Source organism: Scyliorhinus torazame, chromosome 15 (genome assembly GCF_047496885.1).
Source record: "Scyliorhinus torazame isolate Kashiwa2021f chromosome 15, sScyTor2.1, whole genome shotgun sequence".
Taxonomy (NCBI): Eukaryota; Metazoa; Chordata; class Chondrichthyes; order Carcharhiniformes; family Scyliorhinidae; genus Scyliorhinus; species Scyliorhinus torazame.
The window spans coordinates 207,520,820-207,663,286 of NC_092721.1; the positions used below are offsets into that span (position 1 = coordinate 207,520,820).

General features: G+C 55.4%; 2 protein-coding genes across 5 annotated transcripts in view; one reads left to right on the forward strand and one right to left on the reverse strand.

Annotated features, from left to right (window-relative positions):
- Window positions 1-9,468, reverse strand: part of slc6a7 (solute carrier family 6 member 7) — a 138,865-nt gene extending 129,397 nt beyond the window's left edge. Inside the window, exon 1 of one of the 2 annotated variants that reach the window (XM_072477526.1) lies at window positions 9,277-9,468. In XM_072477526.1, the coding sequence (XP_072333627.1) occupies window positions 9,277-9,360 (84 nt within the window). In that variant the 5' untranslated portion in view covers window positions 9,361-9,468. The remainder of the gene's footprint in view (window positions 1-9,276) is intronic. The other variant, XM_072477527.1, reaches the window with a different exon arrangement.
- Window positions 9,469-43,237: 33,769 nt separating this feature from the next.
- On the forward strand, window positions 43,238-109,703 carry rrm1 (ribonucleotide reductase M1 polypeptide). Of its 3 annotated transcripts, none has more exons than XM_072477528.1 (20): window positions 43,238-43,340; window positions 43,381-43,570; window positions 69,633-69,721; window positions 70,719-70,896; window positions 72,798-72,898; window positions 73,269-73,328; window positions 73,409-73,448; window positions 74,217-74,379; window positions 75,750-75,891; window positions 80,872-80,955; window positions 87,859-88,020; window positions 88,730-88,809; window positions 90,040-90,241; window positions 93,310-93,459; window positions 93,882-94,103; window positions 97,475-97,551; window positions 98,799-98,934; window positions 99,043-99,138; window positions 105,588-105,776; window positions 108,984-109,703. In XM_072477528.1, the coding sequence occupies exons 2-20, from the start codon at window positions 43,552-43,554 to the stop codon at window positions 109,164-109,166; spliced, it is 2,373 nt and encodes a 790-aa protein (XP_072333629.1). In that variant the 5' UTR covers window positions 43,238-43,340; window positions 43,381-43,551; the 3' UTR covers window positions 109,167-109,703. The 3 variants fall into 3 exon arrangements, with proteins under 3 accessions (XP_072333629.1, XP_072333630.1, XP_072333631.1); XM_072477529.1 differs by having other exon boundaries at window positions 43,242-43,340; window positions 43,421-43,570; XM_072477530.1 differs by lacking the exons at window positions 43,238-43,340; window positions 43,381-43,570 and adding an exon at window positions 58,941-59,111.
- Window positions 109,704-142,467: the final 32,764 nt, after the last annotated feature.

Consider the following 142,467-nt stretch of genomic DNA (forward strand, 5'->3'; position numbering starts at 1 on the left):
CTGTGAGAGGCACCTGCTCACAGTATTTTGGGCAGTCCAGTACTTTTCATACATTACCAGACTGAACCCCATCACAATTCTCACTGAACACACCCCTACCCAACTTTTACTGGACGAACGACTCAAGGACGGCACAGTAAGCCAAATAAGAGCAGCCAGATGGACCCTTCTCTTGCAGGGACGGGACATCACTGTGAAAAGGACAAAGACACACACCTACTTAGCCGACAACTTACAGTACCCCGGAAACCCCCATGAATGTGAGATTATCTCTCCACACCACAACACAGGCCCCTTTAGCGCTAAAACACCCCCCAGAAAGATAGGTAATTCAACTCAGAGCACACGGACACGTGTGGGTCCATTAAGATCTATGTGGATGGATCTTCCACAGTCTTGGATGGGAAACGCATAACAGTTTGCGGTATATATGTCGAGGACGCGCAGGGACGCGCCCTCGAGGAAATATCGTTGAAACTTAGGCGCGCAGGCAGCAGAGCTTGCGGCCATTGCATATATAGTTGAGCACCCAGATTCCTTCCCCAGCCCAGCAGACATATACTCGGACAGCCTCTATGTCTGTAACAGCCTCACGGAATTCCTACCCCTGTGGAAAGCAAGAGGATTTGTTTCCGCAGACGGCAAACCCCTCCCCTCAGCCCCATTGCTCCGTCATATTTTAGAAAAAGCCCAGAACAGGACTTTTGGGATCATCAAAGTCCGCAGCCACCATCGTTCCTCCCCCCCTGGAAATGTAAAAGCTGACGCACTGGCTAAGGCAGGTTCCAGACATGGGTATTTTTGGAAACCCCCCGAAAGTGCGCCAGTGAGTGCAGTTCAGGTCTCACAGACAAATATCGAGGATCTAGGAGTGGCCCAGAAGCAGGACACCAATCTCAGGGAGATTGTAAAAGGGAAGTATCCAGCATCCTACGAGAGGTTTAGAAATATACTGACCACACGTGACGGTGTGGTGTTAAAGGACACCCTTTATGTGGTTCCTGAACAGGACAGGAATCAATTGATTTGTTTGTTCCATGACGGTCATGGACATCAGGGAATCGATCCCACTACAGCCCACCTCAAGCAGCTTTGTTGGTGGCCAAATTTAAAGTAAGATGTAAGCCATTACATAGAAAATTGTCTTATCTGTGCACAGAATAACCCCGACAGATATGCCAAAAAGGCCCAACTCAGCCATACCCGACCCGTTAATGGCCCCTGGACTAATCTCCAGATTGATTTTATAGGTCCATTGCCCCCTTGCAGGAATGGCTATAAATATGTACTTGTGGCCATAGACACATTTACAAAATGGGTGGAAGCATTTCCAGCCCGCACAATCACTGCAAAAACCACAGCCAAGATTCTAATCCACCACATCTTTACGAGATGGGGACTCCCCCGCAGCATTGAATCCGACCAAGGCTCCCATTTTACGGGACGTGTCATGAAGAACGTCCTCACGATATTTGGCATCACCCAAAAATTCCACATAGCTTACCACCCACAGTCGAGTGGTATCGTGGAGTGCATGAATCGGACCCTAAAAACCACCCTCAGAAAAATGTTCCAGCAGAACAACACCACTTGGGACTCAGTCCTCCCTTTTGCACTGATGTTTTTGCGTAACACTATTTCCCCCTCCACAGGTTACACCCCACACACTCTCATGACCGGACGCCCCATGAAAGGCACAGAATATTTGTTAGGTTTGGACCTGACCAGCCCCGAAGTGACGGCCCTCACACACGAGAAAGCCGTGGAGCAATTAGTTGCAAATGTTAAAACGGCTCAGTTAGCAGCCGCAGTAAAATTGGGCACCAGAAAGAAACAGAGCAAGGCTTGTTTCGACAAGACAGTGCATGCGACTGAGTACGATATCGGACAGCAAGTGATGCTTTCTGTATATAACCCCAGCACATTCCTGTCACCAAAATACTCGGGTCCGTATTCCATTGCGGATAAAGTCAGCCCTTCCGTTTACAAAATAAAGTATCCCAATGGTAAGGCATTAACCAGCTGAAGGCATATGGAACACAGTCGAAGCACACCACGTCATGCTTGACGCAGCACACCACACCCCGTCCACAGTCAACGTAACCCTACCAACCCCCACCACGTCCAGCCCAGCCACGGACTCGACCTCGACTCCACCCCCGAAATATACACTCCGCCCCGGAACGCCCACAGACTGCAGCGATTGTGACTCGGACGATAGCCACAGCACGCCTCCCTACTATCCCCATACAACCGGACCCACACCCAGCGACTCCGACTACGATCCAAGTGATCCCTTCCTGATCACTTTCCTGAACAAGCCCCACCACCGACCACCGAACCACACTGACGACCCCGATTTTGTCCCCACCCAACTAGACACCAATAATTGGCACCGAGATAACTCATATCGACTCGTCCGTAACGACGAGAGCAACCCCAACTCACACCATGCAACCCTTTCAGCCCTAATCCACTCCAGAGTTTGGCACCTGGGAGAAGAGGACGACCTTGGGTCTGACTCCCAAACCGCCAACCCCTTTGCGACCCTGTTCGCAGCCGAGAACTGAGGTGTCCAGATGATGTTTTAAAGGAACCGCTTGGGAGAAGTGTTGTCCTTTCTGATGGAACCTGCAGAATATTTGATGTTGTGTGTACGTTTGTTAAATGTTGTATGTCCGACAGGAGAATTTTGTCTCACTGCCACACGCCTATTCGGCCGAAACCTCTGAGGACTTGCCTTCAGAGACTAACCATTGCCAGATGCTTGTTCAGAGGAACTAGCTTGTCGGCAGACACTTGTTCGGGTACCAGACGCCCGCTCGTAACTGCCCTTCTGGTTCGAAGGTAGAACCACTACGGCAGCCCCACCACGATTACAACATTTTTGCCCCTTCTTGTTGGTTGCTCAGGCAGTGGAGAAATGGCTTGAGACCCGCCCTGCCTGGGAACCCCCCGCTGGTCAACTACGCTCGGGGAGGAGAGATACGGCATTGGTAGTCGTTCTACCTGGGGACTCCATCCAAATCTTACCCGTCGCGGCCCATACGCACCTCATTTTGGCATTTTTCAGTTCAAAAAGTGTTGTTTGTTTAGGTAGCCCTTAGGTTGCCGGCCATCTACTATTTACATCCTGGAACATTTGGATGGTAAATCAGCACTGGTTCATTATTGGGAAGTGTGTCTTCTCCTAAAATTTGTTTTTTTGAAAAAAAATGAGGGAGTCACACATAGTGACCAATTATAAAGGGAGTAATTGGCACCAAAGGACAGACACACTAGCGTACAAGATATTCAACAAAGATAGTTACAGACACTATGCTTGTTTCTACAGAACTCCAGAAGCTCCAGGACCGGAGAAAACAAAGAAAGAAAAGGAAAGAGAAGAGCCATGAGGACTTCCTTCATAGGGATCACACTCGGGTATATGGACTTTTGGTTGCGCGTGACCGCGAACCCCATGACTTCAAGACCCCCAGCCGTTAATGTTTCACTATCCCGCAGTACCCAGAGCCCAGTCACCAGCGACACTACATCATCTTGGTGTGCCAGGCTTATAATCTGGGACTCCCTGTCCTATGTGATCGAAACACTACTAGTGTTGGCGATACTCTGCTGCATCGTGCAGACTATGCGTCTACGGAAATGGAGAAGGAGAGCCTACCGCGCTCGAACCCCGGTATATAGGATCAGATCGCCTATTTTCAGATACGACCAGACCCCCGACCCCCACGATCTACAATAAAGTACATTCACTTGCGTTTATTGTTATTGTAAATAAATAAATGTAACAAACTTTTTCATGAGAAAATTGTATGATCCTGAGCTTGACTGCCAAGCCAGGAAAGACTGTATGAAATGATATGATTTTGTTGTATGATTGAGGAAGATAGGATAATGGAATGTTTAAGTGAGTGTAGTATATTAAGAATAAGTTAGAGGTTCCCAGTTTATTGTTTTGTAATGCATGTCCCTGTCTGACATAGCGCCCTTAGAATTGTTAGTTAAAAATCTTTGTGCATAGCTATGGTCAGTACAGAGGCCATGAAGGAAGTGTCCCCCCCCAGGTCAGGGAATGGAAAGCAACATAATGATGTGATCCTTCACGCTTCGCGTTAGGATCACAAGGAGGGAATGTAGCCAGTTAAAATGGCTAACTCCCGATTTAGAATGGCTAGCCCCGATTTAAAATGGCGAACGGAAAAGGCTGATGGGAAAATCAGCCAACAGGACTAAAACAAGCAGCTGCAGGTAAACTGTGTATTCACCTCTGGGGAGGCCAGATAGGATCGATACCTGCAGCCATCAGCATAACAAAACACCAGCCATCTGAATACTAATTAGCAATCTCCAGGGACAATGTGCAACAAATTAGACACACAAAGCCAACCCAGACTTTTCGGCGCCAACAGGAGCCTACACAAAGAGAGGTGAACGACCACCCCAAAACCGCCCATCGATCAAGGAATCGCTCCAGCATTGGAGAAAATCGAACCAAGTGATTGGGACGAAGTCCAATCACTTAGAACCAGGTACAGGGTCTGCTCAGAAAGGCGGGAAGCCCCTGGGGACTATAATAATAGAGTCCAAGTTCAAATCGACCCTTCTTCACCCTGCTGCAAACCCTGCTGCCTTCTGCTGACCCTCTGCAACAACCGCTCAAATCGTAAGTCTTACTCCAACGCTCGCTACGAGACAGGCGCTCCTAGCTATCGAACTGTACCAGCTTCGAATCCCGCAGGCTCAGAACCCAAATGAAAGGCTATTCGTTTCCCTGACCTGGTGGCCCATTTCCAAAGTTAAGTATTGGCCTGTTAGTTGTAGGAAGTAGCTTAGAAGTAGAATTTATGCATAAGTATTGATTACTGTATATAATGAATGTGCGTTGATTTAACTCTTACTAAGCGGTGTGTTGGATTATTGATCATTACTCGGACTTGAACCACGTGGCGGTATCAGGAAGATACCTGGTGACTCAAGAGCAAAGGTGACAGAACAAGAGCAATTAAACTAAGGCTAAAGTTAAGAGCTACACTGTGTACCCGAACAAGCGCCGGAATGTGGCGACCGGGGGCTTTTCACAGTAACTTCATTGCAGTGTTAATGTGAGCCTACTTGTGACAATAAAGATTATTATTATTAATATTATTATTAATAAGCGAGGGCAGCACTGTGGCACAGTGGTTAGCACTGCTGCTTCACGGCGCCGAGATCCCAGGTTCGATCCTGGCTCTGGGTCCCTCTCTGTGTGGAGTTTGCACATTCTCCCCGTGTCTGCGTGGGTTTCATCCCCACAACCCAAAGATGAGCAGTGTAGGTGGATTGGCCTCGCTAAATTGCCCCTTAATTGGAAAAAATTGATTGGGTACACTAAATTTATTTTTTTTAAATGAAAAAATGATTATTGTTATGCAGAGCTTTATGTAACTGAAGCATCATTCACAGCTCTTTGTATTCCAGGCCTCGGGGTCAAGGTCAACATTCCATTAGGCTTTTAAATTATTTTTTTGTCCCTGTCCTCCAGTTTTTAAATGATATTTGGTACTTTGAACCCTCAATCTCTCTGTTCCTTCACAGTTCCCAGCTCCTCACTATTTGGAAAACATTTGGATGACTTCACACTTGGCCCATAATATCATTCTGTCTGCTGCTGTTTTGTCCAGATTACATTCTCCACTCGCAGAGCAAGGTTCCAACCAATAATTCCTTAGGTCACAGGCTAGAGTCCACCAAACTGAGCCAGCCTGACCCCGCAGGAGTGACACCCTGACAGCCGAAGAAAGCCACAGTGGCCTCAGTAGGTCTATGAGCTAAACGCTGTTGGATTTCAAAAGTATCTCACTTTTAGCAATTGATCGGATTCATTTTGATCACAAATTCTCTTCTTTCCCTGATAAAGGTGCTGATTCACAGACCCACAGGCACTGGGCGCTCCCCCGGAATTCGACCAATGCAAATGTTTGAAAGGAAGCTCAAAAAGTCCTTGGTTTAAGTCACATCTGGAGGCCATCTCGGCCCCACAGTGTTTGTAAAGTAGAGGGTCGTCTCCGGTGGCTGCTGAAAATATTCCATGGCCACTATTTTGCGGAACAAGAGGGGAGCTTTCCCAGCTATCCTGGCCGAAGGTGGTCCCTCAAGTACACCACTATCTGATCGTTATCGCACGTGTCCTTCTGGGATCCTGCTGTGCACAAATTGGCTACCATCCAACCTACATTCCGGCAGCGACTTTCACTGGCTGCGATGGGCTTTGGGCCACGCTGGGGTTGGGAAGGTGCCGTGCAAGTACAAGATGTTCTTTATATTTTCTGGCCAAGCCAACCTTTATCCATCCACCAGCCTCACTTGGAAAAACACATTACCCGACCCGCGTATTATCACATTCTTGTATTTCTGGGACCTTGCTTTGTTTAAATTGGCTGCCACATTTCCTGCTTTACAAAAAATAACACCACTTCTTGCCTTGGGACGTGCTGAGGTTGTGAAAGGTGCTATAGAAATGCACGTGTTTTTTTGTTTTTGCACAGTGAGTTTTTGCGATCTGGAAGGCGCTGTCTGTGGGTGGTGAAAGCAGATTCGATAATAACTTTCAAAAGATAATTGAATACTTATAGGGCAGCGCGGTGGCGCAGTGGTTAGCACTGCTGCCTCACGGCGCCGAGGACCCGGGTTCGATCCCGGCCCCCGGTCACTGTCCGTGTGGAGTTTGCACATTCTCCCTGTGACCGCGTGGATCTCACCCCCCACAACCCAAAAAGATGTGCGGGGGAGGTGGATTGGCCACACTAAATGTCACTTTGTCAAAGAGATCTAGGAGTACAGGTCCACAGGTCATTGAAAGGGGCAACGCAGGTGGAGAAGGTAGTCAAGAAGGCATACGGCATGCTTGCCTTCATTGGCCGGGGCATTGAGTATAAGAATTGGCAAGTCATGTTGCAGCTGTATAGAACCTTAGTTAGGCCACACTTGGAGTATAGTGTTCAATTCTGGTCGCCACACTACCAGAAGGATGTGGAGGCTTTAGAGAGGGTGCAGAAGAGATTTACCAGAATGTTGCCTGGTATGGAGGGCATAAGCTATGAGGAGCGATTGAATAAACTCGGTTTGTTCTCACTGGAACGAAGGAGGTTGAGGGGCGACCTGATAGAGGTATACAAAATTATGAGGGGCATAGACAGAGTGGATAGTCAGAGGCTTTTCCCCAGGGTAGAGGGGTCAATTACTAGGGGGCATAGGTTTAAGGTGAGAGGGGCAAGGTTTAGAGTAGATGTACGAGGCAAGTTTTTTACGCAGAGGGTAGTGGGTGCCTGGAACTCGCTACCGGAGGAGGTAGTGGAAGCAGGGACGATAGGGACATTTAAGGGGCATCTTGACAAATATATGAATAGGATGGGAATAGAAGGATACGGACCCAGGAAGTGTAGAAGATTGTAGTTTAGTCGGGCAGTATGGTCGGCACGGGCTTGGAGGGCCGAAGGGCCTGTTCCTGTGCTGTACATTTCTTTGTTCTTTGTTCTTTTTAAATTGCCCCTTAATTGGGAACCAAGAATTGGATACTCTAAAAAAAATTAAAATAATAATAATAATAATGGCTTATTGTCACAAGTAGGCTTTAAATGAAGTTACTGTGAAAAGCCCCTAGTCGCCACATTCCGGCGCCTGTTCGGGGAGGCCGGTACAGGAATTGAACCGTGCTGCTGGCATTGTTCTGCATTACAAGCCAGCTGTTTAGCCCATTATGCTAAACCAGCCCCTGATAAGGATAAATACTTGCAACGGAAACATTTCCTGGGATAGGGAGAGAGGGCAGGGGGGCTGAGATCAATTGGATAGCTCTTTCAACGAGCTGCCACAGGCTTGTGGAGGGCTGAATGGCCTCCGTCGTGCTGTCGAGTGTTTTCAGTCTTTCTCTTGTGACCAAATGACAGTCATAGACATTATCTGATGTTGCTGTGAGGTCTTTTCCTTCTCGTTCCCAAAAAGCAGGTAATTGTTTAATTCTGTCAGCCAGGTCATTCTCAGGCATGAATAGAGGCAGCAATCAGACCTGTTCAGATTCACAACGTCAGTGAGAAAGAGCGACACTTCCCGTCATGTGCTGCCAAAGACAAAAAAAGCCGCCTTCTCCAAACAGTCCCTGTCCCAATCACCCGGCAATCATTAGAAAGAAAAGAAAGAATTGCATTTATATAGCGCCTTTTCCAATCACTGGTCGTCCCAAAGGTGTTTTCTGAACATTTGTTCATGGGATGTAGTTACCACAGGCTGGGCCAGCATTTGTTGCCCATCCTTTCTTTAAAATAAATTTAGAGCAACCCAATTCATTTTTTTTGCCCAAGTAAGGGGCAATTTAGCGTGGCCAATCCACCCACCCTGCACATCTTTAGGGTTGTGGGGGCGAAACCCACGCAGACACGGGGAGAATGTGCAAACTCCACACGGACAGTGACCCGGGGCCGGGATCGAACCTGGGACCACGGCGCCGTGAGGCAGCAGTGCTAACCACCCGTGCTGCCCTTGTTGCCCATCCCTAATTGCCCTTGAACCGAGTTTCTCGCTCCACCATTTCAGAGAAGTTAAGAGTCAGCCACATCGCTGTGGGTCTGGAGTCACATGTAGGCCAGACCGGGTAAGGACGGCAGATTTCCTCCCCTGAAGGACATTAGTGACCCAGGTGGGTTTTTACAACAATCGATGATCGTTTCATGTTCACCGTTACTGAGACTAGCTTTTATACTCCAGATTTATCGAATTTAAATTCCACCGTCTGCCGAGGTGAGATTTGAACCCACGTTCCCAGAGCGTTAGCCTGGACCTTGGGATTACTGGTCCAGTGACATTACTATTGCACACCACTCCACGCCCCCAAAGCCATGAAAACAGCAAGTCCTTTGTGTATGTAGGTGAGCATAGCTCCAACATGGAGCGGTTTCTGCATACCCTTCAACAGCTAGCTAACTCTCTCTGGGTACAATGACCAACTAGAACACAAGAATAGTTAATGCAAAGTGAAAAGTTCTACCGAAGTTCCACCTCCTCCTCTCCTGTGCTCTCTGCATCGCAGGTAGCCCCAGGGCAACTGATTTCCTCTTTGTCATTGGGCTAATCTAATACATTTACCACCAAAGCTATTTCTGTTTCAATATCCTGCTGTCGAACCTCCATTTACACTCGATCTTGTGCACATATTTTCAAGCGAATCGCGAAACGATTAAAGGTAGATTTATCAAACTGCCACAGCTTCCTGCTCCCTCCGTTTCCTCAAGCCCATCTCACCTGTTGGGTTCCAGATGGTTTTATTTCCTGACTGATGCTGTCTGTGTTCTTCATGTAATTGGCCCATTTTTCCAGAAGTCTCATTTAGAAAAGAGATAAATAAATTGGATATGGAGTGAAGGTAAATGCGCAGTGAGAGGCAGAGAACAAGGTGCTGACAGGCAGGGACACTGAGAGTAACAACTACGTCTCACCTGTAAGACGATCCTTCACCTGTCTCCATGGAGACAGGAACAAAACACCTGGAGGCCATGGTGTTTACCACAGGTCTAATAATTCAGAGCGACAGAGGGTGGAGCTGTTTGCACGCCAACTCTTCTGCATTAGCCCAGTGTTTGGTGCCAGTGGAACATTTTCAATCTGTGGTGGTAGGGCAGAATTACAAAACGCAAACCAAACAGCAGGTCCCCTGACATCACCGGGGAAGAGGAGGCTACATCAATTGCACAACATTGAGGCTCGAGGGTCCAGTGCAGTATTGAGTGAGCGCTGTACCGTCAGTGGGTCAATCGAATCACAGAATCTACAGTGCAGAAGGAGGCCATTCAGTCCATCGAGTCTGCACCGGCCCTTACAAAGAGCAACCTGCTGAAGCCCACGGGCGGGATTCTCCACCTCCACGCCGAAGTGGCCGCGCCGTCGTGAACGACGTCGAGGTTCGCGACGGCGCGGAACGGCCCCGGTCCCGACCGATTCAGGCCCTGACAATGGGCCAGGATCGGGGCCGCGTCATCTACACGCGCCAGGCCTTGTCGCCCGCGTAAAAGCGGCGCCGCATAGATGACGCGGCCGGCGCCGCATAACGGGCATCATCCGCGCATGCGTGGTTGTCGTCCTCTCTAAATCTGCCCCGCAAGAAGATGGGGGACGGATCTTGCGGGGCCGCGGAAGGAAGGAGGTCCTCCTTCAGAGAGGACGGCCCGACGATCGGTGGGCACCGATCGCGGGCCACCCCACATTCCAGGTGAAGCCCGGTGCAGGATCCCCCCTCGCCCCCCCACAGGCCGCCCCCCCAGCGTTCACGCACCGCCCACGACTGCAGCGACCAGGTGTGGACGGCGCCGGGGGGAACCCGCCGTTTTGGCCTGGCCGCTCGGGCCTCAGAATAGCGGGGGTGCCGGAGAATCGCCATTTTGGGTGTCTCCGGCGATTCTCCGGCCTGCGGCCCGCGGAACTCGACCGGGCCGTTCCCGCCGCTTGGGAGAATCGCGGGAGGGCGTCGGACCGGCGTCCCGGGAAATTTTGGCGGCCCAGGCGATTCTCCCAACCGGCGCGGGAGTGGAGAATCGCGCCCCACGTATCTACTCTATCCCCGTAACCCAGTTACCCCACTTAACATTTTTTGGACACTAAGGGCAATTTAGCATGGCCACTCTACATAACCCGCACAGAGAATGTGCAGACTCCGCACAGACAGTGACCCAGACGGGAATCGAACCTGGCACCCTGGAGCTGTGAAGCAACTGTGCTACCGTGCTGCCCCTGAAAGAATATCGTAACGTAGGAGTTGTCTGTTGGATGAGGCATTAAAACGAGACTCCATCTTTCAGCTCAATGTAATAGATCCCTAAGCCGAAGCCAGTGTTTTGAGGGAGAGCAAGGAGGTATGGTACTGTGGTGTATGGAGGAGATCTTTGTGATGGGTTGGGGAAGGACGCTCAGGTTGTGAACTGTCTGCTGCAGCTGAAGGGCAGGGGGTGGAAATGAATCGATGGCAAGGAAATGGAGTGTGTGGTGGAGAGCGAGTGAGCGAAGACGATGACTGCAATCCTCCCCAGGGATAGGTGAAGGAAATTGCAGGCCACCCAGGACATGCAGTCTGACAGCACAAGAGGTAATGGACAGATTGAGAGCGATATTGCAGAGGTACAGCTGCCTGCCATCAGCATTAATGAGGAAGCTGACCTTGTATTCATAGAATCATAGAATTTACAGTGCACAAGGAGGCCATTCGGCCCATCGAGTCTGCACCGGCTCTTGGAAAAAGCACCCGCCCACACCGCCACCCTATCCCTGTAATCCCACCCAACCTTTATTTGGACACTAAGGGCAATTTAGCACGGCCAATCCACCTAACCTGCACGTCTTTGGACTGTGGGAGGAAACCGGATCACCCGGAGGAAACCCACGCAGACACGGGGAGAACGTGCAGCCTCCGCACAGACAGTGACCCAAGCCGGAATCGAACCTGGGACCCTGGAGCTGTGAAGCCACAGTGCTAACCACTGTGCTACTGTGCTGCCCACATAACCACCAGGAATAATTTCTCCTCAGTTACTCCCTCAAAATCTTACACAATTTTGAACACATCTCTTAAATGTCCCCTTAACCCATTATCCTCATCAACTGTCCGTTAAAACTGTTATATCGTCCGCTGGCGGCGATGAGGGAGTAAGTCGCACATTTGGTGGCTCTCGATCCGGTCGGACTTTTGGACCTTTTCCCCCGACTTTTTTGTACGTTTTAGCGTTGGATGTGAAGGCATAGGCACTCAGGCACGGACTCCAGACATAGGTGTCTGGAATTAAGAAGCAGAAAGAATCGCAAACAGCTGGAGAATTGGGCAAACAAGGGCCGTGTGGAAGCTGCTGCTGAGGACAATGTGGCCGATGTCCGGACCCGGTGCGGACAGCCCAGCCAACAACGGAGCATCTGCTGAAGGTCATCCAAGAGGGCTTCACCGCGCTGAAACGGGACAGCTTAGACCGATCCAGAAATCAATCGAGCGCCTGGAGCACAGGCTGGGTGCCCAGGATCGGACGATCCAGAAGCTGGCGAAGGCGCTGGAGGAGCAGGAGGATCACCAAACGGTGGTGGAGGTGGAGATGGGGAGGCTGAAAGACCAACAAAAAAGGCTTCTGGAAAAGTTGGAGGACCTGGAAAATAGGCCCCGTCGGCAGAATTTGAGAATCGTTGGTCTCCCGGAGGGGGCTGAGGGAGTGGATGCCGCCGCGTATGTGGCAGACATGTTCCAGAAGCTGTTGGGGAATGATGTCTTCCCTCGCCCTTTGGAGGTGGACAGGGCGCACAGAGCGCTGGCGAGGCAGCTGCAAGCGGGGGACCCGCCCCCCCCCGAGCGATGGTGGTCAGGTTCCTGGACAAGGAGCGGGTGCTACAGTGGGCCAAGCGCACGCGGAGCTGCCATTGGAACAATAGTGTCTTGCGCATCGACCAGGACCTGAGCGTGGAGGTGGCCAGAGGGAGGGCAGGCTACAGGCAAGTCAAAGAGATTCTGTTTAAGAAGCAGGTGAGGTTCGGGCTGCTGTACCCGGCGCGCCTTTGGGTCACACACGAGGGACGGCACCATTACTTTGAGGAGCCCGAGGATGCGATGGACTTCGCCAAGAGAGAAGGGCTGGTGCTGAACTGAGGACTTTTGTACTTAAGTTAAAAAGTTACTGAGCAATGTTTACACGTTTTTCTTGTTTCTTGTTTTTTTCTTCTGTATTCGAGTTTTCGTTGGAAAAGAGGGAAGTTAAGGTATTTGTTGCTGGGGGCTTTCTGTGTTCTGATGGGGGGGTTGGAAGTGCCTATTACTTACTTTGTATTACTTGATATGCACTATTGTCGGGGTTTTCTTTGTTCCTTTTTTTCCCCAGAGCAATTGCTCGAGGATGGCTGGTTTGGGGAAGTGCTGTTGATGGGCCGGGGGGGGGGGGTCAGAGGGAACAGTAGGTGGGAGACTTGTTGGCGTCAGGGTCGAGAGGCGCCAGGCTAGCTGGGTGAGCTGGTCTACGGAAGCCAGGTGGGGGGGGGGGTGTATATAGCTAGATTATGGCAGGGGTTAGGTTACAGGGTGTTGTTGCTAGTGGGGGGAGGGGGGAAGGGGGGTAGTTGATCTGCTGACGAGGGAGGGACTTGGGTTTGGCAACATGGAGGAGGTCAGAGGTGGGGCCTGCCAGGAGGCGGGCCAGGGGAAGCGCGACACAGGGGCTAGGGGTGGCCCCAAGAAAGGAGATGACTGATCGGCGAGGGGGGCGGGCACGGTGCCCCCCAACCAGGCTGATCACCTGGAATGTTAGAGGGTTAAACGGACCGATAAAGAGGGCACGTGTGTTCGCGCATCTGAGGGCGCTGAAGGCAGATGTAATAATGCTTCAGGAGACTCATCCGAAAGTGGCTGACCAGGTCAGATTGAGGAAGGCTGGATTAGCCAGGTCTTCCACTCGGGGCCTGGCTGGATTAGCCAGGTCTTCCACTTGGGGCTGGACACTAAAACCAGGGGGGGCCGCGATTTTGGTTAACAAACGGGTGCAATTCGAGGTGGGTAGCACAATTTCGGATGGGGGAGGCAGATTTGTCAGGGTGAGTGGCAAGCTCGAGGGGATGAGGGTAGTTTTGGGCAATGTATATGCCCCAAATTGGGATGATGTGGATTTTATTAAGAGACTGCTGGGGAAGATACCTGACCTGGACTCGCGCATGCTGATTATGGGAGGGGATTTTAACACAGTCCTTGCGGGGTGCCTGGACTGGTCGTGTTCAAAAACAGGTAAGGTGCAGGCAATGGCAAAGGAACTGAAGGGGTTCATGGAGCAAATGGGGGGGGCTGACCCATGGAGGGCTAGTCGGCCGACGGGGAAGGAGTTTTCGTTCTATTCACATGTTCATAAGGTGTATTCCCGAATCGATTTTTTCATCATGAGCAGGGATCTGCTGGCGGGGGTGACAGACGTAGAATATTCGGCGATCGCTATTTCGGACCCTGCCCCGCACTGGGTGGATCTGCAGGTCTGAAAGGAAAGCTTTCAGCGCCCACAATGGAGGCTGGAGGTTGGTCTGTTGGCGGACGAGGCGTGTGAGAGGCTGAGGAAGTGCATGCAGAACTACCTGCAGGTCAATGACACGGGGGAAGTCTCAGCTGCGGTGCTCTGGGAGGCACTGAAGGCAGTGGTGAGAGGGGAGCTGATCTCGATTCGAGCACATCGGGACAGGCCGGACAGGGCAGAAACAGACCGACAGGTAAAGGAGATCTTACAGGTAGACAGGAGATATGCGGAGACCCCGAGGGCAGAGCTTTTAAGGGAACCACGAAGGCTACAGACGGATTTTGGGGTGTTGTCCACAGGTAAGGCTGTGGAGCAGCTGAGGAAGGCGAGGGGTGCGATTTACGAGCACGGGGAGAAAGCCAGTAGAATGCTGGCACAGCAACTGAGGAAGAGGGAGGCGGCCAGGGAAATAGGGAAGGTAGTTGACGGGGGGGGGAACTTGGTAGGAGATCCGGCAGGGCTGAACAAGGTGTTCAGGGACTTCTACAGTAAGCTTTACACCTCGGAACCCCCCGCAGGGCCGGAGGGGATGAGGCGCTTTCTGGATGGACTGACCTTCCCAAAAGTGGGCAGGGGATTGGCAGGCAGGCTGGAGGCCCCGATTAGGAGGGGGGCTTGAGGGCCATGCAATCGGGTGAAGCCCCGGGGCCGGATGGGTATCCGGTGGAGTTCGATAAAACGTTCTCTGAGATAGTGGGGCCGGTGCTGGTTAGGGGTTTTAACGAGGCAAGAGACAGAGGGGTGTTACCCCCAACGATGTCACAGGCCACCATCTCCCTGATATTGAAACGGGGCAAAGACCCGGAGGCATGTGGGTCCGATAGGCCGATCTCTCTGCTCAACGTAGATGCTAAATACTGGCCCAGCTCTTGGCTGCCAGGATTGAGGACTGCGTGCCGGACGTTATTACGGAAGATCAAACCGGGTTCGTCAAGGGCAGCTGGTGGCCAACCGAAGAAGGCTGCTGAATGTGATCATGGTGCCCCCGGAGAGTAGGGAGGCAGAGGTAGTTGTGGCAATGGATGCTGAGAAGGCTTTCGACCGGGTTGAGTGGGACTATTTATGGGAGGTGTTGGGACGATTTGGGTTCGGGGAGGGCTTTATCGACTGGGTCACGCTGCTGTACCAGGCTCCGGAGGCTGTGTTAGGACGAATAGGATGATGTCTGACTATTTTAGACTGCACCGAGGGACAAGGCAGGGTGTCCCCGCACCCACTGCTGTTTGCGTTAGCAATAGAGCCGCTGGCAATTGCCCTGTGAGCTTCGAGGAGTTGGAAGGGGCTGGTACCTCTGTTCCCGCCGGCACGGTACTCCACCAGCCCTACAGTGGCGGTGACTTTGCGGATCTAGGGCCAATGGAGAAGGCACGTGGGGGTAGTGAGGGCATCGGTTTGGTCCCCAATTTGCGACAATCACCGGTTTGCCCCGGGGAATATGGACGGTGTGTTCTGAACATGGCGGAGGGCTGGGATTGAGAGGATGGGGGATCTGTTCTTGGAAGGGAGCTTCCTGAGCATGAGGGCGCTACAGGAGAAATTTGGGCTGGCGAGAGGGAATGATTTCTGGTATTTGAAGGTGCGGGACTTTCTACCCAGACAGATTCCATCCTTCCCACGCCTGCCACTTAGGGGGATCCAGGACAGGGTAATGTCCAGTGGATGGGTGGGGGAGGGGAGGGTCTCGGATATATATAAGGAACTTATGGGGGCAGAGGAAACGCAGACCGAGGAGCTGAAGCTTAAGTGGGAAGAGGAGCTCGGAGGTGAGATAGAAGAGGGCCCACGGGCGGAGGCGTTGAGTCGGGTAAATGCGGTCTCAACATGCGCCAGGCTCAGCCAGATTCAATTTAAGGTTGTCCACCGGGCTCACATGACAGTGGCCCGGATGAGTAAATTCTTTGGACTGGAGGACAGGTGCGCCAGATGTGCGGGAGGACCACCGAACCATGTCCACATGTTCTGGGCATGTCCAAAACTCAGGGGGTACTGGCAGGGATTCGCGGACGTCATGTCCCGGGTACTGAAAACAAGGGTGGCGATGAGCCCAGAGGTGGCGGTCTTTGGGGTTTCGGAGGACCCGGGAGTCCAGGAGGAGAGAGAGGCTGACGTTCTGGCCTTTGCTTCCCTGGTAGCCCGGCGTCGAATTCTGCTGGCATGGAGGGACTCAAAGCCCCCGAAGTCGGAGGCCTGGCAATCGGACATGGCGAGCTTCCTCGGTCTGGAGAAAATTAGGTTCGCCCAGAGAGGGTCACTGTCAGGGTTCGCCCGGAGGTAGCAACCATTTATCGACTTCTTTGCAGAATATTAACCGTCAGCAAGGGGGGGGGGCGGGGGCAGGAGAGCGGGGGGGGGGGGGTGGTGGTGATTAGGGCAACGTAGATTAGGGAGTTAGTTAGGCGGGTCCTTGTGGGAGGAGAGCTGTTTTTTTGCACTATGTTGTTTGTTCTTTGCACACTGTTGTGTATTGTTGTTGTTTACTTTGCCAAAATGCCTCAATAAAATTGTTTATCAAAAAAAAACTGTTAATATCAAAGATCTCAATCAAGTTAATCAAACACAATTTGTCTTAACAAATGGGTGAACATTTCGCTCATTACTGCATGCTTTTCCATGTGCCAATTAATTATTGCCTCACCAACTCCTGCAGGCACCTCTGACTGATTGCAAAACTTGTTAAGCAACATATCATAAACTCAGTAGATTCTGCTGGTTAAAACCACACCTCCGCTGGATACAAGATTTTATCTTCAACAGTTAGCTCTTTGTCTTGTTGATTTTACTTTTATTTTCCATATTTCCTTCGACCTGAGAAGCGCAAGGGTCAGATCTAATTGTAGGTTCGAACTGACAAAGGGTTTTGAAAGGTCGAATAATGAGAAACTGTTTCCACAGTGGGCAGGGCCACAGATGACACATATAGCAGATAATCAGTCAGGGAACCGAAGGGGAGAAGTGTTTTTCACACAGTGAGTTACGGTCTGGAATGCGCCTGCCTGAAAGGCCGGTGGAAGCAGATTTAATAGGGACTTTCCAAAGGGAATTGGATCAAAACGTGAGAGGGAGAAATGTTCAGGCTGTGGGAGAAAGAGTGGGGATTAGTGAGACCAATTGGATAGCTTTTTCAAAGGGCCCATGATGGGCCGAATTGCCTTGTCTGGTTCTGTAGCACAGGGAGATCTGCCGCACTACAACCGAGTAGCAGAATAATGCGTTGTTGACTCTGGTGAATTAACTATGTCCCCCTGACGCCCCCTGGCCAAGGCTGTCGCTAATGGCTCAGTGCCACACGGTCTGTGTAACTCACCCAATCCCCAGCAGAGGGTGAAGCAGCTGACCTCAGTGAGAGTTTCATCAAGGTGCTGGGACTGGTTACACCGCTGACCATCAATCTTGTTGGAAGGTGCATGTCTAAAGGTTTGGATGCAAATCAGCATCTCACCACTCACTATTCAAGCACCTAAGGATTTGAATATTGCTGAAAAGGGAGATGTTGTTGAAGCTTTTTATCTTACACTAATCAGGACAAACTCAAGAATTTTTGAAAAAAATCATTTTATTGGCATTTCTCCGATTTATAAACAGTTGTATATACACATCACATTTTTCTCGCCCGCGCTAATTTCCTTTATTATACAGAGAGGTTTAGTTTGTCCTTTGTTTAACTGACCCTATGTGCATTTTGTTGCCCTCTGGATCGGTCTATGGTTCCTCCCCCTTCCCCGTTGTCCTCCCCCCTCCACCCCCCCCCCAACCCCCAACCCCCCCCCCCCCCCCCCCGCTTCGCCTGTGCTTTTCCATTATTTTCCGGACAGAATGGAAAACAAAAAGGGGGGGTAGCCTCCCCCCATCTCTCGTGGTTTCCCCACCTTCCTCCCCCCCCCCCCCTTTCCCGGGTTGCGCAGTCTTTTGGTACCACATCTATCTTGGTGGTTTTTAAAAAAAATTCTTATTAGGTTACTCCTCGCTGTTGGCCTCAAACAAGTTTTGGAACATAGAACATAGAACATAGAACAGTGCAGCACAGAACAGGCCCTTCGGCCTTCAATGTTGTGCCGAGCCTTGTCCGAAACCAACATCAAGCTATCCCACTCCCTGTCACTCTGCTGTGCTCCATGTGCCTATCCAATAACCGCTTGAAAGTTCCTAAAGTGTCCGACTCCACTATCACAGCAGGCAGTCCATTCCCCACCCTAACCACGCTTTGAGTAAAGAACCTACCTCGGACATCGCTCCGATATCTCCCACCCTGAACCTTATAGTTATGCCCCCTTGTAACAGCTACATCCACCCGAGGGAATAGTCTCTGAACATCCACTCTATCTATCCCCCTCATTATCTTATAAACCTCTATTAAGTCGCCTCTCATCCTCCTCCACTCCAAAGAGAAAAGCCCTAGCTCCGTCAACCTTTCCTCATAAGACCTACCCTCCAATCCAGGCCGACAAACTGCCCCCCAAGTATCCAGGAAGCCTTCCTCTGACCCTCGGCTGGCGTACTTAATCTTCTCCAGGTGGAGAAATTCCGAGAGGCCAGTGAGCCAGTCTGCAGCTGTGGGTGGTGCTGCCGATCGCCAGCCGAGCAGGAGTCTCCGGCGTGCGATTAGGGAAGCGAAAGCAAGGGCGTCGGCCCCCTTCCCCATGTGTAACTCTGGCTGCTCCGATACCCCGAAGATTGCCACTATTGGACATGGCTTTACCCTCACCCCCACAACCCTGAACATTGCCTCGGAGAAGGCTGTCCAGAACCCAGCAAGCTTGGGGCAAGCCCAAATCATGTGGGTGTGGTTGGCCGGGCCCCTCTGGCACCGCTCACATTTGTCCTCCACCTCCGGGAAGAACCTGCTCATTCGGGTTCTGGTCAGGTGCGCTCTGTGCACCACTTTGAGCTGCATTAGGCTGAGCCTTGCGCAGGAGGAGGTGGAGTTCACCCTGCTCAGTGCTTCGCTCCAGAGTCCCCATCCTACCTCTGTCCCCAGTTCGTCCTCCCATTTTCTGTGTGGTCCCGTCCAGTGGTGTTCGGGCTCTGTCCAGTAACTGTCCGTATATTTTCCCACATAGCACTCGCTGCTCGCTGCTTGTGCCTATCAGGTCCTCTAGGAGTGTGCTTTCTGGGGCCCCAGGGTACCCCACTGTCTCTTTGCGGAGGATGTGTTTTATTTGGAGGTGTCTCAATTCCTGTCCTTTTGCTAGTTTCCACTTCCTCGTCAGTTCGTCCAGTGTCGCCAGTCTCGTTCTCTACGTAGAAGTCCCCGACCGTCAGTGTGCCCCTGTCCCGCCTCCATCTTTTGAAGGTGGTATCCAGCATTGCTGGGGGGAATCTGTGATTGCCGCAGATGGGGGCCATGGGGGACATTTTAGTTATCCCGAAGTGTTGTCTGAGCTGGGTCCACGTTCTCAGCGTGACCGCTACCTCTGGGCTCATTGTGTATCTTGTTGAGGAGGATGGGAGTGCTGCTGTGGCCAGGGCCCGGAGGGTTGTTCCTGTTGCTCTTATTAGCCTTAGTTTTATTAGCTCTGATTATGTCACCTTTGCTCACAAGTCGCCAGGTATCTTTCGGATACCGCCACGTGGTTCAAGCTCGAGTTATGATTAATAAGTCAGCACGCCGCTTAGTAAGATTGAAATCAACGGTCATTTATTATGTACAGCAATCAATACTTACACAATAATCCTACTTTCTATATCACTACCTACCACTACTGGCCAATACTTAACTTTTGGGGGTGGCCCACCAGGTCAGGGAAATGAATAGTTTATCGGATTGGGTCTGGCCTGCGGGATTCAAAAGGCTGATACGGGTCGATGGCTAGGAGCCTCTATCGGGTAGCGATCGCTGGAGTCAAACTTACGGTTTCTGATCGATGTTCTTGCGAAGGTTGCGAGCAGAAGAAGGGAGAGAGAGAGAGATTTGAACTTGGCCCCTATCCTTTATAGGTCCCAGGGGCCTCCCGCCTCTCAGGGCGGCCCTTGACCCTGAGTCCTAAGTGATTGGACTTGTTCCCAACCACTGGGTTCGATGTGTCCAATGATGGGGCGATTCCTCGATCGGGGGGGTGGTCGTTCACCTGTCTTTGTTTCGGCCACTGCTGGCGCCGAGAGGTCTGGCCCGGCATTCAATTGCTAATATGTTGCAATTGTTCCCGGGGATAGCCGATAAAACTGCAGATGTCTGGGTTAATGTGCTGCTAATGGTCGCAGGTATCGATCTGGGCCGACTTCCCCCGAGCCGAATACGCTATTCTGTCTGCAGCTGTCCGTTTGTGTCCTGTTGGCTGCTTTTCCCATCAGCCTTTTCGGTTAGCCATTTTAGATCGGGTTTTGGCCAAATAAATCGGGAATTAGCCATTTTAGGTGGCTACATTCCTTTACAGGATGCCTCCTCCATTTGTACCCAATCTGTGTCGGTTTCTTGTATCCATCCCCTCACTCTTTCTGCCGTTGCTGCCCAGTGGTAGTATTGTAGGTTTGGGAAGGCCAAGCCCCCTTTGATTTTCCTTCTTTGCAGTGTCTGTTTGGGAATTCTCGGGTTCTTGCCCCCCCCCCCCCACACACAAATGCCATGATTAGACTGTCTACGTTTTGGAAAAAGGCCTCGAGGATGAAGATCGGAATGGATCTAAACAGGTACTGGGACGTCTTGGGCTGGGGGGGTGGGGGGGGGGGTCATTATCACATTCAGCAGCCGCCTGATGTGTAAGATCAGCGTCACGGCAGCTTGGCGCGGTTTGCGCGGCCCGCCGGCGATTCTCCGACCCGGTGCGGGGTCGGAGAATCCCGCCCAGGTTTTTTAAAAGACCTGCCGGGAAACCCCCCGAACAAAGCAGCGATTTTGTGGACCTGCGGGAGCCTCTTTACTGCGGCCGCTCCGTCGCGAACGCCACCGGAAGTTCAGGACAAACTCAAGAATGCCAAATTTCAAACAATCACTTTTTTTTAATTGTACCCAATTCATTTTTTTCCAATTAAGGGGCAATTTAGCGTGGCCAACCCACCTACTTTGCCCATCTTTGGGTTGTGGGGGCGAAACCCACGCAAACACGGGGAAAATGTGCAAACTCCACACGGACAGTGACCCGGAGCCGGGATCGAACCTGGGACCTCGGCGCCGTGCGGCCACAGTGCTAACCACTGCGCCACCGTGCTGCTCCAAATTTCAAACAATCATAAGAATTTATACCACAGGATAACAGAATGCTGATTGAGTAGCAACTCAGCATTGATTGGCCAAGATATTGTTATTGGGAAAGAAATGGGGGATTTCATCCGGGCGCTCCGGTTTCCTCCCACAGTCCAAAGATGTGCAGGTTAGGTGCATTGGCCATGTTAAATTGCCCCATTGGGCCCGATTCTCTGGAAAGATTTCTAGGTGTGGGCAACATGCAGGATCTGTCGCGAGCTTGCCGGTGCTCGTCCCAGCAAGGTCGGCAACGCTATTTAACATTAATTGGTCCGCTTAACGATGCCCCACGGGCTTCTCGCTGCAAATGAAGGCTCGTCAGCTGATTTGCCGGGACTGCGTTCGCCAGCCCCCCGCTAACGAGGTCGAGCAGCACCTAAAACAACACTCGCACAGCCAACCCCAGCCAGCTCTCAACAATGGCGCCAAGCAGACCAGCCCCAACTTCAGGGTTGGTGACCGAGGGAGGCTCCTGGATGCGATGGAGGCCAGGAGGGACGTCCTGTTTCCCCAAGGGTCCCGAAGGGTGAGCCATAGGGCAGCCAGTGCCACCTGGGATGAGGTGGTGGCGGCCGTATGCTCCGGGAGTGTGACCAGGAGGACTGGCCTCCTGTGCCGTAAGGTCAATGACCTACACCGGGCAGCACGGGTCAGTTGACCCCCCCCACTCCCCGAGATCTTTCCATCCCCACTCGAGCATCCAACCCCCCAACTCTCCATGCGGCCCCCCAATGCTCCCTTCATCCCCCTCCCTTCAACTCACCCAACCCTTCCTTCACACAATCCCCTCCTACCACTGTGAACCATGCTTGTGGCTAACGATGCCCTCTCTGTATCTCCGCAGGAGAAGCTCTCGCACAATCGCTGGGAGAGGGCCCAGACTGCCGGAGGCGTGTCGGACTGAAGAATCCTCACCACCTTCGAGGAACGGCCCTGGAGGTGACGGGAGTGGCCGAGGACAGTGCGGTCACCCAGGCGGAGGCTGGCGGACTCCGCAGAGGTGAGGAACCACCGGGCCCTGATGTGTTAAGCAGGTTGGTTCGATGTGGACTGCACTCGGTGCAGGGAAGTTAGAAACAGACGTCTAACACAGGAGAAGATCCAACACTGTTTTATTCAACTAGATGAACTGCTGTACATATTCAGCTGTGGATCGACACTATACTGATCTGACTAGTGACCTTGTAGTAGCCTGACCAGACTTATTAGCTACCGCATGGTGTTTGTGCTTGTTAGCTCGTGGACTCTGACTGTCTCAGTGGCTGGGTCCCGAGAGAGCGAGAAACCTAGTGCCCTCTGGCTTTATAGTGGTAGTGTCCTGTCTGGTGAATGGCTGCCCTGTGTTGTGTGCTTACTGGTCATCCTATGTGTCAATCACTGCCTGTCTGCATCTCATTATATACATGAGTGGATATTATGACATCTCCCCTTTTTTTTTGAGTTAAGTAAATACTGAGGTATGTATATATATATATATATATGCCCGACTATATACAAACGGTGATTGAACAAACGTATATACATGGGAAGGTGTCGATAGTGCAGATACATGGCAAACTAAGCAATATTTACAAGAGTTAAGTCGATGGATTCAGTCACAAAATTTACAAAAGTTCAGTCTACAGATTCAGTCTTTGTGATGGGCGACAAATTCTTGTCGATTGCCGCAGAGATGGATCAGGAGCCGCCTGCACGTGGAGAGGTGGGATCGCTGCCATTGCGGTGGTCGCGTGGGCCGGCAGCATCGCTGGCAGATCGGTGGCCTCGTGGCAGGGTACGTCCGGAGGAAGCATGATAGCCGGCGGAGCACTGTGGTCAGGTGGTGGGCGTAGAACTCTTCGCAATGCCCGTCTGTTGCGCCGTAGCAGGGAGCCATCAGCCATGCGAACAATTAAAGACCTCGGGGCAACTTGTTTGACAACAACAGCTGTGACTGACCAACCGCCCTCAGGCAACTGGACGCGAACATGATCGGCTGGAGCCAGCTCAGGTAAATCCGTGGCATGAGCATCGTGTGTGGCCGTCTGTTGGGCCCGGGACTGCTGCATTTTCTGTAGGACCGTGAGGTGGTCAAGGTCGGGAACATGGATGGCTGGAACTGTGGTCCTCAGAGTGCGATTCATGAGCATCTGCACTGGAGACAACCCAGTGGACAGTGGGGTCGCCCTGTATGCCAGCATCGCCAGGTTGAAGTTGGAGCCTGAGTCTGCAGCTTTGCACAGCAACCGCTTGACAATATGGACCCCTTTTGTGGTGAATGTATTATACCAATAATCCACCATTGTATCAGTACCATGCTCTGCCTTTGTATTTGCATCTATGCTATGCTGTTGCCCTTGTGGGCTCCACCTATGGGCCATTGTTTGGCATCATCCATAGGAGAACATATTGGGACACGTATGGGCTCCGCCCATGGCTCCTCCCCTTGAGGGGGGTATAAAGAGCAGTCGACCTGTAGGCGGCGCACAGTATTGTGTCAGTCGCAGGCAGGCACTGTTCTAAGTTGATTAAAGCCACGGTTTACTTTTACTCTTGTCTTGAGTGAATTGATGGTCGCATCACCTTTCTCGGCCTTCCCGTTTGATTGCGGGTAGTGGGGACTGGTGATAACGTGGCGGAAGTTGTAGGACTGTGCAAAATCAGACCATTCGTGGCTGTAAAAGCATGGACCGTTGTCGCTCATTACCGTGAGCGGTATCCTGTGCCTGGCGAACGTTTCTTTGCAGGCTCTGATGACCGCCTTCGACGTGAGGTCGGACAGTTTCACCACTTCTGGGTAACTGGAGTAGTCGTCGACCAGGAGTACGTAGTCACGCCCCTTGGCATGAAAAAGGTTGACACCTACTTTGGACCACGGAGAGGTCATGATCTCGTGCTGTTGCAGTGTTTCCTTGGGTTGAGCCGGTTGAAACTTCTGACAGGTGGGGCAATTGAGGACCGTGTTGTCAATATCCTGGTTAATGCCCGGCCATGCTAGGGAATGTGGATTGGGAGCAGCTGTTTAAGGGTAAATCCACATTTGAAATGTGGGAGTTTTTTAAGGAAAGGTTGATTAGAGTGCAGGACAGACATGCCCCTGTGAAAATGAGGGATATAAATGGCAAGATTAGGGAACCATGGATGACGGGTGGAATCGTGAGACTAGCTAAGATGAAAAAGGATGCATACATAAGATCTAGGCGACTTAAATCTGATGAAGCTTTGGAGGAATATCGGGAAAGTAGGACAAATCTCAAACGTGCAATAAACAGGGCTAAAAGGGGTCATGAAATATCTTTGGCTAACAGGGTTCAGGAAAATCCCAAAGCCTTTTATTCATATATAAGGAGCAAGAGGGTAACTAGAGAAAGGATTGGCCCACTCAAAGACAAAAGAGGGAATTTATGCGTGGAGTCAGAGGAAATGGGTGAGATTCTGAATGAGTACTTTGCATCGGTATTCACCAAGGAGAGGGACATGACGGATGTTGAGGCTAGGGATGGATGTTTAAATACTCTAGGTCAAGTCGGCATAAGGAAGGGGGAAGTTTTGGGTACTCTAAAAGGCATTAAGGTGGACAAGTCCCCAGGTCCGGATGGGATCTATCCCAGGTTACTGAGGGAAGCGACGGAAGAAATAGCTGGGGCCTTAACAGATATCTTTGCAGCATCCTTGAGCACGGGTGAGGTCCCGGAGGACTGGAGAATTGCTGATGTTGCCCCTTTGTTTAAGAAGGGTAGCAGGGATAATCCAGGGAATTATAGACCTGTGCGCTTGACGTCAGTGGTAGGCAAACTGTTGGAGAAGATACTGAGGGATAGGATCTATTCACATTTGGAAGAAAATAGACTTATCAGTGATAGGCAGCATGGTTTTGTGCAGGGAAGGTCATGTCTTACAAACCTAATAGAATTCTTTGAGGAAGTGACAACGTTACTGGGTTATGGGGATAGGGTGGAGGTGTTGACCTTCGGTAGGGTGCTCTTTCCAAGAGCCGGTGCAGATTTGATGGGCCGAATGGCTTCCTTCTGTACTGTAAATTCTATGATCTATGAACTGTCAGCTCGTCTTTAACATTAAAGAATTGGGGACATTGTCCCTTCTGCCAGCCATAGGTAAGGTGCTGCATCACACGCTGCAGTAAAGGATCCTTGGCCGTTTCCTCACGAATTTGGACCACCCGTTCGTCAGAGGCTGGGAGGTTGGTGGCACACAATTGCACTTGCGCTTCTATGTGGCAGATGAAGTCACCTTGTTCACACGGTGTGGTGATGGACCGGGATAGGGCATCTGCAACGATCAGCTCTTTGCCTGGCGTGTCGACAAGTTCGAAGTCGTAGCGGCGGAGTCGAAGAAGAATTTGCTGTAACCGAGGTGTCATGTCATTTAAATCCTTCTGGATTATGTGGACTAGAGGCCTGTGGTCCGTTTCCACCGTGAATTTCGGCAGGCCGAAACGTAATCATGAAACTTGACTACTCCTGTCAGGAGACCCAGGCACTCCTTTTCGATCTGGGCATACCGTTGCTCAGTGGACGTCATGGTCCTGGAGGCATATGCCACTGGAGCCCAGGACGAGGAGTCATCTCGCTGGAGGAGCACCGCCCCAATGCCGACCTGGCTTGCATCAGTTGATATCTTGGTTTCCTTGGTTGGGTCGAAGAACACTAGAACTGGGGCTGTGGTGAGCTTTGCCTTCAGCTCACGCCATTCTGCTTCATGTGTGGGCAGCCACTGGAATTCCGTTGACTTCTTGACGAGATGGCGGAGGGCCGTGGTGTGGGATGCCATATTGGGAATGAATTTCCCGAGAAAGTTGACCATCCCGAGGAAGCGGAGGACCGCCTTCTTGTCCTCCGGGGTCTTCATGGCATTGATCGCCAAGACCTTGTCGGCGTCTGGCCACACACCCTGCCGCGAGATGTGGTCGCCTAGAAACTTTATATCAGATTGACCAAATGAGCACTTGGCCCTGTTGAGCTGGAGACCATTGTAGCCACCTAAAATGGCTGATTCCCGATTAATTTGGCCCAAACCCGATTTAAAATGGCTAACCGAAAAGGCTGATGGGAAAATCAGCCAACAGGACACAAACGGTCAGCTGCAGACAGAACAGCGTATTCGGATCTGGGGAAGTCGGCCCAGATTGATACCTGCGACCATTAGCAGCACATCAACCCAGACATCTGCAGTTTAATCGGCTATCCCCGGGAACAATTGCAACATATTAGCAATTGAATGCCGGACCAGACCTGTCGGCGCCTGCAGTGGCCGAAACAAAGACAGGTGAACGACCACACCGCCGATCGAGGAATCGCCCCGTTATTGGAGCATATCGAACCCAGTGATTGGGAACAAGTCCAATCTCTTGGGACTCAGGGTCAAGGGCCGCCCCGAGAGGCGGGAAGCCCCTGGGCCCTATAAAGTGAGGGGCCAAGTTCAGATCTCTCTCTCTCTCCCTTCTTCTCCTGCTCGAGACCTTCGCAAGAACATCGACCAGAAACTGTAAGTTTGACTCCAGCGATCGCTACCCGATAAAGACTCCTAGCCATCGACCTGTATCAGCCTTTTGAATCCCGCGGGCCAGTTCCGATTCGATAAGCCATTCGTTTCCCTGACCTGGTGGGCCCTTCCTAAAGTTAAGTATTGGCCAGTAGTGGTAGGTTTCGATATAGATAGTAGGATTATTGTGTAAGCATTAATTGTTGTATATAATAAATGACCGTTGATTTCAATCTTACTAAGCGGTGTGCTGACTTATTAATCATAACTCGACCTTGAACCATGTGGCGGTATCAGAAAGATACCTGGCGACTCGTGAGCAAAGGTGACATAATCAGAGCTAATAAACTAAGGCTAAAAAGAGCAACACCATGTCATGAATTTGCTGGAAGACCTGCTTGAGGCGAGCGATGTGTTCCTGGGGCGTTGTGGACCAGATATACTCGTACCCCCTTGATGCCCTCCATCATCTGCTCCATGATGCGATGAAACACTTCGGAGGCAGATATGATACCGAAAGGCATGCGGTTGTAACAGTAGCGGCCGAACGGGGTGTTGAACGTGCACAGCTTGTGACTGGACGCATCCAGCTGAATTTGCCAAAAACCCCGGGAGGCGTCCAGCTTAGTGAAGAATTTGGCATGAGCCATCTCACTGGTTAACTCTTCACGCTTGGGGATCGGGTAGTGCTCCCGCATGATGTTGCGGCTTAGTTCCTTGGGATCAATGCAAATATGGAGCTCCCCTGATGGCTTCTTTACGCATACCATGGAGCTGACCCAGTCTGTTGGCTCCGTGACCTTTGAGATGATGCCCTGGTCTTGGATGTCCTGTAGTTACTTTTTCTGACGATCCTTGAGGGGCACCAGCACCCGGCGTAGTGCATGGATTACAGGGGTGGCGTTCGCCTTGAGCAGGATTTTGTATTGGTACGGGAGCGTGCCCATTCCATCGAATATGCTGTGGTACTACGTGATAATGTCATCTATGTCGGCTTGCAAATTTCCATCGGGCGAGGCCATCGCCGGTGACGATGACATGGTGTGGACTCGTTGAACCAGGTTCAGGAGCTTGCAGGCTCGAGCACCGAGCAGGGCGACGATTTCAAACCGCAGCGTTGCCTTGATTGCCTTGTTGGATACCACTAGTTGACTCGAGCCACTGGCAGCTATGGCGTTGCCATTGTAGTCAAGAAGCTGGCAAGCCGGTGGAAGAATGCTTGGTCGGGCCCGGATGGTGTCGAGGTCGGATTGTGAGATGAGGTTCGCAGACGCGCCGGTGTCCAGTTTAAATCGGATACGAGCCTTGTTAACTGTGAGGACAGCACACCACTCGTCGTCGGGATCCACACTGAGGATCGAGAGGCATTGCGCAGGTGTGGTGGGGGCCAAGCTCATGTGTGGTTATGATGCCCACCCGGTATGGGGACTTGAGACAGTCAGCATCAGGGTCTGTTGGGCTGTTGGGACCGGAATCTGGCATGCCTTGTTGTATTGACCGGACACTTCTGCGCCGCAGCTGGGATCGCTGGCTGCTGAGCGGTGGAGCGGATCTGCAGAGGGCTGCGTAGTGGCCAAACTTGCCACACTGGAGACATCGTGTCCTCTTGCCACTTTAAGTGGGCGGATCCACAATTTGGACATGTCATGACGCTGACATCAGCGCAATCCGTGCGCCATTGCGCATGCGCAGTGCGGTCGGCTGACGTACGCACCTGCGCAGTCGGGTTTTCGGGCTCGTCGTCCACTCGGTCATGGCACGCATGCGCAGGGACCCAGGAAAAGCGCGTGAAACAGCCACTGACCTCGATGCTCAGGCCCTGCATCTGTGCAATGGCCTGCACCCGTTCCGCCTCGTGGGAGGCCAGCTTCGCAGTTTCTGCCGCCCTGATGTGGGATTAAAGATTCTTGGCGTGCTCATGGCCAACGCACGTCTCGATAGCGACAGAGAGGGTCAACTGTTTGACTTTCAGGAGCTGCTGCCGCAGGGAGTCGGAGTGGACCCCAAAAACGATCTGATCCCGGATCATGGAATCAGCCGTCGAGTCAGAGTTACATGACTGCGCTAGGATGCGGAGATGGGTCACGAAGGACTGAAAAGGTTCATCCTTACCCTGAAGCCTCTGCTGGAAGATGTACCGTTCAAAGCTCTCATTCACCTCAATGTCGCAGTGACTGTCAAACTTCAGCAGGACTGTTTTGAATTTCGTTTTGTCTTCGCCGTCGACGAACGTAAGCGAATTGTAGATATGGATGGCGTGGTCGTCCGCAGTGGAGAGAAATAGCGCGATCTTCCTGGCATCCGATGCTGCCTTGAGGTCGGAAGCCTCGATGTACAAGAGGAACCTTTGCTTGAAGATTTTCCAGTTGGCGCCGAGGTTGCCGGAGATGCGGAGGAGGCTGGATGTTTTTCATTTCGCTGGATGGCTGCTTGCTCGTCGATGCTGATTCACTCGAGGGAGGTCCGTCAAGATCAATATCACTCTGGTACCATGATGTGTTAGGCAGGTTGGTTCGATGTGGACTGCACTCGATGCAGGGAAGTTAGAAACAGACGTCTAACACAGGAGAAGATCCAACACTGTTCTATTCAACTAGATGAAGTGCTGTACATATTCAGCTGTGGGTCGACACTATACTGATCTGACTAGTGACCTTGTAGTAGCCTGACCAGACTGAGTAGCTACCGCATGGTGTTTGTGCTTGCTAGCTCGTGGACTCTGACTGTCTCAGTAGCTGGTTCCGAGAGAGCGGGTAACCTAGTGCCCTCTGGCTTTATAGTGGTAGTGTCCTGTCTGGTGATTGGCAGTGTTGTGTTCTTACTGGTCATCCTATGTGTCAATCACTGCCTGTCTGCATCTCATTATATACAAATGGATATTATGACAGACCACACCCAGAGGACCTGTCAAACATGAGTTGTTGTTGCCTTACTGACTGACCCATCCCTCCCACTGACCACATACCCATCCTTCCGCAGGTCCTCCAGCTGACAGCGCCGGCACATCCCGGCTGGCCCCCTCCACTGCCTCCCAGGAGAACAGTTGGACCATTAGTGTCCATTAGTGGACAGGCCTCTGGGGCACAATCTGGTGAGCAGCACACAGCTGGGGATGTACATCAGGTGGAGGCAGGAACCCCGCCCAGACGAGACAGCAGGCGGAGGGCTGGTGGATCCCAGGACCCAGCTGGGTCCCAGCCTGACACTGAGCCTGTGGAACAGGGTTCCCCGGAGCTGATGGAGACGATAGGGAGCAGCCGGGACATTCAGAGGGAGATGTCAGCGTCACTCCAGCAGATCCACAACCGATTGGAGGAGTCCCAGAGGCTATGGGTACAGGAGATGTCACCGGCAATGAGTGGCACCGGAGCCAACACTGCCAGGGTGGTGACCGCAGTGGAGAGCCTGGAGCACAGCGTCAGCACCGTGAGTGACTGTGTCCAAGGCTTTGCACAGTCGGTGACGGGCATGTCTGAGAGTCACAGCAGAATGTCCAACTCGCTTGGGGATGTGACCCACAATCTTGATGAGGTTCTGCGGGACATGTTCCGCTCTCAGCTGGGCATTGCTGAGGCGCTGCGGAGCTTGTCCCAGTCGCAGGTGGGCATTGTCGAGGCACTGCAGAGCATCTCCCAGTCACTGAGGAGCATCGCCGAGGGCATCGATCCCATGCTGGCGACATTGGGGAGCCGCCAGGGCTGGCAGAGCCAGATGATGCAGAGGCAGCTGAGACTTGAACCACATGCCCCTCCGTCCCGAGGTGACCCCAGGGCCCTATGGACACCGACCGGGAGGAGGGAGCGCTGAGCGCCAACCCTGACCTGTGCCATGGAGTGGTGACAGTGGCCACCAGCTCCCCCGTGTTCCACCCTCCGGAGGCCGCGTCTCGCGGTCAGCACACTGGACAGGACGGCACAGCTGTACATGTGCCGGCAACAAGTGAGTCGGGCCCTCCGACCCCAGAGGACTCCCGCTTGGGGCATCGAAGGCCATGGGACGAGGTAAGCAGCTGGCTACCTCCTGGGGACACACCTAGACGTAGCGGTAGAGCTAGGAAGGAAAAGCATATTGAGGATCACTGAGGGCACCAGGGGAGGGGGAGAGAGTGATGTGGTAGGTGGGGGGGTGGTGAGGAGAGTGGGGCGACACCATCGGGAGAGGGAAATTATTGGACACCTGTGACACATTAAAAACCCTTGAGCACAACCAGTACGACGCCTCCCCCAGCGTCCCCGGGCTCTTTGCCTGTGAGCAAAGATGTCTACTCACCTCCTCGGCTCCCCACAGAAGCCCTTCCGCCAGGTTCACGTTTTTCAAAAGGAGCACTAATCGGTGCCAGCGTGACCACTTGCTGAGGAGGCTGCTGAATGAAAATGAAATGAAATGAAAATGAAGGAGGCCGTTGGATATGGGGTGGCTCCCGCTAATTGTGCGGAAATGGGGCTTAAGTGGTGATAATTGGTTTCTTGCCTCGCTGCGGCAAAATCCTATGGGAGATGGCCAGTGGCATCGCTAACAGTTTGGCGCCTGGCACAGTTCTTGTTTTCGTCCTCTCCCGCTATTCACCAGCCTCGTTTTGCTCGAGCGAGAGAGCAAAGAGGCCTGAGAATCACGCCTTCGGTGTCTAAAGGTGTGTAGGTTAGGTGGTGTTCCAAGGATAGGGGGAGGGAGGGAGCCGAGGTAGGGTGCTTCTTCAGAGGGTCGGTGCAGACTCGATGGGCTGAATGGCCTCCTTCTGCACTGTAGGGATTCTATGATCCTAATGGGAAATCATAGGCTCCCCAAGTCCCCAAAGAATTGAAGAAAGAACTTGCATTTCCATTGCAACTTTCACAACTGCAGGACATGCCAAATGGTCTTACAGCCAATTAAGTCCTTTTGAAGTGTAGTCATTGTTATAATGTAGGAAATGCAGCAGCCAATGTTTGCACAGCAAGATCCCACAAACAACAATGGGTTCATGACCAGACCATTTATTTTAATGATGTTGGTTGAGGAATAAATATATAAATATTGGCCCCAGGATAGAAATCCCCATCTCTTCTCTGAAACCTTACACATCCACCAGAGAGGGCAGCTGGGATCTTGGTTTAACATCACATCTGAAAGATGGCGTCTTCAACTGTACAGTGCTCCCTCGGTCCTGTTCTCAAAAATGGGAGTGGGACTTGAACCCAGATCGTTCCAATCAGAGGCAAGAGTGATAGTCACTGAGCTGTGGCTGACACGTCAATGTTATGCCCAGGAATCTCTGCTCTCTGCTTCGTTTTAACAGAAGCTCCATCATATCAATCTGTCTCTCACTCTTCTCTTAGAGAATAGCACCCACTGTGAATTTCTAGGGGTCAGCATAATTCTGACTCGAGGACCCAAATCTCTCTGGAGAGATCTTGACTCGATTATGTGTTCCGACCTGTGTTCTTCAATGGGCTGGGTAGGAATGTGTAGGTGGCACTCGGCAGCCCATCAAGCCAAGTGTTCTCAAAAGACTTTTCCATATTTAAAAATAAATAAATATAGAGTACCCAATTAATTTTATCCAATTAAGGGGCAATTTAGTGTGGCCAATCCACCTAGTCTGCACATTTTTGGGTTGTGGGGGCGAAACCCACGCAAACACGGGGAGAATGTGCAAACTCCACACGGACAGTGACCCAGAGCCGGGATCGAACCTGGGACCTCCGCCGTGAGGCAGCAGGGCTAACTCACTGTGCCACCATATCTTGGTTCACCACCAATATGCACGCAGTCTTGTTAACAGCTTGGAGGATGTAACTGACAGATGTAATGGTTGCCATTTATACTTCCTCCCCTCTTGAACATTGCTAGACCTGATTCTAGTTAAAGTCGCTAAAGTAATGTTGAAGATGCTACATGATGATATTCTGCAACTATTTTTGACAGGTTGGTAATGACTCATTACTGGGGCCTTTGTCTGGTTTATGGTCCATTTACAGGATAGGTTCTAAGAAGATGTTTCCCCTGGCTTGGAGAGTCTAGACTTAGGGGTTCAGAATAAAGGGTTAGCCATTTAGGATGGAGAGGCAAAGACATTTCTTCAAAGGGTTGTGAATTTTGGGAATTTCTCCTCAGAAAGCTGTGAATTCCCAGTGGTTGAGTATATTCAAGACAGAGACCGATAGATTTTTGGATTCTGGGGGAAACTAGGTATGGGGATTGTGAGAGAAAATGGAAAAGAGGGGTGAAGATCAGCCATGATCTTAATGAGGCAGAACAGGCTGTAAGGTCCAAACGGTCTACTCCTGCTCCTATATCTTATAAAGTAGCTGAGATAGTGTCGGATTGTAGCTGTCCACTTCTTTTCCTGTGATTTACATGTGAGTTAGTCCCATTAATAAATTTTACAAAAAGGCAGACATAACAGATGTGCAGTAAAAAGAGAAAATGTTGGAAATTCTCAGCAATTCAGGAAACATCCATGGAGTGAGAGACAAGAGTTAATGTCTCAGGTCAATGACCTTTCACCAGAACTGGTAACCTTTTTGAAGAACTCTCCTGTAGCCTCTCTCTGTCCTGTAGCCCAGTGTTTTTCAAACTTTCTTTCCTGCGACCCACTTTTACCAACTGGCCGACCTTCGCAACCCACGCCGGTCGACCTTTGCGACCCACGCCGGCCGACGTTTCTGACCCACACCGGCCGAACTTCGCGACACACCATTTTTGCTTACCTTTAATGCAACAGGTGAGCTTGGTCCTCACGATTTCACTCCAATCAGGTTTACAGGAGATGACAATGCACACATCAGGTGCAGATTGCAGCCGGTTCTTTTGTGCTGTCTTCACCTTTGTGAGGATGGAAAATCCAACCTTGCACATGTAGGTATTTGTGAAGGGCAATAGCAACAAAATGCTTGTTTTACTCAGCACTGGATACTCCTCGGAGGCACTACGCCAGAATGCTGACAGCCTCATGGACTTGTGGCGTGTTTTTCAAAAATGTTTTTATTGGATTTTCACATTTTATATTTAACAATTCATAAGTTACACATTGCAAAACCCTGGCAGGGGCAGCACAGTAGCACAGTGGTTAGCACAGCTGCTTCACAGCGCCAGGGTCCAAGTTCGATTCCCGGCTTGGGTCACTGTCTGTGCGGAGTCTGCACGTTCTCCCCATGTCTGCGTGGGTTTCCTCCGGATGCTCCGGTTTCCTCCCACAAATCCTGAAAGACGTGGGGCGCGATTCTCCACTCCCGCGACTAAGTGCCCACGCCGTCGTGAACGCCGTCGAGGTTCACGACGGCGTGAAACGGTCCCGATCTCGACTGATTCAGGGCCTGAAAATGGGCTAGGATCGGGGCCGTGAGAAACTCGGGGGGCGTGTCGCTAAAGCAGCGTAATCAGTGCACGCCAGGCATTGGTGCTGCATAAAAGCGGTGCCGCGTAATCTGCCGCATAACTGGCGTCACCCGCGCATGCGTGGTTGCCGTCCTCCCCGAGGCCGCCCCGCAAGAAGATGTCGGATGGATCTTGCGGGGCACGGAGGAAAGGAGGTCCTCCTTCAGAGAGGCCGGCCCACCGATCGGTGGGCACCGATCGCGGGCCAGACCCCTTTTGAGTGCAACCCCGGTGAAAGAACTGCCCTCGCCCCCCCACAGGCCCCCCCCCCCAGCATTCCCGCGCTGTTCCCACCGGCAGCGACCAGGTGTGGATGGCGCCGGCGGGAAGACGTCGTTTTGTACAGGCCGCTCGGCCCATCCGGGCCGGAGAATAGCGAGTGTAGCGGAGAATCGCCATTTTGGGTGTCCCGGGCAATTCTCCAGCCTGCGCCGTGCAGAACTCGACGGGGTCGTTCCTGCCGTTTGGGTGAATCGCGGGAGGGCTTCGGACCGGCGTCGCGGGGAAAAATGGCGCGCCAGCCGATTCTCCAAACCGGCGCGGGAGCGGAGAATCGCGCCCGTGCTGTATTTTATTTATTTATTTTTGTTTAACTTTAGAGTACCCAATTCATTTTTTCCATCTAAAGGGCAATTTAGCGTGGCCAATCCACCTAGCCTGCACATTTTTAGGTTGTGGGGGCGAAACCCACACAAACACGGGGAGAATGTGCAAACTCCACACGGACAGTGACCCAGAGCCGGGATCGAACCTGGGACCTTGGTACAACCGTGCTGCCCGAAAGACGTGCTGTTAGGTGAATTGGACATTCCGAATTCTCCCTCTGTGTACCCGAACAGGCGCCGGAATGTGGCGACTAGGGGCTTTTCACAGTAACTTCATTGCAGTGTTAATGTAAGCCTACATGTGATAATAATAGAGAAGAAAGGGGAAAAATAGTTTCAAAAACGAAGAACAGACATTAACACATATATTTACAGGCAATTGTCCCCCCCCCCCCCCCCCACTTAGCCGGGTTACATATGTTACAGTCCCCAATATGGCAAGAGCAAGTATTCACAGCTGTCTTTTGGGTTTGGGTTTCGTCCCTTGTCCCTCTCATTCTCTTTGCATGCCTTGCCCCCCTCCCCCCCCCTTTCCTCACCTTCCCCCCCTTTCCTTTCCCCTTTTTGTCCCGAGGCTTGTTCATATCTCCCGACACCTTACTTTACTGGTTTCTGGCTATGAACAGGTCTTGGAAGAAGTTGGTGAACGGTTTCCATGTCCTGTGGACCCCCGGCCCTCTTCCCACCCCCGGACCCCCGGCCCTCTTCCCACCCCCGGACCCCCGGCCCTCTTCCCACCCCCGGACCCCCGGCCCTCTTCCCACCCCCGGACCCCCGGCCCTCTTCCCACCCCCGGACCCCCGGCCCTCTTCCCACCCCCGGACCCCCGGCCCTCTTCCCACCCCCGGACCCCCGGCCCTCTTCCCACCCCCGGACCCCCGGCCCTCTTCCCACCCCCGGACCCCCGGCCCTTTTCCCACCCCCGGACCCCCGGCCCTCTTCCCACTCCCGGACCCCCGGCCCTCTTCCCACTCCCGGACCCCCGGCCCTCTTCCCACCCCCGGACCCCCGGCCCTCTTCCCACCCCCGGACCCCCGGCCCTCTTCCCACCCCCGGACCCCCGGCCCTCTTCCCACCCCCGGACCCCCGGCCCTCTTCCCACCCCCGGACCCCCGGCCCTCTTCCCACCCCCGGACCCCCGGCCCTCTTCCCACCCCCGGACCCCCGGCCCTCTTCCCACCCCCGGACCCCCGGCCCTCTTCCCACCCCCGGACCCCCGGCCCTCTTCCCACCCCCGGACCCCCGGCCCTTTTCCCACCCCCGGACCCCCGGCCCTCTTCCCACTCCCGGACCCCCGGCCCTCTTCCCACTCCCGGACCCCCGGCCCTTTTCCCACCCCCGGACCCCCGGCCCTTTTCCCACCCCCGGACCCCCGGTCCTCTTCCCACCCCCGGACCCCCGGCCCTCTTCCCACCCCCGGACCCCCGGCCCTTTTCCCACCCCCGGACCCCCGGCCCTTTTCCCACCCCCGGACCCCCGGTCCTCTTCCCACCCCCGGACCCCCGGCCCTCTTCCCACCCCCGGATGGCAAATTCTATTTTCCGCAGCCTGAGAAATTCCGACAGGTCGGACAGCCAGTCTGCAGCTTTGGGTGGTGCTGCCGATCTCCAGCTGAGCAGGATTTTCCGGCGGGAAATCAGAGAGGCAAAGGCAAGGGTGTCGGCTCCTCTCCCCATGATCTGGCTGATCTGAAACCCCAAAGACCCCCACTTCATGTGGGGGCTAGTGTAGCTCAGTGGGCTAGGCAGCTGGTTTGTGATGCAGGACAAGGCCTGCAGCGCGGGTTCAATTCCCGTACCAGCTGAGAATTCTGAATTCTCCCTCCGTGTACCTGAACAGGCTTCGGAATGTGGCGACTAGGGGCTTTTCATTGCAGTGTTAATGTAAGCCTACTTGTGATAATAAAAAGCTTATTATTATTACTTTTGGGCATGGCTCCATCCTCTCTTCCACAACTTTGTACATTGCCTCAAAGGCTGTCCAGAACCTTAGAGGTCTTGGGAAGTTCCTTATAGCAGCACGGTGGCGCAGTGGTTATCACTGGCACCTCACAACGCCGAGAGGTCCCAGGTTCGATCCAGGCTCTGGGTCAATGTCCGTGTAGCGTTTGCACGTTCTCCCCGTGTCTGCGTGGGTTTCCTCCCACAGTGCAAAGATGTGCAGGTTAGGTGGATTGGCCATGCTAAAATGCTGTTGGGTTAGGTGGGGTTACAGGGAAAGGGTGGCGGTGTGGGCTTAAGTAGGGTGCTCTTAGGGCAGCACGGTGGCGCAGTGGTTAGTATTGCTGCCTCAGGGCGCCGAGGTCCCAGGTTCGATCTCGGCCCCGGGTCACTGTCTGTGTGGAGTTTGCACATTCTCCCCGTGTATGCGAGGGTCTCACCCCCACAACCCAAAGATGTGCAGGTTAGGGGGGTTGGCCACACTAAATTGCCCCTTAATTGGAAAAAATTAATTGGGTACTCTAAATTTATAAAACAAAAGTAAGGTACTCTTTCCAAGAGCCAGTGCCGACTCGATGGGCCGAATGGCCTCCTTCTGCATTGTAAATTCTATGATTTTCTATGTACAGGGTAGGTGGATTAGAACAAAGAACAAAGAAAATTACAGCACAGGAACAGGCCCTTCGGCCCTCCCAGCCTGCGCCGATCCAGATCCTTTATCTAAACTTGTCGCCTATTTTCCAAGGATCTACTTCCCTCTGTTCCCCGCCCGTTCATATATCTGTCTAGATGCATCTTAAATGATGCTATCGTGCCCGCCTCTACCACCTCCGCTGGCAAAGTGTTCCAGGCACCCACCACCCTCTGCGTAAAAAACTTTCCCCTCTCACCTTGAAATCGTGACCCCTTGTAATTGACACCCCCACTCTTACATAAGAACATAAGAACTAGGAGCAGGAGTAGGCTATTTGGCCCCTCGAGCCTGCTCCACCATTCAATGAGATCATGGCTGATCTTTTGTGGACTCAGCTCCACTTTCCGAACACCTTAACCCTTAATCCCTTTATTCTTCAAAAAACTATCTATCTTTATCTTAAAAACATTTAATGAAGGAGCCTCTACTGCTTCACTGGGCAAGGAATTCCATAGATTCACAACCCTTTGGGTGAAGAAGTTCCTCCTAAACTCAGTCCTAAATCTACTTCCCCTTATTTTGAGGCTATGCCCCCTAGTTCTGCTTTCGCCCGCCAGTGGAAACAACCTGCCCGCATCTATCCTATCTATTCCCTTCATAATCTTATATGTTTCTATAAGATCCCCCCTCATCCTTCTAAATTCCAACGAGTACAGTCCCAGTCTACTCAACCTCGCCTCGTAATCCAACCCCTTCAGCTCTGGGATTAACCTAGTGAATCTCCTCTGCACACCCGCCAGTGCCAGTACGTCCTTTCTCAAGTAAGGAGACCAAAACTGAACACAATACTCCAGGTGTGGCCTCACTAACACCTTATTAACTCTTAGAAAAAGCTTGTTGCTATCCACCCTGTCCATACCTCTCATAATTTTGTAGACCTCAATCAGGTCCCCCCTCAACCTCCGTCTTTCCAAGGAAAACAATCCTAACCTACTCAACCTTTCTTCATCTTATGAGGAAAGGCTGAGGGACTTGAGGCTGTTTTCGTTAGAGAGAAGAAGGTTAAGAGGTGACTTAATTGAGGCATACAAGGTGATCAGAGGATTGGATAGGGTGGACAGTGAGAGCCTTTTTCCTCGGATGGTGATGTCTAGCACGAGGGGACATAGCTTTAAATTGAGAGGAGATAGATATAAGACAGATGTCAGAGGTAGGTTCTTTACTCAGAGAGTAGTAAGGGCGTGGAATGCCCTGCCTGCAACAGTAGTGGACCCGCCAACACGAAGGGCATTCAAATGGTCATTGGATAGACATATGGACGATAACGGAATTGTGTAGATGGGCTTTAGAGTGGTTTCACAGGTCGGCGCAACATCGAGGGCCGAAGGGCCTGTACTGCGCTGTAATGTTCTATGTTCTATAGCTAGCACCCTCCATACCAGGCAACATCCTGATGAACCTCCTCTGCACCCTCTCCAAAGCATCCTTCTGGTAATGTGGCGACCAGAACTGCACGCAGTATTCCAAATGTGGCCTAACCAAAGTCCTGTACAACTGTAACATGACCTGCCGACTCTTGTACTCAATACCCCGTCCGATGAAGGCAAGCATGCTGTCTGCCTTCTTGACCACTCTATCGACCTGCGTTGCCACCTTCAACGTACAATGGACCTGAATTCCCAGATCTCTCTCTACATCAATTTTCCCCAGGACTCTTCCATTGACCGTATAGTCCACAGTTGGCCAAGCTAAATTGCCACTCAATTGGAAAAAAAAAATTGATACTCTAAATTTATTTTAAAAAAGTCTCGGGCAGGCCCAGAACACGTGGGTGTGGTCGGCCGGGCTTCCCAAGCACTGTTCACATTTGTCATAGATTATCATTGAATTTACAGTGCAGAAGTTTCAGAGTTTGCACGTTCTCCCCGTGTCTGTGTGGGTTTCCTCCGGGTGCTCCGGTTTCCTCCCAGAGTCCAAAGATGTGCGGGTTAGGTGTATTGGCCGTGCTAAATTGCCCTTTGTGTCCAAAAAGGTTAAGTGGGGGTTACTGGGTTACGAGGATAGGTTAGGTACATGGGCTTAAGTAGGGTGCTCTTTGTAAGGGCTGGTGCAGACTCGATGGGGCGAATGGCCTCCTTCTGCACTATAAATTCTATGAATCTATGATACCTCAAGAAATCATCTTTATGCTACTTTATTCCAGATGGGCAGCACGGTAGCACAGTGGTTAGCACTGTTGCTTCACAGCTCCAGGGTCCCAGGTTCGGTTCCCAGCTTGGGTCACTGACTGTGTGGAGTCTGCACGTTCTCCCTGTGTCTGCATGGGTTTCCTCCCATAAGTCCTGAGAGATGCGCTGTTCGGTGAATTGGATATTCTGAATTCTCCCTGTGTACCCGAACAGGCACCGGAATGTGGCGACTAGGGGCTTTTCACAGTAACATCATTGCACTGTAAATATGAGCCTACTTGTGACAATAAAAAATATTATTATAAAGATTTCATGGGATGGTCACAAGAAACCCTGGATGCTCTGTAAGCAGCTCACAATAGTACTGCTTTGTTCTGCCATGACTCTCCTGAGCACCTCTCTCTAGCAAATTCAGTTGTGAGGTCCTGACCTGTTTAGACCATAAGACAGGAGCAGATTTAGACCATTTGGCCCGTCGAATCTGCTCCGCCATTTATGGTTCAGATGTTTTTTTTAATTAATTTTCGGGGTGTGGGCATCACTGGTTATGCCAGCATTTATTAACCATCCCTAGTTGCCCTTCAGAAGGTGGTGGTGAGTTGCCTTCTTGAACCGCTGCAGTCCCTGAGGTGTAAGTACGCCCACTGTGCTCTTAGGGAGGGAGTTCCGGGATATTGCCCCAGCAACAGTGAAGGAACGGTGATATATTTCCAAGTTAGGTTGGTGAGTGATCTAGAACAAAACAAAGAACAAAGAAATGTACAGCACAGGAACAGGCCCTTCGGCGCTCCAAGCCCGTGCTGGCCATGCTGCCCGACTAAACTACAATCTTCTACACTTCCTGGGTCCGTATCCCTCTATTCCCATCCTATTCATGTATTTGTCAAGATGCCCCTTAAATGTCACTATCGTCCCTGCTTCCACCACCTCCTCCGGTAGCGAGTTCCAGGCACCAACTACCCTCTGTGTAAAAAACTTGCCTCGTACATCTACTCTAAACCTTGCCCCTCTCACCTTAAACCTATGCCCCCTAGTAATTGACCCCTCTACCCTGGGGAAAAGCCTCTGACTATCCACTCTGTCTATGCCCCTCATAATTTTGTAGACCTCTATCAGGTCGCCCCTCAACCTCCGTCGTTCCAGTGAGAACAAACCGAGTTTATTCAACCGCTTCTCATAGCTAATGCCCTCCATACCAGGCAACATTCTGGTAAATCTCTTCTGCACCCTCTCTAAAGCCTCCACATCCATCTGGTAGTGTGGCGACCAGAATTGAACACTATACTCCAAGTCTGGCCTAAGGTTCTATACAGCTGCAACATGACTTGCCAATTCTTATACTCAATGCCCCAGCCAATGAAGGCAAGCATGCCGTATGTCTCCTTGACTACCTTCTCCACCTGTGTTGCCCCTTTCAGTGACTTGTGGACCTGTACTCCTAGATCTTTCTGACTTTCAATACTCTTGAGGGTTCTACTGAGAAATCTTAATTCTTTACCCGTCAGTCTGGCCTCAACAAAACTCGAGATGGATTTGCAGGCATAGCATTAGTTATTTTATTTGATTCGTTTCTCACAGACACAGGACACAGAACCAGTCTCCTGGACCCCTGGAAAAAGAATGAAGAAGGAGACAAAGGGATTTCTGCAAATACATTCAAATGGCATCAAGTTTCACATACACGATTCCCATAGGTCATCCTATACACCTCCTGACCTGGCCATACATCCTGATTGGCTCACTTCTCATCCCTTCCTCTGGCCTCCTATTACCCAACATTCTTTTCTCCTCCTTAGCTGGACACCCCTCCCCCTTCCGTGCCATGCGTTCTGAAATCCTTTGTCTGTGAACTAACAGAATCAGACCGGCCTATATTTACATTACAATAACTAATATCTCTAAAGTAACTATTTTATATCACATTCGTCACTACCATTCACTGTATATTCCCTACCTGCATTAGACCTTCCAAAATGCATTACCTCACATTTGTCCGGATTAAACTCCATCTGCCATCTCTCTGCCCAAGCCTCCAAACAATCTAAATCCTGCTGTATCCTCTGACAGTCCTCATCGCTATCCGCAATTCCACTAACCTGTATGTCGTCTGCAAACTTACTAATCAGACCAGTTACATTTTCTTCCAAATCATTTATATATACTACAAACAGCAAAGGTCCCAGCACTGATCTCTGCAGAACACCACTGGTCACAGCCCTCCAATTAGAAAAGCATCCTTCCATTGCTACTCTCTGCCTTCTATGACCTAGCCAGTTCTGTATCCACCTTGCCAGCTCACCCCTGATCCCGTGTGACTTCACCTTTTGTACCAGTCAACCATGAGGGACCTTGTCAAAGGCCTTACTGAAGTCCATATAGACAACATCCACTGCCCTACCTGCACCAATCATCTTAGTGACCTCCTCGAAAAACTCTATCAAGTTAGTGAGACATGACCTCCCCTTCACAAAACCATGCTGCCTCTCACTAATACGTCCATTTGCTTCCAAATGGGAGTAAATCCTGTCTCGAAGAATTCTCTCCAGTAATTTCCCTACCACTGAAGTAAGGCTCACCGGCCTGTAGTTCCCTGGATTATCCTTGCTACCCTTCTTAAACAGAGGAACAACATTGGCTATTCTCCAGTCCTCCGGGACATCACCTGAAGACAGTGAGGATCCAAAGATTTCTGTCAAGGCCTCAGCAATTTCCTCTCTTGCCTCCTTCAGTATTCTGGGGTAGATCCCATCAGGCCCTGGGGACTTATCTACCGTAATATATATTTTTCCTAATACTAAAAATCTTTATTGTCACAAGTAGGCTTACATTAACACTGCAATGAAGTTACAGTGAAGATCCCCCAGTCGCCACACTCCGGCGCCTGTTCGGGTACACCGAGGGAGAATTCAGAATGTCCAATTTACCTAACAGCACATCTTTCGGGACTTGTGGGAAGAAACCGGAGCACCCGGAGGAAACCCATGCAGCCACGTGCAGCCTCTGCCCAGACAGTGACTCAAGCCGGGAATCGAACCTGGGACCCTGGCGCTGTGAAGCAACAGTGCTAACCACTGTGCTGCCCATACCTTCCCGCATATGCTGCTCTTGTCCTTCGAGATGGTAGTGGTCGCAAGTTTCGAAGGTGTTGCCTGAGGATGTTTCTCATCTCCATTCCCCTGCCTTCTCCCCATAACCCCTGATCCCCCTTATGAATCAAGATTATGCCTCTGGCCCTCTCTTCCTTATCACAAAATGGTCCATCTTCAGTTCTTCACAGTCCTGTCCTTCTCTTGCTTGCAGCTAGAAAATGGAGGAATCTCTCCTTCGTGATTTTGCGCCAAAACATAAAAGCCGGTCGCGGCTGTTGGGCACTTCCCCACGATCGGGACGGCCACAGCCCTCCCGATACCCGCCTGCGGCTGCAGTTTGAAGACCCTCTGCCGCAGCCCAGGGTACACTGTGCTGGTGTCTTCCTGCCCCCACAGTGGGTGTGGGATTTGTTTGACAGTTCATTCTGAGGAAAAGGGCAATGGCCCCAGCTGGCAGGCTGGAATTGCCCCTCCCCTCACCGAGGGGCAGGTCAGGACTGAGACTGGCTTCCCTCCTGTCAGTGTGCTGGTGCTCTGGGGCCGGGCAGGCTGCCAAATCCAGCCCCAGGCTCGGCAGGCCCGGCGCTGCCATGGCAACAGCGGCTGAGCGGGCTCCGCTCTGATTGGCCGGCCGGGGCCCCGCCCACCCCGGGTCCTCCCCCTCGATTGGCCCACGGCGGGGAGGGGCGGGGCCCCGGCGCTGATTGGCCGCCCGGCTCCTTAATATTCCGGCGGGAAAGGTGCGCGCCAGAAAAAAAAAAATCCGGATCATCCGAGAGACAGGCCCATCGGGACAGAGACCCTCACACAAACCCCTCAAACAGGCCCAGAGTGACAGAGACCCTCACACAAACCCTCAAACAGGCCCAGAGTGACAGAGACCCTCACACAAACCCTCAAACAGGCCCAGAGTGACAGAGACCCTCACACACAGCCAGATCCAGAGGGACACAGACCAGAACAGTGACCCACAGATACCCCCAGACACACCCCGGAGCACCGACTGAGAGACAGACACCGAGACCGGCCGCTGTCATGTTCGTCATCAAGAGAGGTACCGGGGGGGGGGGTTGGAGTGTGTTTCCCCCGGGGGGGGGCGGCTGGAGTGTGTTCCCCGGGGGTTGGAGTGTGTTCCGGGGGCGGGGGCTGGAGTGTGTTCCCCAGCTTGTGGGGGGGGGGTGGCTGGCTGGAGCTGGTGTGTGTTCCTTGAAGGGGGGGGGGTAGAGCTGGAGTGTGTTCCCTGTTGCGGGGGGAGGGGGTGGAGCTGGTGTATGTTCCCTGTGGCAAGGGGGGGGGGGGGGGCTGGAATGTGTTCCCTGTGGCAAGGGGGGGGGGCTGGAGTGTGTTCCCTGTGGGGGAGAGGTGGAGTGTGTTCCCTGTGGGGGAGGGGTGGAGCTGGTGTGTTCCCTGTGGGGAGGGGGGACTGGAGTGTGTTCCCTGTGGGGAGGGCTGGAGTGTTCCCTGTGGGGGAGGGGGCACTGGAGTGTGTTCCCTGTGGGAAGGGGGGGGGGGGGGCTGGAGTGTGTTCTCTGGGGGCGGGGGAGTGGGGCTGGAATGAATTCACAGCCCCCCCCCCCCCCCCCCAAGGCCAAAACATTGTATGTGATCAAGAAACCGATATGGCTCTTGGGGCGATGGGGGAAAACGGGATATTGGGTTGGGTGATAATTCATGATCATAATGAATGGCGGAACAGGCTCGAATGGCCGCCACCTCTTCTGTATGTTCCAATGAAAGGGGATCTCTACTTCTTTGAAAGGAAATCGCTACCCATTGTCCCTATGTTTGCTAACTTTATTTCGATGTGGACACAGTAAGAAGTCTTACAACACCAGGTTAAAGTCCAACTGGTATGTTTCGAATCACTAGCTTTCGGAGCACAGCTCTTTCATTGGGTGAATGACCTGATGAAGGAGTTGTGCTCCGAAAGCTAGTGATCCGAAACAAACCTGTTGGACTTTAACTTTATTTATAAGTGGCTTTTGACCTGTAATGTGCTTTGCTTAATTGAAGGTATAAGCTAGTAATTAAAGCATCTCCTTTTATTAAGAATTGTTTAACTGTTAATTGACAAGTTATTTTCTGTGGTAATGTGGTTATTCCTGTGTTAATAAAGTTTGTTGTGATATAAAACTATTTGCAGTGGATTCACGACCGTTGCATAGCAGTCAGGGGCTGTTTAGCACAGGGCTAAATCGCTGGCGTTGAAAGCAGACCAAGGCAGGCCAGCAGCACGGTTCAATTCCCGTACCAGCCTCCCCGAACAGGTGCCGGAATGTGGCGACTAGGGGCTTTTCACAGTAATTTCATTTGAAGCCTACTTGTGACAATAAGCGATTTTCATTTTTCAGCATCCTTGGTGCTCTTCCTCTAATGCTGTCCTGCACTCCTCATTGAACCAGGATTGATCCCCCAGCTTGGTGGTAATGACAGAGTGGGGTATATGCTGATTACCGATTGTGGCTGAATGCAATTCTACTGATGGCTCACAACGTCTCATGGATGCCCAGGTTTGAGCTACTAGATCTGTTTGAAATCTAGCCCATTTGGCATCGACACTGTGGAACAGTGTTTTTCAAACTTTTTTTCCAAGGACCCATTTTTACCAACTGGCCAACCTGTGCGACCCACCATTTTCTCTTACCTTGTTTGTTGCTGACAAAAATGGAGGAACTGGTTTTGGGTCCCTTTGGCCCCCCTCGACTTGTAAAGAAAAGGCTGCGACCCAGCGGTCAATGGAGCAGCTGATGCGAGTTATTCATGAAGGCTTTGCTAAGCAGAAACGGGACTGCTTGGACCTGATAAAAGAGTCGATTGAGCGGCTGGAGCTTAGATCGGGCGATCCAGAAGGTAGAGAAGGTGCTGGCTGAGCAGGAGGAACATCAAACTGCGGTGGAGTTGGAGGTGGGGATGCTGAGAGACCAGCAGAAGAAGCTCCTGGAGAAGATGAAGGACCTAGAGAATAGCTGCCGCCGGCAGAACTTGAGAATCGGTGGGCTCCCGGAGGGGTCCGAAGGAGCGGACGCTGGGGTATACATCGCGGACATGTTTGAGAAGCTGCTCGTGAGGAAGCTGCGAATGGGAGACTCCCCCGAGGGCAATGTGGTGAGATTCCACAGGTACTTGGATAAGGAGCGCATTCTGCAGTGGGCCAAGCAGAAACGGAGCTGTAAGTGGGACAACAGTATCCTGCGGGTCTACCAAGACCTGAGTGTGGAGGTGGCCAGGCGAAGAGCAGGCTTCAACCAGATTAGGTTGATCCTTTTTAAGAAAAAGGTGAAGTTTGGACTGTTGTATCCGGCCTGTCTCTGGGTCACGTACGAAGAACAGCACTTTTATTTCGAGTAGCCTGAGGACGCGCTGGACTTGGCGAAAAGGAAAGGACCGGTGGTGGACTGAGAACTTTTTAACTTTGCAGCAACGTTCTTGTTTGTTTTTTTTGTTTTTGTCTTTCTATTTTTTTTAAAGTTTCTTGTTTTTTCGTTTTGTGGAAGCTGTTTGTAATTCCTTTTCCATTGATTTCGGATCAGCGGTAGAGCTGAGTGAGTTAAGGTTTTCCTTTGCACTGTTGGGGGATGGAGGTTTGCTTGTTTAGATCTTGGTGTTTTTCTGTCGGGCAATTGTGTGGGGATTGTTTGATGTTGGAGTATGTTTGTATGAGGGGGGGGGGGAACAACAGGTCGGAGACTATCCGGCGCCAGGGATGGGAGCCACCAAGCTAGCTGCTGGGCGGGCTAGCTCAGGGAAGCGAGTGGGGGTGTGTGCATATGTTCGGTTTATTAAAGGGGTTGGGTTACAGAGTGTTGTTACTGGGGGGGAGGGGGTGTAAATGTTCTGCTGACGAGGGAGGGACTTGGGCTAAGGGATAAAGAGGAGGTTGGAGGCGGACCGGTGGAGGCGTGGAGCATGGGCTGGAGGCGGGTCCCAAAAAGGGGATGGCTGATCGGTGAAGTGGGGGGGCAATGAGGTTGATCACCTGGAATGTTCGAGGGTTAAATGGGCCGGTCAAGAGGGCACGTGTGTTCGCACATCTTGGGGGACTGAAGGCGGACGTGGTAATGCTGCAGGAGACGCACCTTAGAGTAGGTGAGACTCAGATTAGACTGAGGAAAGGCTGGTCAGACTGGTCTTTCACTCGGGACTAGACTCAAAGACTAGAGGGGTCGCGATCCTGATCAATAAGCGGGTTATGTTTGAGGCGGGTAGAATAGTCTCGGATGTGGGAGGTCGATACATTATGGTGGGAAACTGGAGGGGTTGCAGGTGGTATTAGTATATGTATGCGCCAAATTGGGATGATGTGGAGTTTATAACAGGATGCTGGGGAAGATACCGAACCTGGACTCGCACAGGTTGGTCATGGGAGTGGACTTCAACTCGGTTATTGACGCTTGCTGGACTGGTCAAGCTCGAAAACGGGTAGGGTGCCAGCAATGGCATAGGAACTAAAAGGGTTCATGGAGCAGATTGGGGGAGGGGGATCCATGGAGATTTGTGCAGCCGAGGGTGAAGGAGTTCTCCTTCTACTCACGTGCATAAAGTGTAATCCCGGATTGATTTCTTTATTTTGAGCAGGGCCTTACTGATGGGGGTGGTGGACACTGGGTACTCGGCGATCACAATCCCAGACCATGCTCCGCACTGGATTGACCTGCAGGTTAGTAAAGAAAGTAATCAGCACCCACAGTGGAGGTTAGATGTGGGACTTTTGGCTGACGAAGGGGTGTGCAAGCGGCTCAGGAAATGTATTCAGAGCTACCTGCAGGTCAACGACACGGGGGAAATTTCAGCAGCGGTGATCTGGGAAGCACTGAAGGCGGTGGTCAGAGGGGAGCTGATCGCAATACGGGCCCATAGGGAGAAGGTGGACAGGGCAGAGACTAACCGACTGGCAAAAGAGATAGTACAGATCGACAGGAGGTATGCGGAGACTCCAGAGGCAGGGCTTTTAAGGGAATGGCGGAGGCTACAGGCAGAGTTCGGCTTGTTAACCACAGGGAGGGCGGTGGAGCAGCTGAGAAAGGCGAAGGGGGCGATTTATGAGCATGGAGAGAAGGCCAGCAGAATGCTTGCACAGCAGCTTAGAAAGAGGGAGACGGCAGGGAGATAGGGAAAGTAAGTGACGGAGATGGGAATCTGGTTGGAGATTCAGCAGGGGTGAATAGGGAGTTTAGGGATTTCTACAGTAGGCTGTGTAGGTCGGAACTCCCTACGGGGCTGGAGGAGATGAGGCACTTGGAGGGGCTGGATTTCCCAAAGGTGGACGGGGAGCTGGTAGAAGGGCTGGGGCCCTGATCGGATTGGGAGACAGTGGAGGGACTGAAGGCCATGCAGTCGGGTAAAGCCCCGGGGCTGGACATGCACCCAGTGGAGTTTTATAAAACGTTCTCTGGGAAATTGGGGCTGGTGTTGAGGATGTTCAATGAGGCAAGGGAAAAAGGGGTGCTATCCCCGACGATATCACCGGCCACGATTTCGCTGATTCTGAAGCGGGACAAGAACCCGGAGCTGTGTGGGTCCTACAGACCGATATCTCTGTTGAATGTGGATGCCAAACTGCTGGCCAAAATGTTGTCCTCCAGGATAGAGGATTGTGTTCCGGACGTTACTGGGGAGGACCAGACGGGGTTTCTTAAGGGTAGGCAGTTGGTCAAACTGGACAACATCGGACTATTTTAGACTGCGCCGGGGACGAGACAGGGATGCCCCCTCTCCCCACTGTTGTTCACGCTAGCTATAGAGCAATTGCTCTGAGAGCCTCAAGGAGCTGGAGGGGACTGGTCCAGTGTGGGGGGGGGGGGGGGGTGGGGGGTGGGGTGGAGCACAGTCTCACTCCATGCAGACGACCTGCTTCAGGGGATGGGTAAAATCATGAGGATTCTGGGGGAATTTGGCCGGTTTTCGAGGGATAAGCCAAATATGGGAAAAGGTGAGATGTTTGCGGTCCAGGAGAGGCGATTGGGGGAGCTGCCGTTCAGATTAGTAGGGGGATGCTTTAGGTACCTAGGCATTCAAGTGACGCGGGAATGGGACCGGCTGCATAAATAAAATCTGGCCCGACTGGTAGACCAAATGAAGGACGATTTTCGGAGATGGGACACGCTCCCGTTGTCACTGGCTGGGAGGGTGCAGACGGTGAAGATGACGGTCCTCCCGAGATTCCTGTTTGTGTTTCAATTTCTCCCCATCTTTATTCTGCGGTCCTTTTTAAAACGGGTCAACCAAGTGATCGCTGACTTCATTTGGTAAGACCCCGCGGGTAAGGAAGGTAATGCTTGAGCGGAGTCGGGGAGAGGGCGGGCTGGCGCTACCAAATTTTAGTAGCTATTACTGGGCGGCGAATATAGCCATGATCAGGAAGTGGGTGGTGGGGGAGGGGTCAGCATGGGAGCGAATGGAGGCAGCTTCACGCAAGGGCACCAGACTGGGGGTGTTGGTAACTGCGCCTCTGCCGTTCCCGCCGGCACGGTACTCCACCAGCCCCATGGTGGTGGCGGCCCTGAGAGTCTGGGGGCAATGGAGGAGACATGTGGGAGCAGAGGGAGCATCGGTCTGGTCCCTAATCTGTAATAATCACCGGTTTGCCCTGGGAAGTATGGATGGGGGGTTCCGGATATGGCGGAGAGCAGGGATTGAGGGGATGGGGGATATGTTTATAGAGGGGAGTTTTTGAATATGAGGACGCTGGAGGAGAAGTTAGGGTTGACGAGGGGAAACAAATTCCGGTATCTGCAGGTGCGGGACTTCCTACGTAAACAGCTGTCAACCTTCCCACTCCTGCCGCTAAGGGGGATTCAGGACGGGGTAGTTTCCAGAGGGTGGGTAGGAGAAGGGAGTGTCTCGGACATTTAGAAGGAACTTATGGGGTCAGAGGAGACGCAGACCGAGGAGCTGAAGCGAAAGTGGGAGGAGGAGCTGGGAGGAGAGATAGAGGATGGTCTATGGGTGAACGCGCTGAGTAGAGTCAACGCGTCTGCAACATATGCCAGGCTCAGCCTGATACAATTTAAGGTTGTTCACCGGGCTCACACGACAGTGGCCCGGTTGAGCAGATCCTTTATGGTGGAAGACAGGTGTGCAAAATGTGCGGGAGGACCAGCGAATCGTGTCCACATGTTCTGGGCATGTCCGAAGCTTCGGGGATTTGGGCAGGGGTTTGCAGATGTCACGTCCACGGTGTTAAAAACAAGGGTGGCACCGAGTCCAGAGGTGGCGATTTTCGGGGTGTCGGAAGACCCGGGAATCCAGGAGGAGAAAGAGGCAGACGTTCTGGCCTTTGCTTCCCTGGTAGCCCGGAGACGGATACTATTAACTTGGAGGGACTCAAAGTTGTTTTACGGTTGGGGTGTGTAAAGATTGTGATGGGGGTGGAAATGTTAATGTACCATGTTTATGTCGCTGCTATGGTTATTATAAAAATTCCAAATACCCTAATAAAGATACTTTAAAAAAACAATAAATTACATGCATCTGACAGACAGGTTGGTGAGCACGAAGTCAAGTAAGTTTTTCCTCCCCAGCGGCCGCAGTCCCAGTTCAGCAGTTATGTTCTTTCGGATCCAGCCAGCTCGGTCAGTAGTGGTGCTACTGAGGCACTCTTGGTGATGGACATTGAAGTCCCACCCCCACCCAGAGTATATTCTGTGCCCTTGCCACCCTCCATGCTTCCTCTAAGTGGTGATCAACATGGAGGAGAACTGATTCATCAGCTGAGGAGGGACGGTCCGTGGTAATCAGCAGGAGGTTTCCTTACCAATGTTTGACCTGATGCCACGAGACTTCATGGCACCCAGAGTCGATGTTGAGGACACCCAGGGCAACTCCCTCCTGCTACCACTAACTCCCTCCTGCTACCATTTCCGCTCAGTCTGTCCTGTTGGTGGGACAGGACAACTCTGGGAAGGTATGGGGGTGTCTGGAACATTGTCTCAGGTCGGATTCTGTCGATAGGGCTGTCTCAGGCTATTGCTTTACTAGTCTGTGAGACAACTCTCTCAATTGTGACTCAAACCTCCATGTGTTAGTGAAGGAGGACTTTGCAGGGTTGGCGAGGCAGTTGTGTTGTTTCCGATGCCTAGGTCGATGGCGGGTGGTCCATTTTGGTTTAATACCTTTTTTTAAAAAAATGTTTTTATTCTCCATTTTCACATTTTCCTTCAAAATTTACACCCCTCCCACAAACAATAAACGGTAACAAATACAAAATCAAACCCCTTAACAATACCAACGATCCCATCCTCCCACCACCCCAAACAACTGCCCACCTGTCAATATATGCATCCAATAAAACAAACCCTCCCACGGTGGCGTCAAAAACCAAAGAAGAAAAAGGAGTCCGGGACCGCCCATGGTCACCATTGACCTATAGAGTCTCCCCCCCCCCCCCCCACACTCTCCATGCCATCCAACCTCTGAAAGAGTACCGTACATGATACCCAAGAGTTGTACCCCCCCCCCCCCCCCAGTCTCCAACTCCTCCCGTCCACTGCCTCTTGTAAAACTCCTCCTCCCAACCTTGGTTCCTCCCCCCCCCCCCCCCCCCCCCCCCCCCCCCCCCCAACTTTCCACCCCGGCTAGACCACTTGGACCCTGTTCTGCTAGGCTCCCCACCTCACTCCTGTTCACTGGCCAGCGTGGAGGCCCCCCGCACGGGACTCTTTCCCCCTTGCCCGGCCCTAGGAAAGCCCAGAAATCCCCTTTTAGCGCACAAACCCCGCATATCCACCTACACCCCAAAGAGCCCTCATTTTGAGTGAAAGTCCCATCCCTTCCCTTGTCCAAATATATACAACATTGGCTCCTTTAGCCCATACACCCGCACGCAGTGAAACAAAAAAGAAAAATTATAGTCCTGGGGTTACATTGGCACATGGCCATTTCTCAGTTCTGCCACAGTCCTTCTGCCTTCGCAAACTCCTCCGCTGCTTCCGCCGTTCCAAAATAAAAGTCCCTGAGCTTGTAAGTCACCCTCCGCTTCGCTGGATATACAATGCCGCACTGCACCGTGCTAATGTACAGTGCCCTCGTCACCCGGTTGAAGGCAGCCCGCCTCCTCGCCAGCTCCACCGTAAAGTCCTGGTATACACATATACCAGCTCCAGCCCACTGCACCGTCCGCTTCTGCTTGACCCAGCTCAGGACCTTCTCCTTCACACTGTACCTACGGAAGCACAGAGTCACTACCCTTGGCGGCTCACTCGCCTTTGGTACAGGCCTCCACGACCGATGAGCCCGATCCAGTTCATATCGGGAGGGATCCTCCCCCTCCCCCAATAGTTTCGCCAGCACCGCGGCAAAATACTCAGTCGGTCTCGGTCCATCAACTCCTTCGGGCAGCCCCACAATCCTCAAATTCTGTCGCCTGGATCTGTTTTCCAGGTAGAACATAGAACATTACAGCGCAGTACAGGCCCTTCGGCCCTCAATGTTGCGCCGACCTGTGAAACCACTCTAAAGCCCATCTACACTATTCCCTTATTGTCCATATGTCTATCCAATGACCATTTGAATGTCCTTAGTGTTGGCGAGTCCACTACTGTTGCAGGCAGGGCATTCCACGCCCTTACTACTCTCTGGTAAATAAGCTACCGCTGACATCTGTCTTATATCTATCTACCCTCAATTTCAAGCTATGTCCCCTCGTGCTAGACATCACCATCCGAGGAAAAAGGCTCTCACTGTCCACCCTATCCAATCCTCTGATCATCTTGTATGCCTCAATTAAGTCACCTCTTAACCTTCTCTCTAACGAAAACAGCCTCAAGTCCCTCAGCCTTTCCTCATAAGATCTTCCCTCCATACCAGGCAACATCCTGGTAAATCTCCTCTGCACCCTTTCCAATGCTTCCACATCCTTCCTATAATGCGGCGACCAGAATTGCACACAATACTCCAAATGCGGCCACACCAGAGTTTTGTACAGCTGCAACATGACCTCATGGCTCCTAAACTCAATCCCTCTACCAATAAAAGCTAACACACCGTACGCCTCTTAACAACTCTCTCAACCTGGGTGGCAACTTTCAGGGATCTATGTACATGGACACCGAGATCTCTGCTCATCCACACTGCCAAGAATCTTACCATTAGCCCAGTACTCTGTCTTCCTGTTATTCCTTCCAAAATGAATCACCTCACACTTTTCTGCATTAAACTCCATTTGCCACCTCTCAGCCCAGCGCTGCAGCTTATCTATGTCTCTCTGTAACTTGTAACATCCTTCCGCACTGTCCACAACTCCACTGACTTTAGTGTCATCTGCAAATTTACTCACCCATCCTTCTACACCCTTCAGGTCATTTATAAAAATGACAAACAGCAGTGGCCCCAAAACAGATCCTTGTGGTACACCACTAGTAACTGGACTCCAGTCTGAACATTTCCCATCAACCACCACCCTTTGTCTTCTTCCAGCTAGCCAATTTCTGATCCAAATCTCCCTGAATCCCATGCCTCCGTATTTTCTGCAATAGCCTAGTATGGGGAACCTTATCAAACACTTAACTGAAATCCATATACACCACATCAACTGCTTTACCCTCATCCACCTGTTTCGTCACCTTCTCAAAGAACTCTATAAGGTTTGTGAGTCCATTTTTCCTCGCGGATCCTTGTTAATGTCCATCGCCTTCCGCATCTCCATCGAGGCAAGTTGATCACCGTGCTGCAATACCGTCTCCTCCACTTCCTTCAGCGCCTCCCCTTGCTCTCGCACCTCCGCCACTGCACTCGCCACCGCCTTCGTCATTGGGGAAATCGCCTCCTCCATCAGCGCACTCAAAACCTCTCTCATCTCCTTCCTCATTGTCTCCATGTATTTTGTGAACTGCCTTTCGAATTCCTACGGACGTTTTTTTGCTCGCCCTCGACATTTTTCTTCACTGTGCCGCCTCTGTGCCTTCTCCCTGCTTATGCCGCCTCCGTGGACCCTGGGACCAGGCTTAAAGCCCCGAAAATGCTGTTCCCGAATGGAAGCCCTCCATTGTGCGGCCGCCTCCCGCCCGCCGTCACCGGAAGTCCTTGGTTTAATACCTTTTGTAGGCTTTGTAATGGTTCGAAACATGAGTGGCTTGTTGGGCTGTTTCAGAGAGCATTTTAGAAAGTGTCAACCACATTGCTGAGAGACTGGAGTCACATGGAGGCCAGACCAAGTAAGGAGGGCAGATGTCCGGCATTCGTGAACCAGATGTGTTTTCATAGCAATTTGCAATGGTTTCATGGTCACCATTACTGAGACGAGCTTCAAACCAGATTTAATGATGGAATTTAAATTCCACTAGCTGCCGTGGGGGCATTTGAACCCACGTGCCCAGAGCATTAGCCTGGGTCTCTGGATTTCTAGCCCAGTGACATGTTTACATGGGCTGTCTCTGTTATAAATGGGGCTGGGGTTTCAAATACTTAAGCTATTGGGTGTAGACAGATGATTTAATGTGTGTACGCATGAATGTGGATATAATCATGGAGGGATTACATGAAGTTATGTTCTTTAGGACCTTGTGGTTTGTGTGGGGCTCTGAACCCAGTGCTCTTTTTTAAATTTAGAGTACCCACTTATTTTTTTTCTCCAATTAGGGGGCAAATTAGCGTGACCAATCCACCTAACCTGCACATCCGTGGGTTGTGGGGGTGAAACCCACGCAGAAATGGGACTGAGCTGAGGAGACATCTTCACCCAGAGAGTGGTGAATCTGTGGAATTCACTGCCACAGAAAATAGTTGAGGCCAAAACATTGTGTAATTTCTTTTTTTTAAAAACATGTTTCCCCCGTAACAGAAAAGAACAGAACATAAATATATCAATCAAATATACTACAGAACTTATACAATGGGTTTCTCCCACGCATAATAACCCTCCCATATGCTTTTTTACATGTACCCCTAGGGAAAAACCCCTCCCCCACCCGCCCAAATTACCCCCCCACCCCCGGGTTGCTGCTGCTGTTGACCGACCTCATTCTAACGCTCCGCAAGATAGTCTCGGAACGGTTGCCACCGCCTGAAGAACCCCTGCGCAGACCCTCTCAAGGCAAACTTTATCCTCTCCAGCTTAATGAACCCTGCCATGTCATTTATCCAGGCTTCCACACTGGGGGGCTTCGCGTCCTTCCACATGAACAAGATCCTCCGCCGGGCTACCAGGGACGCAAAGGCCAGAATACCGGCCTCTTTTGCCTCCTGCACTCCCAGCTTGTCCGCAACCCCAAATAATGCCAGCTCCCAACTTGGCTTGACCTGGACTTTCACCACCTTGGACATAGTCTTCGCGAAACCCCTCCAGAACCCATCTAGTGCCGGGCACGACCAGAACATGTGGGCGTGATTCGCCGGGCTTCCCGAACACCTCCCGCATCTGTCCTCCACCCCAAAGAACCTACTCCGCCTCGCCCCTATCATATGCGCTCTGTGAATGACCTTAAACTGTATCAGGCTGAGCCTGGCACATGAGGAAGAGGAATTAACCCTACTCAGGGCATCAGCCCACATACCCTCTTCAATCTCCTCCCCCAACTCCTCCTCACACTTGCCCTTCAACTCCTCTACCGAAGCCTCCCCCTCTTCTTTCATCTCCTGATATATCGCTGAAACCTTGCCTTCTCCAACCCATACACCTGAAATCACCCTGTCCTGAATCCCCTGTGCCGGGAGCAACGGGAATTCCCTCACCTGCCGCCTCACAAACGCCCTCACTTGCATATACCTGAACGCATTTCCCGGGGGTAACCCAAACTTCTCCTCCAGCGCCCCTAGGCTCGCAAACGTCCCGTCTATAAACAGGTCGCCCAGCCTTCTGATCCCTGCCTGATGCCAGCTCCGAAACCCCCCGCCCATCCTTCCTGGGACGAACCGATGGTTCTCCCGGATCGGGGACCACACCGAGGCTCCCATCTCACCCCTATGTCGTCTCCACTGCCCCCAGATCTTTAGTGTTGCTGCCACCACCGGACACGTGGTGTACCTTGTCGGCGAGAGCGGCAGCGGTGCCGTCACCAGCGCCCTCAGGCTCGTTCCTTTGCAGGACGCCATCTCCATCCTCTTCCATGCCGCCCCCTCTCCCTCCATTACCCACTTACGGATCATCGCCACGTTGGCTGCCCAATAATAGTCACCCAGATTCGGCAACGCCAGCCCTCCCTGTCCCTACTATGCTCCAGAAACCCCCTCCTTACCCTCGGGGTCTTGTTTGCCCACACAAAACCCATGATGCTCCTACCTACCCGCTTAAAAAAGGCCTTGCTAATCATAATAGGAAGGGACTGGAACACAAAAAGAAACCTCGGGAGGACTATTATTTTAATTGACTGTACCCTGCCCGCTAGCGAGAGTGGCAACACATCCCATCTTTTGAAGTCCTCCTCCATCTGCTCCACCAGCCGAGTCAAATTAAGTTTGTGCAGGGCCCCCCAGCTCCTAGCTACCTGGATCCCCAAGTACCGAAAGCTCCTTTTTCCCCCTCCTCAACGGTAGGTCGTCTATCCCTCTTCCCTGGTCCCCTGGATGCACCACAAAGAGCTCACTTTTCCCTACATTGAGCTTACTAGCCCGAGAAGTCCCCAAACTCCCTTAGGATCCACATGTCCTCCACTGGATCTGCCACGTACAGCAACAGGTCGTCCGCATACAGCGACACCCGATGCTCCTCTCTCCCTCTGACCACCCCCCTCCATTTCCTGGACTCCCTTAATGCCATGGCCAAAGGCTCAATTGCTAATGCAAACGACAGCGGGCACCCCTGCCTTGTCCCTCGATACAGCCGAAAATACTCCGATCTCCGCCAATTCGTCGCCACCGGAGCTCTATATAGGAGCTTAACCCACCTGATAAACCCCTCCCCAAACCCAAACCTCCGCAACACTTCCTAGAGATACTCCCACTCCACCTGGTCAATGGCCTTCTCCGCGTCCATAGCTGCCGCTATCTCTGCCTCTCCCTCCACCGAGGGCATCATAATCACATTGAGGAGCCTCCGCACATTGGTGTTTAGCTGCCTGCCCTTTACAAATCCCGTCTGGTCCTCATGAATCACCCCCGGGACACAGTCCTCAATTCTCGTAGCCAGCACTTTTGCCAGCAATTTAGCATCCACATTGAGGAGCGAGATCGGTCTATACGACCCACATTGCAGTGGGTCCTTGTCCTGCTTCAGGATCAGAGAGATCAGCGCCCCGGACATTGTCGGGGGCAGGGTCCCGTGCCTCATTGAAAGTCCTCACTGGCAATGGGGCTAACAGGTCCGCATACTTCCTGTAAAACTCAACCGGGAACCCATCTGGCCCCGGGGCTTTCCCCGCCTGCATGCTCCCCAGTCCTTTAACCAGCTCCTCCAACCCAATTGGCGCCCCCAAACCAGCCACCTCCTGCTCCTCCACCCTCTGGAACCTCAGTTGATCTAGAAATCGTCGTATCCCCTCTTCCCCCGCTGGGGGCTGAGATCTGTACAGCTCCTCATAAAAGTCCTTAAATGCCTCATTTACTTTCACCGCACTCCGCACCGTAGTTCCCCTGCTATCCTTAACTCCACCTATCTCCCTCACTGCCATCCTCTTACGGAGCTGATGTGCCAGCATCCGGCTCGCCTTCTCCCCATACTCGTACGTCGCCCCCTGTGCTTTCCTCCACTGTGCCTCTGCCTTCCCTGTGTTCAACAGGTCGAATTCTGTCTGGAGACTTCGCCGCTCCCTAAGTAGTCCCTCCTCGGGGGGGCCTCTGCATATATCCTGTCTACCCTTAGGATCTCCCCCACTAACCTCTCCCTTTCCCGCCCTCTCTCTTCTCCCTGTGAGCCCTGATGGAGATTAACTCTCCCCTGACCACCACCTTCAGCGCCTCCCATAATACCCCCACCTGCACCTCCCCATTGTCGTTGGCCTCCAAATACCTTTCAATGCACTCCCGCACACCACCTCATCTGCCAGTAATCCCACATCCAGACGCCACAGCGGGCGTTGGTCCCTCTCCTAACTCCATCCAGTGCGGGGCGTGGTCGGAGATAGCTATGGCCGAGTACTCCATTCCCTCCACTTTCGGGATCAGCGCCCTACTCAAAACAAAAAAATCTATCCGGGAGTAGGCTCTGTACGTGAGAAAAAAAAGAAAATTCCCTGACCAGGGGCCCAGCAAATCTCCACAGATCTACTCTCCCCATCTGGTCCATAAACCCCCTAAGCACCTTGGCCGCAGCCGGCCTCTTCCCCGTCCTAGATCTGGAGCGATCTAATGCTGGGTCCAACACCGTGTTGAAATCCCCCCCCCATTATCAAGCTTCCTGCCTCCAGCTCCGGAATCCGCCCCAACATGAGCTTCATAAATCCAGCATCATCCCAGTTCGGGGCGTATACGTTTACCAACACCACCCACGCCCCTGCAACCTACTGCTCACCAATCACCCTCCATTGTCCACTACAATATTCTTGGCCTCAAACGACACCCGCTTCCCCACCAGTATTGCCACCCCTCTGTTCTTCGCATCCAGACATTGTGTAATTTCAAGAAGGAATTAGATCTAGCTATTGGGGCTAAAGGGATATGGGGGGGAAGGTGGGGTAGTAAACTTGATGATCAGCCATGATGGGAGCAGGTTCGATGGGCCGAATGGCCTCGTCTTGCTTCTGCTTTCTATGTATCAGTGATCTGATCAGTCTGCGGATGCTGTACCCCCCCCTCTGTCACCACACCCTGAACCCCACCACTGATTCATTCGGGTGCATGTGGGACATCCAGCTCCAGGGTAATGTGAGGCGTGTCATGAAAATCGTTTATTGTCACAAGTAGGCTTCAAATGAAGTTACTGTGAAAAGCCCCTAGTCGCCACATTCCGGCGCCTGTTCTGGGAGGCTGGTACGGGAATTGAACCGGGCTGCTGGCCTGCCTACAAAGCCAGCGATTTAACCCTGTGCTAAACCAGCCCCTAGTGAATAGGGAGAGGTGCTTGGGGGAGGGGGTCAATCTCAGGGTGAGGGACCCTCGCCTACTGTCTGCATCTGTTGGGATGTATTAATTGCAGGATGAGTAACAACTCCAGCAGGCTTGGGGGATTTTGTGCCCTTCCCTGGGCTGGGGGGAAGATTATCCTGACTCATTCCTGGTGGATTTCAGGGATTGTTGCTGTTTTTTATTGCTGTGTGTTACACTGGGGCTGGTTGTTGCTGCCCTCTGTGTTTATCACTCTGCTGGTTTCCCCTCCCTGTTAGTTTCTGCGTGTCTTTACGCTTCATTTCCACCCCGCCTGGGTTTTTTTTTTTTCCACCTTTAGTTTTTCTCTGGGGTGCTGGGATAAGGGTCTATTTGCGGTGTATCCACCGGCTGTATTAACCCCCTCCCCGGCTCTCTCTCTCTCTCTCTCTCTGTACATTTCCCGCGTTCTCTCTCTCTCGCTCCCGCCCTCCAGTGTGTGGTTTGAATTTGGCGCCGAAGCTGTGGGTTGTCACAGGATGGGCGGACCAATCACACCTCTGCAACTCTGGGCAACAAGCAGCTCAAAAGCTCCGGGACAGCCGCGCAGACAGAGCCCAGGGAACCTCGGATTTAACCGCGAAATATCCAGGCAGTCAGACTGGGGGAGCCCAGAGCTTTCAAATAAAGCTACATCAAAGCAGGTCAGCCCTCAGGGAAATGCTTCTGACCCGGGGGGCAAACTGTGAATAGATAGGGGGGGGGCGCAGAGAGGATGTGAAGGAAAAGCTGTAAACTTCGGTCAGAATTGAACTCTCTAAATGCTTCAGATTAGTGTCAGTCAGTGTACTTTGTACCTGCCTGGGCTGCATGTCTGAAAACACAAAGTTGCAACACTAAGTGACACACATTTTTTTTTTTTTTGAACAGCCAAAAGCAGACAGGGTGGCGGGTCAGGGAATATCTGTGATGTTTGGGCACTGTAATGTGTCCGATCTTCTGGCCAGTCATTGCCCCCAGGACCCCGGGCTTGTGGTTTCACAGTGACCTTGGGTGATGGGATCTTGAAATCTACTTGAAAAGGCGGCCGGGGTAGATTTGAAAGCTTTCCAAAGGGAATTGGCTACTTAATGTGGGGAGGGCGTGGGGGGGGGGGGGGGGGGTAGAGAGAGAGAGAGGTGGTTGCATTTTCAGGGCAATGAGGGAAGAGGAACTAGAGGGTAAGCCCCATCAAAGAAAATGGCACCGGCCCATTGACATCTTCCAGAGGGTAGTGGACAACAATTGTTTTTTGCCCTGGAGGGATGTGTGGAGCAATTGGGACAAGGTTCTGTCTGTTAATGACCTAGACGTTCGGGGCGCAGTGTCAAAATTTGTCGAGTTTGCGTAAGACTTGGAAATGTTTTTAATATAAATTCATTTACTAGATGTGGGCGTCGCTGGTTAGGTTAACATTTATTGCCCATCCCCAGTTACCCTTCAGAAGGTGGGGGTGAGCTGCCTTCTTGAACCGCTGCAGTCCCTGAGGTGTAGGTACACCCACTGTGCTGTTAGGGAGAGATTTCCAGTATTTTGCCCCAGTGACAGTGAAGGAACGGCCGATATATTTCCAAGTCCGGGTGGTGAGTGACTCTGAGGGGAACCTCCAGGTGGTGATGTTCCCAGGTATCTGCTGCTCTTGTCCTTCTAGATGGTAGTGGGCGTGGGTTGGTAGGTGCTGCCTAAGGAACCTTTGTGAGTTACTGCAGTGCATCTTGTAGATGGTTACACACGGCTGCCACTGTTCGTCGGTGGTGGAGGGAGTGAATGTTTGTGGAAGGGGAGCAATCAAGCGGGGCTGCTTTGTCCTGGGTGATGTTGAGCTTCTTGAGTGTTTTTGGAGCTGCACTCATCCAGGCAAAAGGAGAGATTGCATCACACCCCTCACTTGTGCCTTATGGACAGGGTTGGGGGGGGGGGGGGGGGGTCAGGAGGTGAGTTACGCTCCGTCGGAATCCTAGCCTTTGACCTGCCCTGGTAGCCACAGTATTCATGTAGCTGGTCCAGTTCAGTTTCTGATCAATGGTAAACCCCGCCCCCGATTGTTTATATAAAAATTTAGAGTACCCAATTCTTTTGTTTTCCCCCAATTAAGGGGCAATTTAGCGTGGCTAATCCACCTACCCTGCACATCTTTGGGTTGTGGGAGCGAAACCCACGCAGACACGGTGAGAATGTGAAAACTCCGCACGGACAGTGACCCAGGGCCGGGATCGAACCTGGGACCTCGGCGCCGTGAGGCAGCAGTGTGACCCCCAGGATGTTGACTCTGGGGATTCAGCGATGGTAATGCCAATGAATATCAAGGGGCAATGGTCAGATCCTCTCTTGCAGAAGATCTTGTGTGGCGCGAATGTAACTTGCCAGCCCAAGCCTGGATATTGTCCAGGTCTTGCTGCATTTGGACATGGACTGCTTCATTGTCTGAGGATAAATCACTGAGCAAGCTAGAGGGAGAGCACAAGAAAATTTGGCATGTCACTACGACCCACACCAATTGGTATGGAGCTTGCTCTGCCCAAGACCGCAGGAAACTACAAAAGGTCGTGAATGTAGCCCAGTCCATCATGCAAACCAGCCTCCCATCCATTGACTCGATCTACAATTCCCGCTGCCTCAGAAAGGCAGCCAGCATAATGAAGGACCCCACGCACCCCGGACATACTCTCTTCCACCTTCTCCCGTTCAGGAAAAAGATACCAAAGTTTGAGGTCGCGTACCAACCGACTCAAGAACAGCTTCTTCCCAATTGCCATCAGACGTTTGAATGGACCGACCTTGTATTAAGTTGATTTTTTTTCTCTACGCCTTGCTATAACTAACATTATTGAAGAATGAAGGGATTAAGGGTTATGGTGTTCGGGCTGGAAAGTGGAGCTGAGTCCACAAAAGATCAGCCATGATCTCATTGAATGGTGGAGCAGGCTCGAGGGGCCAGATGGCCTACTCCTGCTCCTAGTTATGTTCTTATTATATTCTGCATTATATTCCTTCCTTCCCTATGTACGGTGTGCATTGTTTGTACAGCAGGCAATAAACAATGCTTTTCACTGTATACTGATACATGTAATAAATCAATTCAAAATGGATATGGGTGGAAAAGTGCTGATGTAATGCTGAGGTGTGCAGTGCAGCTACATGATTTTTTTACCTGAAATCCTTTTTGTTTCATTTTTGCAGCTCAGGGTTGTTTTAATGGCTCTCTGTTCCCCCTCCAGTTTTGATGAATAAACCAAGGGTGATAAAATTCTGTTCGGATTTCTGACATTGGTATTTTGTAAATCTGTCATTTTAAATATGTTCCGACTATTCAGGGCGTCAGAAAGTTTGGAACTTTGTCAGATAGTGAGAGCAGGGACCGACTGCGATTGGAGGAGCCGCCAGTATGGGAGATGTGGAACTGCCCCTCCAATCACCTATTCTGTAACTCCCAAACTGGCTGCTCCAGCTCCTCCACTCACAGGTTCCCATCCTCCTCCTCTTGCTTCTCATTCAGTGACGGAATCTGGCTGGAGGAGCAGTTATGGTGGGAGAGTGGCACGGTGACTCAGTGGTTCGCACTGCAGCCTCACGGTGCCGAGGTCCCAGGTTCGATCCCGGCTCTGCGTCACTGTCCGTGTGGAGTTTGCACATTCTCCCCGTGTTTGCGTGGGTTTCGCCCCCACTGGCTTGGCCTATTCGGGACATCTATCCGAGCCCTGGTGCCAGAGTCCTATCCGTTGGGGTGGAGACTTGCTCTTTCCTGGCGGTGCAGATCCAAGTGGCAGCGGCTGAGGAGGAGCCTAGTGGGCCCGCTGATGGGGGCAGTGGCAAGAACGAGGTGGAGACAACCAGGTGGAGAATGAGGAGTGGGATCAAAGGGGGAGGGAAGGGAGGGTTGAGTGGGTGGGTTTGAGTGTGGAGGCAGGAAAGTCCCATGTGAGTGGGAGGGAGTGCATGGGTCAGGAAGAAGGGGGTTTGAGAAGAGGTTATTTCTTCAAGTGCTGCTGAACTAAAGCACAAGGGAGCAGTATTTTGAGCAAATATTTTGAATGCCCAGTCTGGGGGCGAGGGATACCCCCTCCCAGACTCTTCCCTCACCCGGTCACTTTACACTCTTACAGCACTCCCTCACCGGTCACTTTACACTCTTACATAACATAAGAACTAGGAACAGGAGTAGGCCATCTGGCCCCTCGAGCCTGCTCCGCCATTTAAATGAGATCATGGCTGATCTTTGTGGACTCAGCTCCACTCTCCGGCCCGTACACCATATCCCCTAATCCCTTTATTCTTTAGAAAGGTATCTATCTTTTTCTTAAAAACGTTTAAAGAAGGAGCCTCAACTGCTTCACTGGGCGAGGAATTCCAGAGATTCACAACCCTTTGGGTGAAGAAGTTCCTCCTAAACTCGGTCCTAAATCTACTTCCCCTTATTTTGAGGCTATGCCCCCTAGTTCTGCTTTCCCCGACCAGTGGAAACAACCTGCCCGCATCTATCCTATCTATTGGATAGGATAGATCCTAGGGCAGCACGGTAGCATTGTGGATAGCACAATTACTTCACAGCTCCAGGGTCCCAGGTTCGATTCCTGGCTTGGGTCACTGTCTGTGCGGAGTCTGCACATCCTCCCCTTGTGTGCGTGGGTTTCCTCCGGGTGCTCTGGTTTCCTCCCACAGTCCAAAGATGTGCAGGTTAGGTGGATTGACCATGATAAATTGCCCTTGGTGTCCAAAATTGCCCTTAGTGTTGGGTGGGGTTACTGGGTTATGGGGATAGGGTGGAGGTGTTCACCTTGGGTAGGGTGCTCTTTCCAAGAGCCGGTTAAGACTCGATGGGCCGAATGGCCTCCTTCTGCACTGTAAATGCTATGCTATGATAAGAATTCCCTTCATAATTTTATATGTTTCAATAAGATCCCCCCGCTCTATTTGGAGTTGCGGAAGAGCCGGGAGTGCAGGAGGCGAAAGAGGCCGACGTTGTGGCCTTTGCGTCCCTAGTAGCCCGGCGCAGGATCCTACTCATGTGGAAGGAGGTGAAACCCCCCGGACTGGAGGCCTGGGTAAATGATAATGCGGGGTTCATTAAACTGGAGCAGATAAAGTTTGCCCTGAGAGGATCGGCTCAAGGGTTCACCAGGCGGTGGCAGCCATTTCTCGACTACCTAGGGGAACGTTAGAGGGAAGACAGATGACCAGCAGCAGCAACCCAGGGGGGGGGGGGGTTAGTTTAGGTCAAAGATAAAGGGGTTTTGTTACTTGTGTATTGTTTAAAATTTCTGTATTATTGTTGCGTTTGCTTTGTAAGAGGGGGAAAATTGTTGTTTGGGAAAAAAATTTCAATAAAACATTTATAAAATAAAAAAATAAGATCCCCCCGCATCCTTCTAAACTCCAATGAGTACAGTCCCAGTCTACTCAACCTCTCGTCATAATCTAATCCCCTCAACTCTGGGATCAACCTAGTGAACCTCCTCTGCACTCCCTCCAGTGCCAATATGTCCTTTCTCAGGTAAGGAGACCAAAACTGAACACAATACTCCAGATGTGGCCTCACCAACACCTTATACAATTGCAGCATAACCTCCCTAGTCTTGAACTCCATCCCTCTAGCAATGAAAGACAAAATTCGATTAGCCTTCTTAATCACCTGTTGCACCTGCACACCAACCTTTTGCGACTCGTGCACCAGCACACCCAGGTCCCTCTGCACAGCAGCATGTTTTAACATCTTACCGTTTAAATAATAATCCATTCTGCTGTTATTCCTCCCAAAATGGATAGCCTCACACTTGGCAACATTGAATTCCATCTGCCAGACCCTAGCCCATTCACCTAACCTATCCAAATCCTTCTGCAGACTTCCAGTATCCTCTGCACTTTTTGCTTTACCACTCATCTTCGTGTCGTCTGCAAACCTTGCCACGTTGCACTTGGTCCCCAACTCCAAATCATCGATGTAAATTGTGAACAACTGCGGGCCCAACACTGATTCTTGAGGGACCCCACTAGTTACAGGTTGCCAACCAGAGAAACACCCATTTATCCCCACTCTCTGCTTTCTGTTAGTTAACCAATCCTCTACCCATGCTACCACTTTACCCTCAATGCCATGCATCTTTAGTTTATGCAGCAACCTTTTGTGTGGCACCTTATCAAAAGCTTTCTGGAAATCCAGATATACCACATTCATTGGCTCCCCGTTATCTACTGCACTGGTAACGGCCTCAAAAAATTCTACCAAATTAGTCAGACACGACCTACCCTTTGTGAACCCATGCTGCGTCTGCCCAATGGGACAATTTCCCTCCAGGTGCCCCTTAATGATAGGTTTCCTCCTTAATGATAGATTCCAGCATTTTCCCTACAACCGGTAGTTAAGCTTACCGGCCTATAATTACCTGCTTTCTGCCGACCTCCTTTTTTAAACAGTGGTGTCACGTTTGCTACTTTCCAATCCTCTGGGACCACCCCAGAGTCTTGTGAATTTTGATAAATTATCACTAGTGCGTTTACAATTTCCCTAGCCATCTCTTTTAACACTCTGGGATGCATCCCATCAGGGCCAGGAGACTTGTCTACCTTTAGCCCCATTAGCTTGCCCAATACTGCCTCCTTAGTGATTACAATCATCTCAAGGTCCTCACCTATCATATCTTTATTTCCATCAGTCACTGGCATGTTATTTGTGTCTTCCACTGTGAAGACTGACCCAAAAAACCTGTTCAGCTCCTCAGCCATTTCCCCGTCTCCTATTATTAAATCTCCCTTCTCCTCTTCCAAAGGACCAATATTTACCTTAGCCACTCTTTTTTGTCTTATATATTTGTAGAAGCTTTTACTATCTGCTTTTATGTTCTGAGCCAGTTTACTTTCATAGTCTACCTTACTCTTCTTTATACCTTTTTTAGTAGCTTTCTGTTGCCCCCTAAAGACTTCCCAGTCCTCTAGTCTCCCACTAATTTTTGCCACTTTGTATGTTTTTTCCTTCAATTTGATACTCTCCCTCACCTCCTTAGATATCCACGGTCGATTTTTCCCCTTTCTACCGTCTTTCATTTTTGTCGGTATGAACCTTTCCTGAACACTGTGAAAGATCTCTCGGAAGGTTCCTCAACTGCTTCACCATGAAGTCTTTGCTCCCAGTCTACCTTAGCTAGTTCTTCTCTCATCCCATTGTAATCGCCTTTGTTTAAGCACAAAACACTAGTGTTTGATTTTACCTTGTCACCCTCCAACTGTATTTTAAATTCCACCATATTGTGGTCGCTCCTTCCAAGAGGATCCCGAACTATGAGATCATTAATCAATCCAGCCTCAGTACACAGGACCAGATCTAGGACCGCTTGTTCCCTTGTAGGTTCCATTACATACTGTTCCAGGAAATTATCCCGGACACATTCTATAAACTCCTCCTCAAGGCTGCCTTTACCAACCTGGTTAAACCAATCGATATGCAGATTAAAATCTCCCATGATAACCGCTGTACCATTTCTACATGCATCCGTTATTTCTTTGCTTATTGCCTGCCCTACCATCCTGTTGCTATTTGATGGCCTATAGACTACTCCTATCAGTGACCTTTTCGCCTTACTATTCCTGATTTCCACCCAAATTGATTCAACCTTGTCCTCCATAGCACCAATATCATCCCTTAGTATTGCCCGGATGCCATCCTTGAACAACAAAGCTGCACCACCGCCCTTACCGTCCATTCTATCCTTTTGTATAGTCTGATACCCTTGGATATTTAACTCCCAGTCGTGACCATCTTTTAACCATGTTTCAGTAATGGCCACTAAATCAAAGTCATTCACGATGATTTGCGCCATCAACTCATTCACCTTATTCCGTATACTACGAGCATTCAGGTAAAGTACACTTATGCTGTTTTGTATGTCTTTGTTATGAATCCTATCACCTTGATCAGTAATTTTTCACAAATTATTTTTCCTCTTACCTTTCTCCTAATTTTCCTTGTCTTTGAACCTGTCACGTAACCTGCGTTAACCATTATACTGTCCATAGTTTTACCCTTCCCTTCCCCCCAACTTGCTAGTTTAAAGTCCTTGTGACCAACCTATTTATCCTATTCGCTAGAACACTGGTCCCAGAATGGTTCAGGTGAAGACCGTTCCAACGGTACAGGTCCCTCCTGCCCCAGTACTGATGCCAATGCCCCATGAAATGGAATCCCTCTTTCCCGCACCACTCCTTACAGCGCTCCCTCACCCAGTCACTTTACACTTGTAGCGCTCCCTCACCCGGTCACTTTACACTTACAGCGCTCCCTCACCCAGTCACTTTACACTCTTACAGCGCTCCCTCACCCAGTCACTTTACACTTGCAGCGCTCCCTCACCCAGTCACTTTACACTTACAGCGCTCCCTCACCCAGTCACTTTACACTTACAGCGCTCCCTCACCCAGTCACTTTACACTTACAGCGCCCCCTCACCCAGTCACTTTACACTCTTATAGGACTTCCGTTTTCCGGGTTTATTTTCTTTGACCCAAACATATCCTGGGAAGTGATTCTTTTTTTTTTTAAGGATGAACGCATAGGTGATATAAAATAGAAGTGCATAACTAGAATTCAGAAGTAGAGGAACCTGGGGTCGACACCTAGGGAAGGCTGTGAAGGCATTACAGTGGGAGCAGAAAAGATTTGAGGATGAGACGCTACAGTTATGTTGATGGATTGTAAAGATTGTGGTTCTAGTCTAGATTAGGTGGGATTGCTGGGTTTACAGGGATAAGGTGGAGGTGAGGCCTTGGGTATGGTGCTCTTTCCAAGGGCTGTGCAGACCTGATGGGCTGATGGCCTCCTGCACTGTAAATTCCATGATTTTAGTCCTTGGACATCCCACCACCCACACTCTACTCTCCTCCCAGACCCGAGGGATGAGTCCCGGCTGGAAGCCAGAGTGACGTGACTTTGTCCTGACTGAATTCATTGAAATTTAGCAGTTTTATGGTTGCTGAACCCACCCTCTTCTCCTTTCACCCCACCAAGAAATGCACTTATTTTTACATAAAATGAATTCATTCTGTGATTAAAATGCTTGTAAATCAAGTACTTTGCAGCTGCTGTGTGTTTGATTAGAGAGATTTGTCCTTTCTGTGTATAGTGATACCTCCCAAGTTAGTTATTCTCTGCACTGCCTCTATTGACCCCCCTGATTCCAGACATGAAGGGGATTTGTCTTATGAAGAGAGATTGAACAGTTTCATAGAACATACAGTGCAGAAGAGGCCATTCGGCCCATCGAGTCAGCACCGACCCACTTAAGCCCTCACTTCCACCCTATCTCCGCCACCCAGTAACCCCTCCTACCCTTTTTGGACACTAAGGGCAATTTATCATGGCCAATCCACCTAACCTGCACATCTTTGGACTGTGAAACTGGAGCACCTGGAGGAAACCCACGCAGACACGGGGAGAACGTGCAGACTCCACACAGACAGTGACCCAGTGGGGAATCGAACCTGGGACCCTGGCGCTGTGAAGCCACAGTGCTAACCACTTGTGCTACCGTGCTGCCCAATCCTCTCGAGTTTAGAAAAATGAGGGGAGATCAAATTGAGGTATACACTCCCGGCTCCAGGTCACTGTCTGTGTGGAGTTTGCACGTTCTCCCTGTGTTTGCATGGGTTTCGCCCCCACAACCCAAAGATGTGCAGGGTAGGTGGATTGGCCACGCTAAATTCCCCCTTAATTGGGAAAAATGAATTGGGTACTCTAAATTTTTTGTTTTTATAAAAAAAAAAGGAAAATTGAGGTATACAAGATGATGAAAGGTATGGGTAGGGAGAGAAAAGAGCTAACGTTTCGAGTCTGATGACTCTTTGTCAAAGAGTCATCGGACTCGAAACGTCAGCTCTTTTCTCTCCCTATAGATGCTGCCAGATTGGCTGAGATTTTCCAGCATTTTCTCTTTGGTTTCAGATTCCAGCATCTGCAGTAATTTGCTTTTATGATGAAATGTTTGGAGCAGATGCTTCCTCTTGTGGGGCATTCTAAAACGAGAGGTCACCGTCTCAGGATAAAGGGGTACCAACAGAGATGAGGAGAAACGACTTCTCCCAAAGGGTTGCGAATCTGTGGAATTTGCTACCCCAGAGTGCGGTGGAGGCTGGGACAGTGAGGAAATTTGCGGAGGCGTTGAGACAAGAGTTTTAATTAGTAACGTGTTGAAGGGGCAGGACGGTGGAGTTGAGGCCAGGGTGAGATCAGCCATGACCACGTTGATCGATGGAGAAGGCTCGAGAGGCTAAACTCGTTAGCATGTTCTAAGAAAGAACTATTCTGTCCAATTCCACCTTCCAGCTCTTGTCTGTAGTCCTGTCGGTAACAACACCAAATCAAGGGTGAAGGGGATGAGAAACATATCAGCCACGATCAAATAGCAGAATAGACACAATGGGCTGATGGTCTAATTCTGCTCCTATACTTTCTAGTCTGCCACCTAAACTGTCAGACTGCTTATCTGTTTGCAGCCCTGGTGAAGAGATTCTGTCTCTAATTAAATATTTGGAAGCTCAATAGTTGTTTTCAGTCCTAACCACAAACTCTGCTCCCTCACTACTGACTCCATCCCTCTCCTTTTTGAGGCTGACCTAAACTCTGGAATTCACTCCCTAATTCTCTCTGGTCACTCCCTTTCCTACTTTAAGACTTCCCCCTAACACCATTGAAGTGCCTTGAAAACATTTTTTGTCCCCAAAGAATCCCTACAGTACTGAAGGAGGCCATTTGGCCCATTGAGTCTGCACTGACCCTCTGAAAGAGCGCTCTACAGTGGCCCAATCCCCCACCCTATCCCCGTAAACCTATAACCCCATCTAACCGTTGGGCACTGAGGGGCAATTTAGCACTAGGTTGGCAGGCTGGCAGTGTTTAGCACTGCTGCCTCTCAGTGCTAAGAACGCGGGTTCGATTCCGACCTTGGGTGACTCTCTGTGGAGTTTGCACGTTCTCCCCATGTCTGTGAGATTCCTCCGGATGCTCCGGTTTCGTCCTGCAGTCCAACAATGCAGGTTGGGTCGATTGGCCATGCTAAATTGCCCCCTAATTGAGGGGAAAAAAATAATTGGGTGCTCTAAATTTTTTTTTTTTTTTTTAAAAGGTGCTATCTAAATTCAAGTTATTGTTGATTGCCTAATGGAAGGAGACATGTTTAATCTTTTAATGTTTTCTTGTGCAGATGGTCGTCAGGAGCGAGTCATGTTTGACAAGATAACTTCCAGGATACAGAAACTGTGCTATGGCCTGAACCCTGATTTTGTGGATCCAGTGAGTGGCTCATGAATTATTTTCTGTTGTGATTGGTCTGAAATCATCATTCGGAAGTAACTGACAGTTGTTTCTATGATTTAATGCCATAAATATGCTGCCTGCAATTTACTGAACCATAGAAAGTGTAAAGAGAAACTTGCATTTATGTAGTGCCTTTCATGAGCTTAGAATATCCAAAAGTGCAATGAAGTACTTCTGACTTGTCACTGTGTTGTAGGCATTGGGGGAACCTATCTGCTCAAAATCCAGTAGTTGCAAAAGATCTTATGACCTGAATTTGAAAAAGAGTAGAAGTTTACCCCACATGCACCCCCAACCACATACACCGACACACAGACAGTTATACAGACCTGCTCAATATTTATTCCTGAATACTTAACTGCTGTGTAATTCAAAAAGTTCGAAGCTTGGACATATTTCTTTTGTTTGCAGAGGATGCGTGTTACTTCTATCAAGCATAAATGAGCCATGTTGTGAGCTCGGCTGGTTATCTTAAATTGATTGTTAGTGTAGCTGTTGGTATGCTCAGGATTGTTCAGCAAGTGCTGCTGTACTGTAGATATTTTGTGTTTTGCACACCCTTTTTTGAATTACCGAGGCGCTTGTGAGCCTATATTTCCCCATTATGTTCGCCATCACCATGCGTCGGCCAATTAGAGTTGACTTGGCAACCAATTAGCACCCATTTCTCCTGTAGTAGAAATTGAATTGTTTGAAATTTGGCATTCTTGCATTTGTCCTGGGGAGCCAAGACGAAAAACTTTGACAACCTGTCTCTCTTTTCGGCAATATTCAAGTTCTGTACTACCAAGCGAATGTTCATTGCTGCTTTGGCAAGGAGCAGTAGGGGATTGTTATTTGGGTGATCTGTGGCCCCTGAAGAAGTTTTGTTCAAATTAAAAATTCAACATTTCTTGTGTGTTTTCTGCACCAATTGATGATTCCGAATTGTGCATTGTGTAACCCTGCTGAGATGGTTTTAATTGTCTTTTAGGCACAGATTACGATGAAGGTGATTCAGGGCCTGTACAGTGGTGTTACCACCGTTGAGCTAGACACGCTAGCAGCAGAAACCGCTGCTACCATGACCACCAAACATCCTGACTATGCCATTCTGGCTGCCAGGATTGCGGTCTCCAACCTCCACAAAGAAACCAAGAAGGTGTTCTGTGGTGAGTAATACTTTAAAAAAATGTTTTCCAATTAAGGGGCAATTTAGCGTGGCCAATCCACCCACCCTGCACATCTTTGTGTTGTGGGGGTGTGACCCACGCAGACACGGGGAGAATGTGCAAACTCCACACGGAGAGTGACCCGGGGCTGGGAACGAAATCGGCGCGGTGAGGCAGCAATACTAACCACCGTGCAGCCCTGTGGTGAGTAATACTTGATATGAACACGAGAATCCTTTACCAGTGTGGCAACAGCATGTATCTCAACAGTTGCGCTTTGTTCTATACGTCTTCGTCATTTGTGGCACTGACCAGACGCACAGGCCAAGCTTCTGACTGCCAGATGTTGTTGGAATGCACCTGGATCAAACACTCCCAAGGCACGGTGGCACAGTGCTCAGCACTGCTGCCTCACAGTACCAGGGACTCGGTTCAATTCCGGCCTCGAGTGACTGTGTGGGGCTTGCACGTTCTCCCCGTGTCTGCGTCGGCTTCTTCCTGGTGCTCCGGTTTCCTCCCACAGTCGAAAGATTTGCAAGTTAAGTGGATTGGCCATGCTAAATGTTTTCCTTGGGGTCCAAAGTTCGGCAGGTTTGGTGGGGTTACAGGATTATGGCACTGTCCCCATCAAACACTGCCAGGACAGGTACAGCACGGGGTTAGATACAGAGTAAAGCTCCCTCTACACTGTCCCCATCACACACTCCCAGGACAGGTACAGCACGGGGTTAGATACAGAGTAAAGCTCCCTCTACACTGTCCCCATCAAACACTCCCAGGACAGGTACAGCACGGGGTTAGATACAGAGTAAAGCTCCCTCTACACTGTCTCCATCAAACACTCCCAGGACAGGCACAGCACGGGGTTAGATACAGAGTAAAGCTCCCTCTACACTGTCCCCATCAAACACTGCCAGGACAGGTACAGCACGGGGTTAGATACAGAGTAAAGCTCCCTCTACACTGTCTCCATCAAACACTCCCAGGACAGGCACAGCACGGGGTTAGATACAGAGTAAAGCTCCCTCTACACTGTCCCCATCAAACACTCCCAGGACAGGTACAGCACGGGGTTAGATACAGAGTAAAGCTCCCTCTACACTGTCGCCATCAAACACTCCCAGGACAGGTACAGCACTGGGTTAGATACAGAGTAAAGCTCCCTCTACACTGTCCCCATCAAACACTCCCAGGACAGGTACAGCACTGGGTTAGATACAGAGTAAAGCTCCCTCTACACTGTCCCCATCAAACACTTCCAGGACAGGTACAGCACAGGGTTAGATACAGTGTAAAGCTCTCTCCACACTGTCCACATCAAACACTCCCAGGACAGGTACAGCACTGGGTTAGATACAGAGTAAAGCTCCCTCTACACTGTCCCCATCAAACACTTCCAGGACAGGCACAGCACGGGGTTAGATACAGAGTAAAGCTCCCTCTACACCGTCCCCATCGAACACTCCTATGACAGGTACAGCACTGGGTTAGATACAGAGTAAAGCTCCCTCTACACCGTCCCCATCGAGCACTCCCAGGACAGGTACAGCACTGGGTTAGATACAGAGTAAAGCTCCCTCTGCACTGTCCCCATCAAACACTCCCAGGACAGGTACAGCACTGGGTTAGATACAGAGTAAAGCTCCCTCTACACTGTCCCCATCAAACAGTCCCAGGACAGGTACAGCACGGGGTTAGATACAGAGTAAAGCACCCTCTGCTTGTGCCTTAGCACAAATGGCAAAGTTTGGTCTGATTTTACAAACCAGTAATTTCTTTTGTTTGAAATTGCTTTGTGTATGCGGGGACCTGGGTAACTAGTAGGTTGTCCTTATTGCTAGTACGTTTAGACCTGGTTTGGGGGAAATCACGTTTTGTCTGGTATCTGTTTTCTTTTGCAGAGGTCATGGAAGATTTGTTTAATTATGTGAACCCTCTCACCCACAATCCCTCGCCCATGATTTCCAAGGAAACCCTGGACATTGTCCTGGAAAACAAAGATGTAAGTACTTTGCTGCTCTGGGTGTGGTGGGGGGCGGGGGATTCTGGCTCCCCATTAGACACTGAATCTGTTATAATGTTATGGTGCTCAGACTGTCACGACCCAGGAGTAATCCTGCATTTGTGCTAATTACAGTTGGGGGGGGGGGTCTACTGTGGTTGCAGCAATTGGCCTCAGTACCCTATGGTTATGGAAGTCCGAATCCCTGATTTCCTATCCAGTGACTGAAGCTGGGTAACACAGTAACCATCACAAGGTGCCAGTGCCTGGTGAACTGTGCAGTGCAGAGTGTCTGTCTGCAGGTATGTGGTGCTTGTAGGACTGATGAATTCTAGAATTTCACTAAAGTGATGCTATTTTTCTCGTTTAGCGCTTGAATTCTGCCATTATCTATGACCGGGACTTCTCTTACAATTTCTTTGGATTCAAGGTGAGTTTGTTGAGGAGCTGCTCAATTTATGACATTGCCTTTGTGTGTTGTTTGCTTATTGATACAATATCTTTTTGCAGACACTGGAACGTTCCTATCTGCTAAAGATCAATGGAAAAGGTACGTCTGGTCTGCTCTTGTTTATTAGTGGTGATTGCTAGATAATAATCGAGGTTGGACATCTCCCTGGGTCTCTTTTCTGAGGATGTGTTGGCAGTGCAGAGGGTCAGAGACCCATCACTCCCCTTGGGACCAACATTTCAATCCTTATCAGGCGATGCTCCATCTCTGTTTGGATGTTGGGTTGATGCCATTTTGCTTCTGGGACCTGGTTTTCCATTGAGCAGAGAGTGGGGTGATGATTTAATTCACTTCTGTTGTGAGAGGTGTAATACCTCTATCCCCCTTGAGCCTGAACAGGCAGAGCACTGGATTAATTCCCTTCACATGATAAACCTCTAAACTAGTTTCTGTGACAAAATGGTGGCCGGCAGCTCACGTTTCCTGTGTCAATTTTGTTTCTGCGGGAGGTTTGTGCTGAGAATTCTCTGTGCAGCGAATATAGTTTGGCTGATACAGGGCATCTACATAGTGGTGTCATACGGCTCTACTTCCTGCACCTTTCCTGCATCAACTGTCTTGTGCCCTGTCCCATGATACCCAAGTTAATGTACCAGTTTAGTGTTGAGCTCTCACATCAGTGGAACAGCCCTTGAAAATGGAGGGGTTGTTTGCTGCTTGTTCGGTTAGCCTCAACATGAGTAGAACTTGTTTCCTAAAAGATATCGTGTAAATCCCATGGCCGCACCCGATTCATTGCCAGTCTCTTACTTCTGCATCAACTGATCCACTGCCAAGTAGTGTTTAACACGGGCTCTTGTTTTTCAGTGGCAGAGCGTCCTCAGCACATGCTTATGAGGGTTGCTGTTGGAATCCACAAGCGTGACATTGATGCTGCCATTGAAACGTACAACCTGTTGTCTGAGCGATGGTTCACTCATGCCTCTCCCACGCTGTTCAACGCGGGCACCAACCGGCCCCAACTCTCCAGGTAATGCGCTGCTCTCGACTTTACCTCCTCATTGTTTCCGAGGTCTGAACCTTATTCTTTTTAGGCTGTTTCCTTGTCCTTGCAGTTCTCCCCATTGAAACCAAACCTCGAGCTCCTTCTGCTTCCCCTTCCTCCTCCAATCTATGAGCTTTTCTAAACCCAGCCTTGCCTTCTGATTACTGGATGTGCTTCGTGTTTCCCATATCGCCTCAATCTCTGTTGTCCTAGACAGTGTCTTTAGTCTTTCATGCAAGGGGAGCTGAACCAGGGCACCTTGGCCATGAGTTAATATAGTGGTGAATAAGTTTATAGTTAATTGGGGTGATGTTCATTATTAGCATTTGTGCACTTTGGCGTCTTGTAAGATTATTGAACGCATCAATCCCCTAGTCGTTACATTCTGGCGCCTGTTCGGGTCCATTGAGGGAGAATTAGAATGTCCAAATCACCTAACAGCACGCCTTTCGGGACTTGTGGCAGGAAACCGGAGCATCCGGAGGAAACCCACGCAGACACTGGGAGAACGTGCAGACTCCGCACAGACAGTGACCCAAGCCGGGAATCGAATCTGGGACTCCTGGCGCTGTGAAGCAACAGTGCTAACCGCTGTGCTACCGTGCCGCCCAACAAAGCTCCCCGTCAGGGAATTGAACCCCAGCCTCCCGCATGACAGGCGGGGATACTAACCACTATACTAATGAGGATATGCAGACCACCATCTTGCCTTCCTCCAACATTCTTCACTGTTTGAAGTTAAAGCTTGGTGTTGGGTAACAGCTGCTCTCTGATTCATCTCGGAGGTGGCAGTGTGCTGGTGTTACTGTGAGGGGTAAACAGCGGCCTGGGAGAATGTGCTGCTGGCATCGAGTCCAACCCACAACGTGGCAGCTGGGAAATTTAACTTCCGTTCGTAAATATGGAGTAAAAGCTCGTCTCATTATTAATGATGATGAAACTACAGTAACAGATGGTTATAAAATTCTGTTCATATATAATAAGTCCTTTTGGGAGGGAAACTTGCTGCCCTTGCAGTGGGTGGACATGTGATTCGAGACCCATTGTAATGTGGTTCACTCTGAAATGGTCTAGCAAGCAGCTTCGTCATGCCAAACGGCTACAGAAAAATGCACCGGAGCTGTGCTTTCATTATGTGAACTGCAGTGGTTCAAGGAAATGGCCCAACACCAACTCGAGGACAATTAGAAATGGGCGACAAATTCTGGCCGTGCCAGTGATGCTGACATCCTGTGAACAGAAACCTGGATTTTATTTTCTGCTCGTGACCTGCGCAATGGACCCTTGGTCAGGAAGCGACGCACCTCCCTCCTCTCTCATTCCTATTCACCCACTGGCCTGACTTTGCATTGCAGCTGCTTTTTGCTGGCTATGAAGGATGACAGCATCGAAGGGATTTACGACACCTTGAAGCAGTGCGCTCTGATTTCCAAGTCTGCTGGCGGGATTGGCGTTGCTGTGAGCTGTATCCGAGCGACAGGCAGCTACATTGCAGGCGTGAGTATGAAGCACCAGCAGTTTGCACGTCTGAGGGGGTGGGCAGTGGCAGCCACACTATGAGAGGGCACAGAGCACTCATTGCATTGCAGCAGGAGTATTTGACTGCTCTGCTTTGGTGTTTCTGCTCCACACAAGCCTCCTCCTGCTGCTCTTCCTCTCAATATATCCTTCTGTTTCTTTCTCGTGTTTACCCAGCTTCCCCTTCAAAGTAGCTGTGATATTCACCTCAATCGTTCCATGTGGTTGAAGGTTTCACAACCTCACCAATCTCTGGGGAAAGAGGTTTCTCCTGCAATCCCTATGGATTTATTTGTAGGTGTTTTGTACGTACGGCCCCTAACTCTGATTGCCCACCATATAGTTAGATTAGAGCAGGGGTTAGGTGATAGGATGGGGCGGGGGGGGGTGTAGTCGTTCTGCTGACGGGGATGGAAACTGGGCATGGCAGCAGTGAGAAGGTCATGGGTGGAGCCGGTCAGGAGGCGGACCAGATGAAGCGCGACACATGGCTGGAGGGCTGGCCAAGGAAAGGGGATGGCTGATCGGCAAGGGGGGGGGGGGGGGGGGGGGCGAAGTGCCCCCCAATCAGGCTGATCACCTGGAACGTTAGAGGGTTAAACGGGCCAGTGAAGAGGACGCGTGTGTTTGTGTACCTGCGGGTTCTGAAGGAGGACATAGTCTTGCTGCAGGAGACGCACCTGAAAGGGGCAGACCAGGTTAGGTTAAGGAAGGGCTGGGTCAGTCAGGTCTTTCATTTGGGGCTTGATTCTAAGACTCAGGTTGCGATCCTGATTAATAAAAGGGTACAATTTGAGGCGGAGGGCACAGTCGTGGATGGGGGTGGCAGGTTCGTTATGGTGAGGGGTAAGCTCGAAGGGGTGAGAGTAGTCCTGGTTAGTGTGTATGCCCCTAATTGGGACGATGTGGATTTTATTAGGAGGATGCTAGGGAAGATCCCCGACTTGGACTTGCGTAAGCTGATCATGGGGGGGGACTTAATACAGTCCTGGACCCGAGCCTGGACGGGTCATGTTCAAGAAACGGGCAGGTTGCCAGCGATGGCAAAGGAACTGAGAGAGTTCATGGAGCAAATGGGGGGAGCAGATCCGTGGTGATTTAGCCGGCCGATGGCGAGGGAGTCCTCGTACTACTCCCACGTCCACAAGGTGTATTCCCGAATTGACTACTTTGTTGTGAGTAGGGACCTGCTGGCCGGAATGGTGGGGGCAGCATATTCGGCAATTGCCATATCGGACCATGCTCTGCACTGGGTAGACCTGCAGTTTTGTAAGGACAGCTTTCAGCGCCCACCATGGAGGCTGGAAGTTGGATTACTCGCGGACGAGGCGGTGTGCGAGAGGCTGAGGAAATGCATGCAGAATTACCTGCAGGTGAACGATACTGGGGAAGTCTCGGCAGCGGTGCTCTGGGAGGCACTGAAGGCAGTGGTGAGAGGGGAGCTGATTTCAATCCGGGCGTACAGGGACAGGACAGATAGGGCAGAGACGGACCGACTGATTAAAGGAATTCTACGGACAGACAGGAGTTACGCAGAATCCCCGAGGCCAGAGTTACTCCGGAAACGACAGAGGCTGCAGGCCGAATTTGGGGTGCTGACTACAGGCAAGGCTGTAGAACAGCTTCGAAAGGTAAAAGGCGCGATTTATGAGCATGGGGAGAAGGCCAGTAGAATGCTTGTGTAACAACTAAGGAAGAGGGAAGCGGCTAGGGAAATAGGGAGGGTAGCGGACGGGGAAGGTAATCTAGTGGGTGATCCAGCAGGGCTGAACAAGGTCTTTAGGGACTTTTATAGGAAGCTGTACACTTCGGAACCACCCAGGGGATTCGGGGGGGGGGGGGGGGGGGGGTGGATGATGAGGCGATTCCTGGACGGACTGACGTTCCCAAGAGTGGAGAGGGACGGACTGGGGGCCCTGGTCAGGATCGAAGAGGTGTTGGGGGGCCTGAAGGCCATGCAGCCGGGTAAAGCCCCAGGGCCGGACGGGTATCCGGTGGAGTTTTAAAAAAAAATTGCCGGGATAGTGAGGCCGGTGCTGGTCAGGGTCTTTAACGAGGCAAGAGACAGAGGGAGTTTACCCCCGACGATGTCGCAGGCCACCATCTCGCTCATTCTGAAACTGGACGAGGACCCGGATCGGTCATACAGGCCGATCTCGTTGATCAACGTAGACGCCAAGTTACTGGCCAAGATTTTGGCGATGACGATTGTGTGCCGCATGTAATTGCGGAGGACCAAACCAGGTTTGTAAAGGGGAGGCAGCTGGTGGCCAACCTAAGAAGGCTGCTCAATGTGATTATGATGCCCCCGGAGAGTAGGGAGGTAGAGATAGTCGTAGCCATGGAAGCTGAAAAGGCTTTTGACCGGGTCGAGTGGGAGTATCTGTGGGAGGTACTAGGACGGTTCGGGGCGGGGTTCATCGACTGGGTTAGGCTATTGTATCAGGCCCCGGAGGCGAGTGTAAGGACGAACAGGTCGACATCGGACTACTTTAGACTGCACCGTGGGACAAGACAGGGCTGCTCTCTCTCCCCACTGCTGTTTGCGCTGGCCATAGAGCCGCTGGCAATTGCACTGAGAGCTTCTAGGGGCTGGAAAGGGCTGGTGGGGGGGGGGGGGGGTTGTAGTAGTAGTGTAACATAGAATTTGGCCGGTTCTCCGGATACAAACTGAACATGGCTAAGAGCGAGTTGTTTGTAATTCAGGCGAGGGGGCAGGAGAGTAGGCTGAAGGGGTTGCCGTTCAGGCTAGTGGGGGAGAGTTTCCGATATTTGGGGATTCAGGTGGCACGGGACTGGGGCAAGTTTCATAAGCTCAACCTGTCCCGACTGGTGGAACGAGTGAGGGAGGAGGTCCGGAGGTGGGATGGGCTCCCGCTGTCATTGGCAGGGAGGGTGCAGACTGTTAAGATGACGATTCTCCCGCGGTTCTTGTTTGTTTTTCAGTGTCTCCCCATCTTTATCCCGCGGTCCTTTAAGAGGCTGAATGAAATTATTCTGGGATTTGTATGGGCAGGGAAGTCCCCGTGGGTGAAGAGGGTGATGCTTGAAAGGAACAGAGGAGAAGGGGGGCTGGCGTTGCCGAACTTCAGCAACTATTACTGGGCGGCAAACGTAGCGATGATCAGGAAATGGATGGTGGGTGCGGGGTCGGTTTAGGAGCGGATGGAGGCTGCTCCGTGCAGGGTCACTAGCTTAGCAGCCCTGGTCACGGCGCCTCTACCGCTTTCGCCGGCACGGTACTCCACCAGCCCAATAGTGATGGTGGCTCTTCGGATCTGGGGCCAGTGGAGGAGGCATGTAGGGGAGGTAAGAGCATCGGTGTAGAGCCCAATCTGCGGCAACCACCGATTTGCCCCGGGGAACATGGACGGGGGGTATCGACTGTGGAGGAGGGCGGGGATTGGGAGGATGGGGGATCTGTTCCTGGAAGGGAGCTTTCTGAGCATGAGGGCGTTGGAGGAGAAGTTTGGGCTGGCGAGAGGGAATGAGTTTAGATACTTGCAGGTGCGGGATTTTGTACACAGACTGGTGCCGTCCTTCTCACGTCTCCCGCCGAAGGGGAGGCAGGACAGGGCAGTTTCTAGGGGAGAGGTGGGAGAGGGTAGAGTTTCTGACATCTACAAAGAGCTAATGGGAGCTGAGGATACGCAGATCGAGGACCTGAAGCTTAAGTGGGAAGAGGAGCTCGGGGGGTGCACCGTGCCCCCACGATGGTGGCCCGGATGAGCAGATTCTTCGGGCTGGAGGACGTGTGCTAGATGCGCCGGAGGGTCGGCTAACCATGTACACATGTTCTGGTCGTGCCCTAAACTCACGGGGTATTGGCAGGGATTCGCAGATGTCATGTCCCGGGTGTTGAAAACTGGGGTGGTAATGAGCCCGGAGGTGGCAGTCTTTGGGGTTTCGGAGGACCCGGGAGTCCAGGAAGAGAGAGAGGCCGGCGTTCTGGCCTTTGCTTCTCTGGTAGCCCGGCGACGAATACTGTTAGCACGGAGGGACTCTGCCCCTGAGGGCTGAGGTATGGCTATCGGACATGGCGAGCTTTCTTGGCCTAGAGAAAGTCAAGTTCGCCTTGAGAGGTTCGCTACTAGGGTTCGCCCGAAGGTGGCAGCCATTTATTGACTTCTTCGCAGAGGAGTAAGCGTCAGCAGGCGGGGGGGGGGGGCTAGGGTAGAGTAGGGGGATATTGAGGCAGGTCCGTGCGTGAACAGAGCTGTGGTTTGCACTATGTTTAATTTGTGTCTTGACTTTTTTTTTGTACTGTACAATGTCACTTTTTCTCTGTCTAAAATAACTCAATAAAATTGTTTGTTAAAAAACAACTCTGATTGCCCACACATGTGGAAACCTCTTTTCTACATCTACCTCATCAGACACCACCTTAAAATTAAATCGGGTCACTTCCTTTAAAGAGCTGCCACCCCTGGACTGAAATTAAATGATTAATCATCTGATGTTTTGCACAGTTCCTTGTTTGTTTTATACATCCAGATCGCCCAAGCCTCTCCGCCTTGATTCACCACAATATTGTTTGGTTTGCAGTGGTTATGACGAGGAGCAATGGTCGGTGAAGTTCTCTGCCGCAACCTCCAGGGCTTTGGACTTAGTGCTGGAAAATGGGATTATTGTAGTCGGGTCTTTGTTGACCGGCATGGACATGATGGGCCGAATGCCGCCGGCCCGTCAAACAACCCTACTTGTGACCTTTTGTGTAAATCCAATTATAATCGTTCCACTATTGGTGGTTGTGCCTTCAGCTGGCTGAGCCCCGAGCTTTGGCATCTTCTCCCTCAACTTCTCTGCCTCCCTTTGACTGAGCGTCACCCATTCTAATCTCCTAATTGGTGTTAACTTTTTGTTTGAAAGTCCTGTGAAGTGCCTCAGCATTACTAGATTAAAGGTGCTACATAAATACAGAAAGTTGCAGAATGGTAACAGCTCCTCTTCTTGTTTCAGACTAATGGAAACAGTAACGGCCTTGTCCCAATGTTGCGGGTTTACAATAACACAGCACGTTACGTGGACCAGGGTGGAAACAAGGTACGTATGTTAATATTGGATCTGTTTACTGTCGGTACAGAGAACTCCCGTTCTGAGACTAAAACACAGCACTGGGTGCAGAAGAGATTTACCAGGATGGTGCCTGGTATGGAGGGCATTAGCTATGAGGAGCGGTTGAATAAACTCGGTTTGTTTTCACTGGAACGACGAAGGTTGAGGGGCGACCTGATAGAGGTCTACAAAATTATGAGGGGCATAGACAGAGTGGATAGTCAGAGGCTTTTCCCCAGGGTAGAGGGGTCAATTACTAGGGGGCATAGGTTTAAGGTGCGAGGGGCAAGGTTTAGAGTAGATGTACGAGGCAAGTTTTTTTTTTACACCGAGGGTAGTGGGTGCCTGGAACTCGCTACCGGAGAAGGTGGTGGAAGCAGGGACGATAGTGACATTTAAGGGGCATCTTGACAAATACATGAATAGGATGGGAATAGAGGGATACGGACCCAGGAAGTGTAGAAGATTGTAGTTTAGTCGGGCAGCATGGTCGGCACGGGCTTGGAGGGCTGAAGGGCCTGTTCCTGTGCTGTACTGTTCTTTGTTCTTTTGTACTGGGTTCTGGTCATTAGAAAGAATAATGGGAAATGCAGATTTGCAGCATCTGGCGTGGGGGAAATAATTCATGTTTCAGGTTATTAACCCCTTCACCAGAACTGGGAGAAGTTAAACATGGAAGAGTTTATATGTGAATACGGAGTGGGTAGCGGGGAGGACAAGTGTGTGTGATTATGGGAGACCGTTTCCTGTTTTTATTAGCTCTGTAATTTGCTTCCTCAAGAGGTGTAATTTTAAAGACTATTCCAGAGTGAGAACGGGAGGTGAATTTGACACCGAACTGTAAGTGGCAACTTAGAAATCTCTCCCAAAAGACCCTGCTGCAGCTCTGAAACTGTCGAAGACAAGATTGATGCTGTTTTTCTCTATAGCTATATGGAGAAATGGGAGGTCACTTGCAGGTTGTGTGCTCAATCCGGAGTAGGATTTCAAAGTTCTACGGGACTGCGTTCATGAGAATGAGGAGTAGGCCATTCGGCCCCTCGAGCGTGCTCTGCCAGTTTCTGACCTTAACAGACTAACCAGAGGAGAAACTCCTCATCCTGGCACTGAAAGGAGACCCTAAATATGTCCTCTAGTTATAGATTTCCCCCGCAGGTGCCCCCCCCCCCCCCCCGGGCAAGAATAGGAGAACAAAATTAGTTTTAATTAGCAGTCTTTGCTGAGTTACCTGGTGTTGCTCCCATCAGTAATTAAGGTCTGTAGTTAACTTCAATCTCTCTTGGGTTTGAGAGATGGTTTGGAGGGCTGCATGGAATGGCCTCTTGCGTGCAGGTATGTACTTTCCAGTTAAATAGGTTCATATGGGTGGCCATTCTTGGAGCTGTAGCTTTAATGAAACTTCTGAGTAAGTGTATCACAAGCTCTTGTTTGTTTTTAGAAACTGGTTTAGGAGATTTAAGTCATTGGCTTGACTGTTGATGAGTCCGAGGATGTGGGAGGGTTCCATGAAGGAAGTAAGAAAACAACAGGCCCATCATCGACAAAATCAGCACCCTTGTAGACAAACACAGGGATGATCATTACTGAACCTAGCTGGGAAGGTGGGTGGAGCACTATCCTGGACCCTAGACAAAGCAGAAATCGTCACTGAAGAAACCTTCAGCGACAGTCCGGACGTTCTTCTCCTCTCTCTCTCTCTCTCTCTCTCTCTCTCTCTCTCTCTCTTTTCCCCCCCCCCCCCAAGGAGGAGCTAGACAACGAGCCTTCCGTCACCGAGCTCAACAAGGAACGAGGCCATTCTTCTCGCCAGCAGTAAAGCTCCAGGAAATTACGACATTCCATAGAGTAGGAAACCGATACTTCTGCCACATTTCCATGAACGTTTGTCCCTGTTGGAAAGAAATGTTTGTGCCTCCAAGGCAATGGAAATTCAAAAATAGTCACCTTGTACAAAATACAGAGGGAAAGCAGGGTCTGCAGCAGTTACCAAGGCATCTCCTTGCTAAGTATTGTGGGGAGGGTCTTTGCTCGCGTTGCTCTGACCAAATTGCAGACCCTGGCATCATGCATTCACCCTGACTCTAGAATCATAGAATTTACAGTGCAGAAGGAGGCCATTCGGCACCGGCCCTTGGAACGAGCACCCTATGCAAGCCCACACCTTCACCCTATCCCAGTAACCCCACCCAACCTTTTTTGGTCACTAAGGGCAATTTATCATGGCCAGTCCACCTAACCTGCACATCTTTGGACTGTGGGAGGAAACCGGAGCACCCGGAGGAAACCCACGCAGACACTGGGAGAACATGCAGACTCCGCACAGACAGTGACCCAGCGGGGAATCGAACCTGGGACCCTGGAGCTGTGAAGCCACTGTGCTACCGTGCTGCCCATTGTGGTTCAGAGCTGGCGGCTCAGCAGTTAATGATTTTCTCACTTCAGCAGTCACAGGAGAAGTGCCGCAAACAGTGCACATCGCTCTGCATTGTTTTCCTAGACCTTGCCAGGGCCTTTGATCTTGTTGAGAGGCAGACCCTTCAAGCTGCTGTGGACAATAGGCTGCTGTCTGACCACCTCGGCACCGTTGCGTCTTTCTTTGAAAATACGCACGGTTTCGTCCATTGCAATTGAGATGCATCGCACCAAGATCAGCAACTGGGTAAAGCAAGGCTGGCACCTATTCTCCTTGCTGCTATTGTGTGTTTTTGGTGACTAAAATGAGGGTGTCCATCTGAATACCAGAGCTGACAGCGAGCTATTCAACTTGGCAAGACTGCATGTATTGAAACCCAAGTGCGTAACGTCCTGGCCCGTGAGCTGTTTGGTGCCATGCTGAAATCCTATCCTCACTTCACCCGCAGCAGCTTGTAGGCCGGCTCTCCCCGGCCTGCAGCGAGTGCGGGCGGACGGTTGGCATCAGGAAGTCCAAAGTTATGGGCCAGGACGGAGAGACACTACCTTCCACCAACATTGACAGCTTCACTCTGGGGGTGGCCAGCAGCTTCACACACCATGGAGTCTACAATTTTCAGCAGCACGTCCCTTAATGCCAAAATCGGCACCAGGATTGCCAAGCTGGCATGTCAAAGTTTAGAGGTAGAGTGGACCAACCGCAAACTCACTGTAAATACAAAGCTCCAAATGCCAGGCTTGCATTCGGCACCCTCCATTACAAGTGGTGAAGCTTGGATCTTGCTCAAAAAGTAGAAACCCATGGGATACAGGGCACTGGCAAACTGGATAAAAGGTTAGCTCAGTAACCAGAAACAAAAGGGTAGCGGTCAATGGATTCCCTTGCGAATGGAAAGTTGTTTCAAGTGGTGTTCCACGCAGCTCGTTGTTGGGACCGTTGCTGTTTGTGTTATACATTAACGATTTGGGCGTGAACGTGGGGGGCACGATTGAGAAATTTACAGGCTACACAAAGATTGGCCGAGAGTGGGTCGTGTAGAGCAGGGTTTTCAAAGTGTGGGGCGTGACCCGCGGGTGGGTCACTGACTGGTATCAGACATGTCATGGAGCCTGTGACTGGCAGCAATTCTGTAATACAGGGAGAAGCCGCTCTACTGTAAAAGCAAGAATTGGAACAAGCCATTGACCCAAGATGAAGCTCCGAGGGTGCAGGATCGTTCTGGCTACCGGCTCTCCAGCGCAGGCGCCCTTGATTCAATCCACCCGATGGGTAGCACAGTGGTTAACACTGCTGCCTCAACAGCGCCAGGGACCCAGGTCTGTGTGGAGTTTGCGCTTTCTCCCCGTGTCAGCGTGGGTTTCCTCCCACAGCCCCAAGATGTGCAGGTTAAGTGGATTGGATAGGCTAAATTGCCCCAACGTGGGGAAATGGGCCTAGGTTAGGGTGCTCTTTCAGAGGGTTGGTGCAGACTCGACGGGCCGAATGGCCTCCTGCACTGTAGGGATCCAATGATCTGGTTCTGAGAAAATCCCCAACCACTTCTCTCAGTGAACCCCCATGCCCCACCCAGTCAGTTAGCAGAGCTGCAATTCGTAGGTGTTGCGCTTTTGTTATAAGCACAAAGCAGCATTTGATTGAAAGCCAGGTACAAAGATATTTCATTTCCATGTCCTTGCAACTGGCTGGATTTTGGGGACTGATATCAAATACAACGGACAGTCGGGAGACCCACTGGGGTTGCCACGCACTGGTCGCGGGTTTGCCTGACGATGAGCAAATATTTCGGTCATTGACAGTTTTTCTTTCAACATACTTCACTTGCAACACATTGGAATAAAATAACTTTTCCACAACATGTTTGCTCTTTGATGCTTTGAATGAGCTTTGTTCTGTATAATTAGAAAGTTCTGAAAAGCAGTTCCGAGGGGGCAGTTTACACTGGTCATGCTGTGCGGGGACTGTGCAAACTCTGTGCCCAAGTTCCCCAGGTATTGATGATGGGAGCTGGTGGTTTGCATTAGACATCATATTTTCAACAAGGAGTTTGGAGCTGTTGTTGAACTGCTTGTGAAAATCGGAACATTTGTAAAACTTTAGGCTGGCGTGGAAAAGGGAATATCGCTGTAGCTCGCTGGTGACCTGAATCTTTGAGCCTGGGGTGGGGTGCTAACGGGGACTGGTGGGCACTGGGAGGGAGGAGAGGTACCTGGCAGGAAGCTGCAGCTGCTTCCTGCGAGTCTTTGTCTCCGTTTCACACCTGGATTACACAGGAGAAGAAGTGTTTAGAGCCCGAGACCGAGCACCCAGTGAAAATCAGCCATTCGTTGAACATGTACAAAATGCTCTCCCGCCAAGATGGCTGATTTAAGGCAGAATACTTCCAGTATCTCTCATGAGTAACTATTTTTCAGGTGTGACCCTGGACAGTGAGCTTTTGTAGGTGGGAGGACGTCACAGGCATGTCTGATCCCGCCCTCGCTCGATGCCGACAAATTCAAAGCATCAGCGGCTATTGGCCAGTGAATAAGAACAGGAAAACTCCCTCCCTCGCCTGGGTCAGGAAAGCTTCAGTGTCCCAAACACTGTCTTGACTCAGGATAGACTGGGTAAAGGGACGTGCAGTGGGTCCTGAAGATTGCTCGACGTGGGTGTCCCGAGGTCGGTCAGTTGGCAAAAGTGACTGCCAGCGGAAAAGAGTTTGAAAAACACTGGTGTAGAGGATAGCTATAATTTGAAACGATATAGATGGGTTGGTGGAGTGGGCGATAAAGTGACAGGTGGATTTTAACACCAAGAAGTGTGAGGTCATGCATTTGGGGAGGTCAAACAGCTGTAGGGAGTACACAATAAATGGGAATATACGAAGGTGAAGTGAGGTCTTGGTACACCGGTCCCTAAAGGCAGCAGTTCATGTAGACAAGGTTGTAAAGAAAGCAATGGAATGCTCTCCTTCATTGGCAGAGGTATAGAATATAAAAGTAAGGATATAATGTTGGAATTGTATAAAACACTGATGAGGCCACAACTGGAGTATTGTGTGCAGTTCTGGTCACCACATTACAGGAAGGACGTTATTGTTCCGGAGACAGTGCAGAGGAGATTTACAGGAATGTTGCCAGGGCTGGAAAAGTGTAGCTACGAGGCGAGATTGGATAGATTGGGGTTATTTTCTTTGGAAAAAATGGCTGAGGGGTGACATAATTGAAGGGAAGAGATAGTGGACAGGATAAAATTGTTTCCCTTGGTGGAGAATTCTAGAACCAGGGGACATAGATTCTTTTAAAACAAAATAAATTTGGGAGTACTCAATTATTTTTTTTCCAATTAAAGGGCAGTTTAACGTGACCAATGCACCTACCCTGCACATCTTTAGGATATGGAGGTGAGACCCATGCAGACATGGGGAGAATGCGCAAACTCCACACGGACAGTGACCCAGAGCTGGGATCGAAGCTGGGTCCTCAGCCGGGTGCTAACCACTGCGCCACCGTGCCACCCTTGGGGACATAGATTCAAGATAAGTCGCAGGAGGTGTAGAGGGGACACGAGGAAAATCATTTCTATGTAGTGGGAGTCTGGAATTCACTGCCCGGGTTGTGGAGGTAGAGACCCTAAAAATATCTGGGTGTGGCAGTGTGCGCGGGTGGGGCAGTGTGCGCGGGTGGGGCAGTGTGCGCGGGTGGGGCAGTGTGCGCGGGTGGGGCAGTGTGCGCGGGTGGGGCAGTGTGCGCGGGTGGGGCAGTGTGCGCGGGTGGGGCAGTGTGCGCGGGTGGGGCAGTGTGCGCGGGTGGGGCAGTGTGCGCGGGTGGGGCAGTGTGCGCGGGTGGGGCAGTGTGCGCGGGTGGGGCAGTGTGCGCGGGTGGGGCAGTGTGCGCGGGTGGGGCAGTGTGCGCGGGTGGGGCAGTGTGCGCGGGTGGGGCAGTGTGCGCGGAGATCCCCAGCATGTTCTCTTGATTCAGCAGCAACTCCTGGCTGGTTCACGTGAGCTGAATGGATGACAGCCATGGGCGGTCTATGCGTAGGAAGTCCTTCCTGTTGACCGAGTGCCCTGAGTCGAGCAGTCAGGAAGGGTGTGGAAAAAGCAGAGGGCGACGGAAGTGAACAGACAGCGGAATTCAGCAGAATGAAAAGGCGTCAGTCGGCCATGGGCCAACACTACTTGGCTGTGCCAGCTGTGGGCGGGGCTGTCGATCGTGACCATGACCCAGTCTATGTTCAATTCAGAATTGACGTATACCACGGGGTTGTCCATTGTCTTCTGAGATGGTTGGATGCCTACTAGTAATTTGTACAAGATTTAAGAATGGCCAGTCTTGGAGCTGTGGTTTAAATGAAGCTTGAGAATAAATGGTATCGCAAGTGCTTGTTGGATTCTAGCAGCTGGGTTCAGGAGGTTAGAGGGTCGTAACGTGTGGTGCAGCTTGGCTGTTTGCAATGTTGGAACTAACCTGAGAATTTGCTGTGCTTTTTGGCTGCAGAGACCAGGGGCCTTTGCCATTTACCTGGAACCCTGGCACATGGATGTCTTTGACTTCTTGGAGCTAAAGAAGAACACTGGGAAGGAGGAGCAGCGAGCCCGTGATCTGTTTTATGCACTTTGGATTCCGGATCTCTTCATGAAGCGGGTAGAGAGCAATCAGGTAAGCAGCTTGAGATGATGGTCAAGGGCCTGCCGAACAGGAAGTCCAAGTGCTGGGATAAGACCGCTTACTGAGTTGCTAATAAGAAAATCATCTGTTTCTAGAGTGCCTTTCCCAACCTCTGATGTGATTTACTGCCAATTAAATACTTTTGAACTGTACTCCGTGTTGCAATGTAGGAACTGTGACAAATCTGCACATAGGACGCTCCCACAAACAGCAATGCAAAGGTGACCATTTTGGCCCATTTGATTGATTTAATTTGCTTTATAGTTATTCCTCAATCAAAATAATTATTAGTGAGAACACAGAACACCGCTGCTCTGAAACTTTGACATGCCCAAGAGGGCAGGTGGCGCTCGTGTTTAAAGGCTCATCTGAAATATGGCACCTCCAGCAGTGCAGTGCTCCCTCAGTATTGCTTCGTCCATAAGGGTCTGCGCCCCCGTTGCTGACAACTCATCTTCTTCCCCCCCCCCCCCACTCGCCCAAACAGCTGACAATGCAGTGTGTCCCTCAGTTGCTGGATTATGGGATGGGCCTTGAACCGACAACTTTGAACAGAATGGAGTGGCTTCACACAACCTGAGCAGACGGAGGATGGTCAGATTGGAACAAGGAATTAGTATTTGAGATGTAGTGCAGTGAATGGGCTCCATTTGTACTGTAGCTTCTTTTCACATTGAACTCATCGCTCCGATTTTTGCAGGACTGGTCTCTGATGTGTCCCCACGATTGTCCAGGCCTGGATGAAACCTGGGGAGAAGAGTTTGAGACTCTGTATGAGAGGTAAGAAGGCAATTCAGCCAGGAAAGAGAGGATCTAGCTAGGTTTAGCATACCTGAAACAATAACTTGCAATCTATCACTGGGGATGCAGTACAGGTGGGGACGGGTATGTCACCTGTGTATCACTGGGGTACAGTACTGGTGGGGACGGGTCTGTCACTCTGTAACACTGGAGTACTGGGGTACAGTACTGGTGGGGACAGGTCTGTCACTATAACACTGGGGTACAGTACTGGTGGGGTCGGGTCTGTCACTGTGTAACACTGGAGAACAGTACTGGTGGGACGAGTCTGTCACTGTATAACACTGGGGAACAGTACTGGTGGGGACTGGTCTGTCACTGTAACACTGGGGTACAGTACTGGTGGGGACGGGTCTGTCACTATAACACTGGGGTACAGTACTGGTGGGGACAGGTCTGTCACTATAACACGGGGGTACAGTACTGGTGGGGACGGGTCTGTCACTATATAACACTGGGGTACAGTACTGGTGGGGACGGGTCTGTCACTGTATAATACTGGGGTACAGTACTGGTGGGGACAGGTCTGTCACTATAACACGGGGGTAGAGTACTGGTGGGGACGGGTCTGTCACTGTATAACACTGGGGTACAGTACTGGTGGGGACGGGTCTGTCACTGTATAACGCTGGGGTACAGTACTGGCGGGGACGGGTCTGTCACTGTATAACACTGGAGAACAGTACTGGTAGGGACGGGTCTGTCACTGTATAACACTGGGGTACAGTACTGGTGAGGACGGGTCTGTCACTGTATAACACTGGGGTACAGTACTGGTGGGGACGGGTCTGTCACTGTATAACACTGGGGTACAGTACTGGTAGGGACGGGTCTGTCACTGTATAACACTGGGGTACAGTACTGGTAGGGACGGGTCTGTCACTGTATAACACTGGTTTAGTCCAGGTTAATGTGGATTCTTGGACTGTAACAAATTTTGCTATTGGTAAATAAAGCTGGATGGCAATTTAGCCAAATCAACCTTTGTTGATCTTTGTCACAAGTAAGTTTGTTATTTAGTTCCACTCTGTTCTCGTCTCTCGATTTCCTTCCTATCCCCTTCCATCCAGCCACCTAGCTAACCCTAACCTGTTGTAGACCTGTTTCTGCCAAAAGTGTATTGGTTGAAATGGGCAGAGCTGATCTTCAGACTAACCAGTGAATGTATTGAAATATTGGCTATGAACAGACAAGCCTTCTCTCCTACAGGTACGAGCAAGAAGGACGTGCACGCAAGGTGGTGAAGGCACAACAGCTGTGGTACGCGATCATAGAGTCGCAGACAGAGACAGGAACGCCCTATATGGTTTATAAAGATGCCTGCAATAGGAAGAGTAACCAGCAGAATCTGGGCACCATCAAAAGCAGCAACCTCTGCACTGAGATTGTGGAATATACCAGCAATAATGAGGTGAGCTTAGTGCACCCATCACCCTGTTAACCTGTGAAATGCTGATCCAGCTCCAATGGAAACCAGTTAAAATCACCGCAGTGTGATCAAGTGTTTTTCATTAAACTCCCGTTAATTGAGAGCAGCATTCTGCTGCTGTTAAACATAAAGAACTTGCATTAATTGTACAACAGCCAATGCAGTACTTGGAGGGTAGTCACTAACGTAGGGAATGCAGCAGCTGATTTACACAGCAGGATCCCACAAACAGCGTCCAAGTAATCTCTTCAAGATGCTACCTAGTCACACCCTTACCACTGTACTGGTAGTGTCAGCCAGCAATTTTCACCCCATCAGCTTCTGCATTCAAAGGATTATACATCGATGCTTGGATACATAGAAGATAGCAGCAGGGGGAGGCCTTTTGGCCCTTCGAGCCTGCTCCGCCATTTATCACCATCATCCAACTCAATAGCCTAATCCTGCTTTCTCCCCAGATTATCCTCTGCCAGTTCCGCCAGCTTGAAGCCACCACCAAGCACACCTCCCCCTGTCGGCATTCCGCAGGGACAAATCCTCCGGGATACCCTGATCCATTCCTCTGCAGAGCGACACTGGTTAGCACTGCTGCCTCACAGCGCCAGGGATCCAGGTTCAATTCCAGCCTCCGGTGACTGTGCGGATTCTGCACGTTCTCCCCGTGTGTGCGTGGGTTTCCTCCGGGTGCTCTGATTTCCTCCCACAGTCGATGATGTGCAGGTTAGGTGGATTGGCCATGATAAATTGCCCCTTAAATGTACAAAAGGTTGGTGGGGCTGCGGGAGGGGGCCTTGTGGGCTGCTCTTTCAGAGGGTCAGTGTAGACTCGCTGGGCTGAATGGCCTCCTTCCGCACTGAAGGGATTCTATGAAATCACCCCCTCACCCCTACCCACAGCACCTTGCCATGCAATCGCAGAAGGTACAGCACCTGCTTCTGTCTCCTCTGCCTCTATCTCCTCCCTGCTCCCCATCCAAGAGCCTAAACACTTGAGGTGAAGCAGTGCTTCACGTGCACCTCCATCACTCGGGTCAATTGAATTTGCTGCTCCCAATGTGGTCTACTCTACATTGGAGAGTCAACGCAGACTGGGTGATTGCTCGGCAGAACGCCTTGTTGCTTGCCATTTCAACACCATCCTCCGTGTGTCCGTCCTGCTTCAATGTTCCAGTGAAGCCCAGCTTAAATTGGAGGTACCTGCACGCCCTCTTCCGATTAGGCACGTTACAGCCGTCCGGACTCAGCATTGAGTTCTGACTGAGAACTCTCCTTCACCGCCACCCCAGTTTTACTTCCGTTTATTTTCATTTATTGATTCATTTTTTTCATCCCCCTTTTCATAGGAATTAGGAGCAGTTCAGCCCTTCGAGCCTGCTCCGCCATTGGCTGATCGCTTCCTGGCCTCAAATCCAACCCCCTACCTGTTCCCCATTAACCCCTTTTCCTATCAGAAATATATCCATCTCCTGCTTGAACCATTTAATGATTCGGACTCCACCACACTATGGGGCAGCGAGTTCCACAGATTCCCCACCCTCTGCGAGAAGTAGTTCCTCCTCATCTCAGTTCTAATCCTACTGCCTCTCAACCTGTATCGCTCGTTCTAGATTGCCCTACGAGAGGGAGCATTTGGTCCATGTTTACTTATCAATTCCTTTTCGTATCTTTTTATATATAAATTTAGAGTACACAATTATTTTTTTTTCCAATTAAGGGGTGATTTAGCATGGCCAATCCACCTAGCCTGCACATCTTTGGGTTGTGGGGGCGAAACCCACGCAAACATGGGGAGAATGTGCAAACTCCACACGGACAGTGAGGTGGAGGTGTGGGTTTAGGTAGGGTGCTCTTTCCAAGGGCAGGTGCAGACTCGATGGGCCGAATGGCCTCCTGCACTGTAAATTCTAGGATTCTATTGTGATTCTATGCCCAATCTATATCCATCTGTAAAATCTTTATCTCATCTTCATAGAACATACAGTGCAGAAGGAGGCCATTCGGCCCATCGAGTCTGCACCGACCCACTTAATCCCTCACTTCCACCCTATCCCCGTAACCCAATAACCCCTCCTAACCTTTTTGGTCACTCTAAGAGCAATTTAGCATGGCCAATCCACCTAACCAGCATGTCTTTGGACTTGTGGGAGGAAACTGGAGCACCCGGAGGAAACCCACGCAGACACGGGGAGAACGTGCAGACTCCGCACAGACAGTGACCCAGCGGGTAATCGAACTTGGGACCCTGGCGCTGTGAAGCCACAGTGCTAACCACTTGTGCTACTATGCTGTCTGCTTTCCCACCTATTTTAGTATCATCTGAAAAAAGTGCTATGTTACGCTCTGTCCCTGCTTGCAGATCATTTCTATCGATTGTAAACAGCTGAGGTCCGAGGACTGACCCCTGCGGCACCCGCTAGTTACAGTTCACCGGCCAGAGAAGGATCCATTTATCCCGACCCTCTGCTTTCTGTCAGTCAGCCAATCCTCAATCCAATCTAATATTCAACCCCCAACCCCCTGCGATCTCACCTTCTGGATCAATCTGTTATGCGGTATTTAATCCCGTTTTTCATCTTGTTACCACTATAGCTCATTGGCTGTAGCACAATATGTTCAGTTAAAAGCATTACAACAGTTTTAGAAGCTGCCCATATGTTCTCTGATATTGTGACGAATGTGACATAACTCATTTGACAGGGAATCAGTTTTTGCTAATTGTTTACGTCAAAGTAATTTTCTAATTTCTGGTTGACTATTGGTGCAAACCTCGTTTTAATGGACACTGATTGTTCCTTTTCCTTGCCTCCGAGGCTCGGGTGTGACACAGCAAAGACTGTGTTCAGTGAACGTGGCTAACGTTAATTCAGTGGCACCACGTGTTGGGCTCGTGCTTTGTGTTTATCCGAACCACACAAACCCGGTGCCATTACTCGCATGGTCACTGGTGAAGCTGTTTGCGGAGTTCATCATTGCTGGGGATGTGTTAAGTGTTTAATATACATTGTTGTAGGATACACGAGGCCATTCATCTGGTTTGCTTTTTGTTGGCAGGTTGCAGTTTGTAACTTGGCTTCCGTGGCGTTGAATATGTACGTCACTGCAGATCGTACCTACGACTTCAAAAAGCTGGCTGACGTCACACGGGTGGTTGTTCGAAACCTGAATAAAATCATTGAAGTGAACTACTATCCAATTCCAGAGGTAAATTAGGAGTTAGCAGTATGGCGAATCCTGCTCTACAATTAGGGGTGAGGGCCAAAGGGTGTGTACACCTTGGGCAGGTGGTCACATAGGGGGCAACGGTTTGATGTAATGGCGTCAGGAACTCTGCAAGAATTGGGTTACAAAGCGGGAAGTGGGATTAAGGTGGATAGCTCATTTGTGGATGGTTCAGATACACTGGACTGATTGACCTCCTCCTGTGCATAAACTTTCTGCTGTTTCTGAAGTTGATTTCTGAACAGAATTGGGCGGCTTTGGGTTTGACGAGCACAGGAACCGGCTCTTCCAGCCAATGTGAGCAGCGGGGCTGTGGCTGGAGTCTGGAATATCGCTGATGGAACAGTAGAAATCAGATGGTTTGAGATGAGTGTTTAACCTTGCATTGCACGGCTTGTTTTAAGGCGGAATATTCTAACAAGAAACATCGGCCGATCGGAATTGGAGTTCAGGGACTGGCAGACACCTTCATCCTGATGCGCTACCCGTTTGAAAGCGAAGAAGCACAAAAACTCAACATCCAGATCTTTGAGACCATTTACTATGCAGCTCTGGATGCGAGCTGTGACCTGGCCAAGGAACTGGGCCCTTATGACAGTTACCAGGGCTGCCCTGTCAGCAAGGGGGTGAGTGATTTGTTATCGTAGTCGTGAGCCTTGGCTTTCTTATGTCCTTGGTTAGTATAAATATCGATTGTGGGACTCGACACTTGGTAAACTTTACCTTTGATTAAACATTCTCCTAGCTAAACACAGGCCAAGGCTGAGCCTGGGGCTTCGCATAGAATCACCCCTCCAGTAGATCTGTGATCATGTGAGCTTACATCATCGATGTGGGTGATCTAGCTACATTTCATTAACCCTTTACACTGCCAGGGGTTGTTGCGGGGCTATTGCCTTTAGCACAATATGTTCCTGGTATAACCTTGGTGCTCCTCCAGTTCCTGTTACTTATCTGGCTTCTATTTTATAACCATCCAGATTCCTGTCACTTGTGTGTTTTGTTTACGCTTGGGCATCGAAGGCGAGACTGGAATTTATTGTCCGCCGCTAGTTGCTCTGAAACGTGGTGGTGGGCTGCCTCCTTAACAATTGAGGGTCTTTTTGGATGCACTTTCCATAAGAACGAGGAGCAGGAGTGGTCAATTCAGCCCTCAAGCCTGCTCCGCCATTCAGTACGATTATGGCTGGTCTCATCTCGGCCTCAACTATCTCCTCAAATTTACTCAATGTCTGGCTTCCATTTTATTACTCAGTGACCCGGCATCCATTGCACTCTTGCGGTGGGGAATTCTACAGATTTATGGCCCTAAGGGCCAATTTAGCATGGTCAATCCACCGAACCTGCACATCTTTGTGGGGGTGAGACCCGCGCAGACTCGGGGAGAATGTGCAAACTCCACGCAGCCCGGGCCCTCGGTGCCGTGAGGCAGCAGTGCTAACCACTGCGCCACCGTGCTGCCCCAGATTCCTGACCTTTTGAGAAGTAATTTCTCCTCGTCTCTGTTTTGAATATGATACCCCTTATCCTAAAACTATGGCCACTCGGTCTAGATTGCCCCACGAGAGGAAACATCCTCACCGTCTCTTGTCATCTTGTATACCATAATTAGATCTCCCATTCTTCTGAACCAAAGTGCTTGCCACAGCCTGTGGATGGGACATGGGTGGGTAGCAGGGAGGATGCAGCGTTCCCAATCGTGGGAAAAGCGCCCAGCAGCCACCACAGGAATTTAAGTTGAGAATGGTGGCTGTTCCGGCTTTAAAATGAGAACCAAATGAGACTGTGTGGAGTCTTGCATGAGCAAGTCATGCACTCTGCATATACAAGTGATGTCAAGCGCCCTCCATGTACGTGATTTTGGCACCAAATCTTGCAGAGCTTCTTCCATTTTGCAGCTGCAAGGCAAGAGGGCTGTGAAGATGGATTGTTTGTTGCAAGGAAGAGATGGCCGGAGACAGAAAATAGGTAGTGTACCTACTGGTCAGGATCTCCCATCTGAATTTGCTGGAGAGAGCTGCTCAGGAGTCCACGCAGGACAGCAGTGCTCGTGTCAGCCCTGTACAGAGCCTCCGGGCCTCTGGTTAACAGCCTGGAAGGAAGGAGTTTGAAAAACACTTCTGAATCTATAGAGCATAGGCCTACCCTGCTCAATCTCTTCATAAGACTAACCCGTCATCTCGGGAATCAATCTAGCAAGCCTCCTCTGAGCTGCCTCCGATGCACCAATATCGGACGGCGTGGTGTCACAGCAGTTAGCATTGCTCCCTCACAGCGCTGGGGACCTGGGCTCAATTCGAGCCTTGGATGACTGCTTGTCTGTGTGGAGTTTGCGCATCCTCCCCGTGTCTGCGCGGGTTTCCTCCGGGTGCTCCAGTTTCTTCCCACAGTCCAAAGATGTACTGGTTAGGTGGATTTGCCATGTTGAATTGCCCCTACGTGTCCAAAGGTTAGGAGGTGGGTTACGGGGATAGGGCGGGGTGTGGGCCTATATAGCCGCTCTTTCAGAGGTCAGACTCGATGGGCCGAATGGCCTTCTGCACTGTATGGATTCTATGATTCTATTGTATCCCTTAAGTAACGGGATCAAAACTGTTCACAATATTCCAGGTGTGGTCTCACCAATGCTTTGTACTGTTGCAGCAACACTTCCCTACTTTTCTTTAAAAAAATAAATAAATTTAGAGTACCAATCCACCTACCCTGCACATCTTTTGGGTTGTGGGGATGAGACCCACGCAGACACGGGGAGAATGTGCAAACTCCACACGGACAGTGACCCAGAGCCGGGATCGAACCCGGATCCTCGGTGCCGGGAGGCAGCAGTGCTACCACTGTGCCACCGTGCTGACCCTCTTCCCTAACTTTTATAATCTGTCCCATTATCCATAAATTCCATTTACCTTCCATATTATCTGTTTGTTACCTGCATGCTAGTTTTCTGTGATTCATACACAAGGCACACCGATCCCTCTGCACCAAAACACCGGGACGTTTCCCTCCATTTCGATAATCAGTTACCGTTCTTATTTTTCTGACCAAAATGGATAACCTTGCATGAATCCCAGTTAAACCCCACCTGCAAAATGTTGGTCCACTCTCCTAATTGATCTGTATCTGTTTGTAGATTTCTTATTTCCTCATTGCAACTTACTATCCCACCTATTTTAGTGTCATCTGCAAATTTGGCAGGCGAACCTTCTATCCCTGTATCCAAGTCATTAATACAGATTGTAAATAGCTGGAGCCCCAGGACCGAACTCTGTGGTACCCCACTAGTTACATCTTGCCAACCAGAAAAAAAACCATTTATCCCCACTCTGCCTTCTGTCGATTAGCCAGTCCTGTGTCCAAGCTAAGAAATTACCCCTAAACCCATGTGATCTTACCTTGTGTAGTAACCTTTAGTGCGACACATTATCAAACACCTTCTGGAAGTCCAGATATACTACATCTACAGCATCCCCATTATCCGCTTGGCTTGTTACATCGCAAAGAAATCACTTCTACTGCTCCTCGTTCTTTATTTCCTGATTTTAGAATAAGATTTTGAAATTCTCTGTGTCCTCTGGATCATTAGTTCAGGCCTGTGGATTACTAATTCAGCCATATAACCACTGCACTACTGTATCCAATTGACTAATCTAAGCCAAGGTGCATGGGATTATATCATGGTATGGATAATAATCCAATGGTTCGTCCTGTGTGAGGTCTGACTGATTTGTATGCTGTGTGATTGATATGTTTGCCAATACTTGCTCACAAATTGGAAGTGCTGCAGGGCAGCTTGTTTGAAACCATGTGAGAGTGCAGCATGGGTTAGATACAGAATAAAGTGCCCTCTACACTTCTCTACCTGACACTGCAATGCCCCATGTGGTAGTAAACTGAGTGCACAGGGTGCTCCGCAATAATGAGCATGTGCCAGCGTTTTCCAGATTGATGCGTTGTTCTGTACTAACCACAAAATAACCCATTCTGACGACTCCGCTTTCAGATCCTTCAGTACGACATGTGGAACGTCACGCCCACTGACCTCTGGGACTGGAAGGAGCTGAAGGTGAAAATTGCAAAGTAGGTTTCCAAAAATAATTTTGGACGGGTGTAGGGAGCTGAGGGATATCGGGGTGAAGGTGGGTTGGGGGAATAGGTGGGGCTGGGGGATATTTTGTTGCTCTTTCTCCTCTATTTTAATATCAGTGTATACCTAATATCTTTGGCGATCTATTCATTAGTCCAATTAGACTTCGATATTCATTCTCCCTCTTTTCTCTTTCTTTCTTTCTCCCTCTGTTTTCTCTCTCTCTCTCTCTCTCTCTCTCTATTTTCTCTCTCTCTCTTCTCTTTCCCCCCCCCCCCCCCCCGGCTATGCCTGGCCCAAATTTGGAGGTTATTGCTGATATTTTGGTATTTATCCCAAACCCTAACCCTTTTTTTTTTTTCTCTTAAATTTAGTTACCCAATTACTTTTTTTTTCAATTAAGAGACAATTTAGCGTGGTCAATCCACCTAGCCTGCACATCTTTAGGTTGTGGGGGTGAAACCCACGCAAACACTGGGAGAATGTGCAAACTCCACACGGACAGTGACCCAGAGCCGGGATCGAACCTGGGACCTCGGCACCGTGAGGCTGCAGGGCTAACCACTGCGCCACTGTGCTGCCCTTTCCCAACCCCTTATAGAATCATTTAATTAGAAACATGTTTCACTTCTGCGTTCCCCGAGCCCCTTCCTCTGTCTGTGTATCTGCCCCTATCCCTTTGTGAATATTTCTAGTGAGTGTATATCCATTCACTTCTCGTAGCTCTGCAATACTTTTTTTAAAAAAAAGATGTGTCCATTAGATATGCGTTTACAAATTCCCTAGAAATTTCCGTAATCCTAGTCAACCGTGACCTGCCCTATACAAAGCCACCGCAACTTTCTATTTACCCATGATTAATGCTCCCCTAATGTGACGTCTAGCGATCAATCAGCCGTTAATACAAAGCCAGTGGGTCTGCAGCTATCTGGTTTAGAAGGCGAGAGAGTTGGTCTCAAGCTCAGGCCATTTGAACTCATTGAACTGCAAATTCTTTGCACCAGAGATGAGAGGGAAAGTATCGGGTTATGGAGAAAGAGCAGTGGAAAGGGGTTAGTGACACAGACATGATGGGCTGAATGGCGTCAGTTGTAATCCCTGATTCTGTGATCTATAATGAGACACATCTCAAATTATTTGGGTTATGCCCTTTCTTGCTTTGTATTAAATTTTACTTGTTCTTGAGTTATTGATATGAGGTTCCCTGCTCCTTTATACACACTTTTCTCTCTCCACTTAGACATGGTATTAGGAACAGCCTCCTTATGGCGCCAATGCCGACTGCCTCTACAGCTCAGATCCTGGGTAACAACGAATCAATTGAACCGTACACCAGCAACATCTACACACGCCGTGTGCTCTCTGGGGAGTTCCAGGTCAGTCACCCGCCTCGAGATGGGCCGCAAGTACTAAATACTGTGGGAAATGTAATGTGGAAAGAGACTGGGACAATGGGCTTATAATGCTGTTTGCCATTCTCACAGATCGCTAACCCGCATCTACTGAAAGACCTGACTGAACAAGGACTGTGGAGTGAGGAAATGAAGAACCAGATAATTTCTCAGAACGGATCAATCCAGGTAGGATACACACTGCACCTTGCTGCTCAACTTGTTCACTTCAGATGGAGGGCCGGCCCTGTACAGGAGCTCTCCTCCATCCGCACCCATTCCATGTCTGGTTCCTTCACCCACCCCCTCACTCTCTCTCTCCACCGTGGCTGCCCAGTGTGGTAGTACTGTACGTTTGGGATATCCAGGCCCCCATTTTTCTTCTCTGTGGGACTTTTTGGGGGGGATCCTTTGGGTCTCCACGTACCGCCACCACCACACACTTATTTGCACCTGTTTGAACTCTCACCCCTCAGGGCAATGTGCGCATATGTTCTTTCTGTTTGCAAAGAACCGATTCCTGTGTATTAAAATATGTAACTTGGATTGGATTGGATTTTGTTTATTGTCACGTGTACCGAGGTACAGTGAAAAGTATTTTCCTGCGAGCAGCTCAACAGATCATTAGGTACATGAAAATAAAAGAAAATACCTAATAGGGCAACACGAGATATACAATGTAACTACATAAGCCCTGGCATCGGATGAAGCATACAGGGTATAGTGTTAATCAGGTCAGTCTATAAGGGGGTCGTATAGGAGTCTGGTAATAGCGGGGAAGAAGCTGTTTTTGAGTCTGTTTGTGCGTGTTCTCAGACTTCTGTATCTCCTGCCCGATGGAAGAAGTTGGAGGAGTGAGTAAGCTGGGTGGGAGGGGTCTTTGATTATGCTGCTCGCTTTCCCCAGGCAGCGGGAGGTGTAGATGGAGTCAATGGATGGGAGGCAGGTTCGTGTGATGGACTGGGCTGTGTTCATGACTCTCTGAAGTTTCTTGCGGTCCTGGGCCGAGCAGTTGCCATACCAGGCTGTGATGCAGCCCGATAGGATGCTTTCTGTGGTGCATCTGTAAAAGTTGGTAAGGGTTAATGTGGACATGCCGAATTTCCTTTGTTTCCTGAGGAAGTATAGGCGCTGTTGTGCTTTCTTAGTCGTAGTGTCGACGTGGGTGGACCAAGGCAGATTTTTGGAGATGAGTACCCCTAGGAATTTGAGACTGCTAACCATCTCCACCTCGGCCCCGTTGATGCTGACAGGGGTGTGTACAGTACTTTGCTTTCTGAAGTCAATGACCAGCTGCTTAGTTTTGCTGGCATTGAGGGAGAGATTGTTGTCGCTGCACCACTCCACTAGGTTCTCTATCTCCCTCCCGTATTCTGACTATGAGGGACAGAGTGGATAGTCGGAGGCTTTTTTCCCAGGGTAGAGGGGTCAATTACTAGGCATAGGTTTAAGGTGCGAGGCGCAAGGTTTAGAGTAGATGTACGAGGCAAGTTTCTTCTACAGAGGGTAGTGGGTGCCTGGAACCCGCTGCAGGAGGAGGTGGTGGAAGCAGGGACGACCGTGACATTTAAGGGGCATCTTGACAAATACATGAATAGGATGGGAATAGAGGGATATGGACCGAGGACCTAGGTAGTTTAGACGGGCAGCATGGTCGGCACAGGCTTGGAGGGCCGAAGGGCCTGTTCCTGTGCTGTACTTTTCTTTGTTCTTTATTCGAGATCCGGCCCACTATGGTCGTATCGTCAGCAAACTTGAAGGTGGAGTTGGAACCAAATTTTGCCACACCGTCATGTGTACAGGGAGTAGAGTAGGGGGCTAAGTACGCAGCCTTGCGGGGCCCTGGTATTGAGGACTATTGCAAAATGAAATTAAAATCGCTTATTATCACAAGTGGGCTTCAAATGAAGTTACTGTGAAAAGCCCCTAGTCGCCACATTCCGGCGCCTGTTCGGGGAGGCTGGTACGGGAATTGAACCGTGCTGCTGGCCTGCCTTGGTCTGCTTTCAACGCCAGCGATTTAGCCCTGTGCTAAACCAGCCCTGAAATGGTAAACTCCAAGCCAGCCAGGAGTCGAACCTGGAATCTCCTGATTCGTTGTAAGATGTGTTATCTATTGCGCCACTGGTCCATTGTGGAGGAGGAAGTTGTTGTTTATTCTTACTGATTGTGGCCTGTGGGTCAGAAAGTCGAGGATCCAGTTGCATGCGGTAGTTAGTGGTATTGTCACTGGAATGGTGATCGAGGAAACCAGGGTAACTGACAACCTGGGTATGAATCCCACCACAACAGATGGTGGCAATTGAGTCCAATAAATATCATCAACATGTGCAATTTAAGCTCATCATGGACAAAGAAATATATAAGTTACAAAATGGTTTTGGATTGGGGGAGAGTGGACTTTAGTAAAATAACGTAGTAAAAATGTACAAAATAGGCATGACCCTCCAAAAATAAGAGTGGTACTGCCACTGTGACAGTCACACCTGGCACAAAGGAAAGTGGTTGTGGTTGTTGGAGGTCCGTCATCTCAGTCCTGGGACATCACTGCAGGAGTTCCTCAGGGTAGTGTCCTCGGCCCAACCATCTTCAGCTGCTTCATCAACGATCTTCCTTACATCATTAGGACAGACGTGGGGATGTTTGCGGGTGACTGCACAATGTTCAGCACCATTCACAACTCCTCAGATATTGAAGCAGTCCCTGTCCAAATGCAGCAAGACCTGGACAATATCCAGGCTTAGACTGACAAGTGGCAAGTTACATTCACGCCACACAAGTGCCAGGCAATGACCTCTCCAATAAAAGAGAATCAACCATTGCCCATTGCATTTGTTGCCTTTACCATCGCTGAATCCCCCACAATCCTGGGGGTTACCGTTGATCAAAAACTGAACTGGATGTGGCTACCAGGGCAGGTCAAAGGCTAGGACTCCTGTAGCGAGTAACTCACCATCTGACACCCTTCCTTCCTTCCTTCCTCCTCCTCTTCTTCCCCCCCCCCCCCCCCCCCCCCCAAAAAGACTGTCCACCACCTACAAGGCACAAATCAGGAGTGCAATGGAATACTCTCCACTTGCCTGGATGAGTGCAGCTCCAACAACACTCGAGAAGCTCAACACCACCCAGGACAATTGGTAAATTGTCACTCCTGCCACAAACGTTCTTTCTCTCTACCACTGGCGCACAGTGGCAGCCGTGTGTACCATCTACAAGATGCACTGCAGTAACTCACCAAGGTTCCTTAGACAACACCTTCCAAACCCACGCCCACTACCATCTAGAAAGACGAGCAGCAGGTACCTGGGAACCCCACCACCTGGAGACTCCCCTTCAAGTCACTCACCATCCTGACTTGGAAATATATCGCCGTTCCTTCACTGTCGCTGGGTCAAAACCCTGGATCGTCCTTAACAGCACAGTGGATGTACCTACACCCATGACTGCAGCGGTTCAAGAAGGCAGCTCACCACGTTCTCAAGGGCAACTAGCGATGGGCAATAAATGCTGGCCTAACCAGTGACACTCACATCACATAAAAATTATTTATAAAAAAAAAAAGAAACGCCACACTAGCCCAACTGATGATTCTAAATTTTACTTCTGAGCACGCTCGGGCTTGTTCAGAATGTTTAGGGCTGGTTAGGTTCAGTCAGTACCTTGCCTGTTGGCAACAAGCAAAGGGACATGCTCTTGATCGCCAGTCCTGGGACATACTGGCAGCGCACACCACTGAAATTCATAGAGCACTAGTATTACGATTCATAGAGCACTAGTATTACGATTCATAGAGCACTAGTATTACGATTCATAGAGCACTAGTATTACGATTCATAGAGCACTAGTATTACGATTCATAGAGCACTAGTATTACGATTCATAGAGCACTAGTATTACGATTCATAGAGCACTAGTATTACGATTCATAGAGCACTAGTATTACGATTCATAGAGCACTAGTATTACGATTCATAGAGCACTAGTATTACGATTCATAGAGCACTAGTATTACGATTCATAGAGCACTAGTATTACGATTCATAGAGCACTAGTATTACGATTCATAGAGCACTAGTATTACGATCCCCAACAGTGGCTCGGATACTGGACCAAAACCGTAATATTTTGTTTAAAAACTGCGGAAAGAATACTTTGCTTCAGGAGTGATTGCACAAAGAAATGGGGATTTGGTTATTATTAACACAATATTAAATTCTTAAACTTCACACCCAAAATAGCTTACAATGACCCCTGAAACAATATTACTAAATACAGTAAACACAATACCATTAATTACTATCTCTATTCCCAATTAAACAACAAGAAAGGGAAAAAACATACAGCTCTTAATCCATCCTGCATCCCAATGGCACAGAGTAATACTGGTTTTCCAGAATAGATTTGGCTCCTGTTAGAACCCCTGCAGACTCTGGCTGGATGTCTTCAAAAAGCTGCTTAAACTGTTTCAGCTTTTCCCGTGTCCTCAGACAAGTCTCCTTTAAACCAATCTTTTTGAGCGATCCCACTGTGAGAACAAAGGACTTTACTTGTGGACTCCGTGTAAGCCAGATCAGAACTCGACTCAAAAATGATTTCCCAAAATGTCTGAATGCCGTAGCTCCACCCAGCAATGACTATCCTCTCCCCAAGCTGAACACGCATCAACTCCCCATGTCAATCAACAGTGCGTTAGCGCAGATTTTCCACTCTGGTCAATTTCACCTCGGGCTCTTAAAAGCTTTCTGTTCTAGCAAAACAAGATAGATCTAAAAACATGGCTACTGCAGTCCAACGCTAATCCAGGCTTTGAACCCCCCCCCCCACCACAAATTTGTTTTAATTTTAAGTTTTAAAAAAAAATTAGCGTACCACATTCTTTGTTTCCAATTAAGGGGCAATTTAGCGTGGCTAATCGACCTAACCTGCACATCTTTGGGTTGTAGGGGTGAGACCCACACAGACACGGGGAGAATGTGCAAACTCCACACGGACAGTGACCCGGGGCTGGGATTGAACCCGGATGTTTGACACCATGAGGCAGCAGTGCTAACCACTGCGCTGCCGTGCCGTCCCCCTCTATTTATGAATACATGCTGTCATTAATACTGAACTCAACTGTGCGAGGTGCTGAGTTCATAAGCTCAATAAATACTGATTCACGCAATGGTGGGCGGGTCTAGATCGCCACGCTGCAGTGCAAATATCTATGACTTCCTTGAGCAGGACATTGGTCAATAGGCCAGCAATGGCCGCGTTGCTATTGATATGCAATTTCTGTGTGGTCTTCACAAATGTGAAGGAATCTTTCATTGTCTATGTGCGAAACCTGCTGAAAACTGGTTATAGCAACTCGCCCAACCATTTGACCAATTCATGTTGTGCAGTACCGGTCACAGGTAAGATGGTGAGACTACACTTGGTATGTCTTAAGCAACCCATACACTGCTGGCTCACGATGCTGAGGACCCGGGTTCGATTCCAGCCCCGTGCCTGCGTGGGTCTCGCCCCCACAACCCAAAAAGATGTACAGGGTAGGTGAATTGTCCACACTAAATTGCCCCTTAATTGGGGGGAGGGGAAGAATTGGATACTCTAAATTTATAAAACAAAAAGCAACCCATCCGCAAGTGGACACAGTAAGCCGCGAGGATGAATCCTATCATGTGTGTCACCCAACAGCTTGTTGCTCTTACCCATTTTTTAAAACGCTTGCTTTCAAGCAAGGCTGTCTGGCCATGCTGTGTCGCTGCCAATGGATACGAATCTGGGCCAGGCATTTAAGATTAGCGTACAGTCATGATTGTTAGGGATGACTATTCCGCTGCCCTTGGGTTTACAGATATGTACGTCAGGGTCGGTCTTATGGCCTTGCAAAGCTGCCAGACCTTGATGTTGCATGTGAAAATCGACCCAAGTTTGTTTGAAATCCCGCAATATGGGTGCACTGGGTCAGTTCGGCCTGCTTTCAAGCATTCCGCGTCCACTTGCCAACCAATCAGCACTCTGTTATGAAGTACAAGGTATTTGCATTTGGTATTCTTAAGAGTTTTCCTGATGAGTGCAAGACTGAAAGCTTCAACAACATGCCTTTTTTCAGCAGTTACTCAAAAACCGAATTATCGGTTTTGACATTTACTGTTGGTTCCCAGCCTTGGGGATTGAGTTCTAGATTTCCACTACCTTTTCTGTGAAGTGATTTCTTAACATGACTCCAAGTGACCTGACTCCAATTTTTAGAATTCTTTGGGCCAATTCCCACCTTTTCCCAAAAGTCGCTGCCACATACAACACACACACGGACATGTATACACTATGTGTTCTCTGTGTGAATGCATTCAGCAATGGCTTTATCAGAGAGAGAGTAACAAAAAGATGGACAGTGAATTTCCTAGTTATGCCAGACAGCATGCACGGTGGGAAAATAGTGTTCCTGCCACCTTGACATCACACTTGCTGTACACGGTGGCGACTGTACTTGGAAAAAGTGTAGAGTAGGGAGAGGGGGCCGAGGGATAGGAGTTAAGGTGGGGGCCACTATTTATCGAGGGCTGAATGGTGCTTTGCTTTGAGTTGTCAGCCTGCAATGTTTAGTGCGATGTCGTCACTACTGGAGCTGCAAATGTTGTTTCTTTTGGCAGAGCATTGAGGGAATCCCCGATGACATCAAGTCACTGTACAAGACGGTCTGGGAGATATCCCAGAAGACTGTGATTAAGATGGCGGCTGACCGTGGAGCTTACATCGATCAGAGCCAGTCGCTGAATATCCATGTTGCTGAGCCCAATTACGGGAAGCTGACCAGCATGCATTTCTATGGCTGGAAGCAGGTAAATATCCGATACGTTGCCCGTGCCGAGTGACGGATTCGGAGTGAAGGGATTGATGGTGTAAGAAGATGATCCAGATAGTTAGAGATTGACCTCGGAAAGCTTTTTGACTCGGGTTGTAAATTGTTATCTGCAGGAGATGGCGTTACAATGAATGAGTTCTCCGCAGAGCTGGCGGTTGAAAGATGACTCCCAACATCTCCCAAGAGGAATGGATATGTGGAAAACTGATCCCCTCTGGGGTGAATGTCCCATTCCTACTACCCTCCAATCTGACCCCTTCCCCCACAAGTTACTCAGTGTTTTAGCTCACTCTGACTCTGAGGCTGTTGGTGTTTGTAGCACCTTCCCCTGTCTGATTGGCTGTCTTTAGGAGGAGGGGGAGGGGTGAATTTGGAACGATGATGAATGAGGATACAAAGATTCATCGGGTCCTGGAGTAATATGCTGCATCCAAGTCTCTGATATCCAATTCTGCCAACTTGCACGTTGCTAATTTGTTATTTTTAGAAAGGATTTTTATTAAAGATTTTCCATTTACAACAAACTAACAACCCAAAAGACGGGTTTTACACAAACTGTAGCAAAACCCCATCCAAATGAAAAAAATCCCTCCCTACCAATAAACAACCCCCCCCCCCCAACCACCACACACACACACACAGCTGGTGGTGACTAACTCTTTAAAGAAGGAATTACTTGACCTTCTCCCGATGAAAAAATTTCATGAGGTCACCCGAACAGACCGAGGCACTGGGCGGAGTAGGAGATCTCCACCCCAGCAGAACTTGCTTTGGGGCAATTAACGAGGAAAAGGCGAGGACATCCTTTACCCCCACCCCCCCCTCTGCAGCCCCAGCATGTCCCAACACCCCAAAAATGGCCACCAGAACACATGGCTCCAGATCGACGTTGGGAATCGCTGACATGGTGTTAAAGAAGGAGGCCCAAAAGCTCACCAGGTTGGGACACAAGCACAACATGGGTGAGATTAGCCAGCCCCCCAGAATACCGCTCACAACTGTCCTCAACTCCCGAATAGAACCCACTCATCCTAGTCTTAGTTAAGTGAGCCGTATGCACCACCTTCAGCTGGATCAGGCTGAGTCATGCGATGAGTACGTGGAGTTTACCCTGTGAAGAGCTTCACTCCACACTTCCCTCATCCAAAATAGGTCCCAGTTCCTCCTCAGTGTCCCATCACCCCATCCGCTGGGTCCGACTCCACCGACTGGATCTGCCCATAGATTCCTGAAATACTCCCCCTGCCAGGTTCTGCTTAATATACAATCCCCCTCCGCAGTGATGACGGGGCGAAGGGAAATGACGGAAAGGCCTTTTGCACAAAATTACAAATCTGGAGGTATCTATTACAGACATAGACATACACATGGAACATACAATGCAGAAGGAGGCCATTCGGCTCATCGGGTCTGCACTGGCCCACTTAAACCCTCACTTCCACCCTATCCCTGTAACCCAATAACCCCATCTAACCTTTTTGGTTACTAAGGGCAATTGATCATGGCCAATCCACCTAACCTGCACGTCTTTGGACTGTGGGAGGAAACTGGAGCACCCGGAGGAAACCCACGCAGACACGGGGAGGACGTGCAGACTCCGCACAGGCAGTGACCCAGCAGGGAATCGAACCTGGGACCCTGGCGCTGTGAAGCCACAGTGCTAGCCACTTGTGCTATCCTGCTGCCCACAGATCATCAAAGCTTTGCTGACCTTCGTCCAGACTGGCAGATCATCTCTCCACGAATTGTCCCCAAATCTCTCAAGCCCACCCCTCATCCCATATGACTGAACCGTGGGCACAAGTAGGTGATTGTCACAGATAGGGGCCAGCAACGACATGGATCTAAACTTAAAATGTTGCCTAAATTGCTTCTATATCTTTAGAGTGAAGAAAAAGAAAATTGGTCAACGCTTGACATCTTTTCCCCTCCCCCACCTCTGCCGACCATCCCATCCAAGAACAAAGTACCGCCAACAAATATATACAAGATGGCCCAACTCCCTTCCCCAGCCAAAGCAAAGACCTTGCAGAGCACAATAATCCCGAGCCAAGTCAATGCTTTTCAAAATAATAATCTTTCAAGCCTTGACCTTGTTGAAGACAGCCCGCTTTTTCGCCAATTCAGCCCCAACGTCTCGGTAGATGCTGACAAGGTTACCTCCCCATTTCCAGTCCCGGTGTTTCTTGGCCCATTTGTTCACTCCCCAAATCTGTGAAACCGAATGAGGACTCCCCGTGGTGGTTCACTCGGTTGGGGCTTCTGCCGGAGAGTCTGATGGGCCCTGTGGCGGGGACCCGAGTCCACCCTCCCCGGCATCTTCCCAAACATCTGCAAAATAATACGCAGTGGGAGTCCGGCTTCCCATACCCTCTCGCAATCCCACAACTGAGGTCCTGCCTCCTCGAGCAGTTCTCAAGATCATCCACTTTAGCCCTCCACGTCTTTATTCACATTGGCTACCAGGGCAGTCTCCGCCTCCAGCGAGGCAATTGGCTCACTGTGCCTCGACACAGCCTCCTCCATGCCCCCAACACCTGGCCATGCTCCTTCACCATCTCTGAAGTCTTTTCCGATTTCAATCGAATGGGGCCCCGGGCCAACCTTTATCGACTTTGAGGCCCCCCGACATTCCACTGCCTCTCAAATTTCTGATCTAAATTCCGTCAACAACACGTTGGCAAGCTTGGCCGTCGTATTGGAGCGGCCGCAGTCACAGGAACAGTCCCTGCCATTTCCTCCCCAAGAGGCGCAATGCGAAGCCTCTGAATCTGTTGCCAAATTTCAGTCCGCAGGCTATTATTCCCAGCCTCTTGTAGCTTCAAATAGATGGGCTTTTCTGCAGGGATTACCCCAGACACCGGGCAATAAATGCCAATAAGGAGCTACATTGTGCGCAGCCTGTCCCTACATGCTGTTTCCAGGAGTCCCAGGTTCCACCATTGGCAGCAATTGCTTTCTCTGCCTCAAGCAGACATTCTAGACTCTCCACTGCGCGCTCGGTCTTTAATATCAAAACAAATTTTGATTAAATTTTTGGTCTCCTGTCTAATAAATCCTTATGTACCTTGGTATCAAATTTTGTTAAGTATTGAAGTGCCTCAAAACTTTTGACTTTGATTGAGATTGTGACTGCTGGAAATCTGAATGTGCATCATTGACGACCCTCTGCTTTGTTTACCAGGGGCTGAAGACTGGCATGTATTATCTGAGGACCAGGCCTGCAGCTAATCCTATCCAGTTCACTCTGAACAAGGAGAAACTGCAGGACAACGCAGCAGTGACTGCCGACGAGAAGGAGAAGAACAAGGCAGACATGGTGTGCTCACTGGAGAACAGGGCAGATTGCCTGATGTGCGGCTCTTAAACCCAAGGACGTTCCCCAAGCCTTGCCAGTGCTCTTTAGCCCTTTTTAATACCGGAATTAGGAGTCACTGGCAACTCAGCAACAGGACCATTCCGAGAGCCCTTTCTGTTCACCAGACCTCCACCGTTGTTGGATCCAATGTCATGTCAATCTTTGTCACAACTTGGGTTTAAATGCAGGACTAATGGGGTCATCACTAGGAGACCGTTTTATCTTCATGCTTGATGTGAGCTTTGGGGTGGAGCAGCACCAGTCATTGTTCTTGAGCAGCTTTCCAATTGCTGGGACTGGGTTTGTAAATGGTGGGTGGGTTTGAGCAGGAGGCTGCTGATGGTATGATTTTAATGACCGTGGATAATGAGCAGTATTAATGTCCTGGATGCTAGCCTCACACATTGCCGTAAGATTAGACTGGTGGTTTGTCTATGGTGCTGTCACCTGTACAACTGTAAGCTCATGATTCTTAGTGTATATTCTTTTGTACAGCTTCTATGAATGGTGAACCATCATTAAACTTTCCTACACAGCAACTAGCTATATCTTTGCCCAGTTGTCGTCATTTTGGAAGTCAAGTGCTGGAATAGGTAGGATTCGCGCGTGTAATCCGGGCTAATGCTGTCGATGTGCTGCATTCAGAGGGATTTGCTTCTCGCTCTGGAAGTGAAGTTGAATCACTTCACTCCTGCAGACAGAATGAATCTAAACGACACAGTGTGGAATAGAACTAATACCCGAAGACCCACAACAACATTTTACAAGGCAAATTGTGCCTGGCAAATGAACGTTTGGACAGATGCAGGGCATGCAGTGTGTTTTTATTCTCTCATGGGATGTGGGAGTCGCTGGCTAGGCCAACATTTGTTGTCCACCCTTTATTCCCTTGGGAATGTCATGTTGAGCCTCCTGTTAAGGTACCAGACCACACCCAATGTATGTTAGGAAACGACTAGAAACCCAACAATTTTGTAAACCGTGAGGAAAGGATACTTTGCCCCCAGGAGTGATTCCACTGACAAACGGGGATCTTTTATATGCAAACAAATGTTATTCTTAATAAAGGACAAACTCCATTAACATCACAGAAACTAGCTTATAAATAACAGTTAAACAGCTCTTGACAATTAAGAGTAAACATTTTAACATCTAACATATACCTTCTATATCTCTAATCAAGCAATGTGCCTCTCTCTATCTCCAATTAAGCAAAACCCATTACAGGTCAAAGGCTGCTTGTAAATAAAGTTAGCAAACATAGATACTTGCTATTCTCTGTGGCGAGAGAATTGCTTTCAGCAAAGGAGAGACCTCTTCCAGGCACAACCTGCAAGTCCTTCTGTCTTTTGCAGACTAAAAGCTAAACTGCCTGCTACAGACCTGGCTCTCCTCATTAATTACATCATCTCTATCCCACTAGCTGTCTTATGACAATTCTAAGACTAAACCCCCCCCCCCTCAATTGTCTAAACCCCAGGGAACTTCTTTCTATAAACAAAAGTCCATTAGCCCAGTATAGGTAAACAATTAAATGGTTGATGATTATCCCACTTTTATGACATCGTAATTGCATCTTTTGTCGACAAACCGCCTGCCTGTATGTTAAAACCAGGATTTATAAAAATATTACTGCAATAGATGTATAATATGTGTGTGTGTGTATAATAATACACATTCATCACTCCTTATTGAATTACTGCAGTCCATGTGGTATAGGTACACCCATGGTGCTGTTAGGGAGGGAGTTCCAGGAAATTGACTTTGTGACAGTGAAGCAACGGCAAAATATTTCCAAGTCAGGGTAGTGAGTGTCTTGGAGGGGACCTCCAGGTGGCGGTATTCCTAGATACCTGCTGCTCTTGTTCTAATGTCACAAGTTTAGAAGATGCTTACAAAAGAGGCTTGACGAATTGCTACACGATGCATTTGAAGATGGTGAGCCAAAGTTGGTGGTGGAAGCAGTGAATGTTTATGGTGGTTGCTGATGTGTCGATCAAGTGAGTTAATTTGTCCTGGATGGTGTTGAGGTTTGGAGCAACACTCATCCGGGCAATTGGGGATGTTCATCACACTCCTTGTGGGCAGGCTTTTGGGAGTCAGGAGACGAGTTATTTAATGCAGGATTCCTAGTTTGTGACCTCTTCCAGCCATAGTATTTATATGACTAGTCCCAGTTCAATTTCTGGTTAATGGAAAGTGCACTCAGCTTTGAGCACAAGCAGATGGAGAGGCCACAGGCAGAGTGAACTTTAAACATGGGGATTTGGTGCAGAGTGGGGATGCGGTATCACAGCTGTACTGCGGGAGGACACCTCAGAGGGCAGTGAGGCTATATGGGTAGAGATCAGGAATAAGAAGGGTGCAGTCACAATGTTGGGGGTTTACTACAGGCCTCCCAACAGCCAGCGGGAGATAGAGGAGCAGATAGGTAGACAGATTTTGGAAAAGAGTAAAAACAACAGGGTTGTTGTGATGGGAGACTTCAACTTCCCCAATATTGACTGGGACTCACTTAGTGCCAGGGGCTTAGACGGGGCAGAGTTTGTAAGGAGCATCCAGGAGGGCTTCTTAAAACAATATGTAGACAGTCCAACTAGGAAAGGGGCGGTACTGGACCTGGTATTGGGGAATGAGCCCGGCCAGGTGGTAGAAGTTTCAGTAGGGGAGCATTTCGGGAACAGTGACCACAATTCAGTAACTTTAAGTGCTGGTGGACAAGGATAAGAGTGGTCCTGTGGTGAATGTGCTAAATTGGGGGAAGGCTAATTATAACAATATTAGGCGGGAACTGAAGAACCTAGATTGGGGGCGGATGTTTGAGGGTAAATCAACATCTGACATGTGGGAGGTTTTCAAGTGTCAGCTGAAAGGAATTCAGGACCGGCATGATCCTGTGAGGAAGAAGGATAAATACGGCAGTTTTCGGGAACCTTGGATACCGAGAGATATTGTAGGCCTCGTCAAAAAGAAAAGGAGGCATTTGTCAGGGCTAAAAGGCTGGGAACAGACAAAGCCTGTGTGGAATATAAGGAAAGTAGGAAGGAACTTAAGCAAGGAGTCAGGAGGGCTAGAAGAAGTCACAAAAAGTAATTGGCAAATAGGATTAAGGAAAATCCCAAGGCTTTTTACACATACATAAAAAGCAAGAGGGTAGCCAGGGAAAGGATTGGCCCACTGAAGGATAGGCAAGGGAATCTATGTGTGGAGCCAGAGGAAATGGGCGAGGTACTAAATGAATACTTTGCATCAGTATTCACCAAAGAGCAGGAATTGGTGGATGTTGAGTCTGGAGAAAGGTGTGTAGATAGCCTGGGTCACATTGAGATCCAAAAAGACGAGGTGTTGGGCGTCTTGAAAAATATTACGGTAGATAAGTCCTCCGGGCCTGATGGGATCTACCCCAGAATACTGAAGGAGACTAGAGAGGAAATTGTTAGAAATCTTTGGATCCTCACCGTCTTCAGGTGATGTCCCGGAGGACTGGAGAATAGCCAATCTTGTTCCTCTGTTTAAGAAGGGTAGCAAGGATAATCCAGGGAACTACAGGCCGGTGAGCCTTACGTCAGTGATAGGGAAATTACTGGAGAGAATTCTTCGAGACAGGATTTACTCCCATTTGGAAGCAAATGGACGTATTAGTGAGAGGCAGCATGGCTTTGTGAAGGGGAGGTTGTGTCTCACTAACTTGATAGAGTTTTTCGAAGAGGTCACAAAGATGATTGATGCAGGTAGGGCAGTGGATGTTGTCTATGTGGACTTCAGTAAGGCCTTTGACACGGTCCCTCATGGTAGACTGGTACAAAAGGTGAAGTCACACGGGATCAGGGGTGAGCTGGCAAGGTGGATACAGAACTGGCTAGGTCATAGAAGGCAGAGAGTAGCAATGGAAGGATGCTTTTCTAATTGGAGGGCTGTGACCAGTGGTGTTCTGCAGGGATCAGGGCTGGGACCTTTGCTGTTCGTAGTATATATAAATGATTTGGAGGAAAATGTAACTGGTCTGATTAGTAAGTTTGCAGACGACACAAAGGTTGGTGGAATTGCGGATAGCGATGAGGACTGTCAGAGGATACAGCAGGATTTAGATCGTTTGGAGACTTGGGCGGAGAGATGGCAGATGGAGTTTAATCCGGACAAATGTGAGGTAATGCATTTTGGAAGGTCTAATGCAGGTAGGGAATATACAGTGAATGGTAGAACCCTCAAGAGTATTGAAAGTCACAGAGATCTAGGTGTATGGGTCCACAGGTCACTGAAAGGGGCAACACAGGTGGAGAAGGTAGTCAAGAAGGCATACGGCATGCCTGCCTTCATTGGCCGGGGCATTGAGTATAAGAATTGGCAAGTCATGTTGCAGTTGTATAGAACCTTAGTTAGGCCAGACTTGGAGTATAGTGTTCAATTCTGGTTGCCACACTATCAGAAGGATGTGGAGGCTTTAGACAGGGTGCAGAAGAGATTTACCAGAATGTTGCCTGGTATGGAGGGCATTAGCTATGAGGAGCGATTGAATAAACTCGGCTTGTTCTCACTGGAAAGATGGAGGTTGAGGGGTGACCTGATAGAGGTCTACAAAATTATGAGGGGCATAGACAGAGTGGATAGTCAGGCTTTTCCCCAGGGTAGAGGGGTCAATTACTAGGGGGCATAGGTTTAAGGTGCGAGGGGCAAGGTTTAGAGTAGATGTACGAGGCAAGATTTTCTTACACAGAGGGTAGCGGGTGCCTGGAACTCGCTACCGGAGGAGGTGGTGGAAGCAGGGACGATAGTGACATTTAAGGGACATCTTGACAAATACATGAATAGGATGGGAATAGAAGGATACGGACCCAGGAAGTGTAGAAGATTTTAGTTTAGACGGACAGCATGGTTGGCACGGGCTTGGAGGGCTGAAGGGCCTGTTCCTGTGCTGTACATTTCTTTGTTCTTTGTTTATACAGTTTTGGATACTGTTGAGAGGAATGAACTCTCGGAAAACAGCAGCAGCAAATTCTTGGCACCGTGGTTGGTTCTGCTGCAGAGGGGAGGAATAAAAAGTGTGAGAATGGAATAGTTAGAGGAGATTCAATTGTAAGGAGAATGGATTGGTGTTTCTGTGGCCGCAAACGAGACTCCAGGATGGTATGTTGCCTCCCTGGTCAAGGATGTCTCGGAGCGGATACAGGACATTCTGGAGGGGCAGGGTGAACAGCCAGTGGCCGTGGTACACATTGGAACCAACAACATTGAGTCTTTAAAAAATGGATGCGATCCTGAAAGCAGAATAAAGTGAGTGAGAAAGTTGAGAAGTCGGACCTCGAAGGTAGTGATCTCGGGATTCTGGGGGGGGTGGGACCTGTACAAACTGGATGTGTTTGCACCTGGGCTAGACTGGAACTGATGTTCTGGGGTACGGGGGGTACATGCTAGAGCGGTTGGGGAGGGTTTAAACTAATATGGCAGGGGGGTAGGAAGCGATAGGCAGAGAAATAAAGGGCCTGTATCAGATAATGACACTAAAAAATAGGTACAGCATGCGGTAAGGAAGGGAAATGGTATGTTGGCCTTCATAGCGAGAGGATTTGAATACAGGAATAGAGATCTCACCGTCGTCCCCCCGATCTCGCCGTCCCCCCCCGATCTCGCCCCCCCCGATCTCGCCGTCGTCCCCCCGATCTCGCCCCCCCCGATCTCACCGTCGTCCCCCCGATCTCGCCGTCCCCCCCCGATCTCGCCGTCGTCCCCCCGATCTCGCCGTCCCCCCCCGATATCGCCGTCGTCCCCCCGATCTCGCCGTTCCCCCCCGATCTCGCCGTCGCCACCCCCGATCTCGCCGTCCCCCCCCGATCTCGCCCCCCCGATCTCGCCGTCGCCCCCCCGATCTCGCCGCCCCCCCCCGATCTCGCCGTCGTGCCCCCGATCTCGCCGTCATCCCCCCGATCTCACCGTCGTCCCCCCGATCTCGCCGTCCCCCCCCGATCTCGCCGTCGTCCCCCCGATCTCGCCGTCATCCCCCCGATCTCACCGTCGTCCCCCCGATCTCGCCGTCGTCCCCCCGATCTCGCCGTCATCCCCTCGATCTCACCGTCGTCCCCCCGATCTCGCCGTCCCCCCCCGATCTCACCGTCGTCCCCCCGATCTCGCCGTACCCCCCCGATCTCACCGTCGTCCCCCCGATCTCGCCGTCGCCACCCCCGATCTCGCCGTCACCCCCGATCTCGCCGTCGTGCCCCCGATCTCGCCGTCATCCCCCCGATCTCACCGTCCCCCCCCGATCTCGCCGTCGCCCCCCGATCTCGCCGTCACCCCCCCGATCTCCCCGTCGTGCCCCCGATCTCGCCGTCGCCCCCCGATCTCACCGTCGTCCCCCCGATCTCGCCGTCCCCCCCCGATCTCGCCCCCCCCGATCTCGCCGTCGTCCCCCCGATCTCGCCCCCCCCGATCTCACCGTCGTCCCCCCGATCTCGCCGTCCCCCCCCGATCTCGCCGTCGTCCCCCCGATCTCGCCGTCCCCCCCCGATATCGCCGTCGTCCCCCCGATCTCGCCGTTCCCCCCCGATCTCGCCGTCGCCACCCCCCGATCTCGCCGTCCCCCCCCCCGATCTCGCCCCCCCGATCTCGCCGTCGCCCCCCCGATCTCGCCGCCCCCCCCCGATCTCGCCGTCGTGCCCCCGATCTCGCCGTCATCCCCCCGATCTCACCGTCGTCCCCCCGATCTCGCCGTCCCCCCCCGATCTCGCCGTCGTCCCCCCGATCTCGCCGTCATCCCCCCGATCTCACCGTCGTCCCCCCGATCTCGCCGTCGTCCCCCCGATCTCGCCGTCATCCCCTCGATCTCACCGTCGTCCCCCCGATCTCGCCGTCCCCCCCCGATCTCACCGTCGTCCCCCCGATCTCGCCGTACCCCCCCGATCTCACCGTCGTCCCCCCGATCTCGCCGTCGCCACCCCCGATCTCGCCGTCACCCCCGATCTCGCCGTCGTGCCCCCGATCTCGCCGTCATCCCCCCGATCTCACCGTCCCCCCCCGATCTCGCCGTCGCCCCCCGATCTCGCCGTCGCCCCCCCGATCTCGCCGTCACCCCCCCGATCTCCCCGTCGTGCCCCCGATCTCGCCGTCGCCCCCCGATCTCGCCGTCGCCCCCCGATCTCGCCGTCGCCCCCCCCAGATCTCGCCGTCGTGCCCCCGATCTCGCCGTCATCCCCCCGATCTCGCCGTCGGCCCCCCGATCTCGCCGTCGTCCCCCCGATCTCGCCGTCGCCCCCCGATCTCGCCGTCATCCCCCCGATCTCGCCGTCGTGCCCCCGATCTCGCCGTCGTCCCCCGATCTCGCCGTCGTGCCCCCGATCTCGCCGTCGTGCCCCCGATCTCGCCGTCCCCCCCCGATCTCGCCATCCCCCCCCCGATCTCGCCGTCGCCGCCCCCCGATCTCGCCGCCGCCCCCCCGATCTCGCCGTCGCCCCCCCGATCTCACCGTCGCCCCCCCGATCTCGCCGTCGTCCCCCCGATCTCGCCGTCGTCCCCCCGATCGCGCCGTCGTGCCCCCGATCTCGCCGTCGCCTCCCCGATCTCGCCGTCGCCCCCCGATCTCGCCGTCCCCCCACGATCTCGCCGTCGCCCCCCGATCTCGCCGTCGCCCCCCCCGATCTCGCCGTCGCCCCCCCGATCTCGCCGTCGCCCCCCCGATCTCGCCGTCCCCCCCCGATCTCGCCGCCCCCCCCGATCTCGCCGCCGTGCCCCCGATTTCGCCGTCGTCCCCCCGATCTCGTCGTCCCCCCCCCGATCTCGCCGTCGCCCCCCCGATCTCGCCGTCCCCCCCCGATCTCGCCGTCCCCCTCCCGATTTCGCCGTCCCCCCCCCGATCTCGCCGTCGTGCCCCCGATCTCGCCGTCCCCCCCGATCTCGCCGTCCCCCCCGATCTCGCCGTCCCCCCCCGATCTCGCCGTCCCCCCCCGATCTCGCCATCCCCCCCCCCGATCTCGCCGTCCCCCCCCCGATCTCGCCGTCCCCCCCGATCTCGCCGTCCCCCCCGATCTCGCCGTCCCCCCGATCTCGCCGTCCCCCCCCCGATCTCGCCGTCGTGCCCCCGATCTCGCCGTCGTGCCCCCCGATCTCGCCGTCCCCCCCCGATCTCGCTGTCCCCCCGATCTCGTCGTCCCCCCCGATCTCGCCGACCCCCCCGATCTCGCCGTCGTGCCCCCGATCTCGCCGTCCCCCCCCGATCTCGCCGTCGTGCCCCCGATCTCGCCGTTGTCCCCCCGATCTCGCCGCCGTGCCCCCGATCTCGCCGTCGTCCCCCCGATCTCGCCGTCGTCCCCCGATCTCGCCGTCGTACCCCGATCTCGCCGTCCCCCCCGATCTCGCCGTCGCCCCCCGATCTCGCCGTCGCACCCCCGATCTCGCCGTCCCCCCCTGATCTCGCCGTCCCCCCCCCGATTTCGCCCCCCCCCGATCTCGCCGTCGTGCCCCCGATCTCGCCCCCCCCCGATCTCGCCGTCCCCCCCCGATCTCGCCGTCCCCCCCCGATCTCGCCGTCGTGCCCCCGATCTCGCCGTCGTGCCCCCCGATCTCGCCGTCCCCCCCCCGATCTCGCCGTCCCCCCGATCTCGCCGTCCCCCCCCGATCTCGCCGTCCCCCCCGATCTCGCCATCCCCCACCGATCTCGCCGTCGTGCCCCCGATCTCGCCGTCCCCCCCGATCTCGCCGTCGTGCCCCCGATCTCGCCGTCGTCCCCCCGATCTCGCCGTCGTCCCCCCGATCTCGCCGTCCCCCCCCCGATCTCGCCGTCGTCCCCCCGATCTCGCCGTCGTGCCCCCGATCTCGCCGTCGTGCCCCCGATCTCGCCGTCCCCCCCGATCTCGCCTTCGTGCCCCCGATCTCGCCGTCGCCACCCCCGATCTCGCCGTCCCCCCCCGATCTCGCCCCCCCCGATCTCGCCGTCGCCCCCCCGATCTCGCCGCCCCCCCCCGATCTCGCCGTCGTGCCCCCGATCTCGCCGTCATCCCCCCGATCTCACCGTCGTCCCCCCGATCTCGCCGTCGCCACCCCCGATCTCGCCGTCACCCTCGATCTCGCCGTCGTGCCCCCGATCTCGCCGTCATCCCCCCGATCTCACCGTCCCCCCCCCAATCTCGCCGTCGCCCCCCGATCTCGCCGTCGCCCCCCCGATCTCGCCGTCACCCCCCCGATCTCCCCGTCGTGCCCCCGATCTCGCCGTCGCCCCCCGATCTCGCCGTCGTGCCCCCGATCTCGCCGTCCCCCCCCGATCTCGCCATCCCCCCCCCCGATCTCGCCGTCGCCGCCCCCCGATCTCGCCGCCGCCCCCCCGATCTCGCCGTCGCCCCCCCGATCTCACCGTCGCCCCCCCGATCTCGCCGTCGTCCCCCCGATCTCGCCGTCGTCCCCCCGATCTCGCCGTCGTGCCCCCGATCTCGCCGTCGCCCCCCGATCTCGCCATCGTGCCCCCGATCTCGCCGTCGTGCCCCCGATCGCGCCGTCGTGCCCCCGATCTCGCCGTCGCCTCCCCGATCTCGCCGTCACCCCCCGATCTCGCCGTCCCCCCACGATCTCGCCGTCGCCCCCCGATCTCGCCGTCGCCCCCCCCGATCTCGCCGTCGCCCCCCCGATCTCGCCGTCGCCCCCCCGATCTCGCCGTCCCCCCCCGATCTCGCCGCCCCCCCCGATCTCGCCGCCGTGCCCCCGATTTCGCCGTCGTCCCCCCGATCTCGTCGTCCCCCCCCCGATCTCGCCGTCGCCCCCCCGATCTCGCCCCCCCCCCCCCGATCTCGCCGTCCCCCTCCCGATTTCGTCGTCCCCCCCCCGATCTCGCCGTCGTGCCCCCGATCTCGCCGTCCCCGCCGATCTCGCCGTCCCCCCCGATCTCGCCGTCCCCCCCCGATCTCGCCGTCCCCCTCCGATCTCGCCATCCCCCCCCCCGATCTCGCCGTCCCCCCCCCGATCTCGCCGTCCCCCCCGATCTCGCCGTCCCCCCCGATCTCGCCGTCCCCCCGATCTCGCCGTCCCCCCCCGATCTCGCCGTCGTGCCCCCGATCTCGCCGTCGTGCCCCCCGATCTCGCCGTCCCCCCCCCGATCTCGCTGTCCCCCGATCTCGCCGTCCCCCCCCGATCTCGCCGACCCCCCCCGATCTCGCCGTCGTGCCCCCGATCTCGCCGCCCCCCCCCGATCTCGCCGTCGTGCCCCCGATCTCGCCGTCGTCCCCCCGATCTCGCCGCCGTGCCCCCGATCTCGCCGTCGTCCCCCCGATCTCGCCGTCGTCCCCCGATCTCGCCGTCGTACCCCGATCTCGCCGTCCCCCCCGATCTCGCCGTCGCCCCCCGATCTCGCCGTCGCACCCCCGATCTCGCCGTCCCCCCTGATCTCGCCGTCCCCCCCCCGAATTCGCCCCCCCCCGATCTCGCCGTCGTGCCCCCGATCTCGCCCCCCCCCGATCTCGCCGTCCCCCCCGATCTCGCCGTCCCCCCCCGATCTCGCCGTCGTGCCCCCGATCTCGCCGTCGTGCCCCCCCGATCTCGCCCCCCCCCCCCGATCTCGCCGTCGCCACCCCCGATCTCGCCGTCCCCCCCCCCCGATCTCGCCGTCGCCGCCCCCCGATCTCGCCATCCCCCCCCCGATCTCGCCGTCGCCGCCCCCCGATCTCGCCGTCCCCCCCCGATCTCGCCGTCCCCCCAGATCTCGCCATCCCCCACCGATCTCGCCGTCGTGCCCCCGATCTCGCCGTCGCCCCCCCGATCTCGCCGTCGTGCCCCCGATCTCGCCGTCGTGCCCCCGATCTCGCCGTCGTCCCCCCGATCTCGCCGTCGTCCCCCCGATCTCGCCGTCCCCCCCCGATCTCGCCGTCGTGCCCCCGATCTCGCCGTCGTGCCCCCGATCTCGCCGTCCCCCCCGATCTTGCCTTCGTGCCCCCGATCTCGCCGTCGCCACCCCCGATCTCGCCGTCCCCCCCGATCTCGCCCCCCCCGATCTCGCCGTCGCCCCCCCGATCTCGCCGCCCCCCCCGATCTCGCCGTCGTGCCCCCGATCTCGCCGTCATCCCCCCGATCTCACCGTCGTCCCCCCGATCTCGCCGTCGCCACCCCCGATCTCGCCGTCACCCCCCGATCTCGCCGTCGTGCCCCCGATCTCGCCGTCATCCCCCCGATCTCACCGTCCCCCCCCGATCTCGCCGTCGCCCCCCGATCTCGCCGTCGCCCCCCGATCTCGCCGTCGCCCCCCCCAGATCTCGCCGTCGTGCCCCCGATCTCGCCGTCATCCCCCCGATCTCGCCGTCGGCCCCCCGATCTCGCCGTCCCCCCCCCGATCTCGCCGTCGCCCCCCGATCTCGCCGTCATCCCCCCGATCTCGCCGTCGTGCCCCCGATCTCGCCGTCGTCCCCCGATCTCGCCGTCGTGCCCCCGATCTCGCCGTCGTGCCCCCGATCTCGCCGTCCCCCCCCGATCCCGCCGTCGCCCCCCCGATCTCGCCGTCGTCCTCCCGATCTCGCCGTCCCCCCCCGATCTCGCCGTCGCCCCCCCGGTCTCGCCGTCACCCCCCGATCTCGCCGTCGTGCCCCCGATCTCGCCGTCCCCCCCGATCTCGCCATCCCCCCCCCGATCTCGCCGTCGCCGCCCCCCGATCTCGCCGTCGCCCCCCCGATCTCGCCGTCGCCCCCCCGATCTCGCCGTCGCCCCCCCGATCTCGCCGTCGCCCCCCGATCTCGCCGTCGTCCCCCCGATCTCGCCGTCGTCCCCCCGATCTCGCCGTCATGCCCCCGATCTCGCCGTCGCCCCCCGATCTCGCCATCGTGCCCCCGATCTCGCCGTCGTGCCCCCGATCTCGCCGTCGTCCCCCCGATCTCGCCGTCGCCCCCCCGATCTCGCCGTCGCCCCCGATCTCGCCGTCGCCCCCCCCGATCTCGCCGTCGCCCCCCCCGATCTCGCCGTCGTGCCCCCGATCTCGCCGTCGCCCCCCCCGATCTCGCCGTCGCCCCCCCGATCTCGCCGTCGCCCCCCCGATCTCGCCGTCGCCTCCCCGGTCTCGCCGTCCTCCCCGATCTCGCCGCCCCCCCCTGATCTCGCCGCCGTGCCCCCGATATCGCCGTCCCCCCCCGATCCCGCCGTCGCCCCCCCGATCTCGCCGTCGTCCTCCCGATCTCGCCGTCCCCCCCCAATCTCGCCGTCGCCCCCCCGGTCTCGCCGTCACCCCCCGATCTCGCCGTCGTGCCCCCGATCTCGCCGTCCCCCCCGATCTCGCCATCCCCCCCCCGATCTCGCCGTCGCCGCCCCCCGATCTCGCCGTCGCCCCCCCCGATCTCGCCGTCGCCCCCCCGATCTCGCCGTCGCCCCCCGATCTCGACGTCGTCCCCCCGATCTCGCCGTCGCCCCCCCGATCTCGCCGTCCCCCCCGATCTCGCCGTCCCCCCCCCCGATCTCGCTGTCGCCCCCCCCGATCTCGCCGTCGTCCCCCCGATCTCGCCGTCGTCCCCCCGATCTCGCCGTCGCCCCCCTGATCTCGCCGTCGTGCCCCCGATCTCGCCGTCGTCCCCCCGATATCGCCGCCCCCCCCGATCTCGCCGTCCCCCCCCCCGATCTCGCCGTCCCCCCCCGATCTCGCCGTCCCCCCCCGATCTCGCCGTCCCCCCCGATCTCGCCGTCGTGCCCCCGATCTCGCCGTCGTGCCCCCGATCTCGCCGCCCCCCCCCGATCTCGCCGTCGTCCTCCCGATCTCGCCGTCCCCCCCCGATCTCGCCGTCGACCCCCCGGTCTCGCCGTCGCCCCCCCGATCTCGCCGTCGTGCCCCCCATCTCGCCGTCCCCCCCCGATCTCGCCGTCGCCCCCCCGATCTCGCCGTCGACCCCCCGATCTCGCTGTCGTGCCCCCGATCTCGCCGTCGTGCCCCCCATCTCGCCGTCCCCCCCCGATCTCGCCGTCGCCCCCCCGATCTCGCCGTCCCCCCCCGATCTCGCCGTCGTGCCCCCGATCTCGCCGTCGCCCCCCCGATCTCGCCGTCCCCCCCGATCTCGCCATCCCCCCCCGATCTCTCCGTCACCGCCCCCCCGATCTCGCCGTCGCCCCCCCGATCTCGCCGTCGCCCCCCCGATCTCGCCGTCCCCCCCCGATCTCGCCGTCGTCCCCCCGATCTCGCCGTCGCCCCCCGATCTCGCCATCGTGCCCCCGATCTCGCCGTCGTGCCCCCGATCTCGCCGTCGTCCCCCCGATCTCGCCGTCCCCCCGATCTCGCCGTCGTGCCCCAGATCTCGCCGTCGTGCCCCCGATCTCGCCGTCGTCCCCCCCGATCTCACCGTCGTCCCCCCGATCTCGCCGTCGTGCCCCCGATCTCGCCGCCCCCCCCGATCTCGCCGTCGCCCCCCCGATCTCGCCGTCGTCCTCCCGATCTCGCCGTCCCCCCCCGATCTCGCCGTCGCCCCCCCGGTCTCGCCGTCGCCCCCCCGATCTCGCCGTCGTGCCCCCGATCTCGCCGTCCCCCCCCCCGATCTCGCCATCCCCCCCGATCTCGCCGTCGCCGCCCCCCGATCTCGCCGTCGCCCCCCCCGATCTCGCCATCGCCCCCCGATCTCGCCGTCGCCCCCCGATCTCGCCGTCGTCCCCCCGATCTCGCCGTCGTCCCCCCGATCTCGCCGTCGTGCCCCCGATCTCGCCGTCGCTCCCCGATCTCGCCATCGTGCCCCCGATCTCGCCGTCGTGCCCCCGATCTCGCCGTCGTCCCCCCGATCTCGCCGTCGCCCCCCCGATCTCGCCGTCCCCCCAATCTCGCCGTCGTGCCCCCGATCTCGCCGTCGTCCCCCCGGTCTCGCCGTCGCCCCCCCGATCTCGCCGTCGTGCCCCCCATCTCGCCGTCCCCCCCCGATCTCGCCGTCGCCCCCCCGATCTCGCCGTCGACCCCCCGATCTCGCTGTCGTGCCCCCGATCTCGCCGTCGTGCCCCCCATCTCGCCGTCCCCCCCCCGATCTCGCCGTCGCCCCCCCGATCTCGCCGTCCCCCCCCGATCTCGCCGTCGTGCCCCCGATCTCGCCGTCGCCCCCCCGATCTCGCCGTCCCCCCCGATCTCGCCATCCCCCCCCGATCTCTCCGTCACCGCCCCCCCCGATCTCGCCGTCGCCCCCCCGATCTCGCCGTCGCCCCCCCGATCTCGCCGTCCCCCCCCGATCTCGCCGTCGTCCCCCCGATCTCGCCGTCGCCCCCCGATCTCGCCATCGTGCCCCCGATCTCGCCGTCGTGCCCCCGATCTCGCCGTCGTGCCCCCGATCTCGCCGTCCCCCCGATCTCGCCGTCGTGCCCCAGATCTCGCCGTCGTGCCCCCGATCTCGCCGTCGTCCCCCCGATCTCACCGTCGTCCCCCCGATCTCGCCGTCGTGCCCCCGATCTCGCCGCCCCCCCCGATCTCGCCGTCGCCCCCCCGATCTCGCCGTCGTCCTCCCGATCTCGCCGTCCCCCCCCCGATCTCGCCGTCGCCCCCCCGGTCTCGCCGTCGCCCCCCCGATCTCGCCGTCGTGCCCCCGATCTCGCCGTCCCCCCCCCCGATCTCGCCATCCCCCCCGATCTCGCCGTCGCCGCCCCCCGATCTCGCCGTCGCCCCCCCGATCTCGCCATCGCCCCCCGATCTCGCCGTCGCCCCCCGATCTCGCCGTCGTCCCCCCGATCTCGCCGTCGTCCCCCCGATCTCGCCGTCGTGCCCCCGATCTCGCCGTCGCTCCCCGATCTCGCCATCGTGCCCCCGATCTCGCCGTCGTGCCCCCGATCTCGCCGTCGTCCCCCCGATCTCGCCGTCGCCCCCCCGATCTCGCCGTCCCCCCAATCTCGCCGTCGTGCCCCCGATCTCGCCGTCGTCCCCCCGATCTCGCCGTCGCCCCCCCGATCTCGCCGTCGCCCCCCCGATCTCGCCGTCGTGCCCCCGATCTCGCCGTCGCCCCCCGATCTCGCCATCGTGCCCCCGATCTCGCCGTCGTGCCCCCGATCTCGCCGTCGTCCCCCCGATCTCGCCGTCGCCCCCCCGATCTCGCCGTCCCCCCGATATCTCGCCGTCCCCCCGATCTCGCCGTCGTGCCCCAGATCTCGCCGTCGTGCCCCCGATCTCGCCGTCGTCCCCCCGATCTCACCGTCGTCCCCCCGATCTCGCCGTCGTGCCCCCGATCTCGCCGCCCCCCCCGATCTCGCCGTCGCCCCCCCGATCTCGCCGTCGTCCTCCCGATCTCGCCGTCCCCCCCCGATCTCGCCGTCGCCCCCCCGGTCTCGCCGTCGCCCCCCCCGATCTCGCCGTCGTGCCCCCGATCTCGCCGTCCCCCCCCCCGATCTCGCCATCCCCCCCGATCTCGCCGTCGCCGCCCCCCGATCTCGCCGTCGCCCCCCCGATCTCGCCATCGCCCCCCGATCTCGCCGTCGCCCCCCCGATCTCGCCGTCGTCCCCCCGATCTCGCCGTCGTCCCCCCGATCTCGCCGTCGTGCCCCCGATCTCGCCGTCGCTCCCCGATCTCGCCATCGTGCCCCCGATCTCGCCGTCGTGCCCCCGATCTCGCCGTCGTCCCCCCGATCTCGCCGTCGCCCCCCCGATCTCGCCGTCCCCCCAATCTCGCCGTCGTGCCCCCGATCTCGCCGTCGCCCCCCCGATCTCGCCGTCGCCCCCCCGATCTCGCCGTCGCCCCCCCCGATCTCGCCGTCGTGCCCCCGATCTCGCCGTCGTCCCCCCGGTCTCGCCGTCGTCCCCCCGATCTCGCCGTCGTCCCCCCGATCTTGCCCCCCCCGATCTCGCCGTCCCCCCCGATCTCGCCGTCGCCCCCCCGATCTCGCTGTCCCCCCCCCGATCTCGCCGTCCCCCCCGATCTCGCCGCCCACCCCGATCTCGCCCCCCCCCCCGATCTCGCCGTCCCCCCCCGATCTCGCCGCCCCCCCCGATCTCGCCGTCCCCCCCGATCTCGCCGTCCCCCCCCCGATCTCGCCGTCCCCCCCCGATCTCGCCCCCCCCCCGATCTCGCCGCCGTGCCCCCGATCTCGCCGTCGTCCCCCCGATCTCGTCGTCCCCCCCCCGATCTCGCCGTGGCCCCCCCAATCTCGCCGTCCCCCCCCCGATCTCGTCGTCCCCCCCCCGATCTCGTCGTCCCCCCCCGATCTCGCCGTCGCCCCCCCGATCTCGCCGTCGTCCCCCCGATCTCGCCGTCGCCCCCCCGATCTCGCCGCCCCCCCCCGATCTCGCCGTCCCCCCCGATCTCGCCGTCGCCCCCCCCGATCTCGCCGTCGTCCCCCCGATCTCGCCGTCGCCCCCCTGATCTCGCCGTCGTGCCCCCGATCTCGCCGTCGTGCCCCCGATCTCGCCGTCGCCCCCCCGATCTCGCCGTCCCCCCCCGATCCCACCCCGATCTCGCCCCCCCCCGATCTCGCCGTCCCCCCCCCGATCTCGCCGTCCCCCCCGATCTCGCCGTCCCCCCGATCTCGCCGTCGCCCCCCTGATCTCGCCGTCGTGCCCCCGATCTCGCCGTCGCCCCCCCGATCTCGCCGTCCCCCCCCGATCCCACCCCGATCTCGCCCCCCCCCCGATCTCGCCGTCCCCCCCCCGATCTCGCCGTCCCCCCCGATCTCGCCGTCCCCCCGATCTCGCCGTCGCCCCCCTGATCTCGCCGTCGTGCCCCCGATCTCGCCGTCGTCCCCCCCGATCTCGCCGTCCCCCCCGATCTCGCCGTCCCCCCCCCGATCTCGCCGTCGTCCCCCCGATCTCGCCGTCCCCCCCCGATCTCGCCGTCCCCCCCGATCTCGCCGTCGTCCCCCCGATCTCGCCGTCCCCCCCGATCTCGCCGTCGTACCCCGATCTCGCCGTCGTGCCCCCGATCTCGCCGTCGTGCCCCCGGTCTCGCCGTCCCCCCCCGATCTCGCCGTCGTCCTCCCGATCTCGCCGTCCCCCCCGATCTCGCTGTCGCCCCACCGGTCTCGCCGTCGCCCCCCCGATCTCGCCGTCGTGCCCCCGATCTCGCCGTCCCCCCCCGATCTCGCCATCCCCCCCCGATCACTCCGTCGCCGCCCCCCGATCTCGCTGTCGCCCCCCCGATCTCGCCGTCGCCCCCCCGATCTCGCCGTCGCCCCCCCGATCTCGCCGTCCCCCCCCCGATCTCGCCGTCGCCCCCCCGATCTCGCCGTCGTCCCCCCGATCTCGCCGTCGTCCCCCCGATCTCGCCGTCGTCCCCCCGATCTCGCCGTCGCCCCCCTGATCTCGCCGTCGTGCCCCCGATCTCGCCGTCGTGCCCCCGATCTCGCCGTCGCCCCCCCGATCTCGCCGTCGTCCCCCCGATCTCGCCGTCGTCCCCCCGATCTCGCCGTCGCCCCCCTGATCTCGCCGTCGTGCCCCCGATCTCGCCGTCGTCCCCCCGATCTCGCCATCGTGCCCCCGATCTCGCCGTCCCCCCCGATCTCGCCGTCGTCCCCCCGATCTCGCCGTCCCCCCCCGATCTCGCCGTCCCCCCCGATCTCGCCGCCCCCCCCCGATCTCGCCGCCCCCCCCCCGATCTCGCCGTCGTGCCCCCGATCTCGCCCCCCCCCCCCGATCTCGCCGTCGTCCTCCCGATCTCGCCGTCCCCCCCCCGATCTCGCCGTCGCCCCCCCGGTCTCGCCGTCGCCCCCCCGATCTCGCCGTCGTGCCCCCGATCTCGCCGTCCCCCCCCCCGATCTCGCCGTCCCCCCTCGATCTCGCCGTCGTGCCCCCGATCTCGCCCCCCCCGGATCTCGCCGTCCCCCCCCCCCCGGTCTCGCCGTCGCCCCCCCCGATCTCGCCGTCGTGCCCCCGATCTCGCCGTCGCCCCCCCGATCTCGCCGTCCCCCCCCGATCTCGCCGTCGTCCCCCCGATCTCGCCGTCCCCACCCGATCTCGCCGTCCCCCCCTATCTCGCCGCCCCCCCCCGATCTCGCCGTCGTGCCCCCGATCTCGCCGTCGTGCCCCCCGATCTCGCCGTCCCCCCCCCGATCTCGCCGTCGTCCTCCCGATCTCGCCGTCCCCCCCCGATCTCGCCGTCGCCCCCCCGATCTCGCCGTCGTCCCCCCGATCTCGCCGTCGTCCCCCCGATCTCGCCGTCGTGCCCCCGATCTCGCCGTCGCCCCCCGATCTCGCCATCGTGCCCCCGATCTCGCCGTCGTGCCCCCGATCTCGCCGTCGTCCCCCCGATCTCGCCGTCGCCCCCCCGATCTCGCCGTCCCCCGATCTCGCCGTCGTGCCCCCGATCTCGCCGTCGTCCCCCCGATCTCGCCGTCGCCCCCCCGATCTCGTCGTCGCCCCCCCCGATCTCGCCGTCCGCCCGATCTCGCCGTCGTGCCCCCGATCTCGCCGTCGTGCCCCCGATCTCGCCGTCGTCCCCCCGATCTCGCCGTCGTCCCCCCGATCTCACCGTCGTCCCCCCGATATCGCCGCCCCCCCCCCGATCTCGCCGTCATCCCCCCGATCTCGCCGTCGCCCCCCCGATCTCGCCGTCGCCCCCCGATCTCGCCGCCCCCCCGATCTCGCCGTCGCCCCCCCGATCTCGCCGTCGCCCCCCGATCTCGCCGCCCCCCCGATCTCGCCGTCGCCCCCCCCAATCTCGCCGTCGCCCCCCCCGATCTCACCGTCGTCCCCCCGATATCGCCGCCCCCCCCCGATCTCGCCGTCATCCCCCCGATCTCGCCGTCGCCCCCCCGATCTCGCCGTCGCCCCCCGATCTCGCCGCCCCCCCGATCTCGCCGTCGCCCCCCCGATCTCGCCGTCGCCCCCCGATCTCGCCGCCCCCCCGATCTCGCCGTCGTGCCCCCGATCTCGCCGTCGCTCCCCGATCTCGCCATCGTGCCCCCGATCTCGCCGTCGTGCCCCCGATCTCGCCGTCGTCCCCCCGATCTCGCCGTCGCCCCCCCGATCTCGCCGCCCCCCCCGATCTCGCCGTCCCCCCCCGATCTCGCCGTCCCCCCCCCGATCTCGCCGTCGCCCCCCCGATCTCGCCGTCGTCCTCCCGATCTCGCCGTCCCCCCCCGATCTCGCCGTCGCCCCCCCGGTCTCGCCGTCGCCCCCCCGATCTCGCCGTCGTGCCCCCGATCTCGCCGTCCCCCCCGATCTCGCCATCCCCCCCCGATCTTGCCGTCGCCGCCCCCCGATCTCGCCGTCGCCCCCCCGATCTCGCCGTCGCCCCCCCGATCTCGCCGTCGCCCCCCCGATCTCGCCGTCGTCCCCCCGATCTCGCCGTCGTCCCCCCGATCTCGCCGTCGTGCCCCCGATCTCGCCGTCGTGCCCCCGATCTCGCCGTCGCTCCCCGATCTCGCCATCGTGCCCCCGATCTCGCCGTCGTGCCCCCGATCTCGCCGTCGTCCCCCCGATCTCGCCGTCGCCACCCCCGATCTCGCCGTCGTGCCCCCGATCTCACCGTCGTGCCCCCGATCTCGCCGTCGTCCCCCCGATCTCGCCGTCGCCCCCCCGATCTCGCCGTCGCCCCCCCGATCTCGCCGTCGTGCCCCCGATCTCGCCGTCGTGCCCCCGATCTCGCCGTCGTGCCCCCGATCTCGCCGTCGTCCCCCCGATCTCGCCGTCCCCCCCCCGATCTCGCCGTCGCCACCCCCAATCTCGCCGTCCCCCCCGATCTCGCCGTCGTGACCCCGATCTCGCCGTCGTCCCCCCGATCTCGTCGTCATCCCCCCGATCTCGCCGTCATCCCCCCGATCTCACCGTCCCCCCCCGATCTCGCCGTCGCCCCCCGATCTCGCCGTCGCCCCCCCGATCTCGCCGTCGCCCCCCCCGATCTCCCCGTCGTGCCCCCGATCTCGCCGTCGCCACCCGATCTCGCCGTCGCCCCCCCGATCTCGCCGTCGCCCCCCCCGATCTCGCCGTCGTGCCCCCGATCTCGCCGTCATCCCCCCGATCTCGCCGTCGGCCCCCCGATCTCGCCGTCGTCCCCCCGATCGCGCCGTCGCCCCCCCGATCTCGCCGTCATCCCCCCGATCTCGCCGTCGTGCCCCCGATCTCGCCGTCGTGCCCCCGATCTCGCCGTCGCCCCCCCGACCTCGCCGTCCCCCCCCGATCTCGCCGTCGCCCCCCCGATCTCGCCTTCCCCCCCCGATCTCGCCGTCCCCCCCCCCGATCTCGCCGTCGCCCCCCCCGATCTCGCCGTCGTCCCCCCGATCTCGCCGTCGTCCCCCCGATCTCGCCGTCGCCCCCCTGATCTCGCCGTCGTGCCCCCGATCTCGCCGTCGTCCCCCCGATCTCGCCGTCCCCCCCCCGATCTCGCCATCCCCCCCGATCTCGCCGTCGTCCCCCCGATCTCGCCGTCCCCCCCCGATCTCGCCGTCCCCCCCGATCTCGCCGTCCCCCCCGATCTCGCCGTCGTGCCCCCGATCTCGCCGTCGTGCCCCCGATCTCGCCGTCCCCCCCCGATCTCGCCGTCGTCCTCCCGATCTCGCCGTCCCCCCCCGATCTCGCCGTCGCCCACCCGGTCTCGCCGTCGCCCCCCCGATCTCGCCGTCGTGCCCCCGATCTCGCCGTCCCCCCCGATCTCGCCATCCCCCCCGATCTCTCCGTCGCCGCCCCCCGATCTCGCCGTCGCCCCCCCGATCTCGCCGTCGCCCCCCCGATCCCGCCGTCGCCCCCCCGATCTCGCCGTCGTCCCCCCGATCTCGCCGTCGTCCCCCCGATCTCGCCGCCGTGCCCCCGATCTCGCCGTCGCCCACCGATCTCGCCATCGTGCCCCCGATCTCGCCGTCGTGCCCCCGATCTCGCCGTCGTCCCCCCGATCTCGCCGTCGCCCCCCCGATCTCGCCGTCCCCCTGATCTCGCCGTCGTGCCCCCGATCTCGCCGTCGTCCCCCCGATCTCGCCGTCGCCCCCCCGATCTCGCCGTCCCCCCGATCTCGCCGTCGTGCCCCCGATCTCGCCGTCGGTCCCCCCAATCTCGCCGTCGTGCCCCCGATGTCGCCGTCTTCCCCCCGATCTCGCCTTCGTGCCCCCGATCTCGCCGTCGCCCCCCCGATCTCGCCGTCGCCCCCCGATCTCGCCGCCCCCCCCGATCTCGCCGTCGCCCCCCCGATCTCGCCGTCGCCCCCCCGATCTCGCCGTCGTCCCCCCGATCTCGCCGTCGCCCCCCCGATCTCGCCGTCCCCCCCCCGATCTCGCCGTCCCCCCCCGATCTCGCCGTCGCCCCGCCCGATCTCGCCGTCGTCCCCCCGATCTCGCCGTCGCCCCCCCGATCTCGCCGTCGTGCCCCCGATCTCGCCGTCCCCCCCCGATCTCGCCGTCGTCCCCCCGATCTCGCCGTCCCCCCCGATCTCGCCGTCATCCCCCCGATCTCGCCGTCATCCCCCCGATCTCGCCGCCCCCCCCGATCTCGCCGCCCCCCCCCGATCTCGCCGTCGTGCCCCCGATCTCGCCGTCGTGCCCCCGATCTCGCCGTCCCCCCCCGATCTCGCCGTCGCCCCCCCGATCTCGCCGTCGTCCTCCCGATCTCGCCGTCCCCCCCCGATCTCGCCGTCGCCCCCCCGGTCTCGCCGTCGTCCCCCCGATCTCGCCGTCGCCCCCCCGATCTCGCCGTCGTGCCCCCGATCTCGCCGTCGCCCCCCCGATCTCGCCGTCGCCCCCCCGATCTCGCCGTCGCCCCCCCGATCTCGCCGTCGCCTCCCCGGTCTCGCCGTCCTCCCCGATCTCGCCGCCCCCCCCTGATCTCGCCGCCGTGCCCCCGATATCGCCGTCGTCCCCCCGATCTCGTCGTCCCCCCCCGATCTCGCCGTCGCCCCCCCGATCTCGCCGTCATCCCCCCGATCTCGCCGTCGTCCCCCCCCGATCTCGCCGTCCCCCCCCGATCTCGCCGCCCCCCCCGATCTCGCCGCCGTGCCCCCGAACTCGCCGTCGTCCACCCGGTCTCGTCCCCCCCCCCCGATCTCGCCGTCGCCCCCCCGATCTCGCCGTCGTCCCCCCGATCTCGTCGTCCCCCCCCGATCTCGCCGTCGCCCCCCCGATCTCGACGTCGTCCCCCCGATCTCGCCGTCGCCCCCCCGATCTCGCCGTCCCCCCCCGATCTCGCCGTCCCCCCCCGATCTCGCTGTCGCCCCCCCCGATCTCGCCGTCGTCCCCCCGATCTCGCCGTCGTCCCCCCGATCTCGCCGTCGCCCCCCTGATCTCGCCGTCGTGCCCCCGATCTCGCCGTCGTCCCCCCGATATCGCCGCCCCCCCCCGATCTCGCCGTCCCCCCCCCGATCTCGCCGTCCCCCCCCCGATCTCGCCGTCCCCCCCCGATCTCGCCGTCCCCCCCGATCTCGCCGTCGTGCCCCCGATCTCGCCGTCCCCCCCCCGATCTCGCCATCCCCCCCGATCTCGCCGTCGCCGCCCCCCGATCTCGCCGTCGCCCCCCCGATCTCGCCATCGCCCCCCCGATCTCGCCGTCGCCCCCCTGATCTCGCCGTCGTGCCCCCGATCTCGCCGTCGTCCCCCCGATCTTGCCCCCCCCGATCTCGCCGTCCCCCCCCGATCTCGCCGTCGCCCCCCCGATCTCGACGTCGTCCCCCCGATCTCGCCGTCGCCCCCCCGATCTCGCCGTCCCCCCCCGATCTCGCCGTCCCCCCCCGATCTCGCTGTCGCCCCCCCCGATCTCGCCGTCGTCCCCCCGATCTCGCCGTCGTCCCCCCGATCTCGCCGTCGCCCCCCTGATCTCGCCGTCGTGCCCCCGATCTCGCCGTCGTCCCCCCGATATCGCCGCCCCCCCCCCGATCTCGCCGTCCCCCCCCCGATCTCGCCGTCCCCCCCCCGATCTCGCCGTCCCCCCCCCGATCTCGCCGTCCCCCCCGATCTCGCCGTCGTGCCCCCGATCTCGCCGTCCCCCCCCCGATCTCGCCATCCCCCCCGATCTCGCCGTCGCCGCCCCCCGATCTCGCCGTCGCCCCCCCGATCTCGCCATCGCCCCCCGATCTCGCCGTCGCCCCCCCGATCTCGCCGTCGTCCCCCCGATCTCGCCGTCGTCCCCCCGATCTCGCCGTCGTGCCCCCGATCTCGCCGTCGCTCCCCGATCTCGCCATCGTGCCCCCGATCTCGCCGTCGTGCCCCCGATCTCGCCGTCGTCCCCCCGATCTCGCCATCGCCCCCCCGATCTCGCCGTCCCCCCAATCTCGCCGTCGTGCCCCCGATCTCGCCGTCGTCCCCCCGATCTCGCCGTCGCCCCCCCCGATCTCGCCGTCGCCCCCCCGATCTCGCCGTCGTGCCCCCGATCTCGCCGTCGTCCCCCCGATCTCGCCGTCGTCCCCCCGATCTCGCCGTCGTCCCCCCGATCTTGCCCCCCCCGATCTCGCCGTCCCCCCCCGATCTCGCCGTCGCCCCCCCGATCTCGCTGTCCCCCCCCCGATCTCGCCGTCCCCCCCGATCTTGCCGCCCACCCCGATCTCGCCCCCCCCCCGATCTCGCCGTCCCCCCCCGATCTCGCCGCCCCCCCCCGATCTCGCCGTCCCCCCCGATCTCGCCGTCCCCCCCCCCCGATCTCGCCGTCCCCCCCCGATCTCGCCCCCCCCGATCTCGCCGCCGTGCCCCCGATCTCGCCGTCGTCCCCCCGATCTCGTCGTCCCCCCCCCGATCTCGCCGTCGCCCCCCCGATCTCGCCGTCCCCCCCCCCGATCTCGTCGTCCCCCCCCCCGATCTCGTCGTCCCCCCCCGATCTCGCCGTCGCCCCCCGATCTCGCCGTCGTCCCCCCGATCTCGCCGTCTCCCCCCCGATCTCGCCGTCCCCCCCCGATCTCGCCGTCGCCCCCGATCTCGCCGTCGCCCCCCCCGATCTCGCCGTCGTCCCCCCGATCTCGCCGTCGCCCCCCTGATCTCGCCGTCGTGCCCCCGATCTCGCCGTCGTGCCCCCGATCTCGCCGTCGTGCCCCCGATCTCGCCGTCGCCCCCCCGATCTCGCCGTCCCCCCCCGATCCCACCCCCCCCCGATCTCGCCGTCCCCCCCCGATCTCGCCGTCCCCCCCGATCTCGCCGTCCCCCCGATCTCGCCGTCGCCCCCCTGATCTCGCCGTCGTGCCCCCGATCTCGCCGTCGTCCCCCCGATCTCGCCGTCCCCCCCGATCTCGCCGTCCCCCCCCCGATCTCGCCGTCGTCCCCCCGATCTCGCCGTCCCCCCCCCGATCTCGCCGTCCCCCCCGATCTCGCCGTCGTCCCCCCGATCTCGCCGTCCCCCCCCGATCTCGCCGTCGTACCCCGATCTCGCCGTCGTGCCCCCGATCTCGCCGTCGTGCCCCCGGTCTCGCCGCCCCCCCCCGATCTCGCCGTCGTCCTCCCGATCTCGCCGTCCCCCCCGATCTCGCTGTCGCCCCACCGGTCTCGCCGTCGCCCCCCCGATCTCGCCGTCGTGCCCCCGATCTCGCCGTCCCCCCCCGATCTCGCCATCCCCCCCCGATCACTCCGTCGCCGCCCCCCGATCTCGCCGTCGCCCCCCCGATCTCGCCGTCGCCCCCCCGATCTCGCCGTCGCCCCCCCGATCTCGCCGTCCCCCCCCCGATCTCGCCGTCGTGCCCCCGATCTCGCCGTCGCCCCCCCGATCTCGCCGTCGTCCCCCCGATCTCGCCGTCGTCCCCCCGATCTCGCCGTCGCCCCCCTGATCTCGCCGTCGTGCCCCCGATCTCGCCGTCGTGCCCCCGGTCTCGCCGTCCCCCCCCGATCTCGCCGTCGTCCTCCCGATCTCGCCGTCCCCCCCGATCTCGCTGTCGCCCCACCGGTCTCGCCGTCGCCCCCCCGATCTCGCCGTCGTGCCCCCGATCTCGCCGTCCCCCCCCGATCTCGCCATCCCCCCCCGATCACTCCGTCGCCGCCCCCCCGATCTCGCCGTCGCCCCCCCCGATCTCGCCGTCGCCCCCCCCGATCTCGCCGTCGCCCCCCCGATCTCGCCGTCCCCCCCCCGATCTCGCCGTCGTGCCCCCGATCTCGCCGTCGCCCCCCCGATCTCGCCGTCGTCCCCCCGATCTCGCCGTCGTCCCCCCGATCTCGCCGTCGCCCCCCTGATCTCGCCGTCGTGCCCCCGATCTCGCCGTCGTCCCCCCGATCTCGCCATCGTGCCCCCGATCTCGCCGTCCCCCCCGATCTCGCCGTCGTCCCCCCGATCTCGCCGTCCCCCCCCGATCTCGCCGTCCCCCCCGATCTCGCCGCCCCCCCCCCGATCTCGCCGTCGTGCCCCCGATCTCGCCGTCCCCCCCCGATCTCGCCGTCGTCCTCCCGATCTCGCCGTCCCCCCCCGATCTCGCCGTCGCCCCCCCGGTCTCGCCGTCGCCCCCCCCGATCTCGCCGTCGTGCCCCCGATCTCGCCGTCCCCCCCCCCGATCTCGCCGTCCCCCCTCGATCTCGCCGTCGTGCCCCCGATCTCGCCCCCCCCCCCCGATCTCGCCGTCCCCCCCCCCCCCGGTCTCGCCGTCGCCCCCCCGATCTCGCCGTCGTGCCCCCGATCTCGCCGTCGCCCCCCCGATCTCGCCGTCCCCCCCCGATCTCGCCGTCGTCCCCCCGATCTCGCCGTCCCCACCCGATCTCGCCGTCCCCCCCTATCTCGCCGCCCCCCCCCGATCTCGCCGTCGTGCCCCCGATCTCGCCGTCGTGCCCCCGATCTCGCCGTCCCCCCCCGATCTCGCCGTCGTCCTCCCGATCTCGCCGTCCCCCCCGATCTCGCCGTCGCCCCCCCGATCTCGCCGTCGTCCCCCCGATCTCGCCGTCGTCCCCCCGATCTCGCCGTCGTGCCCCCGATCTCGCCGTCGCCCCCCGATCTCGCCATCGTGCCCCCGATCTCGCCGTCGTGCCCCCGATCTCGCCGTCGTCCCCCCGATCTCGCCGTCGCCCCCCCGATCTCGCCGTCCCCCCGATCTCGCCGTCGTGCCCCCGATCTCGCCGTCGTCCCCCCGATCTCGCCGTCGCCCCCCCGATCTCGTCGTCGCCCCCCCCGATCTCGCCGTCCCCCCGATCTCGCCGTCGTGCCCCGATCTCGCCGTCGTGCCCCCGATCTCGCCGTCGTCCCCCCGATCTCGCCGTCGTCCCCCCGATCTCACCGTCGTCCCCCCGATATCGCCGTCCCCCCCCCGATCTCGCCGTCATCCCCCCGATCTCGCCGTCGCCCCCCCGATCTCGCCGTCGCCCCCCGATCTCGCCGCCCCCCCGATCTCGCCGTCGCCCCCCCGATCTCGCCGTCGCCCCCCGATCTCGCCGCCCCCCCGATCTCGCCGTCGCCCCCCCGATCTCGCCGTCGCCCCCCCGATCTCGCCGTCGTCCCCCCGATCTCGCCGTCGCCCCCCCGATCTCGCCGCCCCCCCCCCGATCTCGCCGTCCCCCCCCGATCTCGCCGTCGCCCCCCCGGTCTCGCCGTCGCCCCCCCGATCTCGCCGTCGCCCCCCCGATCTCGCCGTCGTGCCCCCGATCTCGCCGTCCCCCCCCCGATCTCGCCATCCCCCCCCGATCTTGCCGTCGCCGCCCCCCGATCTCGCCGTCGCCCCCCCGATCTCGCCGTCGCCCCCCGATCTCGCCGTCGCCCCCCCGATCTCGCCGTCGTCCCCCCGATCTCGCCGTCGTCCCCCCGATCTCGCCGTCGTGCCCCCGATCTCGCCGTCGTGCCCCCGATCTCGCCGTCGCTCCCCGATCTCGCCATCGTGCCCCCGATCTCGCCGTCGTGCCCCCGATCTCGCCGTCGTCCCCCCGATCTCGCCGTCGCCACCCCCGATCTCGCCGTCGTGCCCCCGATCTCACCGTCGTGCCCCCGATCTCGCCGTCGTCCCCCCGATCTCGCCGTCGCCCCCCCGATCTCGCCGTCGTCCTCCCGATCTCGCCGTCCCCCCCCGATCTCGCCGTCGCCCCCCCGGTCTCGCCGTCGCCCCCCCGATCTCGCCGTCGTGCCCCCGATCTCGCCGTCCCCCCCCCGATCTCGCCATCCCCCCCCGATCTTGCCGTCGCCGCCCCCCCGATCTCGCCGTCGCCCCCCCGATCTCGCCGTCGCCCCCCCGATCTCGCCGTCGCCCCCCCGATCTCGCCGTCGTCCCCCCGATCTCGCCGTCGTCCCCCCGATCTCGCCGTCGTGCCCCCGATCTCGCCGTCGTGCCCCCGATCTCGCCGTCGCTCCCCGATCTTGCCATCGTGCCCCCGATCTCGCCGTCGTGCCCCCGATCTCGCCGTCGTGCCCCCGATCTCGCCGTCGCCACCCCGATCTCGCCGTCGTGCCCCCGATCTCACCGTCGTGCCCCCGATCTCGCCGTCGTCCCCCCGATCTCGCCGTCGCCCCCCCGATCTCGCCGTCGCCCCCCCGATCTCGCCGTCGTGCCCCCGATCTCGCCGTCGTGCCCCCGATCTCGCCGTCGTCCCCCCGATCTCGCCGTCCCCCCCCCGATCTCGCCGTCGCCACCCCCAATCTCGCCGTCCCCCCCGATCTCGCCGTCGTGACCCCGATCTCGCCGTCGTCCCCCCGATCTCGCCGTCGTCCCCCCGATCTCGTCGTCATCCCCCCGATCTCGCCGTCATCCCCCCGATCTCACCGTCATCCCCCCGATCTCGCCGTCGTGCCCCCGATCTCGCCGTCGCCCCCCCGATCTCGCCGTCCCCCCCCCCGATCTCGCCGTCGCCCCCCCGATCTCGCCGTCCCCCCCCCCGATCTCGCCGTCCCCCCCCCGATCTCGCCGTCGCCCCCCCCGATCTCGCCGTCGTCCCCCCGATCTCGCCGTCGTCCCCCCGATCTCGCCGTCGCCCCCCTGATCTCGCCGTCGTGCCCCCGATCTCGCCGTCGTCCCCCCGATCTCGCCGTCCCCCCCCGATCTCGCCATCCCCCCCCCGATCTCGCCGTCGTCCCCCCGATCTCGCCGTCCCCCCCCGATCTCGCCGTCCCCCCCGATCTCGCCGTCCCCCCCGATCTCGCCGTCGTGCCCCCGATCTCGCCGTCGTGCCCCCGATCTCGCCGTCCCCCCCCGATCTCGCCGTCGTCCTCCCGATCTCGCCGTCCCCCCCCCGATCTCGCCGTCGCCCCCCCGGTCTCGCCGTCGCCCCCCCGATCTCGCCGTCGTGCCCCCGATCTCGCCGTCGTGCCCCCGATCTCGCCGTCCCCCCCGATCTCGCCATCCCCCCCGATCTCTCCGTCGCCGCCCCCCGATCTCGCCGTCGCCCCCCCGATCTCGCCGTCGCCCCCCCGATCCCGCCGTCGCCCCCCCGATCTCGCCGTCGTCCCCCCGATCTCGCCGTCGTCCCCCCGATCTCGCCGTCGTGCCCCCGATCTCGCCGTCGCCCACCGATCTCGCCGTCGCCCCCCCGATCTCGCCGTCGTGCCCCCGATCTCGCCGTCCCCCCCCGATCTCGCCGTCGTCCCCCCGATCTCGCCGTCCCCCCCGATCTCGCCGTCATCCCCCCGATCTCGCCGTCATCCCCCCGATCTCGCCGCCCCCCCCGATCTCGCCGCCCCCCCCCGATCTCGCCGTCGTGCCCCCGATCTCGCCGTCGTGCCCCCGATCTCGCCGTCCCCCCCCGATCTCGCCGTCGCCCCCCCGATCTCGCCGTCGTCCTCCCGATCTCGCCGTCCCCCCCCGATCTCGCCGTCGCCCCCCCGGTCTCGCCGTCGTCCCCCCGATCTCGCCGTCGCCCCCCCGATCTCGCCGCCCCCCCCCGATCTCGCCGTCCCCCCCCGATCTCGCCGTCGCCCCGCCCGATCTCGCCGTCGTCCCCCCGATCTCGCCGTCGCCCCCCCGATCTCGCCGTCGTGCCCCCGATCTCGCCGTCCCCCCCCGATCTCGCCGTCGTCCCCCCGATCTCGCCGTCCCCCCCCCGATCTCGCCGTCATCCCCCCGATCTCGCCGTCATCCCCCCGATCTCGCCGCCCCCCCCGATCTCGCCGTCCCCCCCCGATCTCGCCGTCGTGCCCCCGATCTCGCCGTCGTGCCCCCGATCTCGCCGCCCCCCCCCGATCTCGCCGTCGCCCCCCCCGATCTCGCCGTCGTCCTCCCGATCTCGCCGTCCCCCCCGATCTCGCCGTCGCCCCCCCGGTCTCGCCGTCGCCCCCCCCGATCTCGCCGTCGTGCCCCCGATCTCGCCGCCCCCCCCGATCTCGCCATCCCCCCCGATCTTGCCGTCGCCGCCCCCCGATCTCGCCGTCCCCCTGATCTCGCCGTCGTGCCCCCGATCTCGCCGTCGTCCCCCCGATCTCGCCGTCGCCCCCCCGATCTCGCCGTCCCCCCGATCTCGCCGTCGTGCCCCCGATCTCGCCGTCGTGCCCCCGATCTCGCCGTCGTGCCCCCGATCTCGCCGTCGTCCCCCCAATCTCGCCGTCGTGCCCCCGATGTCGCCGTCATCCCCCCGATCTCGCCGTCGTCCCCCCGATCTCGCCGTCCCCCCCCCGATCTCGCCGTCCCCCCCCGATCTCGCCGTCGCCCCCCCGATCTCGCCGTCGCCCCCCGATCTCGCCGCCCCCCCCGATCTCGCCGTCGTGCCCCCGATCTCGCCGTCGTGCCCCCGATCTCGCCGTCCCCCCCCGATCTCGCCGTCGCCCCCCCCGATCTCGCCGTCGTCCTCCCGATCTCGCCGTCCCCCCCCGATCTCGCCGTCGCCCCCCCGGTCTCGCCGTCGTCCCCCCGATCTCGCCGTCGCCCCCCCGATCTCGCCGCCCCCCCCCGATCTCGCCGTCCCCCCCCGATCTCGCCGTCGTCCTCCCGATCTCGCCGTCCCCCCCCGATCTCGCCGTCGCCCCCCCGGTCTCGCCGTCGTGCCCCCGATCTCGCCGTCCCCCCCCGATCTCGCCGTCGTCCCCCCGATCTCGCCGTCCCCCCCGATCTCGCCGTCATCCCCCCGATCTCGCCGTCATCCCCCCGATCTCGCCGCCCCCCCCCGATCTCGCCGCCCCCCCCGATCTCGCCGTCGTGCCCCCGATCTCGCCGTCGTGCCCCCGATCTCGCCGTCCCCCCCCGATCTCGCCGTCGCCCCCCCGATCTCGCCGTCGTCCTCCCGATCTCGCCGTCGCCGCCCCGATCTCGCCGTCGTCCCCCCGATCTCGCCGTCGTCCCCCCGATCTCGCCGTCGTGCCCCCGATCTCGCCGTCGCTCCCCGATCTCGCCATCGTGCCCCCGATCTCGCCGTCGTGCCCCCGATCTCGCCGTCGTCCCCCCGATCTCGCCATCGCCCCCCCGATCTCGCCGTCCCCCCAATCTCGCCGTCGTGCCCCCGATCTCGCCGTCGTCCCCCCGATCTCGCCGTCGCCCCCCCGATCTCGCCGTCGCCCCCCCCGATCTCGCCGTCGTGCCCCCGATCTCGCCGTCGTCCCCCCGATCTCGCCGTCGTCCCCCCCGATCTCGCCGTCGTCCCCCCGATCTTGCCCCCCCCCGATCTCGCCGTCCCCCCCCGATCTCGCCGTCGCCCCCCCGATCTCGCTGTCCCCCCCCCGATCTCGCCGTCCCCCCCGATCTTGCCGCCCACCCCGATCTCGCCCCCCCCCCGATCTCGCCGTCCCCCCCCGATCTCGCCGCCCCCCCCCGATCTCGCCGTCCCCCCCGATCTCGCCGTCCCCCCCCCCGATCTCGCCGTCCCCCCCCCGATCTCGCCCCCCCCCGATCTCGCCGCCGTGCCCCCGATCTCGCCGTCGTCCCCCCGATCTCGTCGTCCCCCCCCCGATCTCGCCGTCGCCCCCCCGATCTCGCCGTCCCCCCCCCGATCTCGTCGTCCCCCCCCCGATCTCGTCGTCCCCCCCCGATCTCGCCGTCGCCCCCCGATCTCGCCGTCGTCCCCCCGATCTCGCCGTCTCCCCCCCGATCTCGCCGTCCCCCCCGATCTCGCCGTCGCCCCCGATCTCGCCGTCGCCCCCCCCGATCTCGCCGTCGTCCCCCCGATCTCGCCGTCGCCCCCCTGATCTCGCCGTCGTGCCCCCGATCTCGCCGTCGTGCCCCCGATCTCGCCGTCGCCCCCCCGATCTCGCCGTCCCCCCCCGATCCCACCCCGATCTCGCCCCCCCCCGATCTCGCCGTCCCCCCCCGATCTCGCCGTCCCCCCCGATCTCGCCGTCCCCCCGATCTCGCCGTCGCCCCCCTGATCTCGCCGTCGTGCCCCCGATCTCGCCGTCGTCCCCCCCGATCTCGCCGTCCCCCCCGATCTCGCCGTCCCCCCCCCGATCTCGCCGTCGTCCCCCCGATCTCGCCGTCCCCCCCCGATCTCGCCGTCCCCCCCGATCTCGCCGTCGTCCCCCCGATCTCGCCGTCCCCCCCCGATCTCGCCGTCGTACCCCGATCTCGCCGTCGTGCCCCCGATCTCGCCGTCGTGCCCCCGGTCTCGCCGTCCCCCCCCGATCTCGCCGTCGTCCTCCCGATCTCGCCGTCCCCCCCGATCTCGCTGTCGCCCCACCGGTCTCGCCGTCGCCCCCCCGATCTCGCCGTCGTGCCCCCGATCTCGCCGTCCCCCCCCGATCTCGCCATCCCCCCCCGATCACTCCGTCGCCGCCCCCCGATCTCGCCGTCGCCCCCCCGATCTCGCCGTCGCCCCCCCGATCTCGCCGTCGCCCCCCCGATCTCGCCGTCCCCCCCCCCGATCTCGCCGTCGTGCCCCCGATCTCGCCGTCGCCCCCCCGATCTCGCCGTCGTCCCCCCGATCTCGCCGTCGTCCCCCCGATCTCGCCGTCGCCCCCCTGATCTCGCCGTCGTGCCCCCGATCTCGCCGTCGTGCCCCCGGTCTCGCCGTCCCCCCCCGATCTCGCCGTCGTCCTCCCGATCTCGCCGTCCCCCCCGATCTCGCTGTCGCCCCACCGGTCTCGCTGTCGCCCCACCGGTCTCGCCGTCGCCCCCCCGATCTCGCCGTCGTGCCCCCGATCTCGCCGTCCCCCCCCGATCTCGCCATCCCCCCCCGATCACTCCGTCGCCGCCCCCCGATCTCGCCGTCGCCCCCCCGATCTCGCCGTCGCCCCCCCGATCTCGCCGTCCCCCCCCCGATCTCGCCGTCGTGCCCCCGATCTCGCCGTCGCCCCCCTGATCTCGCCGTCGTGCCCCCGATCTCGCCGTCGTCCCCCCGATCTCGCCATCGTGCCCCCGATCTCGCCGTCCCCCCCGATCTCGCCGTCGTCCCCCCGATCTCGCCGTCCCCCCCCGATCTCGCCGTCCCCCCCGATCTCGCCGCCCCCCCCCGATCTCGCCGTCGTGCCCCCGATCTCGCCGTCCCCCCCCGATCTCGCCGTCGTCCTCCCGATCTCGCCGTCCCCCCCCGATCTCGCCGTCGCCCCCCCGGTCTCGCCGTCGCCCCCCCCCGATCTCGCCGTCGTGCCCCCGATCTCGCCGTCCCCCCCCCCGATCTCGCCGTCCCCCCTCGATCTCGCCGTCGTGCCCCCGATCTCGCCCCCCCCCCCCGATCTCGCCGTCCCCCCCCCCCCCGGTCTCGCCGTCGCCCCCCCGATCTCGCCGTCGTGCCCCCGATCTCGCCGTCGCCCCCCCGATCTCGCCGTCCCCCCCCGATCTCGCCGTCGTCCCCCCGATCTCGCCGTCCCCACCCGATCTCGCCGTCCCCCCCTATCTCGCCGCCCCCCCCGATCTCGCCGTCGTGCCCCCGATCTCGCCGTCGTGCCCCCGATCTCGCCGTCCCCCCCCGATCTCGCCGTCGTCCTCCCGATCTCGCCGTCCCCCCCGATCTCGCCGTCGCCCCCCCGATCTCGCCGTCGTCCCCCCGATCTCGCCGTCGTCCCCCCGATCTCGCCGTCGTGCCCCCGATCTCGCCGTCGCCCCCCGATCTCGCCATCGTGCCCCCGATCTCGCCGTCGTGCCCCCGATCTCGCCGTCGTCCCCCCGATCTCGCCGTCGCCCCCCCGATCTCGCCGTCCCCCCGATCTCGCCGTCGTGCCCCCGATCTCGCCGTCGTCCCCCCGATCTCGCCGTCGCCCCCCCGATCTCGTCGTCGCCCCCCCCGATCTCGCCGTCCCCCCGATCTCGCCGTCGTGCCCCGATCTCGCCGTCGTGCCCCCGATCTCGCCGTCGTCCCCCCGATCTCGCCGTCGTCCCCCCGATCTCACCGTCGTCCCCCCGATATCGCCGTCCCCCCCCCGATCTCGCCGTCATCCCCCCGATCTCGCCGTCGCCCCCCCGATCTCGCCGTCGCCCCCCGATCTCGCCGCCCCCCCGATCTCGCCGTCGCCCCCCCGATCTCGCCGTCGCCCCCCCGATCTCGCCGCCCCCCCGATCTCGCCGTCGCCCCCCCGATCTCGCCGTCGCCCCCCCGATCTCGCCGTCGTCCCCCCGATCTCGCCGTCGCCCCCCCGATCTCGCCGCCCCCCCCCGATCTCGCCGTCCCCCCCCCGATCTCGCCGTCGCCCCCCCCGGTCTCGCCGTCGCCCCCCCGATCTCGCCGTCGCCCCCCCCGATCTCGCCGTCGTGCCCCCGATCTCGCCGTC

Excerpts from the sequence above, each read along its gene's own strand:
- rrm1 (XM_072477528.1), top strand. Across the intron at positions 73,449-74,216 it reads GCTAAAGATCAATGGAAAAG|TGGCAGAGCGTCCTCAGCAC; the intron begins GTACGTCTGGTC and ends CTTGTTTTTCAG. Across the intron at positions 105,777-108,983 it reads ATTTCTATGGCTGGAAGCAG|GGGCTGAAGACTGGCATGTA; the intron begins GTAAATATCCGA and ends TTTGTTTACCAG.